Raw genomic sequence first — 124,302 nt, 5'->3', positions numbered from 1 at the left:
GCAGTGAGCCGAGATCGTGCCACTGCACTCCAGCCTGGGCAACAGAGCGAGACTCGGTCTCAAAAAAAAAAAAAAGAAAGAAAGAAAAGAAAAGAAAACCAGAACCAACATGGGTTTTCCATGTGCATTTTACTACACGAGAAAAGGTATTTTAGAATTGCCCACATATTTATGCATAGCATTTTTCTATTTACCTATATCTTGCCTTTACCCATACAGTAATGTAATTTCCACTACCTTCTACAATCACAGTGGTAAAGTAACAGAATTTCACAGCTGTTTGGAATAAACAATATTCTTGGATTTGTGTGCCTTTTCTTGTAAAATTAAGCTGATTTTTAATTGATTCTATGTGAAATTTTTTTTCTTTAGCAATCTGGAATGTATTTGAGATGAATAATACCATTCATTTTTAAAAAGTCATCAATTATAGAGTACAGGATACACATTCAGCACCATAATCATAATACTCTAGACTCTAAGCTTTCATCTCTAAAATAGAACAAAGTTTCCATACCTTCCATTAGAAAAAGATAACCTTCAAAATTTGAACTAGTGCATTTCTGTTTTGTTGAGTTAGCAATTACTCTGTGCTAGGAAAGTAATGATGACTCCTCAAATATCCAGTCTCTTATGAGCTTAGAGCTTCAGCTGTAATAAAACTCAATAGCCTTTCTAGTCTGAGGAGTTCACTACATCTCCCCTGAAATCAAAGATAATAAATTAATTGAAGAGGTTTTCCATCCTCTTTGGTTTGATTTTTGGCAGAGTTCTATGTCCAATGACATATACAGAAATCTCTGCACACCTGGAGTGCCACATGATTTACCCCAAACAGTGTTTGTTATGCAGCTGTTGGATCCATTGTTGCAGGCAGTAAATAGGAAAAAAAAAAAAAAAACAAGAAAGAATAGGACATGAGTTCTCAAGAAGCTCACCATCCAACTGGGCAAGTAAAAATTTACCTGTAGGAAAACATGATCACTATAATTGGTTCTGAAACTAACCAAACCAGTGTATTCTGCTGTGGAAAAAATGAGGACTGTTCTCTATGCTTTACTCCGAATTTTTCTTGAACTTTTAGCACTGTTTGCTATCTTTTTTCTAGAGAAATCCAGCACATAGCAACATAAGTTCCAGAAAGAAGTATTAACAGGAAAACCGACCACTGACCACAGGCTAATCATTCTTTTTTTTTTTTGACGGATTCTTGATGTGTCACCCAGGCTGGAGTGCAGTGGCACGATCTCAGTTCACTGCACCCTCCGCCTCCTGGATTCAAGCAATTCGTCTGCCTCAGCCTCCTGAGTAGCTGGGACTACAGGCATGTGCCACCATGCCCGGCTAATTTTTTTGTATTTTTAGTAGAGGTGGGCTTTCACCACATTGACCAGGCTGGTATCGATCTCCTGACCTTGTGATCTGCCCGCCTCAGCCTCCCAAAGTGCTGGGATTACAGGCGTGAGCCACTGTGCCTGGCCAGACTAATCATACTTAATTCAGCAACTTTATTATTTATGGGCACATGGGCTCCCACTTGCAACTTGACTTTGCATCCATTTTTGCTGGTAGAATGTCTTTACTTGCAGGATAAAATAAAACACATCAAAAGTTCATGGCATGTCATCAAGAACAGCATACCTGAACAAATTTGAGAATCATATTCCATAATGTTTGTTCTTCATGAGCAAACAGGCTCAAAGGACAAAGGAAGAGTCATATGATACTTCTCTTTCCTCCTTCTCCTCCTCTTGCCTCCTCCTTTTCCTCCTCCTCCTTCTCCTCCTCCTCTCGCCTACCCCTACTCTTCTTCCCATCCCTGCAGTGGTAGCTATCCCCTGGGCTCTCTCCCACCATCCTTCCTCTGCATTCCACCCACCCACCCGCCCAGCCACCATCCCAGTTTATCCCAGAACAACCAAAATAACCTTCAAATTGATTCCCCTTCTATAGTCCCTACCCACTCCAATTCATCACACACTCTTCCCAGAGACTCACCTTTCTGCAGCTTGGATTTTTTCAAACCCTTTTCCCATCAAAAACATTGGTTGATTGCCCACTTAGTAATGTCCCAAAATCTTAGGTTCAGAATCAAATCCTCCAAAATACAACATCTGGTCTTTGGTTAATATTTGAATACATGTGTTATCTACACACAATTTATGTTCAACTAATCACTCAGAAGAAATTTGGTAAGAGACTTCTCACGTCAATGGAGACCCGTCAAATCAGTTTAAAATGAATGTGGGGCTTTCTAAATAGCTGCTTCTCAAGTAGAAGGTGGTATTGGCTACGTAAACTTGTTGTTGTTGTTACTATTTCCTGTTTCCTTAAGGAACAAAGAGATTTATTTTGACATCTATAGGTGAATATCAGGATTCCAAGTGGAAATGATTCCTTGTTCTTTTCTATGAATTGCCCTGTCATTGGAGGTTTGCTGGAATCAAAGACAAATGTGCTTCTCTGGACTGTTGAAAATCAGAGTGGTCAAAATCACATAACTTGATGTTTACTGTCAAGGGAAAATATGGCTGGTATAGTTATTTCATAGAGCCCTGAAATTGCCTAAGGGTCTATCATATTGTTTGCTATTAATCATAGGGTTAAAATATTTTCCACAAAAGTCCAGCAAGATTAACTTTATGCCAAATGATACCACCCCTCTAGTGTGGCAGGACAGAGTGCCACTGTCTCCTTTATATGTTGTTTTCCTTTTTATTTTTTAATAATCATATTTTACTTTTAGAATCTGGAAAACAATTTCTATGAAGAAACTTTAAAATTCTATTTAAAAAGTGATATGAGCCTTAAACTTTGCAATCCGGTGTTTGTTGGATATTTTGAAATAAGCTTTAGTGGCTTATCTCCTCTGAGCAGGGCTATTTTGACAAGGCCTCTTTCAGTACCTGTTAGAAATAACCACCAGATTCAGAGCTCAACAATGGGAGTTTGTTCATTCAATCTGATCATTATTGACAAATTTGCATTTAGAATGCTGTCTCCAACCATTAATTAGTCATTCCTCAAAACAACCCAATGGGAGAGAGGAACATAATTATCCCTGTTTAGAAATGAAACCAACCAACAGTGCCTACAGTGCCCCACAGAGGCAGATCCCCTAGCTATGCAGTGATGGCTGCTGGGAATATGCCAGCTGTCAGGGCCACCACACATCCAATAGGAGATGCAAGAGTGAGAATTTTACAAAATACCTCCAATGTTCCTATTTCATAAGCAATTGGGTTTAGATTTGCTGAGATTCAGTAACATTGATTTGTCTTGCAAACCTTTATAAACATAACATCAGATCTATCAGACCACTTTTCATGGCAACACAACATAAGATGTGCAACATTGTATATATGCTTTTTAAATGTTCACAGATTCCCTCAAATAACCAACAGAATTATAATAGTGAAGGTAAGGAATAATCAAACAGCAAATACATACTAAATATTCATTATTCACAGGGCTCCATACTGGAATTATGAACAGGGATGGGGGCAAGAAATTAAAAAGATACCTACAGCCCTGGCTTTGCTCTAATCTAAGGTACCTAGAATTTGATAAAGAATCCAGCCAAATGCATATAAAATTTAATATTTTAGAAAAATTTAATTATATGTAACCTTAATTTTAGAATAAGCATTTTTTTCTATATCTTTCTCCACAAAAATACATTTTCTTTAAGTTAAGGTGCAAGGGTGCACAAGTTACTTTAGAAGGTTGGAAAAGTCCCAGGAATTGGCCCTGAAATTATTTGTTTTATTACTTAAAGAACACTGGTGAATTCTCTCTTTTAAGAAAGAAAATATGGGGCTGGGCGCGATGGCTCACGCCTGTAATCCCAGCACTTTGGGAGGCCGAGGAGGGCGGATCACGAGGTCAGGAGTTCAAGACCAGCCTGATCAATATGATGAAACTCCCTCTCTACCAAAAATACAAAAATTAGCCAGGTGTGGTGGGACACGCCTGTAGTCCCAGCTACTCGGGAGGCTAAGGCAGGAGAATCACATGAACCCAGGAGGTGGAGGTTGCAGTGAGCCAAGATTGTGCCATTGCATTCCAGCCTAAGTGACAAAGTGAGACTCTGTCTCAAAAAAAAAAGAAAGAAAGAGAGAGAGGGAGGGAGGGAAGGAAGGAAGGAAGGAAGGAAGGACGGAAGGAAGGAAGGGAAAGAAAAGAAAGAAAATATGGGCCGGGTGCGGTGGGGTCACACCTGTAATTCCATCACTTTGAGAGGCCGAGGCAGGCATATCACCTGAGGTCGGGGGTTCAAGACCAGCCTGACCAACATGGAGAAACCCTGTCTCTACTGAAAATACAAAATTAGCTGGGCATGGTGGCGCATGCCTCTAATCCCAGCTACTCAGGAGGCTGAGGCAGGAGAATCGCTTGAACCCAGGAGGTGGAGGTTGCAGTGCACAGTGATCAGCACCACTGCATTCCAGCCTGGGCAACAAGAGCAAAGCTCCATCTCAAAAACAAAAAGAAAAAATTTCCTAGCTGACTATGGAAGGATAACAAAGGTGATGAATCTGGCCGGGTGCGTTGGCTCACGCCTGTAATCCCAGCATTCTGGAAGGCCGAGGCAGGTGGATCACTTGAGGTAAAGAGTTCGAGACCAGCCTGGCCAACATGGTGAAACCCCATCTCTACCAAAAATATAAAAAATTAGCCGGGTGTGATGGTGTGCATCTGTAATCCCAGCTACTCGGGAGGCTGAGGCAGGAAAATCGCTTGAACCCGGGAGGTGAGGTTGCAGTGAGCCAAGATCGTGCCACTGCCCTCCAGCCTGGGCAACAGAGCGAGACTCCATCTCAAAAAAAAAAAAAAGTGATGAAAAAAAAAAAGTGATGAATCCATGTGTTACTATTTCCCACTACACTAAGCCATCAATATATCATGATTCTCTATGTGCTCTTCTAACACAAACACACACCACACACACACTAACACATAATCGTTGCTTTTAATTGAAGAACATTTTCAACACCTCTCAAGTGGCAAAAATCCTGTTTATATTCTTGTCTGTCCCAGTTTATGGCTTCATAAGAATTTTTTCATTTGTTTTTTGAGGTAGAGTCTTGCTTTGTCGCCCAGGCTAGAGTGCAGTGGTGTGATCTCAGCTCACTGCAACCTCTGCCTCCTGGGTTCCAGTGATTCTCCAGCCTTAACCTCCCAAGTAGGTGAGATTACAGGAGCCCACCACCAGACCCAGCTAATTGTTGTATTTTTAGTAGAGACAGGTTTTCACCATGTTGGCCAGGCTGGTCTCGAACTCCTGACCTCAGTTGATCAGCCTGCCTCGGCCTCCCAAAGTGCTAGGATTACAGGTGTGAGCCACCGCGTTCCAGCCCAGTTTTAAGAATTTAATCTTCATTTCAAGCACAAAAAGCCTTTTTTTTTTTTTTTTTTTTTTTTGGCTGGTGGGGCCTCTTTTTTGAACTCTTTAGGGCCAAATGAATCCTTCTTCCTTGATCCCAGGGTGGAGTCAAAATGAATCTAACAGACAACCGGCCCAACATCCTTCATGTCATTGCCAATTTCTCATTCAAAGGGGTACTTGGGGCGGCAGGTGGAGTTATAATTATAGCTTAGAAAAAAGCAGCATCAGCAGCTGTTGCTTCTGTTTGTTCCCAGATATAACTGTCATCAGTGGGTAAACTGGCATAAACAGGCTTCCACAAGTGGAAAAACATTTAACCCCTGTTCTTGTCACACTCTGGGTCCTCTCAGTGGCCAGAGAAGAGAAAGAAAATCTGACTGTGCACGAGTGAAGGGTGACACTGGGCGTGCAGCACCGACCTGAAGGCACCTCTTCAGGGGGAGCCTGAAATTTGAAGATTCTCTTTCCTGTCGGAGACTACAAACCAAATAAATAGGTTAGTGCCCAGAGTAAACCTATGCATTTTAATTCTGACCTCTACTTGCTGTGATTTTCATTTTCCTGGCAGATTTTAAAAAGAAGAGTGTACTACTAAATGAAAGAAAGGAAAGTTATTTAAGGACTGTTATTTAAAACTACTGGGAGTCCATGAGAACAAATTATGAAATGGGTTTAATTTATTATGCTCCTCTCCCAATTTTGGCTGTATTCGCACTAGGCAAATAGACAACGTAAGGATGGAAAAATAAAACCGGTTTTGTGGCATGAGTCCCATCCTTTTGTAATGCCAGTTACTTGTGCCAAAAGGCCCTGCCTTCTTTATTAAAATCAGTAATGTTGAAAGCTAAGTTTGTGATTTTAGAAAATGCTGTAAATGTAGCTCCAGAGTTTCATTTCCTTAGGGAAAATAGGCAAATCAGAGTTGAATTGTTTTTCCAGCAATGAGTAAAGATAGAAAATTTTCCTGTTTATGATAAAATGTGTGGTGTAGGCTACTTTACAAAAGAAATCTGCTACAGAATTTATTTTTTGTGTCTAGTACAATTCTACCTAAAAGCTTCATGATTTCAGTCTAAGTAGCTCTATAAGACTCTCCTCGTAGATCCTTTCGAGAAAAGTAAGATTTTAAGTAAATCTCATTTTATTTGCATATGTTCTATCTTAGCCAGAAATTGAGCAGGATTTGCAAAGATTAGCTTTGCGCTGTCTGTTTCAAAACCTGAATATTTAATGTCTTGGTGAAAAGTGGTGGAATTCCAAAGAACTCACTGAAAACAAGGCTTTTGGGCCCAGTGCTCATCCTAACCACATTCATGAAATGGACTCAAGTAGAAAGAGTCGTAAATAATGACCTCATTTTGTTCAACTCCAAAGAGAATGTGAACCATCCCTAAGCATTTATGTACAACTTTTCATGGGGAAACTGCACCATTCTTATTTATCACTATGATGCAACTTTTTCGCTGCCTTTTGAAATGCAATGAGTGCTAACGAAGCATTTGGACCTCCACTAGAGAGACATCTACATGCAATCAAACCCACCAAAAGTGCCCCATCAATTAAATTCTCATGAGGGCCTTGTTTGTCTCATTTGTTCATTCAAATATATATTGACCAATGGCTATATAATCTAAAAATAATATTTAACAGTTAAGGCAAGTTTAAGATGTCTAATATTACTCTTCCCAGAGACTCCTTTCCTCCTGCTTTCTGCTAAACTGAGATAATGGTTATCTGAAAGTTCCGAATTACAGAAACTAAGAAAGACAAAACAGAGATATGGCTGACTAGTTGCTGGCTTGAATTTCCTTGATATACAGACATACAGATTTATGCCCTATTTTAAACATTGCTTTTTACTTGTGTTTTGTCTTCTTGCTCTTCTAGAAAAAACTGTCCAAGATGACTGTCACTTACTCCAGTAAAGTAGCAAATGCAACATTTTTTGGATTTCATAGGTTACTCTTCAAGTGGAGAGGCAGCATCTACAAACTACTGTACAGGGAATTTATTGTTTTTGCTGTTCTTTATACAGCAATAAGTTTGGTGTACAGGTACTTTTCTTTGCATGTCTCCTTAAATGGCCATCAGATATTGTATAAGAATACAGTCTCAAAAATCTGAACCTTTTGATTGCCACTGACTTTGCGTTATGTAACTCCTTTTTTGCATGAGCCTCTCTTTTGTCTTCTTCCCCTCAGGACAGATTTTAAGCCACCACAAACCATTGTTAGGATGTAAAATAGACCCTCACTGTAAGATTCAGGTGGCCTTCATTCCAGCCCCAGTTGTGCCTCAAGACTGTTGCAACAGGCATAAAATGGAAGGATTATCCTTAGATCCTTACTATGTAAAGATTTTTGAATGAGCAAAGTCCACAGACAATAATTATTTGTGCTTCTGTCAACCTGTCATTCACAGTTGATGATTTGACAGCTTGTAGCAACTACTTATTTAATCAACATGTTCATGATTGGTGTATGTCAGGCAAAAACTTTCCTTCTTTTTGCCTGGAATGAAAATATCTTATCCAGGTTGATGCCTGCCACGCTTAACAGTACCTCAACTAAAGCAAAGGCCTGTAGACTAATTTATTTTCTTTCCATTTTCTGAGTTGAGGGTATATTATGTTCACAAAAGGAGGTGCTTATTCTTTATAACATTACAACATATGCCTGTCACATTGACAGGAAATTTGAGCAATATCAAGTCCAAGAAATACTTTTAAGATGAAAAATTATAGTCTTAATAAAATTTCATCAGTATGATAAAAGGGAAGACTTATGAGATTTTAAAGCTTTTTTTTATTAAAATTGAATGCATAAATTTCTTCTCTGGAGGGAGCTAAAACTTAAAACAGGAAAGCTAAAGGTTTTTGAGGCTGTATTTCCATTTTTTCTATGTACATAGTTTGTTGTTTTTCTTCTGCATACAGATAAACAAATTTGTGTTCATTGCTCTCACATTCTTCCTTGCACCAACAGGATCTCCTTTGGAAAAGAAGGATATTAATTTAGTTGACTGATAATTATTAAAAGTAAAATAGGTAGAGCTATTTTTCCATACGTCAAAACAACCCTTCCAAGCAAGTGTATGCATTGGTATATATTTTGACAAAATATTTTTAGAGGGAAAGTCTTATTAACAACCTCTAATAATTTTTCAGACATGTCATATAATATGATATTATTTTGGCAATTTAGGTATGTATCACCTAAGCCTTCAGAATATGAAATGGTAAAAGATACAATGGTGTTTCATGATAATTATCTCATTAGTTCATTTTTACTAATGTGAATTTATTGCTGCTACTGCTGCTAAGAATAGAACAGAATAGCCCTTAGTACAGTTGCAGTGTAGCTAGAAATGTTCCTTGGGGCCTCAACTTTTGTTCCAATATCATAATTATACCCCACAAAATTTTATGCATGTATTTCTTCTAAAGCAGAGGGCTTACATTTATAACAAAAATTATCAGTTCAAGTCATCCTTAAATTTTTAAAGTTCAATTGTAATACCTTATTAAAATAGATCTTTCTATCTTAATCAAAGGTATACCAAGAACTATAGGATGAGTTTGTCAAGAAAATCAAACATATCTATAGAAAAATATAGATGTAGTTTCATTCTCTAAGTCTTTATTAGCTCTAAGTACATAATTATTCCTAACAAAAATTATAAGGAGGAACCAGATTCATTCATTTGATTACATTTATTTCTATTTTTGGAGAAATTTGACAAAATAATTTCTGAAATACTTTCTAGCTATTAAAATTTCTACATCTATTAGCCAAATATTTTTTCTTTGGCCAACTATTAATACCAACCATTTTATTACTAACTAAGTATGAGGCAATTTGTTAAGTGGTTATATATACGTATACATATATTATTTAATCTTTACAATACCCCTTATATATAGATATTTTTATCCCCACTTACAGATGAGAAAACTGAGACTCAGAGAGATTCAAAAATATGCTCAAAGTCCAAATTCATAAGTGTCAGACTTGGAATTAAAATCTGGCTTTGTCTGACTTTAAAAAAGGTCCATGCTTTCCACATTTAAATCCTCTTTGACCATGTCTATTTGAACATCAGAAACCATTCTGGCTGTAATTGTCATCAGCATAACCCTAATAGACCTCTGCAACAATCTGGTACCTCTCCTGTCAGCTTTCCCTGACTTCAGTAATTCTAACACCTCTTCCAAAGCTGGGGCAGGAACTCCAAGCTCACCCTGTACCCCACACACCTTCTTTGTCAGGACCAGCTCCCAACAGCTCTCTATCTGCAATCTAATTGGTTGCTTACTGTTATCTCATTATCCTTTTGCTTCCTTTATCAAAGTTCTACTGACCCAAATGAGCTTTTGATGCTTGTTATAATGGATCTTTCCTTGAGTTCCTTCTTCCTTTGGAACAGCTACACTCGTTGATTTACTTGAATTCATCTGTTTGGCTTTCCTTCCTGTATTTTGGTAATTATTATTAGTTTGCCTTAAAACATTTCTCCAGACTCTGAATCTCTTCCCTATAATGTAAATATCAGTAATGGCCTCATTAAATGCACTTATGTTTAACGATACCAGAAAATGGGGTTTGAGCAGGTTGGGTTAGATCTATAATATAAATTTTGAGAGAGTGACTAAATTTAATAATGAAAGTTTTCATTTCTCATTGTTAAATTTCTTTTAGACTCCAAACAATTCTGGGCTTTAAAATGAGCAAGTATAATATCCCTTGAAGGGATATTATACACATGATAATCAAGAATGTGCTAAGTAGCATATTCAGGAGAAAGATCAAGGTGTCAAATTCAGTGTTATTATTTAACAATTACTTAATAATGCTAATTCATACTTAATCAATAATACACTCTTTTTAAGGTATTCCTGATGAATGATTGAAAACTGAACTATTTTGTAACATACCTTGCTCTAAATCCAATGAATCAATCATATAAAACTTTTAAAATATAGTTTTTAAAATAAAATGATTAATTAATCCCACTGTTTAATAGCCAATCATGTTTACAAAATGTTAGCACTTGAAACATTAAGCAATTAAAAAGCTTTCAAGACACATCGGTTTAAGAAAAAAGGAAAAAATTATTGCTCCTTCAAAAATAAAACAGATTATTTGTGCTTAATTGTTTGCACTTAATGTCACTTGCAAAGCAGGTGCAGAAGTATAATATCATAAAGGGCTGTGCATTTTATTTTTGCTTCAGATTGTTACTTACAGGAGCCCAAAAACGTTACTTTGAAAAATTATCAATTTACTGTGACAGATATGCTGAACAAATTCCAGTAACCTTTGTGCTTGGTAAGTATAGGTCACACGCAGATTGCAGCCACATAGCTGTCTCCGTTAGGATGACACCGATGACTCTGCATGGGAGTGTTTCCAAGCTGAGAGGCATGCCTGAAAAGCCACTGCTTGCAATAGAACCAGAATCATCCATAAGGTTTGCCTTCACGGCTGCTTTTGCTAAATTAACACCAAACAAGTTTGAGGAAATAATCTGCTATTGGACATTTAAGCTTTCTCTTCACTAACTCTCCATTTTTGCAGTCAATATTTGAGATCTAATACCCACTTACAGGGTGCTTAGGCATTGCCAGGCACAAATGACATTTTTTTCTGGAAGGCAAAATCAGAAGATATGAATAATAACATATTTTTGTCCTCCAACCTCTAAAAAGGCTAAAATTCAGCTAAAAGCATCAGTGTCACCAACGTGTCTGCTGTAAGAAACTGCTTTATAATTTCCTGTTATTCTACAGGGTTTTATGTTACTCTGGTAGTGAACCGATGGTGGAACCAGTTTGTGAATTTGCCCTGGCCAGACAGGCTAATGTTCCTCATCTCCAGCAGTGTTCACGGAAGCGACGAGCACGGGCGCCTGCTTAGAAGGACGCTGATGCGCTACGTCAATCTCACCTCCCTGCTCATCTTTCGCTCGGTGAGCACTGCTGTGTACAAAAGGTTTCCCACAATGGACCACGTGGTTGAAGCAGGTACTACGAATAGCTTTTCCTTCCATAGGCTCTTCTCAGCTGAGACAGGACCTCCAGAATTCCTTTGAAAATTCCTTATGTTTGTTTATTCACTCAAGAAACATTTATTGGTCGGGCGCGGTGGCCCATGCCTGTAATCCCAGCACTTGGGAAGGTCGAGGCGGGCGGATCACCTGAGGTCAGGAGTTTGAGACAAACCTGGCCAACATGGCGAAACCCCAGCTCTACTAAAAATAGGAAAAATTAGCCGGACGTGGTGGCATGTGCCTGTAATCTCAGCTACTGGGGAGGCTGAGGCACGAGAATCACTTGAACCCGGGAGGCGGAGGCAGAGGTTGCAGTGACGGGAGATTGCAGCACTGCACTCCAGCCTGGGCCACAGAGCCAGACCTGTCTCAAAAAAAAAAAAAAAAAAAAAAAAAAAAAAAGAGAGAGAAAGAAAGGAAAGAAAAGAAAAAGAAACATTTATTGATTACCTACCACGTGCCAGAAGCAAACTAAGAGACAAAGATGAATAAGACATGGTTCCTGCCCTCAAGTTTACTTCAGAGGTGGGGGAGAGAAAGTGGCAGATAGTAACGTTGCCTTAAGGTAAACATAGTAATTATCCTATTTATTTAAACAATCTGGCTGGGCGAGCTCTTTGGGAGGCCCAGGCGGGTGGATCACCTGAGGTCAGGAGTTCCAGACAAGCCTGGCCAACATGGTGAAACCCTGTCTCTACTAAAAATACAATAATTAGCTGGGCTTGCTGGCTCCCGCCTGTAATTGCAGCTACTCGGGAGGCTGAGGCAGGAGAATCGCTTGAACCTGAGAAGTGGAGGTTGCAGTGAGCCAAGATTGTGCCATTGCATTCCACCCTGGGCGACAAGGTCCCCATCAGTCCCAAAAAAATAAATAAATAAAAATAATCTGTCATATTAACTTACAGTTTTCCAGCACTATACGGTTTGTCTCCTTTATAGCTATTTCATTTGGACCTCAAGAAAACATGAAAAAGGTAGAAAATAGATTCAGAAACGTTATAACCTGCCCTGAATTACACAGCTGATCAGTGGAGAAGCCAGAATTAAAATTTAGGCTCCAAACTCCTAAGTTAATACTTTCTAATAGATTCTGGTAGGAACCGGCAATGTCAGTTTCATCTAGGCAGACACTGAGAGGTGACAGTCAAAAGCTGTTTTAGTATGGACCTCTTGTCTCTCGTGCCTCAAAGGAGATGTAGATAGTTAAAGGATGATTCTCTTTGGTGTGTAAATATTTAGCAAAGAAGCTGTTAAGTCAGCCTTCAGTAGGGCGAGGATTAAATGAGATAATTCTTGGCACATATGGATAAGAACCGTGAGGGGATTCTGCCTTCACATTGAGTCCAGTCTCACATTAGTTTGCAGTATTTAGTCTCCTTTTCTGAAAAGTCCTGGAAAATAGATATTTTCAGATAATAGTTTTTGTTTGTTTTGGAGTTTGTGTTGGCTTTTTTTGTTGTTGTTGTTTTTGTTTTGCCTTCTTAAATGGCTAATACAGATAGTGACTACTGAAGCCAAAATAAAACTGTAGAGATGAATGTCTACATTTCACATTTTATTTAAGAAGAAAGAACTCCAGTTTGAGGCATACACACAGACCAGATGGTATTCAGTATGTCCAAAATACAAAGAGAAAGTTGGAGGTTTTATAAAAAGACAGAAATGTTACATATTGCTCTTTGAAAAAGTTCATTGGCACTAGTAAGTTTCTGGGGAGCTGGCAAGTTTTGACTGGTGAGTGATGGAGGTGGGTAAAATTAGTCTTCAAGTTGCAGCAGATCATTTCAGCAACTATAAAACTGGTTTCAGGTAATAGCAGGCAGTTTCAGCAACCAGGCCTGCAGAGAATTTTTTTTTGAGACAGAGTCTTGCTCTGTGGCCAGGCTGGAGTGAAGTGGCACTATCTTGGCTCACTGCAATCTCTGCCTCCCGGGTTCAAGCGATTCCCCTGCCTCAGCCTCCTGAGCAGCTGGGACTACAGGCGCACAGCACCATGCCCGGCTAATTTTTTGTATTTTAGTAGAGACAGGGTTTCACCATGTTGGCAGGATGGTCTCAATCTCTTGACCTTGTGATCCGCCCGCCTCGGCCTCCCAAAGTGCTGGGATTACAGGCGTGAGCCACCATGCCCGGCCTCAGCTGCTTTTTCCTCGTGGCTTCTTGACTCTGTTTTAGTTGGGTATGACAAGAATGACCCAGTTATGTTATCAACTTTCACAATGATTAAGAACACGGAGTAAGGGTTTGAAACTTTATCTGACAGCTTACTAGCTACATGACTTTGTCTGAGTTAGTTAACCATTCTGTTCCTCAGTTTCCTCATCCATAAAATGGACTTAAAGTAACATATAATAGTACCTACCTCATATATCCCATAGGCTTGTTATGAGGATTAAAAAAGTTAGTATTTGCAAAATGTTTAGAGCATTCCTGGCACACAGTAAGTGCTGCATGATTTCTTGCCATTGTAATGAAATTATATCTCAAACAACAGCATAACATAGCACTCTAGCCACTTTAGAGGACTTGTTATTAATATAATATCCCAGGTCTTTTTGATCTGCTTTGATCCAGAGGTTGTGAATGTCAAGGTGGAAATAAGGAAGAAGGGTGTAGATGACGTTGTTAGAGATGCAGACTGAGATGTGAGAAAGTAATGGGTGCCAGGAGTTGGTTAAGGGGGATTCAGGGGGAGGGTCTGAAGGCCTGGCACATGTACAGGTATATGATAATGTAAAATCAGTAGGAACTTTAAAGAAAATGTATTGCCATCCTTCCTCCAAACATGAAAGTAGAATACTGTTTCAGAATGACCTAGTTACAAATGCTACTAGACAACTCAATTTTATCTTACCTTAATGTCTCCAGGAACAAACAGATTAAGAATTACCATCTCTAAGAAAGACCTAAAAACAAACAAGAAACATATGACCTATTCCAAGTTGATGAGCTAAAGTTTACTTGGATGGACAGAGGTGATATTTCTCTAGTTCTGACGCATCCTTGAAATGAAGAGCGTGCATTCTGACAGGAATCAGATGCCAGGTCCAATCCTCAAAGCAAATCTCATCTTCTTAGTGTCACCTTCATATTAAAAGCACACCAGGAAGAAGCCAGGTTGGCTGGCAATGGAGAGGCCTCTGGGGCCTCTGGTCAGACATGAGCTCAGAGGACTGAGCTGTGCTCAGGTCTGAGGGGCAAGTAGATATGGGGAGGCAAATAGGAAAATGACGTGATTTCATTTCCTTTGAGTGTATTTTTCAGAATACCAAGTCCCACTCCCTCTCAAACTTGTACAGATGTCTGCCACGTACTTGCATTCAGACTTTTCCCTTTCCGAGGCATGTGGAACACTGAAATACTTCTATCTGCTCAGCTACCAATGTTTCTGCCATTCCAAGGGAATCTCAAAATGAGTCCTTCACTTCTGGATGTACATTTAAACTAGTCTCTAGGAGTGATCCACAGACCCACAGGCCCTCTACATCTTGAATAACTTGAGTTTATTTATTTAAAATGTATATTCCTGGGTCCCACCCACGTCAGTCCCTCTGAATTATTATAGAACCTAATAGAACCTTTGGATGTACAGCCTAGGAATCTGCAGTGAAACATGCTCCTGTGTTGGTTTTTTTAGTACCCCAAAGTTTGAGAAGTATTGCATCTTTTCTGAAATGCTTATTTTTTAAACCCTTTTTCTCACTCCTGGGGCAAAAGGCTTTGGCAACCACCAACTCATTACCTATAACAAAGCAGCAGCAATTAAGAAAGGATGGATTCGAGGTTCCAGCTTGAGGTTCCTGAATTACGAAGAAGAGCTTTGAGGAAGAGTCTGGTGGGAGGCTACTGTGTAAGGGATTTGAATTCCACCTGCTTGGATGTAACAAGCATTGTTCTGACTTAAACTTTTTGGTTGGTTTGTCTGAAGTGGATGAAGAGAGAAGAGAACTGACAGAGGAGCTATGATGAGGTGAAAGCCTTGCCAAGGGTCCTGTGACACAATCACTGATTATCTCAGTGAAAAGGTCCCAGTTGCTATCATTAATTCCTAAGTATTTTCTCAAAAGGCAGAAAAGAGGTAGTAGGTACAGCTTGTCCCCACAGGAATATATTGTGCTTCTGGTAAGTAATTTTGAAGATGACTACTTTCCTCTCTTGAGGCTTGTAAATACTGGATAAGATGTTTTGATTCAGTATAAGACCATACTATACGCATGCATTGGGTGTTAGGCGGCAGGGCAAAGGTTCCAAGCCACTATCCTCTAAGCCAGGAGAGACGCTTCAGGGGCCTGTCTTCCTGGCTGCCCCAGGCCGGCACCCCCTGTCACCGGCAGCGCTGACTCACTGAACTTCCTGCTCCTTTCCCCAGCAGAGAGGGCTGACTCAGAGTCTGCACATGGGGTCTGCTTCCAAGTTCTTCCAACTGGGCATATGCCTCCACCACTCTCTGACTGTCCTTTGCCTGTGCCAAGGTTTCTGGGAAGAACAGGAAGTTCAGGGATGGCGGAAAATGTTTGGCAAATCCCCTGAGTCCAAAGCCAGAGCACCTGCTCCTGCCTGAGAGTAGAGAGGACTGGTAAGTAAAGTACTGAGGGCCCCAAAGGGGTGGGGACAAGGTTAAGGGCATGAAGGACTTTCTTGTCAGTTGAATTCTCTACATAAAATCACCTGTAAGAAAAAGTACATGTTCTCAAACTTCAGGGTCCATTACATATTGTTAAAATCAATATTGCTAAAAATTTGGATCCCACGATACCATTCCCAGAGATTCTGACTCAGTAGGTCTGGAATGGGCTCCAGGAATCAATGTGTTGAACAGACTCCTGGAGACTCTGAGGCTGGTGGTCCCTGGCTTGCACTCTGGGAAGCAATGGGCTTTGAGGCAATTGGTTTCCCTCCAGCTTCTCTTTGTTCTGCAAGGGTTTTTGCCTACATAGATTCAGTGCTGGCCAGAAGGAAATAAGCGAGAGGGCCAAGAGTGAGGACCAGCACCTCCTTCTGAAGCATCTGGCAATTCCTTGGCTGGAGCTGGATGAACTAGGTCACATACCTGCTCATCCTTGAACTTTTCTTGCTTTTAAGTTGGACAGTCAAGTTACATTATTCTGAAAAATAAAAAGACCAAAACACATGCTGCTGGGGAAATATATATAATTTGATGCTACAGGTTAAATTTCTCAAATTAAAAATAAAAAAGTTTTTGTTTCTGCTTATATAAAAATAAAAATACAACAGTGGAATTCAGAATAATGTCTATTATGCTGAAAAGTCCCTGAACTGGTCTGTGATCAGTTATTTATCGGAGAAACTGCAACAGTCTCTGTTACTTTTGCCTATTGGCTACAAATCTGCTCTGGAAAATTCCAGTCATTCCGATCACCTGCCCTGGGAGATGTCATTCATTCCAAGTCAAGTCAGATGCACAGTTCCAGTTCCTGGCTGAGTCAAGTGATGACCTTAGTTGTGTGCATATAGTATGGTCTCATACTGGATCAAAACATCTTATCTAGTATTTACAAGCATCAGGAGAGGAAAGTAGTTATCTTCAAAATTACTTACCAGAAGCACAATGATACGTAATAGGAAATTATATACATTCCTCTTAAAGAAACATTACCAAGCTGATGCTAGATCTATTACGCCTTTGCTCATGCAACAAAGGTTTATTGTGTGTACAATATATGCCAGGCACTGTGCTGGGCACTGGGAATACCCTTACAAGCAGAACAAATACGGTCCCCATCCTCAAGGATTAGTAAAATTTACTACAAATCTTATCTTAAATTAATCATTGTCATAAACAAGCACAAATATATTTACAGTTAAACTTTACATCTCTGCATTGCAATTCTCTCTCTCAAAAATAAATAGTTTCTGTCTGTATTTAGTAGTTCATAAGAGTAGTTATAAGACAGTAACCTCTGAGGAAAAAACGCCCTTTAATTTTCTTAAAGGCTTGAAGTCTTTTTTTTTTTTTTTTTTTTGAGACACGTTCTCACTCAGTTGCCCAAGCTGGAGTGCAGTAGCACGGTCATAGCTTATGGTAGCCTCAAACTTCTGGGATCAAGCCATCCTCCAGCCTCAGCCTTTTGAGCAACTAGGACTACAGATGTGCGCCACTGTGCCTGGCCAATTTATTTATTTATTTGTTTAATCCCCTTTTTTTTTTTTTTTTTTTTTGATACGGAGTCTCACTGTGTTGCCTATGCTGGTCTTGAACTCCTGGCCTCAAGCAATCTTCCCACCATAGCCTCCCAAAGGGCTGGGATTTCTGGTGTGAGCCACCACACCTGGCCTGCCCTGGAATCTTAATGTAAAGTTTCTTGACTGTCTTCTATGACTACAGGGAGCCTGATGAGACTCCACTGGAATTTTCAGTGACACTTATGGTTAACAGACATTAATATAACCAAGCAAGCCACCAGCTGTCAACGGATGTTGAGATAAAAGTTCTAACTTCAGATGCTCTGGCTATAAGTCTAGCCCTATAAATGGAACTCAGGTCTGGGTCACTTACTGCTTAAAAGCCAAACAACTCAGGAACTTTGGTAAAAGGAACGTTAGCTTTATTTGAGAAGTCAGCAACCAGGGGAAGGCAGTGAACTGGGTTGAAAGGCCACCTTTCAGAATTGTGCCTCTAGGTAAAGGATTTTTAAGGGAAATTAAGAGAAATGAAGATCAAAACAGTCTTGTGAAATGTGAGCAGTTTCAGTCAGCTGGGCAGTTAATCATTGCTTTCTTGGTGAAAGTTTTGCGACCTTCTGCAGGTGCCATCAGCCTATTCTTACAGGCTAGTCAGCCCATTCCCAGAGCTGTTGGTCAGCGTATTTTCTTTCTTTCTTTTTTTCTTTTCTTTTCTTTCTTTCTTTCTTTTTTTTTTTTTTTTTTTGAGGCAGAATCTTGCTCTGTTGCCCAGGCTGGAGTATAGTGTTGAAATCTTGGCTCACTGCAACCTCTGCCTCCCCAGTTCAAGTGCTTCTCCTGCCTCAGCTGCCCAAATAGCTGGGATTACAGGCACATGCCACCACACCCAGCTAATTTTTGTATTTTTAGTAGAGACAGGGTTTCACCATGTTGGCCAGGCTGGTCTCGAACTCCTGGCCTCAAGTGATCCCACCTTGGCCTCTCAAAGTGCTGGGATTACAGGCGTGAGCCACCGAGCCCACCCAGCATATTTTCTTTTATCTCTGTTGAAGGTCCTGTTTTCTTGAGGCTGTTTTTTGGGACTAATGTACAAACTCAAGGAAAACAATAATATTATTCAAACAAGCAAGCTTTTCTCTAACATGGAATTAATACTGTTAGAACCACATTTGCGTTTCTGGCACAGATAGATCATTTAATCTGTGATCTTCTCTTCTTTCACTAGGTAAACTAAAATGACTTTTATATAATATATTATGTAACATTCACAAAATTAATTTAATCTGGTATAACATTTCTGCCCTGGGTGGGCTGTTTTTTTTTTTTTTTTTTTTTTTTTTTTTCCCTGATCCATTACACAGCTCTGGGGCTCCTTGGTCTCTGAATCTCCACTGCCTTGTGTTACAAGAGTGAGAGCCAAGGGGATAGTGATATTCACAGCTGTGCCAGTTTTTCCTCTGTTGGCTGAACTTTTAGAGGCTGAGTAAGTCACCCCTCTGTAGTCTCACATGATGAGCCCGGAACAGACAGAATGTCATCCTGTGAGTGAAACTTGACTCACCTATGTGTAGTTGCTCTGCACATGAGAGAAGGTGCATGCAAAACTACCCCTTCTTGAATTAATAGCATGGATAGGCAGTCTCGGTTGGTCAGTGTTTGAAGGTTCCCCCTACATTTCTGTTTTAGGAGTTAAATAAAGGCTATCCACTCAATGTTTCTCAAAGTATGGTTGCAGACCATTCACTGAATTAGCAAGGGTGCTTATTTAAACTGCAGGTTCCTAGGCAACCTAGGGAATCAGAATCTAGATCTAGGGCTTAGGACCTAGAAACTGACATTTTAAACAGGCTCCCTAGAAGCACTGCAGGATGTTTGACCCAGAGTGAGAATGCTGAAATGATCAGCACTAGGGCAGTTGTTCAACCTAAACTTTCCTGCATGTTGGAATCTCTGGTGATCTTTTAAAAATTCTGACGCCTGACTCCCATTCTCAGATATTAGGATTCATTAGGTATGTAGAGCAACCTGGGCATCAGGATTTTTCAAAACTCCCCAGACCATTGTAATATATAGCAGAGTTTAGGAACAGCTGCACTAGAACACATCAATTAATTCCTCCGATTTCATCTGCAAATTGCCTCAGATGTATTCTACACAGGGCAAATAAAATTCTGGGCCACTGTGCAGATGAGGATTTAAAAGCACTGATTTCTTTGTATGTTATTTCTTGTGTGTGATTATGGAGAAGGCAGTGAATTACCAGATGGGATACTAATTTATGGACAAGGATATAGGTAACTAGAGATTTGCTCATATCAATATAATAGAGGAGTGTCTGTCTCTGTTCCTTATTGCTACTCCCAGAAACTGATTTTACTCCACCGTAGCCTATTTCAGGCTTTTCCAGCTGTGGTTTGTAACTCATTATGGGATTCTTAAATCAGGTTAATGGCTTGTAACAGCATTTTTAGTGGAATGCAACGGAGAACAATAGAATAGAGTAGAATAGAATAGAATAGAATAGAATAGAATAGAATAGAATAGAATAGAATAGAATAGCAGAAAGCACATCATGTGGCAAGGCCAATAACTGTTTTGTGAACAACATATATCTTACTATGGTTCATGGTAAAACAAACAAACAAACAAACAAAAAACCTGGTTGACATCCTGCCCTGCATGATGTTGTTGCAATGTGATTTCATCCCTCTCTCAATCTCATTTTGCTCCCCCCTTGATTTTCCCAATTGACAGGGATTTCTAAACCTCTTCTGTTGAATGGAAAGGACAGCTGTAGCTGAAGCTAGTGGCTTCATTCCATTCATTTGGAAAACACAGAGATTAAAACAAGCCAGGCACGTTGCACTCTTCCTGAAAAAGTGTCATCCCTTGGAGAAGGGCTCAGATGCTGAATACACAACTTTCTCTTTCAGAAAGAACTGGCATCAAACCCATTCTGCCTTCAAGTTTTGAGATGCAGAGCTTTTAGTTCCTCTGCTAATAGAGCCTCGTTTGAATACTCTGCTTGAAAGGCAAAAGACATCTGCCTCAACTTCAATCAAGGAAAAATAGACCAACTGTACAGCAGGCAGAATCTCTATGATGACTGGAATTTTGTCTATCAATGGATGTAATTAATCCTTTGGCTTGAGGGCAATAAAATTTTGTCTTAAAGTAGCAGATCCTGCTCCATCAAACCACAACTCAATTGGGAGTAAATGCAAACATGTATCTATATTGAGAGATAGATTTTACTCTGATTAGAAAGATGAAGGAGGGATTTGGGGATAAACAATATGAAAATTGCTGAGCAGAGCTGAGCCAGCCAGAAGGAAAAGCAATAGCAAGAGAAACTGTAGGCAGATGCAACGGCAGGATAAAATAGCTATGCCAGGGGTGTGATGGGGCCTGAGGAGAGCATGGCATGGAGACAGGCACGTGTAGGGAACCAAGTGGTGGGAGGACAAGCCCACTGAGAGTGTTGCTGAACTGTGGAAAATCAGTAACTATAATTAGCATAGCCTCAGCAAAGACAATAATGATCATATTCTGGAAAAAACTATTGGTCTCTGCTTAAAATGGCTTGAAGTCCTGATAAGGGTGACATTCCATTTCATAACAAATACTTTTGGAATGGACTTGACCAACAATCTAGAGATTTTCTTTCAGTTGGCCAACTTTGATTTCCAAAGGTGGAGTTACTTTTGTGAACCCCCAAAATCTGAGACAGGTCTCAGTTAATTTAGAAAGTTTATTTTGCTAAGGTTGAGGATGTGCACCCGTGACACAGCCTCAGGTGGTCCTGATGACATGTGCCCAAAGCGGTCAGAACAGTTTGGTTTTATGCATTGTAGGAAGACATGAGACATCGATCAACATATGTAAGATAAACATTGGTTCAGTCTGGAAAAGCGGGGGACAACTCAAAGTGGGGAGGGGGCTTCCAGGTCATAGGTAGATAAGAGACAAATGGTTGCATTCTTCTGGGTTTCTGATTAGCCTCTCCAAAGGAGGCAATCAGATATGCATTTATCTCAGTGAACGGAGCAATGACTTTAATAGAATGGGAGGCAGGTTTGCTTTAAGCAGTTCGCAACTTGATTTTTCCCTTTAGCTTAGTGATTTTGGGGACCGAAGATATTTTCCTTTCACACTTTGGATAAGTAAGATGTGTGACCCCGCAAGGAATAACAAAAATTATTCTGCTTATATATTCTTAGAGAATACATTAATGTCTCAGTGATTGTCATTCATCTTTCACAGCACCTAGCAAAATACTCAATAAATTTGTGCTAAAAACAAAATCACCAGCTCTTCTTGCTCTACTTGTCCTCTTTCAATCTCTTGCTTTAGTGTTTGCACCAAATAAACCCTCACTCTGCATATTTGCTTTCTACTTAGAAGCTAAGAAAGGACTTGCTAGCACAATTTGATCCATACTTCTGAATAAAAAATAACCAGAGATAAAGTTATTCTTTGGTCAAATGACAGAGATTGAAACCAATATATAAATGAGATCATTTTTTAAAATTGCACTATAGGTCTCAAAAATATAACTGTTAGACAATTGACATGGAATATGTGAGAATAGGCTACAGCAAGTCTTTAAGCATAGAGCCGAGACAGATCAACTTTATCTATTAACTTCATCCAATAAGATTTAACTGGCCAGGCACAGTGGCAGATAGCTGTAATCCCAGCACTTTGGGAGGCCAAGGCGGGCAGATCACTTGAGCCCAGGAAGTTCAAGACCAGCCTGGGCAACATGGTGAAACCCAGTTTCTACAAAAAATACAAAAATTAGCCCGGCATAGTGGCATGCCCCTGTAGACCCAGCTACTCAGGAGGCAGAGATGGAAGGATTGCTTGAGCCCGGGAGGTTGAGGGTGAGCCAAAGATCACACCACTGCACTCTAGTCTGGATGACAGAGGGAGACTCTGTCCCATTAAAAATTGAAAAAAAAAAAAAAAAAAAAAGATTTAATCATGCTCTGCAATTCTTTAAAAAACAAACAACAAAATAGATTTTTTAGATTGTGCAACAACTCTGAGATGCACTGAGAAGCAAGAAGAGAATCACCAAGCTCATTTTTAATTTACACTTCCAGGGAGAGTACCATTCTCCAGGCATGGAGAGAACCCTTCTAAGCTAGTATAAATAACCCAAGTGTTATCTAAAACTAGTCTCCTGTTGGTAAATATTGGCTTTGTAGTTGTTAGTTTGTTTATTTCAAATCCTAAATAAACAGAACCTTCAGTTAGTGGGACAGTGATTTTCAAACACCACTATATGTCAGAATTTTCTGCACGGCTTGGTAAACATGCAACTGCCTAGACCCAATTCTATTAAATCACCCAGGAAAATTTAAAAGAATGCTGATGCCTGGTCTCATCCTAGATCAATTGAATCAGAATCTCTAAGGATATAAGACCCAGCTGTTGGTATTTTCTTCTTTTTTTTGAGACGGAGTCTCACTCTGTCACCCAGGCTGGAGTGCAATGGCACAATCTCGGCTCACTGCAACCTCCGCCTCCCGGGCTCAAGCAATTCTCCTGCCTCAGCCTCCCAAGCAGCTGGGATTACAGGTCCCTGCCACTACACCCGGCTAATTTTTGTATTTTTAGTAGAGACTGGGTTTCACCATGTTGGTCAGGCTGGTCTCGAACTCCTGACCTCAAGTGATCCACCCGCCTCGGCCTCCCAAAGTGCTGGGATTACAGGAGTGAGCCACCACGCCCTGCTGCCATTGGTATTTTCTAAAAGTCCCCTTATGAGATTCTAAGGTGCAGACTTGGGTTGAGAACTCCTGCCCTACTGAGTCTGATTTAGTAGTCAGGGTCGGGGTCCAGGCCTCTCCATATTTAATAGATATCACAAGTGATTCAGACCTATGGCCTTTGTATCTTATTCTTAAAAACAACAGCCTAGGTCACGTCAAAGATCTAGAGAACACCAAAGCTCTATAAATTGATGACTCTAAAAATGGGCATACCTCACTCCTCCTTTGACTTTTTTTTTACTGAAACACTACCTCTTAAATAAAATTTGGCCTGCGTCATAAGGAGGGAGGATTTTTTTTTTAATGTATTTATTAGAGATGAAGTCTTGCTATATTGCCCAGGCTGGTCACAAACTCCAGGCCTAAGTAATCCTCCTGCCTGGGCCTCCCAAAGTGCTGGGATTATAGGCATGAGCCACTGCACCTGGCAAAAGGATTACCTTAAATAGGTCAACCAGATTTGTTAACTGATTACAGATGGTTAAAGATAGAAAAATGTGTTATATTAGGGCAAAAGTTGATTTTCGTCTGAATGTAGTATCAGAATTCCATAAGCAAATGACTGCATTTCTGAGAAAAAAAAACTCAAAAATTAATATCTAATAAAAATCAGTTTTAGAAGTAAGTTTTCATTCAGAAAACACTATTTATATTAAATCATAATTAACATTTAAAAGCTACTTAAAGAGCCAAGGGGGTAAATACCAGGAGAGTCATTACAGCATTATTTTTAGTAGCAAAAAAATCAAAAACAACTTAAATGTCTTAAATGTCTATTCAAAAAGGAACTAGCTAAATAAAATATATACTATTAACTATTAATTAATGTTAATATATAGACAGCAGCCATTAAAAGGAATGCTGCTGCTCTCTATATATTAATTTTTTAAATCTTCAAGATATACCGGAAAAATAGAAGCAAATGGCAGATACATATGTAGTATAAAATCATTTGTGTTTTTAAAAATAGGCCTGTATGAAAATCCATGAGATTTCTCTGGAAAGATACACAATAAATGGATCATCGTGATTTCCTCCAGGGAGGGAAACTTTATGGCTGGGAAAAGGAGACTTTCTCCACTAACAGTCCTTTGGCCCTTTGAGATTTTTGTACCATTTGAATTACTCAATCAAAATTTTTAAAAAGAAAAGATCGGCTAGGGGCGGTGGCTCACGCCTGTAATCCCAGCACTTTGGGAGGCCGAGGAGGGCGGATCACGAGATCAGGAGATTGAGACATCCTGACTAACACGGTGAAACCCCGTCTCTACTAAAAATACAAAAAATTAGCCGGGCGTGGTGGCAGGCGCCTGTAGTCCCAGCTGCTCGGGAGGCTGAGGCAGGAGAATGGCCTGAACCCTGGAGGCAGAGCTTGCAGTGAGCCGAGACCGCGCCACTGCACTCCAGCCTGGGCAACAGAGCAAGACGCCATCTAAAAAAAGATCAAGTGTAAACTGTAAGTTTTAAAGTGCATCTTGTTGCAAACAAACCCTGGTATATAGTAGGCATTCAACAAATGTTTATTAAATAAACCTGTTACCTTATTCCTCTTATTCAGTCATTCAATCTCCTCTTCCCTTGGTGTTTGGGGAGGGAGGAGAAGGCAGAGGAAAATTAAAGTTTCACATAATATGCCTTAGTGCTTTGTGGGTGCTAAGTGTGTGCTAAGCATTATGCTAAATAACATCTTGACATATGTTCATCATCTCAGGTAATTCTACAACATACCTGTGAAGCAAATATTATCTCTCTTTTACAGATGAGAAAATTCAGGCTCAGAGAGGTCACTGCAAGCCCAAGCAAATTGCATTTTATACACACACACACACACACACACACACGCATGCATACACACATGCAAACACACACACACAAAGAAACCCTTTTTTTGGGGCGGGGGAGACAGTCTCACTCTATCGCCTGGGCTGGAGTGCAATGGCACGATCTCAGCTCACTGCAACCTCCGCTTCCTGGGTTCAAGCGATTTTCATGCCTGAGCCTCCCCAGTAGCTGGGATTACAGGCGTGTGCCACCATGCCCGGCTAATTTTTGTATTTTTAGTAGAGACAGGGTTTCACCATGTTGGCCAGGCTGGTGTTGAACTCCTGACCTCAAGTGATCCACCTGCCTCAGCCTCCCAAAGTGCTGGGATTACAAGCGTGAGCCACTGCACCCGGCCACAAAGAAACAATTTTAAAGTATGTGCAAAATGCTGTGGGGATGATGAGCATTAATATACTCTTTGCCCTTCAAAAGGGTCATAGTAAGGGAAACATTTATGTGTAATATTACTATGATGCAAGCCAAGAGCGAGTACTATGTGGGAACTTTAAAGGGAAGAAATTCCCCAGGAAAGAGAAAGAAGGACTCAAGGAAGGCTTCAGAGAGGAGGACATGATTAAGTAGGACTTGGAAAGGAGAGATCGGGAGAAAAGTCGTGTGAATCATGTGTTCGGCACTATGCCAAGTGCTTTACATACATTATCATATTTTATTATTTTAATCATAACAATTCTAAGTATTATGGTTCCCAACTTTAGATGACTAAACCAAAACCTAAAGAAGAAATTTCCCCAAATGTTCTAGTTCACATTTAATGTCTCCTTACCTCCTAATGGCCTCCTCTATCAGGGATTTTATATAACTTGTGGGTGTGCATGTATATGTATGTGTGTGTGCATGTGCACTCACACACACACATTCTTTAACTCTAATGCAAGTATAAACTACTTGAGACAGGAACCTTTATTCCATGTTTCTTTAATATCCCCTCATTATATGCTTTTATATAGATGCTGAAATATGGTAACATATTAGTGTCAAACTAAGTCTGTATACCTACCTATTTTTATTTTTTTGTAAAGGTTTTATGACAACAGATGAAAGGAAATTATTCAACCACCTCAAGTCTCCTCATCTGAAATATTGGGTTCCATTCATCTGGTTTGGAAATCTTGCAACTAAAGCCCGGAATGAAGGTAGAATCAGAGACAGTGTTGATCTGCAATCATTGATGACTGTAAGTATATCATAAATCATAAGAAAAATATGCTAATTAGAGACCAAGAAGGACCTGGATATAACACGTTAGACCAGGAAGAGTCAGCTTTGTTCAGTCCTGGTTCCAGAGGAACTGGAATGATTGGACTAGTGTCAGACCCCTCAACATGCAGGACAGAGGTGGTACACAGGTTAAACTCAGGTTGCTTGGAAATGGTTCCTTGGAAGCTGCGTTTTAAACAGAATCATGCTTTGTAATAGGCTCTGTAAGAAAGTATTCCTTGATTGATTAGCTAAGGGTCGCCAAGGGCTCGAAAAGCTCTGGTGCCCATGTAGTATATTTGCCATCCCTGGCTCCAAGATCCTAGAAAAAAACCTGGAGGAGAAATAAACCTCCCCAGCCTAATATTTCCCCAAAATTGGAATATCGCGAGGTTAAGCCAGCCTTTCAGATACTCTAGTAAGTAAAATAGTATTTTCATTAAACAAAATAACCCTGAAATCATCTGAAAAAAATTTCTTTATGTAAGGGCTGGGTATATTTGTGCCATGATAGTCCCCTCCCTGGATTAGGCTAACGGGAGTGAATTGTTTAAAAATAGCGCCCAAATTAATGTGAACTCTTTTCCCTAGTCTTCCGTAATAACTTGTGTGCAATAGATGAAAAAAATCAAAGAATCCTGTCCTTCCTGCTTCAGAGATAGATTTTCCATCAATGTAAGTGTTACAGTCTCCATTTGTGGGAAGAAACAGGAGTAATTACATCTCTTTTCTAAGATCTACAGTAAGCATGTTTTAAAATGAGAGAAACAAAAAATTTGCTTTCCAGATTACCTACCAAAATCGATAAAAATTACTTATTTAAAATATTAACAATTTCCTTCTCACCATGACTTTGGGCCAATATACATGTTGGAAATTATGGGTTCAATAGAATGGCGGGGGGATATTTCTATGAAGTCCTTTTTTTTTTTTGGAAATAGAGTCTCGCTCTGTTGTCCAGGCTACATGCAGCATAGTGGTACAATCATGGCTCACTGCAGGCTTGACCTCTTGTACTCAAGTGATTCTCCCACCTCAGCCTCTGGAGTAACTGGGACTACAGGCGTGTGCCACCAAGCCCAGCTAATTTATTATTTTTTATAGAAACAATGTCTTTCTATGTTGCCCAGGCTTATCTCAAACTACTGGGCTCAAGAGATCCTCCTGCCTCGGCCTCCCTAAGTGCTGGGATTATAGGCATGAGCCACCACACCTGGCCATGACTTATTTTAATATTTTTTAAAATGTCCAAATGTACTCGTCAATGAACTCATTGCTCCAATGATGTTCATTGATTGATTATCATTTTTAGAACTTTCCTTTTGGAGTATCCTTGGGAACCAATTTACTAGCCTTACAGTCAGTCCTGTAAAAGACATGCTCACATTCTGAATCCCAGTAAGTACTTATTACCACACCCGTCATCTTAGTAAATCATGCTTGATCTGTTTCTGGCTTAGGAAATGAATCGATACCGCTCTTGGTGCAGCCTCTTATTCGGTTATGACTGGGTTGGGATTCCGCTGGTTTACACCCAGGTAAGAAATACTTTGCACGGAATTCTTTATTTCTACTTGCCCACCTTGGCACTGCAGCTTTGCTGCGGGAGGCCAGCACTGTCCCCTCACTCTGGTCTCTCTCTGTTCCAGGTTGTCACTCTTGCTGTCTATACCTTCTTCTTTGCGTGCCTGATTGGACGCCAGTTTTTGGATCCCACCAAAGGCTATGCAGGGCATGACTTGGATCTTTACATTCCAATCTTCACCCTCCTACAATTCTTCTTCTATGCAGGATGGCTTAAGGTAGCCAATGGTCTCAGGGCCCCACTTTGTCATCTGTTGTGTTCCAGACTCTCCACACTGATCATTTACTGAGTCTTTAGCAATCATTCATGAGTGAGTCAAAGGCAGATTTAACATGTAATAGCTCAGCAATGTTATTACTTTTCTGCCAGAGATTCAAGTGACAGGGATAGAGTCAGTACTGTCTGAAGCAGCTCATTTGTGCAGAGATTAGAACACTCTTATGGCTATTGATTCTCTTTTAAGTCTCTGTGTGTTCCCATTAGGATTATAATAATGTAACTAAAGTAGTAAGTGTACTTGCATTGATATTGCAATAAGTTGCAATAAGTTGCACAATAAGCAACTAGGCAGAATAAAAAAGTCAACAAGAAGCCTTGTAAATCAGACTTAACCATTAATATTGTAGTAGAATCTTGGTTCTGCTCAACTCTATAGTTATTGCAATTCCCTGAAATTCTGCTAGGTGTCCCACAACATTAAGTGTACCCCATTTTCTTTCTTTTTTTTTTTTTTTTACTTTCCCTGAGACAGAGTCTTGCTCTGTCGCCCAGGCTGGAGTACAGTAACGCAATCTCAGCTCACTGCAACCTCCACCTCCCAGGTTGAAGCAATTCTCCTACCTCAGCCTCCCGAGGATTACAGGCATGAGCCACCACGCCTGGTCTAAATGTACCCCATTTTCAAAACCAGAACTGAGACTCAGAATTCATCAGAATCAGAACCAGAAACACGAGAAACAATGACAACATCTGGTTTGCCAGGGAATTAAACAAGTTCAGGAGGTGAGAATGGCTTGCCTAACTATCTGTGTAGAATTTTCCTTGCTTCCCCTCCCTTTACAACCACCTCCTCAAATGTATGTGTGTAAATATCAAAGACCTGATTCTTCCATCACCTCTGTAAACTTCCAAATGGGAAGTATGTGATAGAAAAAATCAATGACAATAGTTTCATCAAGTTCATTGAAAGGCAATGATGGTATGAAGATGATATTTGTAAAGTAGAATTTTCAAATGTTTGGCCTTCCAAAGAGCCACATGTTGTCGTGACCCGTTGAGGCCTTCAGGTTGCAGTGAAATTTTCCCTGCAGAAGCCTTTCCTTTCACTGGTTTGAATCTTAACCAAAAACATAATATGTTGACATTTCAAATTATACTCCAAAGAGTAAAGCCAAGTCCCTTACAAATGGCAAAAGCATTTTTAATCAGATTACCATGATTCTTAATTATTTCTACCTGCATAAGAGCAAGAAAGCAGAAGAGACTAATGACTTTCATTTTCCATTAGAGGAAAAAGTAGACTTTAGCTTTATAAATATAAAATCACCACAGTGGCCCAAATACTCAATCATTCTCAAAAAGTACTTTTCTTTCTTTCCCCTGAGTTGCACCAAGCTTTTTATTCTTTGTTTTGTGTCCATGTAAGGTGCTTGACCAGCCTGTAAAGAGCAGATAATGGTTCCTTCCTTCTGACACGCTTTCTAAAATATTTACAACCTTTTCCTTTATAAACTGTTTTAAAGTCAGGCGCGGTGGCTCATGCCTGTAACCCCAGCACTTTGGGAGGCTGAGGTAGGAGGATTCCTCAGGAGTTCAAGACCAGCCTAGGCAATATGGCGAAACCCCATCTCTACAAAAAAAAAAATACAAAAAACTAGTGGGCATGGTGGTGCATGCCTGCAGTCCCAGATACCTAGGAGGCTGAGATGGAAGGGTCACTTGAGCCCAGGAGGCCGAGGGTGCAGTGAGCCATGTTCACACCACTGCACTCCAGCCTGGGTAACAGAGCAAGACCCTGTCTAAAACAAAAAAAATAAATCTTAAAAGACAAACTATTAAAAGGCACAATCTTAGCTCCATTAAAGGATAGGCAAACCTGCTGGGTGTGGTGGCACACGCCTGTAATCCCAGCACTTTGGGAGGCTGAGGCAGGAGAATCACTTGAACCTGGGAGGCGGAGGTTGCCGTGAGCCGAGATCATGCCGTTGCACTCCAGCCTGGGCAACAAGAGCGAAACTCCATCTCAAAAAAAAAAAAAAAAAAAAAAAAAAAAAAAAAAAAAGATAGGCAAACCTAAACACTAATGGGTTGTGCCTCCATTTCTAAACAGCTGTTCTATCTCAACAATTAGGATATTTATAAATCTTTTCAAAGTGTAGAAAAGCCATCTTAACCTTATGAATAGTATATCACTCAGTTACTTGCTGAAAATGCAGCTCCCAGTGGAATAAAAGATATATTTTGAGATTGGTCAATTCAGAAACATACATGCCATTTTGTCAATTTAATGTAGACTATGATAATATATGCAGGACTGATTGCATAAAAATAAAAATCTGGAGAGAATAAAAATAGGTTTCAGGACTCAACCAGTACCCTTAATTAATCTAAGTAGATCTCCAGGCAAGAAAGGGCAGATAGCCCCATGGAACTGGTGACAAGAACTTCAACATAGATATCACTGTGAGGCTCACTGATTCAGGGCACAGACCTGCCTAAGGAAAGGCACTTAAAATAAGAGCCACATATGAAAATCCCCTGGGAGCTTTATCCAACACTGATGCCTGGGCTCAACCTCACACTGCTTAAATCAGAATCTCTTGGGGAGGGACCCAGGCATCAGTCAGGTTTTTTTAAGAGCTCCTCGGGTGATTTTAATGTGCAGCCAAGGTTGAAAAAAACTGCTCTACTCCTGAAGGAAGCGCTAAACATGGAAAGGCACAACCGGTACCAGCCACTGCAAAATCATACCGAAATGTAAAGAACATCGAGACTAGGAAGAGACTGCATCAACTAACGAGAAAAATATCCAGCTAACATCATAATGACAGGATCAACTTCACACATAACAATATTAACTTTAAATGTAAATGGACTAAATGCTCCAATTAAAAGACACAGACTGGCAAACTGGATAAAGACTCAAGACCCATCAGTGTGCTGTATTCAGGAAACCCATCTCACGTGCAGAGACACACATAGGCTCAAAATAAAAGGATGGAGGAAGATCTACCAAGCAAATGGAAAACAAAAAAAGGCAGGGGTTGCAATCCTAGTCTCTGATAAAACAGACTTTAAACCAACAAAGATCAAAAGAGACAAAGAAGGCCATTACATAATGGTAAAGGGATTAATTCAACAAGAAGAGCTAACTATCCTAAATATATATGCACCCAATACAGGAGCACCCAGATTCATAAAGCAAGTCCTGAGTGACCTACAAAGAGACTTAGACTCCCACACATTAATAATGGGAGACTTTAACACCCCACTGTCAACATTAGACAGATCAACGAGACAGAAAGTCAACAAGGATACCCAGGAATTGAACTCAGCTCTGCACCAAGCAGACCTAATAGACATCTACAGAACTCTCCACCCCAAATCAACAGAATATACATTTTTTTCAGCACCACACCACACCTATTCCAAAATTGACCATATACTTGGAAGTAAAGCTCTCCTCAATAAATGTAAAAGAACAGAAATTGTAACAAACTGTCTCTCAGATCACAGTGCAATCAAGCTAGAACTCAGGATTAAGAATCTCACTCAAAACCGCTCAACTACGTGGAAACTGAACAACCTGCTCCTGAATGACTACTGGGTACATAACGAAATGAAGGCAGAAATAAAGATGTTCTTTGAAACCAACGAGAACCAAGACACAACATACCAGAATCTCTGGGATGCATTCAAAGCAGTGTGTAGAGGGAAATTTATAGCACTAAATGCCCACAAGAGAAAGCAGGAAAGATCCAAAATTGACACCCTAACATCACAATTAAAAGAACTAGAAAAGCAAGAGCAAACACATTCAAAAGCTAGCAGAAGGCAAGAAATAACTAAAATCAGAGCAGAACTGAAGGAAATAGAGACACAAAAAACCCTTCAAAAAATAAATGAATCCAGGAGCTGGTTTTTTGAAAGGATCAACAAAATTGATAGACCGCTAGCAAGATTAATAAAGAAAAAAAGAGAGAAGAATCAAATAGATGCAATAAAAAATGATAAAGGGGATATCACCACCGATCCCACAGAAATACAAACTACCATCAGAGAATATTACAAACACCTCTATGCAAATAAACTAGAAAATCTAGAAGAAATGGATAAATTCCTCAACACATACACCCTCCCAAGACTAAACCAGGAAGAAGTTGAATCTCTGAATAGACCAATAACAGGAGCTGAAATTGTGGCAATAATCAATAGCTTACCAACCAAAAAAAGTCCAGGACCAGATGGGTTCACAGCCGAATTCTACCAGAGGTACAAGGAGGAGCTGGTACCATTCCTTCTGAAACTATTCCAATCAATAGAAAAAGAGGGAATCCTCCCTAACTCATTTTATGAGGCCAGCATCATCCTGATACCAAAGCCTGGCAGAGACACAACAAAAAAAGAGAATTTTAGACCAATATCCTTGATGAACATTGATGCAAAAATCCTCAATAAAATACTGGCAAACAGAATCCAGCAGCACATCAAAAAGCTTATCCACCATGATCAAGTGGGCTTCATCCCTGGGATGCAAGGCTGGTTCAATATACGCAAATCAATAAATGTAATCCAGCATATAAACAGAACGAAAGACAAAAACCACATGATTATCTCAATAGATGCAGAAAAGGCCTTTGACAAAATTCAACAACCCTTCATGCTAAAAACTCTCAATAAATTAGGAATTGATGGGACGTATCTCAAAATAATAAGAGCTATTTATGACAAACCCACAGCCAATATCATACTGAATGGGCAAAAACTGGAAGCATTCCCTTTGAAAACTGGCACAAGACAGGGATGCCCTCTCTCACCACTTCTATTCAACATAGTGTTGGAAGTTCTGGCCAGGGCAATTAGGCAGGAGAAGGAAATAAAGGGTATTCAATTAGGAAAAGAGGAAGTCAAATTGTCCCTGTTTGCAGATGACATGATAGTATATCTAGAAAACCCCACTGTCTCAGCCCAAAATCTCCTTAAGCTGATAAGCAACTTCAGCAAAGTCTCAGGATACAAAATCAATGTGCAAAAATCACAAGCATTCTTATACATCAATAACAGACAAACAGAGAGCCAAATCATGAGTGAACTCCCATTCACAATTGCTTCAAAGAGAATAAAATACCTAGGAATCCAACTTACAAGGGATGTGAAAGACCTCTTCAAGGAGAACTACAAACCACTGCTCAAGGAAATAAAAGAGGATACAAACAAATGGAAGAACATTCCATGCTCATGGGTAGGAAGAATCAATATCATGAAAATGGCCATCCTTCCCAAGGTAATTTACAGATTCAATGCCATCCCCATCAAACTACCAATGACTTTCTTCACAGAATTGGAAAAAACTACTTTAAAGTTCATATGGAACCAAAAAAGAGCCCGCATCGCCAAGTCAATCCTAAGCCAAAAGAACAAAGCTGGAGGCATCACACTACCTGACTTCAAACTATACTACAAGGCTACAGTAACCAAAACAGCATGGTACTGGTACCAAAACAGAGATATAGATCAATGGAACAGAACAGAGCCGTCAGAAATAATGCCACATATCTACAAGTATCTGATCTTTGACAAACCTGACAAAAACAAGAAATGGGGAAAGGATTCCCTATTTAATAAATGGTGCTGGGAAAACTGGCTAGCCATATGTAGAAAGCTGAAACTGGATCCCTTCCTTACACCTTATACAAAAATCAATTCAAGATGGATTAAAGACTTAAATGTTAGACCTAAAACCATAAAAACCCTAGAAGAAAACCTAGGCATTACCATTCAGGACATAGGCATGGGCAAGGACTTCATGTCTAAAACACCAAAAGCAATGGCAACAAAAGCCAAAATTGACAAATGGGATCTAATTAAACTAAAGAGCTTCTGCACAGCAAAAGAAACTACCATCAGAGTGAACAGGCAACCTACAAAATGGGAGAAAATTTTCGCAACCTACTCATCTGACAAAGGGCTAATATCCAGAATCTACAATGAACTCCAACAAATTTACAAGAAAAAAACAAACAACCCCATCAAAAAGTGGGCAAAGGACATGAACAGACACTTCTCAAAAGAAGACATTGATGCAGCCAAAAAACACATGAAAAAATGCTCACCATCCCTGGCTATCAGAGAAATGCAAATCAAAACCACAATGAGATACCATCTCACACCAGTTAGAATGGCAATCATTAAAAAGTCAGGAAACAACAGGTGCTGGAGAGGATGTGGAGAAATAGGAACACTTTTACACTGTTGGTGGGACTGTAAACTAGTTCAACCCTTGTGGAAGTCAGTGTGGCGATTCCTCAGGGATCTAGAACTAGAAATTCCATTTGACCCAGCCATCCCATTACTGGGTATATACCCAAAGGACTATAAATCATGCTGCTATAAAGACACATGCACACGTATGTTTATTGCCGCATTATTCACAATAGCAAAGACTTGGAACCAACCCAAATGTCCAACAATGATAGACTGGATTAAGAAAATGTGGCACATATACACCATGGAATACTATGCAGCCATAAAAAATGATGAGTTCACGTCCTTTGTAGGGACATGGATGAAATTGGAAATCATCATTCTCAGTAAACTATCGCAAGAACAAAAAACCAAACACCGCATATTCTCACTCATAGGTGGGAATTGAACAATGAGAACACATGGACACAGGAAGGGGAACATCACACTCTGGGGACTGTTGTGGGGTGGGGGGAGGGGGGAGGGATAGCATTGGGAGATATACCTAATGCTAGATGACGAGTTGGTGGGTGCAGCGCACCAGCATGGCACATGTATACATATGTAACTTACCTGCACATTGTGCACATGTACCATAAAACCTAAAGTATAATAATAATAATAATAAAAGAAAAAAAAATAAAAAAAATAAAAATAAAAAAAAAAAAAAAAAAAAAAAAAAGAAAAAAACTGCTCTAAGTATTAATACATTGACTTAAATCCTAAAAGATAAGTAGGTAGATTTTCTACTGAATAGTTTCAGAATCTAGAATGTTTAGACTCTAGAAACTAATCATATGGTGCCTTTATTTTACACATTTAAAATTTTTTTCCATCTAGACTCAATGTAAAATCACCCTCTCCTGCAACTCTCTCCCTGTCTCTCTCTCTCACGCACACACACGGGCATGCATGCATGTCCAGATAATAAAAACCAAGCGAAATTTTTCAACAAGGAAAGTGATAGATGAGTTGTATTTGACATATAAACCTCTCATCAAGAAGGCTATTCAATTCAGGAACATGATAAGAATATTTAATATTGATCAAATATTAAAAGATTTGTGACAATAGCTACCTAACATTTTCCTGGCAGGAAAACTAACTTACTGGATAAGGGTAAATCCTTTAGGGTAAAACTAGGTAAGCCTCAATTTCCAGCTTTAGGACTTACTAGCTCTCTAACTCATTTACTTAGCAGTTATGTTTGATAACTGTGAAAACTCGGCCGGGCACAGTGGCTCACGCCTGTAATCCCAACACTTTGGGAGGTCGAGGAGGGCAGAACACCTGAGCTCAGGGGTTCAAGACCAGCCTGGCCAACATGGTGAAACCCCATCTCTACTGAAAAAAAATCCCAAAAAAATTAGCTGGATGTGATGGTGCTCGCTTGTAGTCCCAGCTACTCAGGAGACTGAGGCAGGAGAATTGCTTGAACCTGGGAGGCAGAGTTTGCAGTGAGCCGAGATTATGCCACTGCACTCCAGCCTGGGCAACAGGGGGAGACACTGTCTAAAAAAATAAAAATAAAAATAAATTGTGAAAGCCTCTTATATTATTTTCTTTAATTGTGATTTAAGTCTTTCTTTACTGTTTAACCTTCTCCCTGTGTACATTTTGTCTTATCATCTGGGCCATGTAATTCCCTGAAAGCATAGCCTGTGTACCCTTCAGAGTGCCTTGCAAATAGTTGGTTCTCCGTCACTATTCAGTCATTTGATTTGGCTCCTACATAGGACATGGCTTCCCCTGATAGGGCCTGCATTGTCACCAGTTGAATGGACAGATCCATTTGGAGAGCATACCTACGAAGGTGCATCATTCATGGTTTGAGAATCATGCCTTGCTTGCTAATAAATATCTGGGTAGAACAATCTACTCCCTTCTACTCTTCATATTATGAAAGTCACACAAGGAAGCAGAGAGGAAAACAGGAATCATCTTCAGTCTCTATTCTTAGTTTTCACAGGTATCATGATGGATTTATTTTATGTTCTCAACTACAGGTAGCAGAGCAGCTTATCAACCCTTTTGGAGAAGATGATGATGATTTTGAAACTAACTGGTGCATTGACAGAAATTTGCAGGTTAGAGGAATTTTTCTTTCTTTTTCAAATATTAGTAATAAATCACTTGTGATATTTCAAATCTAAGCAGATTTTAAATGCACACCCCTTGGCTTCAGAGCTTTAGCCACAAATGAAAGAGGCTTGGCTATGCACTGTGCTGTCTCAGGTCCTTTTGGAAGCTTACACATCCGGGATTTCAGCTCCAGTGAAATTTAGTTCCTTTTAAGTAGAATTTCAAGCCAATTTTCTTTGTAAGCCTCTCTATTAGCTTTTTCCAGTCTTTTTCATCTCAGCATAGAGCAGTATTTTAAATTGTTCTTTAGTTTGTTTTCTGTTGCCAACCAGAGAGGTTAATAGTGACTTAAAATGGCATCCAGACACAATCTGGTGGGAGTTCCCAAAGTGGTATCACATCAATCCCAGCAGTCAGATAGCCACCAGCCGGACACTGGGAGCCTGGGCCATGCCAGCTTGTGTCTCAAATCTGCATGAAATGCACTAAATGGGCCCCAGGGCCCTTACCCTGAAGCACTATCCCAGAGAGCTTTTCATGAAGAACCAGCATGAAGGAATTTTCCTCTTAGGCAAGACTCTCCCTAGACCATTCTCTTCCCTGTGAACCACAGATGAGTGAAGGCCTTCACGTGTTCATTTGTTTCAAGCCCTTCCTCGGCAGTTAAGTAAGTTCAAACATCTCACAGTAGATCCCAATGTCAGTCTCTTAGGGAGGACACATAATGCCTAGGTCACTCACTTTGTCAAAATCGGAATCCCAGCGGATTAAGAATGTATTCATGCATCACTTTGTCAAAGCCAAGAGAAGAGGTCACCATAGCGCTGAGCAATATAGACTTCTTGATATGTTTTTCCAAATGAAGAAATGAACAAGAAACCAGGGCATATAAGAAGTGATGTCAAGTAAAAATGTATTTACAGGGTTAACAGAAAGAAAAGCAGAATCTTCACCTTCCTGTAATATTTGGGGTTAAGTAGGTGCTATCAGGTAAAACAACACCACAATTGTGAGCAAAGAATAAAAAGATGGCTCCCCTCCCTCCAGCTAAGAGGCAGCTCCACTCTGGAGTGTGTGGTTTGATCCCGGAGTGTGGGAGGCTTCGAGCCCCACTTATCCTCATTGCCAAGTGCTCTTGAGTAGTAAACAACAGGTACAACTCTCTGTGGCAGCCATGGTCATGGCAAATATGAACTATAGACATTTGTATATTCATTCACTTAGACTGTGTCCTAGCCCACTCTAACTCTCATCTGCCCACAAAAAACTTCTCCTTTTTATTTAATTTACATCTGAGTTATTCTAACAATATAACAATGATTTTAGGTCTCTCTTTTAGCTGTGGACGAAATGCACATGAGCTTACCCAAGATGAAGAAGGACATTTACTGGGACGATTCTGCTGCTCGACCACCATACACATTAGCAGCTGCTGACTACTGCATACCCTCATTTCTGGGGTCAACAGTCCAGATGGGGTAAGTGCATTTTTAAAAAATCTCTAATATTTTCCAGCCTGAGCAACATAGTGAGACCTTGTCTCTACAAAAAAGAAAAAAAAAAGAAATAAAATAATTTAAAGCAGCCAACTGTGATGGCATCTATAGTCCTAGCTACTTGGGGAGGCTGCAGTTGGAGGATTGCTTGAGCCCAGGGGTTCAAGGCTGCAGTGAGCTGTGATTGTGCCATTGCACTCCAGCCTGGGTGACAAAGTGAAGCCCCGTCTCAAGAAAAATATTTAATTCATGAAAATTAAAATAAATATCTCCAATATCTAGGAAATGAGCAGATAGATCACTGTTCTAATCTTTTTACCTTTTTTGGCATTTTTTTCTACCTAGGCTTAGTATGTAAGTCAGTCTCTGTTCAGTGGTTTTAACACAGCAATCACCCCTAAGTATAATGAGCTTTAAATAAATGAGTTGAGGCCTGAAGTAAATCAGGTACAGTTCTATAATAATTTCATTAAGTCTGAGCATGTATTTGATATTGGAGAAGTGTGTGATGTGGGAGAAGTTTAAGTATATTTGCTGAAGGCAGATGCCACAGTTTCCAAGTAAATTAAAGAGAAAAGCACAGACTAATTCAGAAAGTAAGAAACTCTCCACTCAAAAACAAAACAAAAAAACTGTAGCAAAAGGGGAAATTTTGTGGAATTTTTCTTGGCAAGACTGTGGCTCATAGTTCCCTGAGGCCTGCTCTAAGTGGATTTGTGCAGTGGGTTTGTGTCCCATGGTTGCTGCCTGTGACCCTTCTTTCCCTCCTCCCTGAAGTGGCCTGCCCTCCTCCTTCCACTTTCAGGAGCTCTCCCTTCAACCCTGTTCCCTTTGCCGAATGTCTCCTAATCCCCATCAGTGATGGTTTGTGGCACTTCTCTTCCAAAGGGGCCTCTGGGGCTGAAAACCTTTCAAGACCCAAAGAAAAGGAAGACTGAAAGTGGAATTTCAGTTCCAGCAAATAATGAGAAAGATTTAGGAGCCAGGAGATTTGCCTTGTTGCCCGCAAAGCACATCTTAGAGAAGGTTGCCTACTCCAGGCTAGATTTGCTTCTACTTCTAGCTAGCCTTCTAAGACCAGACCCACCCACCCAGGGCTCCTTCCAGGCCAGAGAGCTCATCCCTGCCCTCAGTGTATTCTCAGTTTCCATGGATAGGAATCTCTTGTTGTATGCATGTCTCAGCCTTCATGATACCTTCTGCAGGGGCAGAGCTTCATGGACATCCAGCAATCATCTCAATTTTCAGAATTAATAAGAGCTGTTTTTCTGTGAGTTTGATTTTAGATAATTAAATATGCTTTATCCTTCTCCTCACTCCCACCATTGATTAATGCAAAGTACTTGAAGATTTAACTTGAAATGAAAAGAGACCAGCAATACTGATAGAATCAGGGCATCATTGGGATGACTCTATTTAAACTGCAAATGCTCCGCACACTCTATTTCTTATGTCCATTGAGTTGTTGTTACCCCATGGTTAAGATAATTTTTTGAAGGTCTCAAAATTTTTATCCTGATCTACTTATTCATCCTAATCATCATAATTCTGCAGATTACTACACAAATGTTCATGTTCTTTAGAAAATATTAAAACACATGTTTCTCCTGTTTCTAAATACAGAAACAGAATTAGGGATTGACAAGATCTCAGAGAAAATTTCTTCCCCAAAAGATTATTGGGAAGATTAGATGAGATTGTAAACATGAAGATGCTCTATATAAAACCATAGAGCATGATGATTATTATCACCTAGTCAAGTTTTATTTGTGGATGTCAAACGGAAGCAGAGAAAGATTAAATCACTTTAAGCTATTTTTCATGTTAAACTTACCCTGGAAATTTGGTACAGAAAATAAAACAACTGAGAGAAAACCAGGAGGTACAATATTTAAAACTGCAGCAAAAAATTATCGGTTGTCAGAGAGAAGTCCTCCAACTAAAATGGCCTATTTACCAGCAGGATGGAGAGAGGAACAAAGGCCAGAATCTATTGGGAGAGGGTTTTGTGAGATGTTTAACTCGATCTGCTAGAACCAATTGATCAAAGAAACAATTAGGCAAAAGCTCACTTGATCTTGATTTTCTGTATAAATGAGGACCATTAAAGTGGACCACAATCCAGGAGAATTTACTGCAGGAAAATAGGTGATCAGAAGCCCTGAGTTGATAGAAATGGCCCCCTTTGGATTTATTAATGCCTATTTTTCCTATGATTGTGGTATTAGAAAAAATGTTTCTGGTTGCCTGTGACAGAAAACCAAATTCAAACTTTCTTAAGCTAAAGGAGGTTTATAGTGTCACATCCAGAGACGAGCCTAGCTTTGGGTATCACTAGATCCAGAGGCTCAGAGAATGTCACCAGGACTCACTGTTGCCCCGTCCCTCTCAGGTCTGCTTTTCTCTCCACTGGCTCAGATTTCAGGCAGGCTCTCTGCCATCCTGATGGCAAAATGGCAAAATGGCAAGCTCCAGGCTTACAGCTTACCTTCTCAGCTAACCTGTGGAAAGAGCACATCTCTTTTCCAACTCTTGAAACTGAAGTGATGGATTTGCTGTGACTGACTGGGCTCGGGTTCACACATCCATTCCTGAGCTAATTACTATCAACAGGGAGACAATATTTTGACTATTCATGGCTGGTTTATAGGTCCATCTTTGAACCAAGGGTTATAGTCAGCCCCATCCAACCATATGGAGCATGTGATATCTCAAGAAAAAGCAGGGTGCTATTATCAGGAGAAGGGTGAATGGTTTTGCTGGGCTAGCAAAAACAATAGATGTTCTCTAAAATCATAGAAGATAATTCCCTAAGCAATGAATGGTTCCTTCACCAAATACAAGGTCAATGTCAAATGAGCCACTTGACTGAGGCTCAGGGCAAGGGCAAGGTAAAAGTTAAGAACTGTAGCACTGGTGGTCTCGTTGGTGCTGACTGAGCCAATGAGCTCTTTGCATGAGAGTGGAGATCATGTGCCAAGATGCTGTAGACACAAGCATTCCATTTTATAAATGTGCCTGCCTCTTGATGACCGTATAAAATCCTTTCCTGGATGAGATTTTTTTTAATTTTCTTATTCTCTTTAAGGTGTATGTTCCCAGCATGTTTAATTCAGAAATCAAATTTTCCTTACCTTTTCATATCAATATTTTGGGTTTGTAGCCACAGTTCCCATAACCCGGATATTCTAAAATCAAAGCAATGCCCTTCAAGAACAGAGCAAAAGTACTACTCTCCAAGGGCCACCTGCAAGAAGACCTGCCTCCCAGCCAGCACATTCAACAGCGCTGTTCACATTCAGCACACTGTTCATTTCCACTTCAGAAGGAAACTCCTTGGAGTCAATGTCTTTATTCTCTATATTAAGGAACATGTTCAAAACATGGCCCTATTTTCTGCATATTTACAAAATATACATAACTCAAATAAATTAATTTTCCTTCTTTCCATCTTAAGTACCAATTTAAAATATATTTTCCCTTGGACCCTTACATACAGAATGTGCTCGTTTGTTTATTCTGGTAAATTTTTTTCAGGGCCTACTATGAGGTAGGTTCTATACCAGATGCTAGAGGTAGTCAAAAAAAGAAAAGAAAAAAACACCTCCCAAGCTCACACATGTAAGGCAGAGAAAAGTGACAATACAATGTGGTAAAAGCTACAGTGGAGAAACGCTCAGCCTTATGGGAACACACGCAATGAAGACACACTTCACCCAGCCTGGTGAAGCAGAGAAAGCCTCTTGGAGTCAGGGACTCTAATATGCATCTTTAAGAATGAGTTAGGAGGCGGGCATGGTGGCTCATGCCTGTAATCCCAGCACTTTGGGAGGCTGAGGCAGGTGGATCAGTTGAGGTCAGCAGTTCGAGACCAGCCTGGCCAACATGGTGAAACCCAGTCTCCACTACAAATACAAAATGAGCTGAGCATGGTGGCACAGCCTATAATCCCAGCTACTCAGGAGGCTGAGGTAGGAGAATTGCTTGAATCCAGGAGGCAGAGGAGGTTGCAGTGAACCAAGATCACACCATTATACTCCAGCCTGGGCGACAAGAGTGAGGAGCAAAACTCCATCTCAAAAAAAAAAAAAAAAAAAGAATGAATTAGGAGCCAGTGCACAGATAGGATTGAGGGGATTCAGCAGAGGGCACATTTCGGGCCAATATGGGCAAAGACAGAAAGGAATGATAAATAGTGTACTCAGAGTTACAATTTGATAGGCAAAGCAGAAGAGCCAAGAAATGAATCTGGGGAGGAGGCAAGGGCAGAAGATGGAGGGTTTTATAGGCCAGGTAAGCGTTTCAGCCATTATTCAAAGCTATTAAATGACAGGGTCACATTTTTTGCTTTAGAGAGATTAGCCTGGCAGCTGGCTGAAAGATGGATAGCTGAGGATAAGACCAGAGCCAGAGTTAGCAGGCTGTTGTCATTTAAACAGGAGAGGATAAGGTCCTGAAGTAGGTGTATCACAAGGGATGTAGACAGTAGAGGTGACAGAAGGGACAGATTCTAGAAAGGAGAAGGAGTGAAGAATGGTAATAAACTAAAGATGAGACAGAGTGTAAGGGTGAAACTGCTCTAAGGAAAAGATTATGAGCTCTTCCTTTTGCATGGGTTGAATTTGAGACCTCTATGGGCAATTCACATGGAGATGGCCAGGAGGCAGTGAGTCCAGGGACAGAAGATGCATTTTACTGGTATCAGTATGTAGAACCAAAGAGTGGGTGGGGGCAATCAGAACAGTATCAAGGAAACAGAGCAGAATACAAAGGGTAGAATACTACTACTGAAAGGGTGGCCAGAGGAAATGGGTAGTCAGAGTAGGAACGGTCAATATAGATGCAGAGTAACCCAGAAAATGCCCTGCCAAGAGGCCAAAGATACAAAGTTTCCAAGTAAAGCCTGAAAACCATGCCATAGGTTTTGCATGTTAGGGTCATCAGAGGCTTAAGTGACAGTGTGGGGTAGAAATTAAACCGTAGTAGGTTAGAAGTGATTGATAGGTAGGAAGGTCAAATTGCCAGTGTAAGCTGTTTTTAAAAAATAATTTTATTGTAGAAAAATTCAAACCGGGCCAGACACGATGGCCGACGCCTATAATCCCAGCACTTTGGGAGGCCAAGGCAGGCAGATCACTTGAGGCCAGAAGTTTGAGACCAGCCTGGCCAACATGATGAAACCCCATCTCCACCAAAAATACAAAAATTAGCCGGCATGGTGGTGCACACCTGTAGTCCCAGCTATTTGGGAGGCTGAGGCAGGAGAATCGCTTCAACCCAGGAGGGGAAGTTTGCAGTGAGCCAAGGTCGTGCCACTGCACTACAGTTTGGGTGACAGAGCGAGACCCTGTCTCAGAAAAAAAAAAAAAGAAGTTTAAGCAGTTCCAAAGGTAGAGAATAAGCTATGAAAAAGCTCCATGTACCCATCACCCCTTCAATTACCAAGTTACGGCCAGTCTTGTTTCATTCTCCACCCGCCTTTATCTTCCCCGCCATTTGATCATGGTAAAGCAAATAGATTATAATGCCATTTTCATACTTAAAAAAACAAAAATAAAACAAACCCAAAATGCATATAATTCCTCAATTCATTATGTATCCATGGACTATTTTTTTGAGAAGTCTGAATTGATGGGGTAAATAGACCAGACTGTATTCACTAAGAGACAGGGACTCTGGTCTGTTTCCCCCCTCAATTCAGACTTCTAGGGATGGGTTTTTGTTTTGTCTTGGGTAAGGCTAATGACATATTTTTACTTGCCTTTTTTTTTTTTTTTTTTTGGTTTTTTGTGTTTTGGTTTTTTTGGAGACAGGGTCTCTCTCTCTTGCCCAGGCTGGAGTGCAGTGGCATGATCTCAGATCACTGCAACCTCCACTTCCCGGTTTCAAGCAATTCCCCTGCCTCAGTCTCCCAAGTAGCTGGGATTACAGGCATGCACCACCACACCCAGCTAATTTTTGTATTTTTAGTAGAGATGGGGTTTCACCATGTTGGCCAGGCTGGTCTTGAACTCCTGACCTCAGGGGATCCACCCACCTTGGCCTCCTTAGAATTATCTTCACCACCTATACTGAATTTCACTTTGCTGCTGTACCCTGGCCTTGTTTGGACAGAGCCATTAAGACTCCCTCTGGTGCTCACTGTAGTGCTGTCCACTGTGTAACTTAGCATCCCTTTTAGCAGAGGACCCACAGGAAGAAATGTATTTCAGACGTCGGTGGGGAAAAAAGAAAGCTTTGCCTCTTCTGGGCAAATCTTACACTATTTATCTTACAAACTTCATAATTTTATAATTTATGATGGTTTCCTTTTCATTTTGGCTGCTGGGAAGCTGACAATCAAATCTGTAGCCTACCTTTACTAAGTCTGTGGAATGGGATTTTTTTGGAATGTATTTCTAAATTCTGTGTCTTTTATGATTGTTCCTTATTCCACCTCTACTATATTGGCTTGATTTTATATATGATATATATTTCTATAATATACAAATATAATATTTTATATGTTATATATACGACATAATATTATTGCATTATATGTATTTCCATAAGGCCACATCAAATCCTTTGTAAGATGAAGCAAGATGTGATAAAGAAACAAATTAACAACTCTCCTTGTTTTGAAAAAGGAAGGAAAAAAGACAGGCTGAGCAAAAGTTGCCCACTGGAAGAGAGGAAAGACACAGGAGCAAGGGGGGATGACAGAGCAAGGTCCTAAAGAAGACACAGGGCTGGCCCCGGGTGGCAGGGGGAGGTCCCAGTGCCTGAGCTACAGGGAAGCAGTTGAAGTTGGATACAGTAAGAGGAGAGGGGGGAGATGATGCCTGTGCAGCCAGGGAAGCAGGAACCAATGTTCTTGCCTCTTCTAGTCATCGTGTCTTAATCTAAAGGAAGCTTTAACAGAGCTCATGTTTCTCTGTCCAATCTGGGACCAAAGAGCTACTGTTTTAAAATTGCATTTTATAAGTTTTAACACCAAACCAGTGCTGAAGTTCCATCTCTTGATCTTTGCATGGGGCAGGTTAAAAATCAGCTTCAAAATCAACACTCCAAATGAAAAAAGGCCAGTTAAAAATCTGAATGCAGTCCCCAAAATAGAAATGCTTTCATAAATATGCCAGTCTTGAGCATTTACTAAATAGTGATAATTATTGCATGGCCAGTAATCTACACTTAGCCATTTTACGAGTTAATAAGCGATGAAAAAATATTTCTTGTGTGAATTCTTTTACCATTATCTCATGTGGGATCACTTCAGTTGACTCTGTTTTGTTTGTTCTTTTGTAATACTGTGGAATCCTTTCTAATCTGCTGGAGTTTTGTTCTTGCTTTTGTTTGGTTTTTGCCTTTGGTATTTTTGAGACAGGAACTCCCTCTGTCACCCAGGATGGAGTGTACAGTGGTGCAATCACAGCTCACTGCAGCCTCGAACTCCTAGGCTCAAGCGATCTTCCTGCCTCAGCCTCCTGAGTAGCTGGGACTACAGGTGCACGCCACCATGCCTGGCTTTTTTTTTAAGAGGCAAAGTCTGGCTATGTTACCCACTCTGGTCTTGAACTCCTGGTCTCAAGAGATCCTCCCACCAAGGCCTCCCAAAGTGTTGGGATTACCGGTGGGAGCCACCGTGCCCAGCCTTGATCTGCTGTTTTAATTAAGGCATCTTTTCATTAGCTTAACTGTGGAGATAAGATTAACCAAGATCGAGAAAACACCCACAAGTAGCCAAAAGAACATTGTCTGTAAGATGCACAGCGAGAAAATATACCCAAACCCTAGTGTAATAATGAGTTTTCCTGGGACAATAATAAACACATGCATGATAAAAATAACTTTACTCAAAGAAACTTTAAATGCTTAAACTCAAGCCAGTATTGCTGAAAATAATTTTTAAAAACAAATGAACAAAAATCAAGGTCCGGAACTACCCTGTCACAACTGGCTTGAGGTAGAGGTAGAACGCCTGTCTTCACATTATATCATCATGAGTCACTTCAAAATTCTTACTGTCTTTCAATTACTTGGGATTACCCATTAACACAAATGTTTAAGACTCTGAGGGATGAAACACAGAAATTAAAGACCTGAAGTCTCATAATGCCCTTCAGTCCTATCTTGAAAATCAAAACAGCCAACAGTAAAGAAGATAATCCCTTAAGGGCATTGGAAAAACCCTAACAAACTATCCATTCATAACAGCTAAAGGATTTGAAATTCTGGAGAAGAGAGGCTGTAACTGCTTATGAAATGGATCACTCAAGTGTGTCCAGAGTGCTTGCTCTAACTGTCTTGCTAATCTAAAAGCATGCTCCAAGCCTGTAAACTTTAAACTGCTGACTGTAATCCCATTTAAAGAGCTTTGTTTTATTGGGCTCTTCTGCCATAATTCAAATAATTATGTCAAAATGTTCTCACATAGATAATAATCTTAAAAAGGGGGTCTATGAAGTCAATTAAGGATCCACTTAGCAAAGAGGAAAAATATTCAAAATTTTAAAGAGCTCCTTCTGGCTAGGAGTTGAGGAATTTATTTAAGATGTATTTGGTGCTATGAAACTTTGTCAGAAATAATAATTTCTACTTATCTATCTTTATTCTAAAAGTTCTAGGAATATGTAACGATAACATGACTTTTTGGTAATTATACAGACATGCAAATGTACTTAATGTGCACAAAATATTTAGGATTATACTGTAGGTCAGAAGTATTTTTAGTGATATTAACTCAAATATACCAAAATACATATTTTAGTGAGCAAAGACTTTATTAAAGTGTGGTTAAATATACTTCTATGTTGATGTTACTTAGTAATCCTTTTTAGTCAACTGTATTGAAATATTTTAGCTTTACAAGAAAATACGTAGTCTGATACATACTATTGCATGCTTATATTACAAACTACCAAAAATATCTCAAATTCTGAATTACTAACTTCAACAAAAGTATATTCTGGGAACATTGATTTTTCACTTAATGTACCAGAAAGGAACGAGAAATGGAAACTTCCAAGGAGATGAATGTGCATTAAGTTTATAATTTTAGAACTTACTCAAGGATTCTTTCATACCCTGATGTGAGGTCACCATGGGCAATCAGTTTTCATCTTTAAATGGTATCAGATGTGTACATGGCTTGATTTCCTTTTTTAACAAAATTCCTACATAATATAACAATATTAAAGAGGGAACTTTAAGTGAACCCCCACTTTTGGCCATAACTTCTTTTTGTGTCAGCCAGCAACAGCCGAGAGAACATAACCAGGGTGGTAGGATATAGCTAGATAAGCCTCTTTAAAGGCACAAGAGGCCACTTCTTCAATCAGATTTGCCGAAGCCCTTGGTTCAATGATCAGATAGGCCAACACTGGGGTAGCAGTGGGGTCATCAGCCCTAAATGCAGCTTTCTGGGCTACCTTCTAGGATGCTCTGGAGCTTGGAACTGTCCACCTGAAAGAGGGTTGAAGGAGGCTGGGTGAATACAATATTTGGTCCACTGGATTTTCCTCATAACCCTTAGCCCCACACCTCCCGGCTCAGAGGGAGGGTTGCCTTGCACATTTTATAAATCCTTGGCTACAGCTTTCATGATGATTCTGCAGTGCAGATGGTTAAAAATAGCCGCATGCGCCTCAGATGGGTTTGAAGAGTACATTTTGCTTTGCCCATGGAAAAATGCTTCTCCACACATGTCTCTGCCCTGATAGATTCTCAGGCAAATTATCGGCTCCCTCCAAGGCAGTCGCCTGACTGTGAGTACACTAGCAATTTGAAAACAATAAATCTGCAGTGAGAAGTAGAATTCATCATACTAAATATCATTTTCCTAAATTCCTCATTTCAGTTCTGTTAAAAAAGGCCTCTTATTATTCGAATTTAAATTGTCAAAATACCGCTTCAAAAGTAGAGCAGAGAAAGAGAGACAAGCATCATCCAGTTTTATCTTTCAATCTTTTTGAAGCTCTATATTTACCTAATCACTCTCGTGAGAAAGGGGTTGCTTTGCAAAAAGCTTTCTTTGGAGAAATGCATTAAATCCTTCAAGCAATCAGGGCTATTTTTGTCTTTCTATATTAGACATACCCCAACAAGTATGGCAGTCTGCTGACATCTTCATCAGCCCGTTTCTTGCCTCTTTGTTATGGCAGCAGAGGGTGAAGCATGTTCTTCTGCACCCCTGACCAGCCCAAGAATCTTTTAAAGTTTCTAATTAAATCATGGCTGCTTATGCCCTCGGATAGTTGTCATTAGCAAGGGAAACCGTGGGGCTGATGTTTGTGTAGGTATTCCATATATATTTTGAAATTTTGGTTTTTTATTAACACTTGAGATTAAAATAATTTTAATCCAGACATCTACCTAACCTGTGGAAATAATGCATGCTCTCCCTTCTTCTGGACTCAACTATAACTAACCAGCCTGACTGGCTTAACAAAACCTTTTCTCTTTCTCCTTCTTTTATTCTTTTCCCTTTCAAAAATAGCCCAATATGTGACACAACCGTTCTCATTCTCATGTTTTCTATATTTTTGTATTGATGGTTTCTATTGCACAATACATGTATATTGAAGGGTTTGATGATGTTTGGCAAATGGCACCAAAAAAACAATATTGAGAGGCAAGGTCAGGGCAGTCTGTCTCCACAATTTTCACCATTGGAGTAGCCCTCTCTTCCTTCCCTCAAATAACCCAGCTTCTTCCAGTTCTTATGTTTCCTCTTCACCTACCCAGTGCCCTATCATTAAATGGCTTATCATTAAATGGCTAAGTCATCCCTTTTGAAGGTGTTGATTGTTAAGCGATATCTCCTAGGTGTAGTAACATTTTTAAAAGGACAATCTTGAAGAAGAAAAGGGAGTGACCTTCAGACACACATTATCATCTCCTCCAACCCTGTCTGAGAAGTCAATGATGACTTGGAAACCACTTCTGAAAGTTTGCCAGTCATTGACAGAGTCCTTTTTACATCTTCTACTTTCAAAGCTTTTCTACACAGGTCACCCCTTTTGAACTTTCAAACAACCTAAAAGGCAGGTAAAGGATAATTATCACCAGCTTACCAAGAATGATGCTAAGTCACAAGAGATTAAATGAGTCCCCAAAGATCCCACAGCTGGTTGGTGTCAGCATAGACCCAGCAATCCTGGCTCTGCAAGCTCTCAAAATAAATTATTTTTCCCACCACAGAGACAGCGCTCAAATTTCATCCCTGGAAACCGATGGCCGCATGACACTTTCCATGAATGTCCTCCTATCTCTAATTACCTGCCTCTCTCAGTCCAAATAAGTTCCAGAACATAAAACCTAGCTTTTTCAGCTGACTCTCCCTAATATATAGGAATATAATGAGGGTACTTTTGTTCTATCATATAATATTTCTGCTATTAGTTGGTTAAGTGGTATTATATTGAGCCTCAGGATTGTACTAACCCTAGACTAAGAGGACACTTTAAATATCAAATAAGGAGCATAAAAAAAAACATAAAAGAAACTAAAATTTATACCCCAGCCTCCCATTTGGGAAATACTCTTTCAAACTATTCTAAGGCCGAGTGTGGTGGCTCTCGCCTATAATCCCAACACTTTGGGAAGCCGAGATGGGAGGACCACTTGAGGCCAGGAGTTCAAGACCAGCCTGGGCAACATAGGGAGACCCCATCTCTATCAAAAATAAAAAATTAGCCAGGCATGGTGGTGCACGCCCATGGTCCTAGTTACTTGGGAGGCTAAGGTGGGATGATCACTTTAGCCCAAGAGGTCAAGGCTAAAGTGAGCCATGATTGTGTCACTGCACTCCAGCCTGGGTCACAGAGTGAGGCTTTGTCTCTAAATAAATAAATAACTATTCTATTTTAAACTATTTTGTTCTTAAAGCACAGCTTCTGCTGTCATATTGGGAATAGTGGCTACCAGAGAAAGGAGGAGATAAACACTATGTGTTGGCAATGAGATGTTCCATGGAAGCATTTAGAAGAAATGTCTTTAGGTTTGTCATGCTGGGGAGTTTCCCTACTGCTCTGTTACAGCATTAAGACCTGGAGGGCATCATTCACCACTCAGTGTAAGATACTTAAAACTGCCCCCCAGAGCACAGATCACCAAGTGTTCTTCCAAAGACCCTGTTTCAGACTAAAGGAGTGAAAAGTTTTCAAGTCATGTTTCTTATCTAAAGCAGTCATCAACGTTGCTTTTTGTGTAGCCTTCCACCATGGACACCCCCACCAACACCACACAACCCTAGCAATGCCCTCCATTCTCAAAGACAATCCACAGCTGCCCTCTGTCTCCGGGATAAAGTCCACATCCCACAACCTGGTATACGACTCTTCATGGCACGGTCCAAGGACCTCCTTCCAGCCTAGGCCTGATGCTTTTCTCTGTGTTTCACACAGATTCAAGTATCTCCTATTTCTCACAAACACCCTAAACTTTCCTGCTGCCTTATTTGTTCAAGTCACTTCTTTCACCTGGAATGCTCTGTCCCTTTTCTATCTATCCAATTCCCACTCAGTGTCAAAGCCCAGCTCAAAAACTTGCTTTTCCCCAAATGTAGATATTTATTTATATGTCTTCTCTCTCCTTTTAAGTGATAATTTAAAAGGTACCTAATGCAGCAAATTGTTTATAAGTGCTCAATAAATTTAGTCGGGTGAATAAACAGATAAACCTCATGCATCCACTCCATAGTCTTATGAGCCAGGAAGGTACAATAGGGTCTTCTTGGCAGACCTACCCAATGTCAGTTATGAATCAGTACGACATTAGCAAGAGCACCAGACGTTTTGCAGTTTGCTTGTTGCAACTTGTCTATTTTCCCCCATCTATGACCCAGGGGTTTATACCTCTTGCTGCAGTTGAAGGTATAATACATGTGTCCTATACCAGGGCATAAGGTTTTTGTCTTTTGAGTCACAAAGTTTTGAAGTATTAAAAATATAAACTTTTTTCCTAGAAGATTGTCTTTCTTACAAGATTGCAACCTTTAGAGGTAGTTTAAAAAAACAAATCCTAAATAAATAGTTGAGATCCCAAATGGAAGACAGATGCCTGTCCTATATAGAGAGATTGCCAGCTTGTCCTTGATTCCCAGAACACATCCAGAGTGGCTGTGTTAGTGAACAAGTTCACTTGTGGCTCCTCTGGTGTCCTCCTCCCTAACTAAATGGGTGCCTGTGGAGTGTGACTGGAGAGCTGACCAAATGCAATCCACCCAGCAGGGTCACCAAGGCCACTGAAGCATGAGTCTGCATTTCTCAAGTCGATGTAATAGAATCTGAGCCTCACACAGTGGAGGGCGGGTCAGAAGGCTATCTGGTAGCCAAGGGCGCTGCTGGGGCTTTAGAAAAACAGCACAAGGCTGTAATCGAACGCCGTCCCGGGACATTCAGCCAGTTAATCATCTCAGTCATCCATGTTTTATTCATAAACATGAGGAACGATGTTTCTTTGGCTGCTTGCTTTGCCCTTTCAAGTTACACCAATATTATATTGTCCCAATGTTTTCCTTCATGTCACATAAAATGCACCCAGCATCTTGTCACCAGAGATGTCACTACCAATAGTGGACTGGGACCGGCTGGTTACTGTTGCTCCCGGAGCTAGTATGATGAGCATTTGTAGTTCAAGAGCAAGGCTTTAAGTTGTTCTTCAAACCCCATTAAGGCTGTAATTCCACAGATACGTGTGGCAAATAACTATGTAATCCAAGGCCAGAGTAGACCAAGCTACCAAACAGGCTTATCTCACCTCAATTATTCATTTTATGTCAGTCCTGAAGGAGATTTAAAATGGTGGGTTTGGCCAAGTGTGGTGGCTCATGCCTGTAATCCCAGCACTTTGAGAGGGCAAGGTGGGTGGATCATTTGAGATCAGGAGTTCGAGACCAGCCTGGCCAACATGGTAAAACTCCGTCTCTACTAAAAATACAAAAATTAGCTGGGCATGGTAGCACCCACCTGTAATCCCAGCTATTGGGGAGGCCGAGGCACGAGAATCACTTGAACCTGGGAGACAGAGGTTGCAGTGAGCCGAGATCACACCACTACACTCCAGCCTGGGTGACAGAGTAAGACTCTGTCTCAAATTAATTAATTAATTAATTAAATGGTAGAATTATGTGTTTTATTTTTTAAATGGTAAAAATTCAGCAGGAAATTATTGGTAGCCAATCCATCAAATTTAATCACAAGCGGAGCCCAATTGCGACGTGAGTTTACCCTAACTGGATGAATATATCCTTTCCACAAGTTTCCAATTTCTCTTTTTTTAACCCTAGTTGTACAGACATAAATGCAAAGCCTTAATCAGGAATGTTTACAAATTACCTCTGAGCAAGGATTGTGCTTTACTCACTATTCCACCCTGGGCTCTAGCTCATCCCTTGACCCCTGTGTAGTAGGCTTTCCATCAAAGCGATTAGGAGCAAGGGCTTGGAGCCAGACTTCCAAATTTGCTCTCACTAGCTACGTACATTTAGTGAATCTCTCCAGGCCTCAGTTTCCTCATTTGTAAAGTGTAAATAATAATACTAATACCAACTCATCTAATTATTGTGATAACTAAATGAATCAATGCATAGGAGGTGCTTAGCTGGGCCTTAGTATATAGTCAATAAATGTGAGCTGGGCATTGCACGCTCTCGAATTTACCTATGATCCATTGTTAAGGGGGGTTTTATGGGTCCTTGGGAAACTTGACCTTAATTCAACTGTATAAGGGAGAAATAATATATACTAGATGATAGATAGATAGATAGATAGATAGATAGATTTATAGATATATAGATATTTCTTAATGTCCAAGTCTCTAGATCAGTGATTCTCAAAGTGTAGTCTGGGGATATCTGGGGATCCCTAAGACCACTCCAGAGAGTCCTAAAGGTCAAAAATGTTTTCATAGTAGCACAACATGTTATTTGCCTTTTTCATTCTCATTCTGTCAAGAGTGTCCAGTGGAATTTTCCAGAGGCCACAAGATATGTGATGATGTCATCACTTAGCAGTCAACGGAATATGTGCTTGTACATGCTTGTGTTTCAGACATTCTGCAGTTATAATTTTAAATACAGTAAAGAGTAATAGATATAACCCACATAAGCAAATCTCTTTGGGATATGCAATAATTTTTAAGAGTTTAAAGGGTATCTGAGATCAAAAAGTGTTTGAGCCTCTGCTAGACTATCTCAAGTCCTCAAACCCCCATTTAAAAAATCTATAAGGCAAAAATACCAAACTCATCTCTTAACTTTGAGACTTTGCCCCCAAAGCTAGGCCCCCAAAGCTACTCTGCCTGGATCTTGTCATTGTGTGTTTCAGGCTGTCTGGGTCCGACTTCCCTGACGAGGAGTGGCTGTGGGATTATGAGAAGCATGGCCATCGGCATTCCATGATAAGAAGAGTCAAGCGGTTCCTGAGTGCCCACGAACACCCCTCCAGCCCCAGAAGAAGAAGCTACAGGAGGCAGACAAGTGACAGCTCCATGTTCTTACCCCGAGATGACCTCAGCTCAGCCAGGGATCTACTGGATGTGCCCTCAAGAAACTCCCACAGGGCCTCACCCACCTGGAAGAAATCCTGCTTCCCAGAAGGAAGTCCCACGCTGCACTTCAGCATGGGAGAGCTGTCCACCGTCAGGGAGACCAGCCAGACAAGCACTTTACAGAGCCTGACCCCACAGTCCAGTGTGAGAACTTCCCCCATCAAAACGCCACTGGTACCCGAGGTATTGATCACAGCGGCCGAAGAACCAGTGCCCACATCAGACGGCTACCACCATGACTCCGCTACCTCCATCTTGAGCTCTGAGTTTACAGGGGTTCAGCCAAGCAAGACTGAGCAGCAGCAGGGCCCCATGGGATCCATCCTGTCTCCCTCAGAGAAGGAGACACCTCCTGGAGGCCCCAGTCCCCAGATTGTTTCAGCCAGTGCTGAGGAAAATATATTCAACTGTGAAGAAGACCCTGGTGATACCTTTCTAAAAAGGTGGAGTCTTCCGGGATTCCTGGAGTCCAGCCACACTTCCCTGGGAAACCTAAGTCCAGACCCCATGAGCTCTCAGCCAGCTCTTTTAATTGACACAGAAACATCCTCAGAGATCAGTGGGATCAACATTGTGGCTGGCTCTCGAGTCTCTCCTGATATGCTGTATTTAATGGAAAACCTGGACACCAAGGAAACAGATATCATAGAGCTGAACAACAAGGAAACTGAGGAATCACCCAAATGAGTGCCACAAAGTTCTAGGACCTGGTTCTAGCCTAGATTCTTATCTCCCCAAAATCAGCATATTAGGCCTAGGACATACCTGAAGGCTGGTCAACTTTTTAAAAACATGATCACACTGTATAAGCTACTTAGAACTTTGAAGGGCATTATGATCCTTTTTGAGAGCTGTGCAAAATCAAACGCATTCACGTCATCTATCACAACATGGTTTTCATTGGAAGTTACACAGACCACAGTGACTTAACCAAATAAGTCTTCACCAAAAAAGGAATCTGAAAAACATACATGACTTATAAATTGATAGATTATTAGTTGTGGAAAGAGTCTCATAGATCATAGTCCAATCCCCTAGACCCAAAGGTCCAGACAGACAGGGTTCTCTATTTCTCTTCTTTTTTCTCTTTCTTCTTTTCTTTAGCCATAAAGAAAGGAGATGGATCACCTAATGCCTGAAAGACCTCCTCCTTCTTAACTTTTTTGTTTGAGGCTTTCTAACCATCTCATTCCTACTTTCTATAACTATTATTGTTATTATCACTTCCTGATTCTTAAGCTTCATCAGCACCAGAACACTTAATTCTCTTCAATTTCCTTTTCTACTTTTCTCTCTTTCCCCTTTATTCTGTCATCCTTTTTTTTCCCTTCCCTCGCTCTGGTTGTGCTGCTTTTCTAGTAATCTGTCCCATTTTTCAGGTTATAATATTTCCTCTTGCCAAATCGGTTGCTTATGTCTTGCCATGAATTTCAAAATATAAGACATTGGCAAAGCCTCCTGCAGAATCATCAAACGTGTCAACAAATCCAGCCCGATACCCTTCCAGCCTCACTTCCAGTGGAAGGCATATAGGAGTGATGGTTGCCCCCACGCCCTTGCAGCCAATGACATTTCTTTCTGTTTCCACTATTTGGTCTTGGGCACTGGAGAAAAAGGAAGCCAAGAGAATATGAAATTTGCATAGCCAAATGCTATGGAACCAAAGAATAAGATGACTCACATCTGTTTAAACTTGAACTCTTATGCAAAAATCCTAATCGTGTCACAACATGGGACCAGTTATGTGTCTATCGGGTCATTTGGGAATGAGGTAGGATACTGGAGTTGGGAGGCTAATGGGGTCCAGAGCTGCATAATGGATGTTGGTACTCCTCCCAGGGAGCTCTCAGGATGGCTGTTTGTCATGGGCTCCCGAGTGCCTAGGCCATGCCTTACGACTGCTACACTTACCATTTGTCATATGATGGCACTTGACTACATATGGCTTTAGAAATAAAATAACCCTCAAAACTACCATTTATTGAGTGCTTACACTGTTCCAGGCAGCAGCGAATCTTATGAGACTGATATACTGTTATTTCCACTTTAAAGGCGAGAGAAACAGGCTTTAGAGAAGTAAGGTATTTGCCTAAAATCACATAGCCAAGAAGTGACAGTGTTCACATTCAAACCCAGGTTTATCTGACTCAAGAGCCCACACTGTTAACCACTATGCTTTCTCACTGCCCTATGCTATCTGTAAGGCCCTGAATCTGCCAGCAATTTGCCCAGCATTCTGGAGGATGCCCCAAGGGGAGGCATGCCCAAGTCACAGGTTCAGGCTAAATCTCTCCAGCCTCAAGGGCCTCTCTGGGTCCTCCCTGCTCAAGTCTACCTGCGTCTTTTATGCATTCATAGAGAAGGGCATTGCTCCAGCTTGGAGTACCAGCCATAGTCCTATTCATTTTTCATGACAGAAAAAAGTTGGCAGGACTCTCCTTCCCTTCCCAAACTCCTCCTGATAATGCAATGTTAAAATTAGCACATTTTCACAAGGCCTCATATCTCCCAGGCCTCCAAGCTGCATGACAGCAATGACATTTACTTTAACTGACTTTTCTCAAAGGACTGAAAAGAAATAATATTAGAGGAAATGCTACACCTTGATGGTTCTCTATGTTGGTTGGTAGTGTTAGCACCTGGGAAAGCCCCATTATTCCCAAAGCACTATGTATAGACTGTGGGATCAAGAGCCAATATAACACTTCTAGAAGGCAGGATCCCTAATCTTCTCCCAGTCACCAAGCTCTTAGTGCTATTTTCTTGGGTGTTTCAATTTCAGTCTGTCTATTCTCTTCTCTTTGGCTCTATCTGTTGCTCAAATTCAAGTAAGTTTCTGCTTAGCTGCTTTTGAAACATCATCAGTTTTCATTCCTAAATCCAAGGTGATAAATTATACACAAATATAATAATACATTTATGAAGGGCTGGCAGTGTTCATTTATCTCTGCTTCCACGCGCCCCTTATGCACTTTTATCCAGATAATTATTTAATTTCCTCAATATTTCTTCAAAATTTGAGATAGACTCTCATTTTCTCTTTGCAATGAAAACTAAATTATGACATGCTCAATGAGCCTGTGTGGTTGAATTCAGCTATAAAATCAAGCCAGCAATTGCTCAGAGCAGATGAAGAAATTCTCTATTAATTCTAAAATGAGTTTTTACTCAACACAGACCACGGTTGAGAAAAACAAAATGATTTCTTCTCATGTACCTGATTTCATTGCCTGCCTAGCTCCTTTTTCCCTGAGTCTGGAACCTTCACCCACCTGGATGAATGGTCACATGGCCTGGTGGCTTAATCTTTTCAGTTTGCCCATTCCAAGAACAGGCTCAACTCTCTCACATTAAATGTGATCCAAAAGCCAGAGAGTGCGGTGAGGCCAAGCTCTATTTGTTGTGTTCTCTCCCTGCTTTGTAAAGATAACTCTGCCCTGATGCTGGGGTTTGCAGTTCAGTAAGGAAATGGCCCACTAACTTTTTCTCAATTTTCCAAGAATTTTAGAGATGACTGGCCCCCAGCAAAACAAAGAAGGCTGTTATCTCCCCTTCCTTTATTGTCCTGTCTATTTCATGGTGTATCGCCTCCACCACTCCAGGCATCCACTTTCAGCCTGGTTCAGCTAAGCTACGGAAAATATTTTAAATGGAATGGAGAAATGTAAAATTTGCCATGAAAGTAAAGATTTGTTTAAATCTTAAAAATACACCTCTTCTTTTTAGTGTTTTTCCCTCTAGCTTCCTTCTTCTCCAGATAAATTGATTCAATTTTTTTTCTTTTTTTTTGAGACAGAGTCTCACTTTGTCGCCCAGAGCTGGAGTGCAGTGGCACAATCTCTGCTCACTGCAACCTCCACCTCCTGGGTTTAAGCGATTCTCCTGCCTCAGCCTCCTGAGTAGCTTGGATTACAGGGGCCTGCTATCACACCTGGCTAATTTTTTTGTATTTTTAGTAGAGACGGGGTTTCACCATGTTGGCCAGGCTGGTCTGGAACTACTGACCTCAAGCAATCCACCCATCTTGGCCTCCCAAAGTGCTGGGATTATAGGCATGACCCACCACACCCTGTTTGATTCCATTTTAAATCATTTTTCTGATATCTTATTGTCATAAAATCTACTCTCTGAGAATCTACTGAGCCCAAGTGGCCATGTGTTATAATGGGATAAGGAAAACCAATGTTTTCCTTTATAAATCTGAACAAGTCTCCATTCTTCTGAACTTCTTATTCTCATCTGTAAAATGGGCTCTTTTCTGGCTTATTTCACTGGGCCTTCATGAGGCGTCGTGAGAGAAAGCTGGGAATGCAGCAGCACCGTATGGATGGCAAGCACGACTGGGGATTAATGTTCCCATGGATTCACTATGAACTTCAGAAAAAGCCCTTCTTCTCTTCCTCATTTAGTCACTTGTTTGCCAGGATCTACTTATTCTACAGGATTCTAACCTCTTTCATTCAGGAAGCTTTTCTTCTTTTTTTAGAGAAAGGTCCTGTTATGTTGCCCAGGCTGGCCTTGAACTCCCTAACTCAAGAGATCTGCCTGTCTCAGCCTCCGGAGAAGCTGGGGCTTACAGACATGCGCCACTGTGCCTGGCTCAGAAAACTTTTCTTCTAAGACACACACCATTAAGCTTCCAAATTATTAATCTAGTCATTTCTCTTTTGGCTTTTTTTTCCTTTCATATGCTTCCCAACTCCTCCCATATCTTCTTTTTCTGCAGTGTTTTTTTGTCATATTTCTTCACTGTCCACCATATCCCAGGCCTCATCACCATGGCAATGAATTCCTCCTCTAACCCATTATGTGTCTCCATCCCCTCAATCAAAACATGGAACTGGAGAAAAGTAGTTGCTTCTGTTTTCTCCGCTATAAATCTAGAGGATTTAGAACCCCTGGTTCAAAGTTAGAAGACCCTCTTGAGGTATCTAATCTCCCTAAACCTGGTCCTGGATCAGTTAATTAGAAAGAACAACTACAACTGTAAAAACTCCTAAGCAAGAGCAAGTTGAAACCTAATTCCCCCTGCCCCTCTCTCATCACAATCATCTACATGATCAACAACAAACATCTTCTGATGTGCTGGGCTATTAACAGTAACAACCAAGGATTTCCTCATTTCGTCTTGTTGAACTATGTCAGATAGGTCCTCAATCCTTTTGCACACTTTTTTGTTTTTTTAGTTTTATGGACTTTAATTTTTGGGACAGGCTTTTCCACTCATGTGGCCACTGAGTCGAAAGAACCAATTCAAAAATACCAGGATCATTCTCTTTTTGCAAATTTACAAAACCCAGAAAAAATATTCCTATTCACTGGCAAAGCTTGAGAGACAGAATCCTAACAAACATTCACCTCTCTCCAAACTCTCTTCATCACCTCCACCTGTGCAGTCAGCTCATGCCTGGCCATGGCAAATGGAAAACGCACCAATTTCCCTGTAAAATAGAGACCAAAAAACCACATTTGCTCAAATAATTAATTCAGTTTGGAGATTACATTTTTGTGTTTTATTTTGTTTTGTCTCTGAGTTAATTCAGAAAGTGGACTCAAACCTTCCTTTTGCCACAGGTAGATTTGGCCAGGTCGTTACCTAGAATCATCTTCTCTAATCTAATTTTAGACATTTGCCAGAAGCAGCAAAGGGAATGTTGTATCTTGTATCCTGAAAACAAATAAGAACATTTCTAAAATGGGTTTTGCACAAAAGCACTGGTGTGTTCCAGGTTCTTTGTCTAGGCCAGTGGCTCTCAGCCAGAGATGGCTTTGCACCCAGAAGATATTTGACAATGTCTGGAGATAATTTTAGTTGTCATGCTGGGGAGTATTTCTGGCATCCATTGGGTAGAGGCCAGAAATGCTGCTAAACATCCTACAAGGCACAGGACAGACGTCCACAACTATTTGGCCCAATATACCAAGTTTGAGAAAGCTGATTTAGGCCAATAAGAAGGTAAAAATGAGACAACCATCAAGGAGATTAATGATGAGAGATGAGCTAGAGGAAGAAATAGAACTAGGAGAGAACAGATTAGCCCAGCAACAGGCTAAATTCCTATTCTATGTACAAGCTGTGAAATAATTACCATTTCTCCCTTGATGATAGAGGATCTGATATCTCAAATTCAGAAAAATCAGATTTGAACCCCGAGGTTCATGCTTAGATTCCTTGAATGGCTCCTACCAGTAAGAGTAGCTAAATGCCATTGCTGGCATGATTGTAATTTCCTTAGATTATAGTTTATATAAAGAGTGACAACAGATCCGGCACAGTGGCTCATGCCAATAATCCCAGCACTTTGGGAGGCCAAGGCTGGCGGGTCGCTTGAGGTCAGGGGTTTGAGACTAGCCTGGCTAACATGGCAAAATCCTGTCTCTACTAAAAAAAATACAAAAATTAGCCGGGCGTGGTGGCACACATCTGTAATCCCAGCTCTTGGGAGGCTGAGGCATGAGAATCACTTGAACCCAGGAGGCGGAGGTTGCAGTGAACTGAGATCATGCTACTGCACTCCAGCCTGAGCAACAGAGCAAGTCTGTCTCAAATAATAATAAGAAATTCTTACCAATATTATTGAAGAACTTGCAATAAACTGCTAGACTGAGGATAGACAACTGATCTAGCTTCAGCTTTCATATGTGTCTTTCTTAGGACTGAACAAACTATCTTCTAGACATGTAATTTGGCACTTTATGTAGAAAGGACTTTTTAGTAGAAAATAGTTACAATGGATTGGGTCAGTTTACTACCTTCCCTGGGCCAAGCAAACTCATGGATTCCTCTGCCTCAGACTTCCAGGAGAATAACATCAAGGAATTGGTGAAATCCTGGATGATGTCACCAGTTGGACTTGTATTCATAGTCATTCATGAAACAGTAAGCAACTATTGAGTGTCAGGCATTCCGCTAAAAGCTGAGTGTCCGGGAAGTTCTGTCCCTCCCACCCTCCCTAATGGATCTGCTACTCTCTCTGCAGGTCCTGGGAAATAAGAACATGCCTTCTGAAGTTCATTCATGTTTGCCCCTGAGTTTGTTTTCTTCATCCCCAATCCCGTTCCCCGTCCTAACTATTTTAGTTTGTTTAACATGAAGCCCTTTGCTTGTATACATTCTTATAAAATGCATACTGTTTTGTGTGCAAATGTTTTTGTAGTATAGGTCTCATCTGTTTGTTTTTCACTTAGTACTATGTTTTTCAGATCCTCCCAAATTCCCTCTTGTAAATCTTGTCTACTGCCCCAATTGCTTCTAGCTGCTGCGTACTCCAGGATGTCTTATATCTCACTTACATACTGTCCCAATTGCCTCCACCTCCCTCCAGAGACCCTGGGGACCTCCCTCCAGAGACCCTAGGGACCCATAGAAGAGTTTCTTTGGGGTGTAGACCCACGAACAGGTTGACCTCCAGAAGTGTCCTTGCATCTCTACATCCCTTTCCCCAACCCCAAGCTTGGCATCGCCTCACTATCTGTTTTTTCCAGTCTGAAAAATGTAAAGGGATGCCTAATTGTTGTTTAATTGACATTTATCTCATTACTAATGCCATTAAGCATCTCTTCATGTGCCTGTGCATCCTTTTAGGACTCTTCTTCTGAAAATTGCCTTTTCAACTTCTTTGCTTTTTTATCTAATGGAGTTTCTATACTTTTCTTATTCATTTTCAGGAGTTCCTTCTTTTTCTAGACTAATAATAGACCCTTGTTTGTTTCAGACATTGTGGTGGTCTTTTCTGATCCTTTGTGTGTCTATTAAAAGTATCCATGGTATTTGTTGAATAGAAATCCTTAATTTAATATAATCGAATTCATCAATTTTTTTGTTTTATGCTTTTGAAGTTTTGTATGAGAAATCCTTCCCCATCCCTCTCTCATGATATTCTCCTACATTTTTTGTCCTATTTCCTTTACAGTGTTAAGTAGGGATAAGTTCTGTTTTTTTTTTTCTCCATAGAGCGAGCCAATTATCCCCCCATCTACTAAACAACCTTTCATAAGTTCTACATATTTTTTGCGAATTAGATACACTTGTAGGAAACAAACAGCATCTGAAAGAGGGGAGAAAGAGGGTGATATGAGAGGAAGAAAAGAAATAAAACTCCAGCTCCTCCCCACTAAATACTAACTTCCTTCCAAATGCCTGCCCTCCTGCTACCTGTGAGTGGTGACGTTTCCCCTTTCAGAGCTTGGGGCATAGCACTCATTTGCACAAAAGCTGACTAAAAATAGGCCAACTCTTGTATCAGACTAAACTGCAAGAGTAAAGCCTGCTACTTAAGGAGCTGTTGCTTAAGGAGAAACAGAGATGATAGTTCTGGATCCTTCAACACTCAGAAGAAGGCAGGAGCAAATCCAGAGAGGTGGAGTCCACAATCAAATTCTATTTAGAGCCTGGGATCAGCAAAGGTGGAGGCTTACACCAAATGGCCAGCATCTCTTGTTCTTACTTGCTGAGGTCTGCTCTGCGCCTACAGTCTAAGTCTTTACTCCCCTTTACACCTCAAAGATGGGTGAATACTGAGTGTTTACTGCCCTCTTTGGCTCTATCCTTAGAAATCAGCTGCCATGCTTGGATGGTTGCAGATGGGTTCAGAAGTGAATGAATCTCATTTTTTTTTATTCCCCAAGGAACAAAACTTTCTGGAAGTGGCAGCATCTTCAATTCTAATGATAAGCTTGGTATTAATCCACATGGTTACTGGACCCTACTGACTCCAAAGGAAAAGCACAACCAAGATTAGAAAACACTTTCAATCAGTCATTTTTTCCAAATAAAAATGGAATCCGATTACTTTCATAACTAAACAATGGAGGAAGACAGGCAGATTTCTGTCACATTCATTCACCTCTCTTCAACATGGTTTTGCTCCCCCTGGCCCTGATGCAGAGGCTATGTGCCCCGATACTCTGCAGGGAAAAAGGTTTAGCTGGTGAGGGGCCGGGTGGGACAATGCCCTTCTCATCGGTACAGTGGAAATGAGACATGTGACCACTTGCCTTAGAAGGCAGCCAGGCCTTTCCACTGGGATGTAAGCTCTATTCACTGGCTTTTTCAACCAGTGCATCTCCAGTGATTAGAAAAGTGTCTGACCATATAAAAAAAAAAAAATAGGTGCATAGAAGCTTGAAGGAAAGAAAAAAATAAATAAATAAAACCAAATCAGATCTAGATCCAAAGTTAGTAGACCTGAAAATCTCAATCAAGTGTAACCACAAACTTAGCTGTGTGATCTCAGTCAAGTTACTTGAATACTCTGGACTTCTTTTGCTCATCTCTAAATGAATGGTTAGACTAAGTGATTTAAAATCCCTCTCAAGGCCAGTCACAGTAGCTCATGCCTGTAATCCCAACACTTTGGGAGGCCAAGACTGGTGGTTCACTTGAGGTCAGGAGTTTGAGACCATCCTGGCCAACATGGCGAAACCCCATCTCTACTAAAAATACAAAAAATTAGCCGAGCATGGTGACAGGTGCCTGTAATCCCAGCTACTCGGGAGGCTGAGGCAGGAGAATCACTTGAACCTGGGGGGCGGAGGTTGCAGTGAGCCGAGATCATGCCACTGCACTCCAGCCTGGATGACAGAGCGAGACTCCATCCCAAATAAATAAATACATAAATAAATAAATAAATAAATAAATAAATCCTTCTCAAATGCCGGTTCCAGTAACATCTCTGGAGATTCTATACCTGGGGGAGGAAGAAAGAGACAGTTGTGATGAACATTAGAAAATTGACCTAAATGGTGAAAGAAAAAGGAAAGTGAGATCAGGAAAGGGAGGGTTAACAACTATTGGGTACTTATGATGTGCCTGGTGTTTTATATATATCACTTCAATCGGTCCTCACGACAGCTACAAAGCCCTATTACCCATTAAATAGGAGGAATATAGAAAAGCTAAATAACTTGCTACAGGTTACACAACAATTAAAATTTCAATCTGGGATTTGAACACAGGTCCCCTAGGCTCATTGCTGATTCTACTATTCCACACCGCATCCATAACAGTTAACTAGGTTAGGATAGAAAGTTATGTTTCCAGCACACAGCTGATGAACAGTCAATCACCAATCACTGTAACCACTCAACCACCTCTGCCAACTTATGCTTTGAGGTCCATGGAGGAACCTTGGGAAACCAACATTTATTGAACCTATTAGGTGGCAGTTACTGCAGTAAGTGCTGTCCATACCTTATCACATTTAATTCTCTTAACAAGCTGTGAAGTATCTCTATGCCCATTTTATAGGTAAGGAAACTGGGGTTTGGGGAAAAATCTTAGTGTTTCGGGAAGGCTTAACAAAAACTCAGTGAGCTCTAGCCCTTCCAAAAGCTTACCCATCAGTCTGCCCTTAGCCATCCTCTAGCAGATGTGTGGTAATATTATAATAAACCAGTACTGAACACTCTGCCAAATAACTAGAGCAAAATTTGTGCTCTAATTCAATTGGCCATCCCTTTCACCCTGGCATTTCATCCACCAGAAAAAATAAAAACCAAATATCATCAAACAAAAGAGGCCCCCATAGGTTCTTCAATTCTCATATTTATATAAATGCCATTGAAGTCCCAAGAAAAGTGCCAAATAAATTTAAGGCCCAAAACCAAATAGCTGCCGGATTTGAATCTACGTTCTTCTAATAGTTAACTGTAAATAAAAATGTAAATTGAATAAATTACATGTATTACAATCAGCAATGATTTATCAATTATACTAAAAATACTATTTTAAAAAATAGCTAAACAATTAGCTATTTGCCAGTCAAATGCCCTGTCAAATGGCCAGTCAAATGGCCTGGAAAAATAAAATAGCATTAAACATAATACTAGCAAAAGAAAGTGGAGTTTGTGTCATAATCAAAACCCAATACTGTACTTATATGCCTAACAACACTACTCCCAGTGGAACCATAACTAAAGCATTACAGAATCTGTCCCATCAAATAAGCTAGCCAAAAATTCTGAACTAAACAATCCCTTCACAAATTTAATAAAAAATTGGTTCAGTAAATTAAAAAAAAAACCATAACTAAAGCATTACAGAATCTTACTGTCCTATCAAATAAGCTAGCCAAAAATTCTGAACTAAACAATCCCTTCACAAATTTAATAAAAAATTGGTTCAGTAAATAAAAAAAACTTATGTCCTCAATCCTCATCTCTCTAGCCATTAAAATAGTTACTTATTCTCATAAAATACTGCATCATACCCTGTGCCCAAAAATTAATACAAAAACTTATGAAAACAACTCTCACTAAAACCTCTTAAAATCCTCCTCCCCCTAATTCAAATAAACTTCTCCTTCTAAAAGACCAAGTAAGACAACAGAGCCAAATGATGCTAAAAGACATTTTTTTTTAAGTTATAACAATTACTTATCACATTTAATTCTCTTAACGAGCTGTGAAGTATCTCTATGCCCATTTTATAGGTAAGGAAACTGGGGTTTGGGGAAATAAACTACCGTACCCATGTCACAGAGCTGATAATTAGCAGAGTTGGGTTTCAAAATCAGGCCTGCACATAAACCATGAGGCAAATATGTGACTTCCCTGAAGGATAGCCCAACCCTAGAGCTTATTTATAAATACATTCCCTGCAGTTGTACCTGCTCCCCTCCTGCTCCCTTGCTTCCCTGGCAACAACTTAAACTCTTGGGTATAATATGGGATTGTACTTTGTCATTAGTCAAAGCTAGTTTGGGTGCCTGAAACACATCTGAAGATCCAATGCAAGACCAGCAATTCCTTCTTCTTTGTACACATGTGAGGTTTTTAGGTCCTGGAACCATGCTTCAGAACACTGAAATTACATTAAATGTGTGGTGGCCTATGTGAATTCAACTCTGTGAGTTTGGCGAAGAAAAGAGAAGCACCTGTATACGTGTAGAAAGAAAAGACCATTCTCCCTTCTCCCCTTCTCCCCAGGAAACAGATGCCTAAGAATGAGTGGAAGATGGAAGATATAAAAATCCCACTCCCTCAGCCTCAATTCCAGTGTGCTAAGAGTGATCCTGGTGGTTAAAGGTACAACACTCGGATCTTTCAAAACAACTTGGCTCCTAAACACAAGCCAACAATCTCATCAGCTGCTCAACTGAAAAGCATTCTCCACGTTTTAGCATCCAGGCATGTGGAGTTCCTAAGAAATGCACTTTATTAATGCCCAACATGGTACCTTCCCAGGAGATTTTAATGGTAATTTTCACTCTACCAGTGTTCTCATGTGTGCTGACTTTAGGGCCCAACCTTCACATATGGTATTACTCACTCAAGGGTTTAAACTGGGGCATTCCAGAAGTACCAGTTTTCATGATGAAAAGTGGAACAGTAGAAGTGCTTAAAACAATTTTACTGAATCTAGTTTTTGTCTTTTTTTTTACATTAAGCAAAATAATGTTTACTAACAAGTTCCTTAATTTAGCAATCTGAAACACAATTAGATATACAATTTTGGTCTGCAGTGGGAAGGTGGCTGGTAGTCTGAATCTGATTTTCAGATAGCTCTGTTTTTTTGGCCAACATGCTCCAATTTACTGCAGTCTCCACCACTCCCTATTGTCCTACACTAGGCCTGCTTCACTCATTTGTTGCCTGCCTGGCCATCATAGGTATCTTGAGTTTGTACTTCTTTTACTAAAGCACCACTAGCTCCATGAAGACCTCAACCACTGTGAGTTCCATAAATGCACTCAGGGAACGAATAAGAAAATGCAGAAGTTAAAGTTCTCAGATCATCTTTCTGCTCACTTCTATAAACTTCCAGCAGCTCCATGCTATCACTCAGACATGTTAAACCTGCATGCTTTTCTCTTGTTGACCTGCCTCTCTGCGTGAAGTACACAGTCACGGTATTCACCCTGGCTGGATGACAGTGTAAATCATCCAACCTGCAGGGACTCCCAGCACCAACCAACCCTGCTTCACCAGGCCTCATTGGCAGCAGGCCTGGCAGAGATGTCAGATCCCAGACAATTCAGGAACAGCATGTCATTGCCATGCCAGTCCCACTCGGGAAACTCGAGCCTCTTCATTCAGGGTTGTATAGCCACAGCTGCTGTTCACGGTACCTGGCAGGCTGGTTGGCTCTTGCCACAGGCGGGGCAGCCAGGAGCCCTCCTGCTATTTCCATCCTTCAGCCTCAGGAGCCATCAGTCACTCCCAGGTCAGCTCCACAGCAATGGGCATGGAGCGCTGTGCAACAGAGAGCACCCCACAGAGAGAGGAGATGAAAAGATTTGGAATGGGTTTTTTTGGGGGGATGGGGGTACAGGGGTTTGAGATGGAGTCTCACTCTGTCATCCAGGCTGGTGTTCAGTGGCACAATCTCGTCTCACTGCAAACTCTGCCTCCTGGGCTCAAGTGATTCTTGTGCCTCGGCCCTCCAAGTAGCTGGGATTACAAGCATGCCCCACCACACCCGGCTAATTTTTGTATTTTTAGTAGAGACGGAGTTTCACCATGCTGGCCAGGCCACTCCTGGTCTCAAGTGATCTGCCCACCTTGGCCTCCCAAAGTGCTGGGATTACAGGCGTGCACCACTGTGCCCAGCTGGGGATATGGACTGTGTTAAAGCCAGCTTTACTCTCCTAAGGACAAAGGCAAGCCAGTAAGTGGAGGAAGAAGAAACAGCTAAGCCAGAGTTGGTAAATCCTGCTGGTGGGAGAGATGGCTAAGGACAAGATCAATCCCCCTCACTGCAGGGGAAATAAAACTTCTAAAAGTTGTAAGTGACCAAAAGTTGATAAAAGACTGGATGTCAGGCAAAACGTCAAATATAAGAGGCAAGAATACGCCCATGCTCTTGAGTTCTCTCCGTGATGGGCACTGGCTTTGTGTTTAGCCAACACAAAGTTTAGAGCCACTTTCCTCTGAATATTACAAGGGATACTCAGAGAGCCTGTGGAAGGAGCACTGAGGCATTTGAAAGCAAAGAGCAGAAAGCCAGGGTCAGAGTAGAAACGACCCTGTCCTTCAGCTGTCCCATCAAGGTCGATGGGGTCTGGCCCCCAGCCACCAGTGCAGTTCTCTGCAGCTGCCTCACCTCCAGTACCCAAGACTAAGGGAGTTGATGTCTCTCCCACACACAGTTTTTGCAAATCCCACTCTGTTGTTACCCCACTGAAACATGCAGCGTAGGGTGGGGCACAGTGGCTCACACCTGTAATCCCAACATTAAGAGGCCAAGGCAAGAGGATTGCTTGAGGCCAGGAGTTTGAGACCCACCTGGGCAACATAGTAAGACCCCATCTCCACAAAAAAAAAAAAAAAAACTTAAAAATTAACCAGGCATGCTGGCACGTGCCTATAGTCCCAGCTACTCAGAAAGCTAAGACAGGAGGATGGCCTGAGCCTAGGAGGTCAAGGCGGCAGTGAGCTATGATCACGCCACTGTGCTCCAGCCTGGGTGACGAAGTGAGACTGTCTCCAAAAGACAAAACATAACAAAAACATGCAGTAAAAATCAGATACAAATATGTGTCCTAGGATTCAGAGCTGTTTAGAGTTGGCGGTGACATCTAAAACTGATACACACAATCCCCCTCCCTCAGGGCCTCCTAGAACCTAAAAGAGCAGATACAGTGTGGCATGGGCATCACTGCCGCCCTGCAGCCACAACACCTGCTGGCTAGGTACCAGCCAGGTATCTTTCCTACATATTTTTCAGCAGACAATGTGTACTTTCCATGGTCTGTGGTCCACAGTATACCAGGGGAGTAAGTTCTTCTTGTTTTTTGTTTGTTTATTTTTCCTAGAGATGGATCTTGATGGATCTTGCTATGTTGCCCAGGCTGGCCTTGAACTCCTGGACTCAAGTGACCCTCCTACCTCAGCCTCTTGAGTAGCTGGGACTACTGGGATATGCCATTGTGCCTGGTTTATGAGCTCTGATTTTACATTCCACATATAAAACATATTTTTATATATGTTTTCATATATGTTTTATATATACATTCCACATAAAAAACATATTACATATTCCACATATAAAACCAAATTTCAAACAAGGCCTGGTCAACATTTGTGAAGAAGTGAGGTCTTTGAACATAAAAGTAAGAATGTGAGCTTTGGGCCGGGCACGGTGGCTCACGCCTGTAATCCCAACACTTTGGGAGGCCCAGGTGGGTGGATCACCTGAGGTCAGGAGTTCGAGAACAGCCTGGCCAACATGGCAAAACCCCATCTCTACTAAAAATACCAAAAAAATTAGCCGGGCTTGGTGGCAGGTGCCTGTAATCCCAGCTACTCAGGAAGCTGAGGCAGGAGAATCACTTGAACCCAGGAGGCAGAGGTTGCAGTAAGCCAAGATTGCACCATGGCACTCCAGCCTGGGTGACAGAGCGAGACTCCGTCTCAAAAAAAAAAAAAAAAAAAAAAAAAATTAGAATATGAGCTTTGGACTTAGATTTCATGGGTTCAAATCTTGGATAGGCCACTTTTGGTGATAAGTTACTTAACCTTTCTGTGACTTGGTTTTCTCACGAATAAAATGGAGATAATAGTAATACCTATTTTTGTGGGTATTAATAAACTCATATTACACCGCTAGCCATATAGCATACACAATAAATACTTGCTATCATGTTTATATCATCATATTATTAAACAGTACGGTGATTAAGAGCTGAGGCACTGCTCTAGTCGGGCTCAAACACTTACTAGCTGTGAGACCTTGAGCAAGCTACCCAACATCCCTTAGCCTCAATTTCATCAACTACAAAATTGTGTTAATGCCAGAACCTTGTCAGATTGTTTGAAAAATTAAATGAAATTGTGAAGATAAAGCTATTAATACAGGGTCTGATGCAAAGTTATGACTCAATAATTATTAATTATTTTTAATATTAGTTAATAAAATGGGCCAAATTTTGGAGCAAAAGATTTGGGATTTTTTTTCCTCCCCTCCTCAGATTTCATAATTTTTAATGTTTCTTCCCTGAAAGTATATAAATGACTATTTTGCGAAGTCAAATATCTATGGACATTATTTCTGAAATCTCCTACCTTGGACCGATTTGATAAAAACAGCATGTAACAAACTCCACGTGGCAGAAGCAAAGGCCGAGGGAGGAACACAAGCGAGGGTTGCTCCACGCTGCCTTCAGGTGGCAGCACTTAGCGTGGCGCGCCTCAAAAAGCCCAGATGAAAGCCTCCACTTCAATCCGTCTGAAACCAAGGGTGGAAGCTATGTTCATCCCTGAGGTCGACTGGAGATTCTCAGATGCACTTGACATTGCCTCCAGGGAAGGAGGCTTGGGACATGGATGGACAGGGCTGGGGCGATCAGGGCTGCCCCTAACATATGCAGAGCCCCTGTATATGTAAATAATTTGAGTCATTCCAAATCAGTATGTCGAAAAAAACAAAACACTGCACCAGACCCAGGAGTGACCCATGCATCAGTCAGGTTCCTGCTGGAAGCAGGACCTGCAGGAAACCCCATACGCCTTAGAGTGCCTTGTCCAGATGACATTACCAGCCCCACCAGTCCCAGGCACCAGGGAAGGACTTGAATATGAGAAACTTTAGAGGAAGATGCTTCAAAGCACAGAGGGGCTTTTGGACAGAAAAGGCCTTTCTTATGGGCAGGGGTTTTGCATCCCTGAGTCCAAGATAATACACAAGCACACACACTATAATTATTTCTTTAAGCTCTTGTTAATGTTTAAAATCCCTCCTAAATGGATTGCTTATCAAAGACAGAATCCAAGAAACTGGCAGCTGAGGGTCTTATCAGGAGGGGGAAATGGGCTGAGCATGGTGGCTCACGCCTGTAATCCCAGCACTTTGGGAGGCCGAGGCGGGTGGATCACCGGAGGTCAGGAGTTCGAGACCAGTTTGACAAACATGGAGAATCTCTTCAAATCAGTGGGGAATGTGGAATGGAGAGTCTCTTCATCTGCAGGACATCAAGGAATAGACCTCAGAGGCTGCTGATACCCACTGGCTCTCAGCTGGATGGAGTAAATGCATTCACAGTAGGTCTCCACGTCACTGACCTTCAGTTCTTAGAACCTTGGGGTGAGAAGGAAATTTTTGTGTCACCTGGTTCAGTGCCTTGTTGTGTGGTAGAATTCTCTCTACAGTCACCCTGCCAAGATTCACCCAGCTGGAATCCCTTTAGTGAAAGACAATTCACCCTTCCTGAGACAACACACTGTGTGCTGGGACATTACACTCTTTAGAGGCCTTCTCCATGTTGAGCGAAAAGCTGTCCTCTGACAGCCAGATCCCACTGGTTCTCATTCTGCCTCTGGGTCCACACCTAAGAAGTCCATCCTCCTGCCCGCTCAGGACCTGCCTCAAACATCTGAAGAGTATGATGCTTCTATACATGCCCTCAACACACACACACACACACACACACACACACACACACACACACACACTTCGTTTCTTGAGACCAAACCTTGCCAAACCAAGAATCAAATTGTTCTTTACATCTGATGATCTTGAGTCCTTCCACTGTCCTGATCTGTCTCTACTGGAGGTGTCATAAATGGTCCTACTCAAATGTGCACCCAGAAGCAAGCACAATACTCCCCATATTTGGTGGGTGGGAAGTGGAATTTTTTTTTAACCAGTGCAAAGTAGAGCAACAAAATCAGCCTCCCTGTTAGGAACACTCAGCTTCTATCCATGTGGCCCACGATGCCAGGGGTCATGCCTGTTCTGTGGGCTGCTGTACCTCCCAGAACCTAGACCACTGTCTGGCACTGGGTAGACACTCAAGAAGTATTTGTTTAATATACATGAATGATATCTTGAAAGTATAAGTTCATTTTTGTTTTACCTTTTTGTAGTAGCAATTAGTGATTGTCGTTGCCAATAGTCAGGAGGAACTTTGGAATTTCATATCTGACATGACTCTGCAGGCTGGGCTATTGGCTACCTGTAGCAAAGTCTAGTAATTGTCTCCCAGTATCCATACTAGGGATGACAAATGACTACATTTGGGCAATAGAATGTGAGCAAAATGTGACAGGTGCAATCTGCAGATCATCTCCTGGAAGGAGAAGCTGTGGCGCTCCCTTTCTGCATTCCTGCTGTCTGGGAGATGGGTGACTGGAGCAATCTTGGAAGCCATGTGTTGAGGATGAGAGGAGCCACCCCCTGACTCTGGACCTGTTTCATGACTTGTGTGACACTGGATTTGGGAGTCCCTTTGTTACAGCATTTCAGCTGGTATCCTAACTAATACAACAACATATCCTGGAATTTTATCTCAGGACCTCTTCATAGTATCAGCCCTCTCTCCCATATTACCGTTTAGTAATATTCCAGATCCTGTTACTGCCAGTACCATAATCACAAGGTCTCTGAGCAACAACGACAATTCCAAGGAGTAACCTTAGGCTTACTGTTGTCAATCAACATTCGACACTCTTGACCGGGCTTAGTGGCTCACACCTGTAATCCCAGCATTTTGGGAGGCCAAGGTGGGCAGATCATTTGAGGTCAACTAGCCAACACGGTGAAACCCCGTCTCTACTGAAAATACAAAAGTTAGCTGGGCGTGGTGGTGCACGCCTGTAATCCCAGCTACTCAGGAGGCTAAGGGACAAGAATCTCTTGAACCTGGGAGGTGGAGGTTGCAGTGAGCCAAGATCACACCACTGTACTCCAGCCTACACTTTAAAAACTCCAAGGCAAAAATATCTGGACAATAGTTGAAAATGAAATTTAATTAAAATATTGAAAGTGTTATTATAAGAAGAAATCATCAAATAAAGACAGAGATGCCAACTTATTTTCTCCTCAAGGTCACCACCAGCGACAGCTTTGCCTTTGATCCTGTTGTTTTCTTTTACCTATTTATGGTGCACCTACTAGTCTCACAGCAACCATGAAGTGTTGGTCATTATTATTTACAGATGAAGAGTCTGAGGGGGCCGGGCTCAGTGGCTCATGCCTGTAATCCCAGCACTTTGGGAGGCCAAGGCAAGCGGATCATGAGGTCAGGAGATCGAGACCATCCTGGCTAACACGGTGAAACCCCGTCTCTACTAAAAATACAAAAAAATTAGCCGTGTGTGGTGGTGGGCACCTTTAGTCCCATTTACTCAGGAGGCTGAGGCAGGAGAATGGCGTGAACCCAGGAGGCGGAGCTTGCAGTGAGCCGAGATTGCGCCACTGCACTCCAGCCTGGGTGACAGAGCGAGACTCTGTCTCAAAAAAAATAAAAAGGGTCTGAGGGTCAGGAAGGTTCACATTGCTTTCTCAAAGCCACACAGCTATCAGGCAGCAGAACCAGCATTCAAGCCTGTCAGTCTCCAGGCAGCAAGTTTCTGTTACCACCCCAGCAAGTAAGACTTTGCCAGTAACAAATAGAACAGGGAGAGAACAGGAGTGTGCTTTTCAGCTTTGAGCTGAGTCTCCTCACTGAGGCTCTGGACTTGCCTCTTCACTGGGTGTTGGCAGGCACCAAGACAGAAGCTGCTGGATTTGTAGAGAAGCCAGCAGTGAGGGAAGTATCTGAATCTGCAGTGGCTTCACAACCATCAAGACAAAATCCAATTTGCCCTCGAATTTTCACACTCAGGGAAACCATGCACGCGCACATACACACAGCAAAAGAAAGTTTGCCAAAGATTCGGGGCGGCAGGCCGGACGTAAACTGTGATCAAAATCACAGAGAGGGCAGTGACAGCCTCCACCCTGAAGGCCAGGAGCATACGACTATCATGGATGACAGAGACATCAGAGAAGATACCTGGAGTGCCACAGAGTTCCCAAGAGGGAACCCAGAGCTGCTGACAGCAACAGACACAGCCCCGCCTGTCCCCACATCCCTTTACCTTGCTTCTGCATCCTCAGGTATGCTGTAGAAGTGCTCTCTGGGAAATTGGGCAATCTATATTACAGGACATATCACAGCAAACTGCAGACAGAGTGAACTTTCAAAGCCTCAGGCCTCATTGTTTCATTCATAATTTGTAAAAATCTTAAAATCTTTCAAAAGACTGAAAACGAAGCCCAAATTCCTCAATATAGCATACAAGGCTCCCTAGCCCTGGCCCCGGTCCCCTCCTCAGCCTCACCTCTCACCACTCCCGTCCTCCTGCCCCAGCCATTCCCCAGCCTCGCTTTGTACCTGCCTTTTCCAGCCTATCTGCCTGTATTTCAGTGCTACCAATGGCCTCGTATCTCTTCCAACCAAAACGTTTGTTTTTCTCCTGAGTGAAACCACCACGCCCAAAAATGGCCTCCATTTGGTTGACTTCTACACATCCTTAAGAGGGTGGCTCTGATGTCACTTTATCTAGAAAACTTTCCCATGCCTTCCAGGCTAGGGCAGGCTACAGAATTCCATATCCTCTGTCTCCCCTATCACAGCACCTATTCCCTATTGGACTGAAGTTCTGTGATGGCACCAAATAGGATGGGACATTTCATTCCATGTCTAACACACAGTAGGACCTTAACAAATATTTGTTGAATTTGCCTTTCTGAGACCATGAGCTCTGTGAGGCTACAGAGGCTACAGGCCCAGGACCTGGTGTGATACCTTTCATATGCTAACCATTCATGACTGTTCTTAGATGAAAACTTTTCCCCTTGTCCCTCCTGCTACCCCGAACCTTTGGCAAACTTTCTTTTGATGTGTGTGTACATGCGCATGTGTGTTTCCCCTGAGTATGAAAATTCTAGGGCAAATTGAATTTTGTCTTGATGGTTGCCAAGGCCCAGACATCACATGTTTCAATGTTACTGGCTCCCACTGAACCAAAGGCAGGGTTTAGTTGAAACTAACTCTACTACCATTTGGCTTCCCAAGGAAAAAACTGCTCCAGACCACGCACAGTGACTCACACCTGTAATCCCAGCACTTTGGGAGGCCAAGGCAGGAGGATCACCTGAGGTCAGGAGTCCAAGACCAGCCTGGCCAGCATGGTGAAACCCCCATCTTTACTGAAAATACAAAAATTAGCCAGGCATGGTGGCTCGTGCTTGTAGTCCCAGCTACTCAGGAGGCTGACGCAGGAGAATTGCTTGAACCCAGGAGGTGGAGGTTGCAGTGAGCCGAGATTATGCCAGTGCACTCCAGCCTGGGCAACAGAGTGAAACTCCATCTCAAAAAAAAAAAAAAGGAAGAAGAAAAAAAGAAAAAAAACGCTACACAAAACAATAGGGCCATTTTATCATGTGCTAATGTGGATCTTATTTTACTCCTAAGAGGTCCTCCCAGGTCAACCAAATTAAACTTCCAAAGATACTCTCCCTCTTTGATTCCATAGAGTCCTTAAGCATCATGGCAACTCCCAACAACCTAGGACAAAATTCATTGTCAGCTGATAGTTGTGACTAATGTTAGTAAGGAGATACATGAGGCATTTCCTAGACACATCTGAAAGACGTGATGCTGAAAAGTCAATAGGTAAATAAAGCAAAAGAGCCCAGGAGAAAGATGCATTTCCATCATTGTGGCTTTGTTCACATTTATTGCCAGTAATCTGTCTGTAACGTCTTTCCGTGAGCTGGACAAAGTGAATTGATCCCGAGTACAAGGGATGGTCAATACCTCACAGAAGCAACTCATCACCATGGCCTTTGCCATGGCTGAGAAATGAAAAAATAGACATCAGGAAGCCAGATTGCTTGCAACAATGAAAAAAACAGCAAAGCAAAAGGAAAAACTCACACCTTCTCAAAACCATCCATCTGAGCTAGGGCTGATTGTGTTTTGTGTCACAAGACCAAGGATTCCAAATCAGACTGACAATGATTGTGCCTCTGATCCAGAGGGCCTTTCACAGCCAGGTACAAATCACCATGAATGACACGTTCCTGGAAACTCTGCCAACTCTGGAGAAGCAGCAGGATGAGGGAGAAAGAGCATGGGATGCAGAATGACGGGACCTGGGGTTTTGTCCCATGGTGCCACTTATTGTGTGACCTTGGACAGGCCATTTCAATCCCTCCAGGCCTTAGCATTTCTTATATAAAGCATATAGAACACTTAGATAAAGCATATAGAACACTTTTAGAAAAGCAAAGCATAAGTATTCAGTACTATGTGATGGCTAATTTTATGTGTCGACTTGACTGGGCCATAATGCCCAGATATTTGGTCAAATATTATTCTAATATTTATTTTCTTGCAATTCTGGATTGTAGGAAAGGTAAGGAATTAAAACAAGGAAAATAATGACATCTGGAGAAAGAAAGATATTATTTTCCACTGAGACAGCAATCCTAAGCAGTGGTTCCAGATAGAATTTACTCTGCACCAAGAGTGAGGACATTTGGTAAATAAACATAAAGGTGAGTATTAGATGAAAAAAGATCTAGGCAAATTAACATCATCTTGCACACTGAATTGATTACAAATGTTAGCATTGACTAAGAAACTTAAAGTATGTCCAATCTATTCCCATCACGGATGAGGACTCGAAGGCTCAAGGCTGGAAAGTGGCTGGTCTAAGGTCACACTGTGTTCTTAGGAGAGTTAGAAAGAGTAATTTCTTTAGAATATGCAACACTGCCTCCTAGAGTTTAGTCCTCCAACTAGCACTGCAATTCAAGGAGGTCATAACACTGTTCTATAATACCACTCCAGTATCTTAGTCAGTTGGGCTGCCATAACAAAGTACCATAGACTGGGTGGCTTATACACAACAGAAATTTATTTCTCACAGTTCTGGAGGCTGGAAAGCCCAAAATCAAGGTACTGAAAAATTTGGCATCTGGTGAGGGCCCTCTTCCCAGCTTGTAGACATCTAGCTGTATCCTCACATGGTCTCCTGTCTCATAGTTTTTTAGTGAGGGCATCATGAAGGCCCTACCCTCATGACCTAATCTAACCCTAATTATCTCCAAAGACCTCACCTCCAAATGCCATCACACTGGGGATCAGGGCTTTAACATAGGGCTTTCAAGGGAGCACAAATACTCAATCCATACCAACTATCGATTACAAAATAAGTAAAATTCTTTCCAAAATACAAATCTTAGCCGGGTGTGGTGGCTCATGCCTGTAATCCCAGCACTTTGGGAGGCCAAGGCAGGTGGATCACGAGGTCAGGAGTTCGAGACCAGCCTGGCCAACATGGTAAAACCCCGTCTCTACTAAAAATACAAAAATTAGCCAGGCCTGGTGGTGCACATCTGTAATCCCAGCTACTCAGGAGGCTGAGGCAGGGGAATTGTTTGAACCCGGGAGGCAGAGGTTGAAATGAGCTGAGATAGTGCCATTGCACTCCAGCCTGGGTAACAAGAGCAAGACTCTCAGAAAAACAAGAAAGAAAGAAAGACAGAGAGAGAGAGACCGACCAGGAGTGGTGGCTCACGCCTGTAATCCCAGCACTTTGGGAGGCCGAGGCGGGCAGATCACAAGGTCAGGAGATCAAGACCATCCTGGCCAACACAGTGAAACCCCATCTCTACTAAAAATACAAAAAATTAGCCGGGTGTGATGGCGGGCGCCTGTAGTCCCAGCTATTCGAGAGGCTGAGGCAGGAGAATGGCGTGAACCCTGGAGGCAGAGCTTGCAGTGAGCCAAGATGGCGCCACTGCACTCCAGCCTGGGTGACAGAGCAAGATGCCAGAAAGAAAGAAAGAAAAGAAAGAAAGAGAGAGAGAGAGAGAGAGAAGGAAGGAAGGAAGGAAGGAAGGAAGGAAGGAAAGAAAGAAAGAAAGAAAGAAAGAAAGAAAGAAAGAAAGAAAGAAAGAAAGAAAGAAAGAAAGAAAGAAAGAAAGAAAGGAAAGAAAGAAGGAAAGAAGAAGGAAAAAAGGAAAGAAGGAAAGAAAGAAAGAGAAAGAAAGAAAGAAAGAGAGAGAGAGAAAGAAAGAAAGAGAGAGAGAGAAAGAAAGAAAGAGAGAAAGAGAGAGAAAGAAAGAAAGAGAGAAAGAGAGAGAGAAAGAAAGAAAGAAAGAAAGAAAAGAAAGAAAGAAAGAAAGAAAGAAAGAAAGAAAGAAAGAAAGAAAGAAAGAAAGAAAGAAAGAAAGAAAGAAAAAGAAAAAGAGAGAAAGGAGGGAGGGAGGGAGGGAAGGAGGGAAGGGGAGGGGAGGAGAGGGGAGGGGAAGGGAAGGGAAGGGAAGGGAAGGCAATCTAAGAGATGTATAATTTTGTAGCCCTGGGACATGTACTTAGCTTCAGTGCTTTGGTTTTTTTGTTTTAAACTTTCATTTTCAGTGACATCTCAGGCTTGATGCCATTTCTTATTAGGATGCCTTAGCCCAGAAACCCTCCCACACCATGAACCTGTGATTCTGATACCTAGGTTTTATTTCATCTGGCAGCTATGTAGTGAGCACATGTGATGTGGTGAGCATTGGTCTGGATGCTGGAGAGACACAGGGAACCAAAGAAACAAAGTCTCCTCGCTGATGGAGCTTACATTGGAGGGTGGGGGACAATAAACACATCACTCAATAAAGTCTATAGCTTGGTAGACGGTGATAGTGCCCTGGAGAAAAACTAAGCAGGCTGGGTGAAAAGTGAGCATATAATTTTTGTAAAAGTAGCTGAGGATGACCTCATGAAGAACGGGATGTTTGAGCAATCATATAAAAGATGGGATAGGAAGTCATGCGGTATGTGTGGAAGAGTGTTCTAGATAAAGGAGACAGTGCTCTAGGTCAGAGCAGAGGCTCTGAGTCAGAGGAACCATTTTCCAGTCATCAGATCCATTTGTGAAAGGAAAATAAGTCTTACAGCCTCAAAATCACTAAGCCAAAGGGAGAAGTCAAGCTGGGAACTGCTTAGGGCAAACCTGCCTCCCATTCTATTCAAAGTCATCCCTCTGCTCACTGAGATAAATGCATATCTGATGGGAGAGGCTAATCAAAAACTCAAAAGAGGCCAAGCTCCATGGCTCACACCTGTAATCCTAACACTTTGGGAGACCTAGGTGGGATAGGAAGTGGATCCCCCCACTGACAGTGCTGGGTACATCAGATCACTTGAGGTCAGGAGTTCGAGACCAGCCTGGCCAACATGGTGAAACCCCGTCTCTACTGAAAATACAAAAATTGGCTGGGCATGGTGGCAGGTGCCTGTAATCCCAGCTACTTGGGAGGCTGAGTCAGGAAAATCACTAGAACCCGGGAGGCAAAAGTTGCAGTGCTGAGATGGCACCAATGCACCCCAGCCTGGGTGACAGAGTGAGACCCTGACTCAATTAAAGCAAACAAAAAAACTAAAAAGAATGCAACTTTTTGTCCCTTATCTATCTATGGCCTGGAAGCCCCCTCCCCACTTTGAGTTGCCCCACCTCTGCTTCCAATGGTCCGGCCTTTCCAGACTGAATCAATGTTCATCTTACATATATTGATTGATGTCTCATGTCTCCCTAAAATGTACAAAACCAAGCTGTGCTCGGACCACCTTGGGCACATGTCGTCAGGACCTCCTGAGGCTGTGTCACGGGCATGTGTCTTTAACTTTGGCAAAATAAACTTCCTAAACTGACTGAGACCTGTCTCAGATAATCCGGGTTCACACATTCATTTGATATTAAAAGCCTATGTTTCTCCTGTTCATGAGAAAGAAAACTTGGTTTCTTCACCAATTCCTGATCCTTCACCTTGTGAAGATGGGGATAGGAAGTGGATCCCCCTGCTGACAGTGCTGGGTACATCAGATCAAACACCATCCAGTTGTGCCAGGACAAGGGTCATCCCAGCTCAAAGATGATTCTCTTAACCCTTATTCCATCATGCTAGTATTGCCAAGCTGTTTGTAACAAAGGTGAGAAAACAGCTCGGGAAGGAAGAAGCCCACGCACTGCAGTAGGGCTATCGGGGAATTTCAGAGTTCATCTTGGGTGGAGGTTTTGGTATCTAAACTGCAACAACTGGGCATGACAATCCTATCAGGCATCATACTCAACTCCACCTGGATCCCCGAACCAGGCCCCACATACCCGTACACAAATCATCTGCTCCTGCCTCCCTTTCACATCTGGCAACCAGTATGTCCCACATGCTGTTCCAGGAGCGAGATATGCAATGATGAACATGACTGACAACACCCTTCTTTTGTGGCATTTATCCCCATTTGGGGGAAACAGCCAAAACCTGGTAAACGAGTGAACAAGATAATTTCACAGTGTAATGAGGGGTATAAAGAAAATCAACAGAGCAATGTGGTAGTCACCATGAGGGACAGAGGGGTGTCTTACTCAGATGTGATGGGGGCTTGGGAAGGCCAGGGAAGGCCTTCTGAGGAGCTGCCATTTGACCTGATAGTTGAGTATAAAAAGGGCTAGCCATTGGAAGCGTATTCCAGATGGAAGGAGCAGTGAGGCCCTGCTGTGGGCAAGCGCTCTGTGCGTCTGACAAATAGATGTGAGTGCATTTGAATCAAAGCCTTGGGGAGGTGGATGGAAGTGAGATCACACAGGCCTTGCCGTTCAGATTAGGGAGTTTGGGTTTTATTCCAGGTGCAGTATGAAGCCATTGGAGTTCTTATGCCAGTTTCTATGACCTGACTTACCTTGTTAGTGCAGCACTCTGATTGCTGTGTGAAGAATGGTTTGGAAAGGTATTAGTGGCTTGGACTGGACTATGGTTCTGGAGGTAGGGAGTGGGGGAGCAGGGGTGAGGAGATTATTCAGGATCTATATCAGAGCCATTTGATGAACTGGATATGGTTGAAGAAAGGAGGAATTGAAGGTGACTCCTAAATTTTCCCTCAAGCAAGTAGGTAGTTTGTGGTGCTATTCTGTGAGACGGAAAGGAGAGGAAGACTTGTAGGTTGAGGGTGTGCTAAGAAAAAAAGGATAGTGTATTATTTGGGGTATATTAAACCCTATCCAAGTAGAGATGTCAAATAGACAACTGTATATAAAACAAGTCTTAGAGGAAAGGTGAGGGCTAGATAGAGGTAGTGGAGCTATCAACCAAAAGAAGGAAGCCATGTTACTGGATGAACTTGGCTAGGAACTTAACCTTGGCTAGGTCCAGAATTCCACCCTCTTTCCATGCAGAGACAGCAGGCTTTCTCACCTGCCCCATCTCTCCTCCTCCTGTCACCAGGAGATTCCTGGTGCTGTACTGAAGGAAGAATGCCTGCCCTCCTTGCTCACAGGGAGGTTTGATTTGAGTGGCAGGTGCATTCCTGGGAGCGACAAGGTCAGCTTCTACTATCACTACAGAAAGTTCACCACTTCCAACTCTAAGGCTGATTTCTCTCTCAGTTCATGGCTAGAAACTCACAGATCAGCAAAGTAGGAAGTGGCATTTCTGCTTCCTCTTCACATGCCACAGGCACACAATATTGGAATTGTGATGTCTAGTGAAATGGTGAACTCCCAGGTCCAGGAGTGTCCTGATGGTCTAACACTAATGATGAAGGTGATGGTGATGCTGCTAATCACTAACACTGACCATTTACCATGTGCTAGACTTGTAATAAAAATTTTACCCAGATTGTCCCATTTAATGCTCAGACTAATCCTATAAAGTTCTACTGTTCTTCTACTGTTTCCCCCATTTTAAAAAGAAGGAAATTTATAGAAAAGATTGGTCTCTTCCTGGTTATCTAATCTCCTTCTAACTCCTTGAGATGGACATAAGCTGTCCAAGAGGAAAAGGGAAAAATTATAAATATATGTTTTGCATTATAAAGTAAATGTGTCACATGTTTTGGAAAAAAATGGAAAGAAAAAGAAATCACCCATTATCATTTGAACATGCTTCCTTCCAATCTTTTTCTTTCTCCTTTCATCTTTTTTCATAACTGTAATCAAGGTATAACCTAAATTAATATACATATATAAAGGTATAATATAAATTCTCCATTGAATTTTTTTTTTTTTTTTTTTGAGACAGGGTATCACTCTGTCACCCAGGCTGGAGTGCAGTGGCATGATCACAGCTTACTGCAAACCCTGCCTCCTGGGCTTAAGTGATCCTCCCACCCCAGCCTCTGGAGTAGCTGGGACCTCAGGTGTGCACCACCATGCCCAGCTAATTTTTGTATTTTTTGGTAGAGACGGGGTTTTGCCATGTTGCCCAAGCTGTCCATTGAACAATATTTTTAAAGATTTTTTTTCAAGCACTTTCTATTCTTAAATGTGATTTCCACAGTTTTGAGTCAAGGTGTATTTGTCCATTCTCTCACTCCTATAAAGAAATACCTAAGACTCGGTACTTTATAAGAAGAGAGGTTTAATTGGCTCACGATTCTGCAAGCTGTACAGGAAGCATAGTAGCTTCTCCTTCTGGGGAGGCCTCAAGAAACTTATAATCATGGTGGAAGGCAAAGGGGGAGCCGGCATGTCTTTACATGGCAGGGGCAGGAGTGGGGGTGGGGAGGCGCCACACACTTTAAAACAAACAGATCAAGATAGAACTCACTCACTATCATGAGAATAGCACCAAGGGGGCAATCTGCCCCCATGATCCAATCGCCTCCACCAGACCCCACCCCCAGCATAGGCGATTACAATTCCATGTGAGATTTGGGCAGGGACACAGATCCAAACCATATCACAAGGCAATAGGTATTTGCTTGGACATCCAGGACAGTCTGCACCAGACTTCCATGGCAGGAGCTCTGTCTCATCCCAGCCTGGCCTAGCGCTCCTCCCACAGAGCCAGGAGACTGAGTGTGGACATGAAACCTCAGGACAGGTCACAGGGTCCATCTGAATGCACTATACTCAGGGCAGGTGTCCCAGAGGGAACAAGTGGGGTCTTGTGGCTGCCTCACTTCCAACAGAGGCTAGCCCCAGGGCATGAGCCCCAGGGCAGACATCCACGGGGCTTGGGATCCTTTTGTTCTGGACGCCAGAGGAACATGGCTATGTAGTGATCCCTCCACAATTTTTTTTCTCCTTTTTCTGCAGTTTCCTAAAAAGTGCCACCCTTACTCATTCATCAGAAGCTTCTGAGTCTGCCTCTTGCAGTACGAAGACATTCCCCACTGGGCATAGTCCCTGTGAGGCTGTGGCTTCCAGGTCAGGCTCCCAAGTCTGCCACTTACTCACTCTGGGCCTGGGCACTACTTAACCTCTCTGACCTGCTTCCTTATCTGAAAATGAGGCTAATAATCGTTCATACCTCACAGAGTTGCTAGGAGGGTTAAATGGGCATTTTCCTGGGTACCAAGCATGTAGTGGGGGTTCAACAAATGGTGGCTGTTGTTCTAGAAACTTTCTCCATATAGACAGCCCATGAAGGAAGCCATGGATCGTTGTCTGTGCAGTGGGTAGCTGGGCGTGGAAACAGCACATCCTTCATCTGGAATGTCCAGACCCCTGCATCCTCTCAGCACTATTCAGGCGCCAGGCGGAGAGGGAGACTGCCTGAAGGCCCTCCTGCTCCCCCCGCTGCTCTCCCCAGTTTCCGTATCCTATTTCCTAAGGACACAGGAAGAACTTTACCAGGGGTAAGACCAAATTATGTAAACACTCAGACCGGAGCAATAAGAGGCCAGCCATGGTGCTGACAAGGGGTCCTGGGAGCCTCCTGCTCCAGGTGTCACCCCCCTATTTCTTCACCTGACAGTGGAGACTATTTGTGTGTCTACCTTGTCACCTAGTGGTGGTGTTCAGATGAGATTATATCCCTCAGCACGGTGATGGCATGGGGTCAACTCTTATTATTAGAAATAACTTCGTGGGCCAGGAGCTGTGGCTCATGCCAGTAATCCCAGCACTTTGGGAGGCCGAGGTGGGTGGATCACCTGAGGTCAGGAGTTTGAGACCAGCCTGACCAACATGGCGAAACCCCATCTCTACTGAAAATACAAAAATTAGCCAAGCCTGATGGCGCATGCCTGTAGTCCCAGCTACTCCAGAGGCTGAGGCAGGAGAGTCACTAGAACCTGGGAGGCGGAGGTTGCAGTGAGCCGAGATCGCGCCACTGCACTCCAGCCTGGGCGATGGAGTGAGACTCCATCTCAAAAAAAGGAAGAAAGAAAGAAAGAGCTTCGTGGAATCCATCCCCCAGCCTAAACACTGTTTTGCACTCAAGAATCTCAGCTGTTTCTTAGGACAGAAATCCAACCTAATCCAAACATCATAGCTAATGTTTATTGAGTCTACATGCAGGCGCCAGCCCTATTCCTCATGCCTTCCATGAATCTCTTTGTTTAACCCTCACATCAACCTGGTCATGGAGGTCCTACTGTTTTGTGCTTCACAAACTAAGAAGCCAAGGCAGAGAGGTTTAATGACTTGCCTCAAGTCATCAAAAGCTAAGAAGTAGCAAAACAGTCTCCAAAAACCCCAAACACTGACAACACCAAGTGCACTGGAGGATATGGAACAACAGGAGCTTTTATTTATTGCTGGTGGGAAACCAAAATGGTACAGCTACTTTGGAAGACAGCTTGGCAGTTTCTTATAAAACTAAACCTACTCTTACCCTATGATCCAGCAATCACGCTTCTTGTTATTCATCCAGATGAATTGCAAATTTATGTCCGCACAAAAACCTGCACAGATGTTCATAGCAGCTTTATTCATAATTGCCAAAACTTAGAAGCAACCAAGATACCCTTCAGTGGGTGAATGAACAAATCACTGTGGTATATCCGGACAATGGAATCTCATTTAGTTCTAGAAAGAAATGAGTTATCAAGCCATGAAAATACATAAAGATAAGTTAAATGCATTTGACTAAGTGAAAGAAGCTGATCTGAAAAGGCTACATACTGTAGGGTTCCAATTGTATGATATTGTGGAAAAGGCAAAAATATGGAGACAGTAAAAAGATCAGTGGTTTCTGGGGGGGAGGGATGGATGAATAGGCAGAGCACAGAGGATTTTTAGGGCAGTGAAAATATTCCATATGATACCACAATGAGGGAAACATATGTCAAAAGCCATAGAAGCTACAACACCAAGAGTGAACCCTAATGTAAACTATGGACTTTGAGTGATAATGACATGTCAATATGGGTTCATCAGCTGTAAGAAATATTCTCTGGAGGGGAATAGCAGGGGAGGAGACAAGGGGTATACAGGAACTCTCTGCACTTTCTGCTCAATTTTCTGTGAACCTAAAACTACTCTAAAAGAATTAAGTTTGAGGCCGGGTGTGGTGGCTCATACCTGTAATCCCAGCCGTTTTAGGAGTCCAAGGTGAGACGATCCTTGAGGCCAGGAGTTCAAGACTAGGCTGGACAATGTAGTGAGACCCTCACCTCTACAAAAGAAAAAAAATAGAATTATGTTTTGTTAATTTAAAACAAACAAAAGAGAACAGGCTTCAAACCCAGGAAGTTTGGCTCTGAAGCATACCCATTAACCACTATGCTATACTACCCTCGACTTGCAATGGAAGGAAAAATCCAACTGTTTTTAGAAGTTATACACACACACACACACACACACACACACACACACACACATAAAGGAAACTGCTGGGTTTTAGAATACAGTGACAGAGGCCGAGCACAGTGGCTCACTGTGCTCCCAAAGTAATCCCAGCACTTTGGGAGGCCAAGGTGGGCAAATCACAAGGTCAAGAGATCAAGACCATCCTGGCCAACATGGTGAAACCCTGTCTCTACTAAAAATACAAAAATTAGCAGGGCATGATGGCGCATACCTGTAATCCCAGCTACTCGGGAGGCTGAGGCAGGAGGGTGGTGGAGGTTGCAATGATCCGAGATCAAGCCACTGCACTCCAGTTTGGGCAACAAGAGCGAAACTCTGTCTTAAAAAAAAAAAGAATACAGTGACAGAACAGGTCGCCACCCCTCCCTGATCCATTCCATCCAGGCAAGGCTTGGAGGCTGATTAGGCCGACTCTGGCCTCACGCGCAGTGTTTGATAACAAGCACCTGACGCGTGGCGTGATGCCAGCCTCCCCAGGGCGCTTTGGTCTGGAAACAGCTGTGAGTAATCTGGAGCACCCGGAGCAAAAAGCTTTATCAGTCAGCCTGCCCCAAAAGCTGCTGCAAAGACTATCTGCTGGTGCGGTCATGCCTCCAACTGCCCTATTTTTAGTGAAACGCATTCTTTCCAGGGCTGTGCTTCTGATGAAGGAGCAAGCCAACTCGGTCTTAAGACATACATAGTGACAACCAAGCCACTTCCACTCATCTGCCTGATTTAGGGTTTTCTGCAGGTTTATGAACCAGCTTTCAAGGCATGTAACTAGGTTTATTGAGTGCTAGTGGATTCCCCGCTTGGTGGGAACCCAGTGGAATAACACTTTATGCCCTGGAAAAGGGGACATGAGACATGGTAAGGTACTGCTCAAACAATAGCATCTTGCCAACATTTCAAAGAACGCCATTCAAAGTCAATAAAAAGCTGTCTTTGCTTTGTAAGGAAGTAAATAGCTACATTAGAGACCATAGGACTACTTTATGTGTTATGTGTTATATATTGTGGTAGGAGGAAGAGTTGAAGGAGGGGACAGTGAACCAGCAGGGTATACAGTCGGCCCAGCCAGCTTTAGGTCTTCCTGACAGCAAACCAGGAGGCCAGACAGGACCCAGGAAGTGAGGAATCAGTACCAGAGCTTGCTCAGGCTTAGCTCACTTGAGCATTTATCAGCACACCCTGGAACAGTCACAGCCCAATACCTGATTACAACATGAATAAGAAAAGAATAATCATACAAACCAGTTTTCAAGCACCTTCCATGGGCAAAATATTTAAACACATTATCATTTTTTAACCTCAGGAAAACCTCATGCAGTGGGTGTTCTTATTCCAATTTTGCAGAATTGAGGCTCAGAGAAGGTAAACAATTTTTCCTTGTCAGTGGCAGAGCTGATAGTATGACTCAAATTTTTCTGACTACAAAGCCCATGCTTCCTCTTTCCATTTGTCATGCTGGCCCCTCTGAGCATCTTGGCCATTACACAAAAGGGTGGCTGGGCCAAGGTCTTTGCCTGGCCAGACGCTGTGGCTCAAGTCTGTAATCCCAGCACTTTGGAAGGCTGAAGCAGTTGGATCACTTGAGCCCAGGAGTTCAAAACCTGCCATGGGCAACATGGCAAAATCCTGTCTCTACAAAGAATACAAAAATTGCCTGGACATGGTGGTGCATGCCTGTGGTCCCAGCTACTCAGGAGGCTGAGGCAGGAGGGTTGCTTGAGCCTGGAAAGCTAAGACTGCAGTATGCTGAGATCACACCACTGCATTCCAGCCTGGGCGATAGAGTGAAACCCTGTCTAAAAAAAAAAAAAAAATTATTTGCCAATTTTAGTTTTGTGGCCCAGCATTTAACTAAAATTAAAACAATGTTTTTCTCAAGCATGATCCCACCCCACTTGCCCCACCGTTAACCTACATTTGCAGCGGAGAGATACAACATGTTCAGTGACGTCAGAGTCACCCAGTGAGAAGTCCATGCTGCCAAGCCTGTTGTGATCCTTTGGGGTGATCTGGTCTGACTCTCTTGTTTCCAGATGATGGGAGAAGATCATGAGAAGTTAAACTACTTGCTCAAGGTTACGCAGCAATTTAAAAAATTCAAATGCAGATCTTTACAGTGCAAGTCCAGGACCCTCCCCACAATACCACTCCCAGTCCCGTCAGTAGGACTCCAACAGGGCAGGATTCAGCAAAGCTCCACACTGAACCCTACCGTCTGAAAGTCACCTGAGACAGACCATATTGAACCAATGCCACTTCTCCCTCCACACGCTCCAACAAAAGAAAAGTACTGCTGAGCCCCTTGGGGAATCCAGGTTGGTTTGTGGCGTTTCAGAGCCAGATGTCCACAGATCCCCAGTCAATTCACAGAATCCACTCACTTAATTATGTAAGTGCTCTTATATCATCTGGGCACATAAATACACTTCCGGAGGAAACAGTCTCAGATAGCAAGCTCAAAGAGAAAGGTCCAGCTGGTAGTCTGTCCTGAACTCCTCCAGGGTCCCTGCTTCTCAGACATGATGCCTGCTGGACATGAGTTGGATCAAAGAAATCCTAAAAGGAGAGAAAATGATGAGTGAGCTCACGGTGTCAGTCCCCTGCCCAGTTTCAAATCATCCCATTCCAGAGTCAGCCCCGCTGTGTTGGGGGGATGAGAGGTGACAACTAAGGAGAGACAACGTCAAGGCCTTACACTATGCCAAGGTCCCCTTACCTCCCCATGCCCATGACAATCGGAAAGCACGGCAGAGCCACCAAGATCAGCTTCACTGCTCTCGTTCAGCAGCCTCTCTCTGCTCCTCAGGCTTCTTGGTAGCTCATTGGTTCCCAAAGTTGTGAGGTTGCTCAATTCCAGGAAGTTCTAAGTTGGCAGGAGTTTTATGGATATGGCTGGAGCTGACCACAGATTTGGGCAAATATTGACATTCTTTGAAGATGTGAGATGATACCAGACAAGTACTATGTTGGCAACAGAGAAAGTTGGGAGGGCTGGCGGGAGGAAACTGACATGTATTCAGTTTCAGCTGTATTTCAGGTACTGTCATTTAATCCTTACCATGATTTTATTTTATTTTTTAAGACAGAGTCTTGCTCTGTCACCCAAGCTGCTGTGCAATGGCATAATCTTGGCTCACTGCAACCGCCACCTCCTGGGTTCAAGGGATTTTCCTGCCTCAGCCTCCCAAGTAGCTGGGGATTACAGGCGTGCACCACCATGCCCTGCTAATTTTTTGTATTTTTAGTAGAGACGGGGGTTTCACCATGCTGGCCAGGCTGGTTTTGAACTCCTGACCTCAAGTGATCCACCCACCTCGGTCTCCTAAAGTGTTAGGATTACAGGCGTAAGCCACTGCGGCCGGCCCCTTACCATGATAATTATTATTATCATCTCCATTTACTTCTCTCTGTTTAATTTAGTTATCATTACTATCTCCATTTGACAAATGTAGAAAGACTTTCAAAGAGGTTAAGCAATGTCTCCAAGGCCATACAGTTGGGAAATGGTAGAAATGAAATTCTATCCCAAATCCAACTGACTGCCAACCCACACACATCATACATTCCAATGCCAGGCACTGTGGGTTTCCTTCCTCACCTCCCTTTTCTTGCTTGCTGGAAGAAAGAACCCTGGTTGTACTGAGACAGCAATATGCACAGCCCCAGGTGGCCCCAGATGGCATCTACCATCTCTGAAACCACCTCTAGCTACTGGCCCTGTTGCTTGAGCTGCAGCTCAGAATCTGTTTCCACACAGAAACCATCTTACACACAGCAGTCAGTAAGACTACAATCACCGTACCATCACAATACTGTTGTTCTATGAATTAAGCCAACTTTTATAGACTGATGTAAAACACCATAATTCATAGCATTATTTCTACTGGAAAATGCATTGCAAGATCCACCAGCCCCCACCTCCAACTCCATCAAAAAACAAACAAACAAAAACAAAACAAAAAGCCTTATAGGAGACTTCATGCATCTTTTATAAGGCTTATAGTTGATTCAAATTTCATGAGTCCCAACCCAAAGCTGCCTGCACATTATCAGCCCTTTACTTGTCAAGCAGATCTGGAAATATCAAAGCTGCCAAAGGAAATTCTTGAAAGTATAGTTGTATTTGATCCCACCCCACTTTATTAAATTGAAAGAAAACCTTCCCTGAGACTGAAGACAAAATGTATTCCAGTCAGGAAGATAAAATACTAGTTGTTGTATCTATTTTATGATGACGGGGATGCACTTCCCTGGAAGACAGCTGGCTGGCAGTATGGCCCAGGAGTTCTCAACCTCAGCACCACTGACATTTTGGTCCAGATAAGCTTTGCTGCCGGCAGCTGTCCTGTGCAATGCAGGATGTTTACCAGCATCCTAGGCCCTACTCACTAGATGCCAGAAGCACCCTCACAGTGTGACAACCAAAAATGTCTTCAGACATTGCCAACTGTCCCCTGGCAGAGGCTGATACATTTGGAGGACGTACTTAGAAGACTGCATTAAGCCCAACGGAACCATGGAAACTCTCTAATGAAGCAGTGCTGATCTGTGGGGTTTTGTTGTTTTTGTTCTTTGTTTTTGTCCAAAGGCCACTCTGAGACTGATGTGCGTTCTGATGGCAAATCCTACCTTTGTGAAGTAGGGAGCAGATGGTCACCAAAATGGACCAAAGCATCCTCTGGCTGTAATCCTGGGCCAGGCCTCTCTCCAGGCCATCAGGAAGCCCAGCTTCAGAGAGCACATCCCCTCATTGCCGGTTCCTGGGGACTATAAAGCAGAACTCTACCAAGGCCCATTCTCCTGACCTTGGTTCCTTTCGCACACTTACAGGCTATAAAATGCCGCCCCTGGCTGGGTGCAGTAGCTCATGCCTGTAATCCCAGCACTTTGGGAGGCCGAGGCGGGTGGATCACTTGAGGTCAGGAGTTCGAGGCCAGCCTGGCCAACATGGCAAAACCCCATCTCCACTAAAAATACAAAAAAATTAGCTGGGTGTGGTGGAGCAGGCCTGTAATCCCAGCTACTCAGGAGGCTGAGGCACAAGAATGGCTTGAACCCAAGAGGCAGAAGTTGCAGTGAGCCAAGATTATGCCATTACACTCCAGCCTAGGGATAGAATGAGACTTTGTCTGAAAAAAAAAAAAAAAAAAAAAAAAAAAGGCCACCCTTCCCTCCCACTTGGGCTGAACTTTGCCCCGGCTCCTCATCCTGTGAGTTGATGATGGAATTCCTTCAGGATTCAAGTTTCATTTCACGGCGATTATTGAAGCTCACTTTTCTCAGAATAATTGTCGTAGCACAGCAGTTGCTGTTGAACAGTTTCCAGCAGTTCAGCATTGAAAGAGAATCTAATTAACTTACAGCATATCTTGGGAGACTTCTCTGGCATCCTGCTCTGGCTGCATCCATAGAGCAGGCTCAGCACATTTTCATAGTGGTAGGCTAAAGTCTCAAGGGAAGTCTTTAGCTTCCTCACTCGCATTGTTTTCTGAAAGTCAAAGATTGGAGCTTATCTTATAGTTACCAACCAAATGTGAATTCGTTTCTGGGATTTTCCAACCCTGTGTATATCTTAATAACTCTTCTGATAAATTTTATAAGTTCTTCTCAGAACCACTCTCCTTTATCTCAATGATAATCAAGAGTAGAAAAAATGTTATTTATTCATAAATATATATTGTCAAGTCACTGGGTGCCAGCGATTTGAGTTTACGTTAGTAAGCCAAGAGTAATGCATCTTTTGTTCATTCATTCATTCATTCAGATGCTCTGGGAGGGCAGGAAATTGTGTCCATTGTGCACCCCTTATTTATTGAATAGATGAATGCCTATATTGTTTGAAGTGCTGCTGTTAGTGCTAAAAATACAATAGTGAACAGAATTGGCACAATCTCTGGCCTCAGGGAGTTTACAGTCCAGCAGGGAAGCAAGAGAACTAAGAAATAAAACCATCACAATTGTGATAAGTGCTAACATGGAGAGAAACTGGGAGTAGAGGCAGCCTAGCTTAAATAGCGTGGTCAGGAAGACCCTCCTTGACAGCTGTGGGACGATGGGAGTGAACTACAGGCTAGTTATGGTGAGTATCTGTGATTTTTTTTTTTTTTTGACTGACAGCTCTCCACGTTTGGGGAGCTTCTCACCTTATAAATCTTGGTGGTGGAAAATGACAACTCCGCATTATAGAAGCCGAAAGCTGAACCCCAGCCTCCCTTGTGGCTCAGCTGTGGCATGTGATCAATGAGTCTTCCCTGTTGGCCCCGATTCAACTTTTAGTGATACAAAAAAGCAGGACTTGGGCAAAATCCCTTCTGAAGAGGGAGGTAGCCATGGTGGGGGCTACACCAGGTTCGGAGGCAGCAGCCAGCACCAGTGGGCTCGGAAGTACAAGCAGTGAGGGGCTGGGCCCAGAGGCAGTGACAATGATACCGTCACAAGACCAGTTCTGCACGGCAATTTAGGACTTTTGTCCTAGCTATAGCATCCAAGCCCAGTTCCGCAGCACAGGCAAGGAGGTCTGTGAGCTTCCTAACATAATAAATTCCTTTTCATCCAAATCATTCAAAGACAGTTTCTATTGCACTGAAATTAAGAACCATAACACTAGAACTGCACCTTGAAGTATTTGAAGACCCAACATTAATTAGCTTAAAGCCAAGGTTTGGGCAAACACCTCCATGGAGCAGTTGAATTCAAATCCAAATGGTCAGACCCAAGCTTGGTGGGACAAGGTTGCTTCTGGACTGCTCTTCTGGAAGGCCCAGGATTCCACCTGTGGGGCTCTTCTCTATGTCCAGCATCAGCGTCACCATGATTTCAAACCAAGGAGAAGCCAGCTGCACCTCAAAGCTAACTAATTGGAAAACAGAACAGTTCACTTTATGGTTTTTATTTTCAACACTTTTTCTTCTATCTTTTGCAATACGGTTTGTAAAAATTCAAGCCCTATTTTTCCTCTGTTCTCACAACACCACCACAACAATCATCAACAAAGAAGACTTCTGTGACCCCAAAATATGTGTGGGGATTTCTCCCCACCAGCCAGCAAGGGAGCAGCGTTGCAGTGGAAATCAGCTGGGTGTCCTCCAATTCAATTCCGACTCTGCCTTCCTGGTGAGAGTATCAGATCCCACAGGTTGAGGGCTCAGTCCCCAAAAGCGCCACCCTGCCTTCAGACACGAGTCACAAGTTCCAGCCTCCAGAACTTCTGATTGATCAGCTTCAAGTTAAGGTTCCCACAACTGCCCTCTAGGTTCAATTAATTTGCTGGAGCAGCTCACCGAACTCAGGGAAACACTTGCAGTTACCGGTTTATTATAAAGGATATCACAAAGGGTACAGATGAAGAGATGCATACGGCACAGCATGGGGGAAGAGGTGTGGAGCTTCCACGTCCTCCCTGGGCACAGCCCATCAGGAACCTCCACGTGCTTAGCTAGCTGGAAGCTCCCTGGACCCTCTCCTCTTGGGCCTTTTATGGAGACTTCACTGATTGACAATCTTCATGATTGACAATCATTTAGAAATGAGATTTGACAAAAAGGATATGATCTAAACCCAGCAAGGCCCATCTGTTCAGATTTTTCTTGGCCTCTGTGCAGCCTTCTTTCCTCCAGGGAATGAAGCAAAACCCTCTCTGGAATGAGGGTCTTATGACCCACAAGCAGATTCGAGTCCTGAGCTTCTGTTACCTTAGACCTGCTCTTGGCACCTAAAGTGCCCCAACATTACAACAAAGGACTGTGACAGGGGCTATGGGAGTTATGAGCCAGGAACCATGGGTGAAAACTTATATATATAGTTACAATATCACTAATACGCATTGTTTTTTCTTTGGGATGTAGGTGTGTACGCATGAGTGTGTTTTCCTTTTGGTATAGGCTGTTTTCAGTTTTTCTGGGGGTCACCTTGATCATTTTATTCCCGACGATGCGGGTTTCATACGGGGGCTGAACCCAGTAGGGAATAATCCACCATCAGCCTTGTCCCTACTCCTCCTTCCTCACACATGCTCTATGAAATCCCTACCCACACCCCAGCCCCTGGATCACATCTTGGGTAGATCGTACAGCTTTCTCGACACTTTTGGGATTTAAAATTTTCAGTCAAATGTACGTCAAAACTTTAAAGTCTCATCCAAACTTTTAATATCTCATTCAATTTAAAACTTCCTTCCTTCTCCCAGGTGAGGCCTGGCCTGTGGCTTAGGGATCAACAATGAGAAAGAGCTGGGGTTGGGGAGAGGGTCTCCAGGCTGAGTAGGGGGAGTGAGGGGGACGGGGATACAGAGCCTGCTGTTTTCCTTCTTTGCTCCATGTCTTCTGCCCTGGCCCCCCCTCCTAGACCCTCCAGGCTTGGGCACAGGAGGACGAGACTGTTTCACTCACTGGTTCTGTTTTCAGTTCCCCTTAGGCAGATACGTGCCTTCTGTTGCAACAGATGCACAAATACTGGCCCTTTCCTCGAGGTGTTCCCGTGGGTCCTTTGGAGACACCCTCCAACCGGGGCACTCCGCACTGCACTCCTTGGGACAGCGATGCACTCTTGGCCAGGCTCCTGTGGCTCTCCCTGCTCCACCTTCACCGCCAGCATAGCCAGCTGTCACCTGAAATCTTCCTGTTTCCTTTGCCGGGGCTGTTGGTTCCTGGATTCTGTGTCTTCCATTTTGATAAAACACTTCCTTGAGTAGCTTTCTGAGAATTTGTGCATGAGAGGGAAACTTTTTGACACCTTTTCTGCTTGAAAAAAAAAAAATCATTCTAAATCCTACTTTTACTGGGCATGAGATTCTATACTGGAGATTATTTTACCTTAGAATTTTGAAGGCATTGCTCTGTTATCTTCTACTTTCCAATAGTGGTACTGAAATGCCCAATGATGTTCTCGTTTCTGGCTGTGTGTGTGTGTACTCTGTTGTCTTCTATCTAGAAACCTTTGGGCTCTTCTTTTCAGAGTGCTGAAATTTTACAGTGGTGTTGGTCTTTTTCATTTATTGTGCTATGAAGTTGACAAGTTCACCAGAGAACTCATATATGTCAGCCCTAGAAAACTCTTTCATGTACCTCTTTCATAATTGTCTCTTTTTTTTCTTTTCTTTTTTTTTTTTTTTTTTTGTGTGTGTGTGTGTGTGAGATGAAGTCTTGCTCTTGTCACCTAGGCTGGAGTGCAGTGGTACGATCTTGGCTCACTGCAACCTCTGTCTCCTGGGTTCAAGCAATTCTCCTGCCTCAGCTTCCCAAGTAGCTGGGACTACAGGTGCCTGCCACCACGCCCGGCTAATTTTTGTATTTTTAGTAGAGAGGGGGTTTCACCATGTTGGCCAGGCTGGTCTCGAACTCCTGACCTCAGGTGATCCCCCACCTCGGTCTCCCAAAAAGCGGGATTACAGGCGTGAGCCCCCATGCCCAGCCTGTCTCTCTTTTTAAATTTAATTTTATTTTTGAGACAGGGTCTCACTCTGTCACTCAGTCTGGAGCACAATGTCACAATCATGGCTCACTGCAGCCTCGATCTCCTAGGCTCAAGCAATCCTCCCACCTCAGCCTCCCAAGTAGCTGGGACTACAGGTGAGCACACCACTACACCTAGTTAATTTTTTAATTTTTTGTAGAGCCAGGGTTTCCCTATGTTGCCCAGGCTGGTCTTAAACTTCTCACCTTAGTATCCCAAATTGCTGGGATTATTGGCATAAGCCACCACACCCAGCATTTTCTTCAACTTTTGATGAGATATTCTCAAGCCTTCTATTATATTTTTTAATTTTATTTTTTAAATTGTGGTAAAATATGCAAAAATTTCCCATCTTAACCAGGTAAGGTGGCTCACACCTGTAATCCTAGCACTTTGGGAGGCAGAGGCAGGTGGATCACCTGAGGTCAGGAGTTCAAGACCAGCCTGGCCAAAATGGTGAAACCCCGTCTCTACTAAAAATACAAAAAAAAAAAAAAAAAAAGCTGGGCATAGTGGCACACCCCTGTAGTCCCAGCTATTCGGGAGGCTGAGGCAGGAGAATCACTTGAACATGGAAGGCAGAGGTTTCAGTGAGCTGAAATCATGCCATTGCACTCCAGCCTAGGCAACAAGAGTGAAACTCTGTCTCACAAAAAAAAAAAAAAAAGATCCTGTTTTTATTTTTATTTTCTTTGGATATATACCCAGAAGTGGAATTGTTGGATCATTTGGTAATTCTATTTTTAATTTTTTGAGGAAACACCTACTGTTTTTCTTCTATTTTATTTTTAATTGTGCTTTTTTCATATCTTTATTTCCAAGAGCCCTTTCTTATTCTTAGAATATTTCTTTCTTTCTAATAGCATCCTACTCTTTTTATGGTTGTTATGTCATCCAAGAAAGGCACAGTATTTGGAACACAGACTGTAGAGCAAGATGATCTGGGTTCAGATCCCTGCTCGGCTACGTGCTAGCTTGTTCAGGTTGCATAAACTCCTTGTTCCCCGATTTCTTTCTTTATCAAGTGGAAACAATAACAGTACATACATTTTAGGATTGCTGTAAGGATTAAATGACCTAATAATACCACACCCAGCACGCAAGTGCTATCGTTAACTCCCTGAAAATATTACGTTATAGTTTATTATTTTCTTCTATTCGTTTCATTTTTTTGTCTTGATTTTAAACATTCTTATTTCAATCTCTGATTTTCATGTACGAGATCTTCTTCAAGTGTTTTGTTATCTAAAGTGCTACCATGGAAATTCCGTTTGGCGGGGCAAAGTTTGTCACCTTGTGTGGTTCAACAGGAGCCTACCCTGATAGAATTGTACACTGTGTGAGATCAAGATTTTATCTATCTTGTTACTCATTTGATTACCTGCATCTAAAGCATAGTAGGTGTTCAGTCAATACTTGATAATATCATTAAACCTCTCTGACCCACACACAGTTTTCTCATCTGAAAAGTTAGGTAAAACATATTTATCTGGCTGGTGTTGTAAGAATAGATAATATATATAAGGCACCTGGTAGCAACATTATTATCATTATCATTTCTAGGGATGACACTAGGGCAGCTGCTTCATAACCATTTGTGGTCACCACTGACCATGCTAAATATAGCAGCAAAGCAGAGTTGACAGGCCAGTTATTTTAATACAAATAAGCAAAGCAAGAAGAAGGCTCAAGATAATAGCCCTTGACATTCAATGTGTAGAAAGTCCAGGAAGAACACTGGCTTCAGTCATGACCTGTGAGCAGAAAGTGGGTAGCTCTGCTGCATCACCAAACAGCTCTGTAGAATCGCCATTCACGAGGTGCTTCTCAACGGTGTGGTCCGTTACAAGCAATTCAGCAGCAAAGTCATTGGACGTGGAGCAAGGGTGTGCCAGGCCCCCTCACCTACCCTGAAACTCTATTCAGGGAGCAGGTAGGCTGATGGATTGGTTGTTTTGGGACTAGAGTTTTTAAGTTTAAAATGATAAGTGCCTCTAGTTTTTTTAAAAAATCAAGAGTACAAAAGGATGTAAATGGAAAAGTCAGCATCCCTATCACCCACAAACCCTCAGGTAGATTTTCCAGAGTTAATCACCATTATTTCTTACAGATATTTTTATGCACACACAAAGATATATTTTTTCACAGATGAGAATCATTAAAAAACTATTCTGAAATTTGCTTTTTTCCCTCCCTACTTTATTTATCCGGAATCACTTCCCATATCAGTATATGTGGATTTACCTCTTTATTTTTAACAACTGCTGTATGTATAAAGTAATATAACAGATAAGCCCCCAATCTCAATGACTTCACATAATTAATATTTATTTCTCATTTACCTCAATCCAATTGGGGATCAAGTGGGAGTGAGGAGGGTAAGGAGATGTTTTGCTCTTAGCACTTATTCAGGAATCCAGGATGACCACGGCCCTGCCACCTTCAACATATGACTTCCACATACTTGGTGGCCCCTAAAGTCACTCTGGGTGACAACATCCAGCCAGTAGAGGGGGAAGGAGAGTGTGGAGAAGGGCGAAAGGTTTGTTTTACAATGAGCCAAGTCTAGAGGTGACATCTAACACTTCTGCCCACATTACTTTGGCCAGAACTTGAAGAGTTTCCCCTGTAGACCAGCACGAGGAAATTGTCCTGGCTGGACAGCTGCTTGTCTGGAACAACTGGACACTATGGAAGGGAAGCACAAACCTTTAATGGGTGGTCAAACAAATCTGACACAGGTGCACTGTAGGAATACATCCGAATTTATTTAACATGCAGAAGGCTAGCTTGCTTCTCTTTCTTCTGCTTTTCTACTTATCTTTTGTCAAAGGCAAGTTTTTAAACTGTGGAAAGATATCATCTGATAAGAACGAAGACATGAGAAAGTAGACACTTGTAACCATTGCTGGTGGGTGTGTGTACTGGTTCAGATTTGGTGGGGTACAGAGGAGCCATCAATGAAAAACCTGTAAATGATGCATATCTATGATCCAGCAATACTTTTTTTTTTTTTTTTTTTTTTGAGACGGAGTCTTGCTCTGTCGCCCAGGCTGGAGTGCAGTGGCGCAATCTCGGCTCACTGCAAGCTCCGCCTCCCGGGTTCACGCCATTCTCCTGCCTCAGCCTCCCAAGTACTTGGGATTACAGGTGTGTGCCACCACACCCAGCTGATTTTTGTTTTTTCTAGTAGAGACGGGGTTTTACCATGTAGCCTAAGCTGACCTCAAACTCCTGGACTTAAGTGATCTGCTCACCTTGGCCTCCCAAAGTGCTGGGATTACAGGCATGAGCCACCACACCAGGCCTGCTCCAGCAACACTTCTAAGGATGGTTTCTAAAGAAATGAGTGGATTGCTGCTCACATCTGTATGCACATGGATGTTTACAATAGTCATGCATTGTAAACAACTTAGATGCCTAACCACAGAGAACTGTTTAAATTACTGTACATCCATATAATGGAATACTATGCAGGTGTTTAAAATAATTGCAGAGATACCTGCAAACATAAAAATATGTCCATGATATGTCATGATTAAAAAATAAGATTCCTGGCCAAGTGCCATTGCTCACGCCTGTAATCCCAGCAATTTGAGAGGCCGGGGCATGCAGATCGCTTGAGCCCAAGAGTTCAAGACCAGCCTGGGCAACATGGCAAAACCTCATCTCTACAAAAAATACAAAAATTAGCTGGGCATGGTGGTGTGCACCTGTAGTTCCAGCTACTCAGGAGGCTGAGGTGTGAGGATTGCTGGAGCCAGGGAAGTAGAAGCTGTAGTGAGCCAAGATTGCACCACTGCACTCCCGCCTGTGTGACAGAATGAGACCCTGTCCAAAAAAAAAAAAAAAAAAAAGCTCCTAAAGTGCAATTTTAAAAAACAAATGATTACTTATAGCAAAAAGGCTAGAGGACACATGCATGTGTACAGTATTTATCTCTGGGTAACAGAACTATGGGTGTTTTTCATTTTCTTCTTTTACACCTTTATGTAATGTGTTAATATTTTATCATTAGGGAAAAAAAACAGCAAAGCTATTTTCAGCTTGAAATGAAAAAAAGTTGATAAAAGGGATTGGGGCTTAGGTGATTAAAGGCAAGCATGTGAGTCAGACATGGCCTCCCAGCCCCTGCCAGACTGTTGCGCTGTCGCCGGACACTCAAGTTGCTATCAGGAGCACTTTTCTCTGTCAAAGTGACTGGCTTTTGTCATGCAATCCCCAAGTTATAATGGGAGGGTAGGATAGGCCCCAGAGCAGTCAGCTGAGCCAGCCCCGCTCAGTGAGTCTGTCCTCTGGGGCTCACCATGCCCCCAGCCTCCGCATGGGGAACACCATCAGGGCCCTCGTGGCCTTCATCCCTGCTGACCGTTGCCAGAACTATGTGGTCAGGGACCTCCGTGAGATGCCGCTGGACAAGATGGTGGATCTGAGTGGGAGCCAGTTACGCCGCTTTCCCCTGCACGTGTGCTCCTTCAGGGAGCTGGTCAAGCTCTACCTGAGCGACAACCACCTCAATAGCCTGCCTCCGGAGTTGGGGCAGCTACAGAACCTGCAGATTCTGGCCTTGGATTTCAACAACTTCAAGGCTCTGCCCCAGGTGGTGTGCACCTTGAAACAGCTCTGCATCCTCTACCTGGGCAACAACAAACTCTGCGACCTCCCCAGTGAGCTGAGCCTGCTCCAGAACCTCAGGACCCTGTGGATCGAGGCCAACTGCCTCACCCAGCTGCCGGATGTGGTCTGTGAGCTGCGTCTCCTTAAGACTCTACATGCCGGCTCCAACGCCCTGCGTTTGCTGCCAGGCCAGCTCCGGCACCTCCAGGAGCTGAGGACCATCTGGCTCTCAGGCAACCGGCTAACTGACTTTCCCGCTGTGCTGCTTCACATGCCCTTCCTGGAGGTGATTGATGTGGACTGGAACAGCATCCGTTACTTCCCCAGCCTGGCCCACCTGTCAAGTCTGAAGCTGGTCATCTATGACCACAATCCTTGCAGGAACGCACCCAAGGTGGCCAAAGGTGTGCGCCGTGTGGGGAGATGGGCAGAGGAGACGCCAGAGCCCGACCCTAGAAAAGCCAGGCGCTATGCGTTGGTCAGAGAGGAAAGCCAGGAGCTACAGACACCAGTCCCTCTACTTCCTCCTACCAACTCCTGAGGAGCTTCAGTTGCAAGTCAATGCCAAGGACCCAACTGCAGCATGTTCTGGAAGCCTCTCCATTGGAGTGGAAAGGATGGCTCTGGGTCATTTGGGAGTGGCTCTGCTAGTAGAGACTGATGGAGAGAGCCAGGTGGAATGCCATAAATCACACTGAGAAAATATTTCTGGCGAACAGCTCCTCTTCCAGAGGGGAGTTTTGTGCCAATGATGGCATGACAATCCAGAGATCATAACTTCTTTGCAAGAAAACAGCTTCTCCACACAGATATCTTGAAACACTGAAGAGCAAAAGGAGCTGGGACACTCTGAACTCCTGCACTCTCTAGAAGTGACTGGTCATGAGGCTCATGAGCTCCTCAAATAAGGTATTTGTCATAGAACTAAATATTCTGGTGGTCTGTCCCTTTGCAGACATATTTTCTTTACTGTAAATGACCATAAACAGTATCAATGTATCACTGAGGCCACTGAAAAGGACATTTCTACCTAGGCAATCAGTCAGATTCACAGAAAAAAGTTGTTTGTTGTTGTAAAGGCTCAAGAGGAAACTCTTTCCCCAGCAGTTTAGTGCCTGCTGAAAAGATCCCTGATGGACAATACTTCTTGGTGGACTCCAGCTGCCCCTTTTATTATTATTAGAGACAAGGTCTCACTCTGTTGCTAGGCTGGAGTGCAGTGGCACAATCATGGCTCACTGAAACCCCGAACTACTGGGCTCAAGCCTTCCTCCTGCCTCAGCCTGCCCAGTAACTGGTACTACAGATGTGTGCACCTGGCTAAGTCTTTAATTTTTTCGTAAAGATGAGGTCTTGCTATGTTGCCCAAGCTAGTTTCAAACTCCTGGGCTCAAGCGATGCTCCTGCTTCAGCCTCCCAAAGTGCTGGGGTTACAGGCATGAGCCACCACACCCAGCCTTCAGCTGTCACCTTAAACTTGACAGTGGCTCATGCTGATTTAGTTCATTTTCCCTAAAAGGTTTGTCCCAAGATCTGCTCCCAACAGTTTACTGTCACTGACAATGTTGGAAATCATCTGGAAAAGAGAACCTCTGTGGCAATGCGGTCTCATTAAAGTCAAGCCTTGTTGTGATTCCTGTCTACCTCCCTGAAGCAAAGCCCTTCTGTTTATTCACACTAATGAGCCAGAGCTGAGCTAAATTGAATCCCTGTCCTTGGAGGAAAACCACATTTCCAGAAGCATGTTAGTTTAAAGGTAGTAGGTGAGAAATGTGTTCACTTGAAACAAGCACTTTGAAATTTGAATAGCAAGTTGTAGTGTATATAGGAAGTCTCTGCCTCTTTCGCCTAGTATCTCTGCCTTTGTTTCAATTTGTTTTGATTTTTACAGACTGTTTTGACAATGTATAAACCAGGTATTTTGTTTTTTGGAAGTATGTAAATTGTGACCTTCCCACAAATATATAAACTTTAAAGAAATTGTTGTCAGTGGGTAATTTAATAATACAATTCTTTATGTATTTGAATGTTTTCAGCAAACAAGGACACAAAAAGTATCATCTTAACTAAAACATACAAGTTTTTAAAAGGACCTTTTCCATAAAAGCATCTTAACCCAACAAAGTTTGGTTCTAAAATGACGTTACACAGCAGACCTATTTTCATGTATGTCTTCCTACCAGAAATATTTCCTGCTAAACTAGAGGATGATATTGCATAATTCCTTCCTATTGCCACCTCCCATCTGCAGAGCATTTGCAACCCATTGATCAGACTGCCAAAAAAGGTCCCTGTAATCATTTAATGTAACAGGTTTAAACTTTCAGGTCAAACATATTTAACTCCTTTAGAAACAAGTCCATATTTCTGTTAGACTGTTAGGATTTATCTCATTCCTAATGACGGAAGCCAAATTATACTCAGCTGATGCTAGAAACTTTTGTCAACAGAACTTGCATTCTAAACTTAATCTATAGCAAGGTTTATAGATTGCTGACTTTCTTTTGACCCTGTCTTACCCTTCCCAAGATTAATCAGCCATTCTGTAGTTGCAGACTATAACCATAAAACAGAGTGAAGCCAATTGATCCATACAGAACTGTCATCTAAAGAGCTAACTAGTCTGAATCAGTAGTCAAATTATAAACATTTTGGCCCATAATCAAGCTGTTTTCTTCCAGAGCAATCAATACACAACGAACATTTCTCAAATGGTATGGTCAAGTGTTCACTGTTGAATTTGCTTTCCAAAAATGTTTTCACTGTAGATTTTCAATCAATTTTTTTTTTTTTTTCAAGACGGAGTCTTGCTCTGTTGCCCAGGCCGGAGTGCAGTGGCGCTATCTCGGCTCACTGCAAGCTCCGCCTCCCGAGTTCATGCCATTCTCCTGCCTCAGCCTCCCTCAGCCTCCCGAGTAGCTGGGACTACAGGCGCCCGCCACCACGCCCGGCTAATTTTTGTGTATTTTTAGTAGAGACAGGGTTTCACTGTGTTAGCCAGGATGGTCTCGAGCTCCTGACCTCGTGATCCACCCACCTCGGCCTCCCAAAGTGCTGAGATTACAGGTGTGAGGGACCGCGCCCGGCCTTCCATCAATTTTATAAAGTATATAAATGCATACTTACATTTCTATAACCCTTCTAATAGTTTCTGGAAATGTTGACACAATTAGAAAGTAAAATAAGAAAATGTTGAAGCACCAAATGTAACTTTTTTGCTCCTGATTTTTAAGTCTTGAAACTCAAAGTGTTAATGCATCAAAGGGAAAATGTCTTCCAGAAGTTTACATAGGATTTTAGATTCCATAAAGAGTGATGCCAACTGAAATCTTTAACATGGAATCAATGGAAATGAATCAGCAACCAAGTTTGCTTCTTTATTTTGTCCTAAAATGCATCATCTCTAGAGTTTGTAATTTTCACTTAAAAGTGGGTTTGTGCCCTAACAATCAACTGAACTCAAACTAAAGGCACATATCCAACACCGTGAACCAGAAGCAATGCAGCATAGCGGCTAAGAGCATGGCCCTTCAGACTACCTGGGTTCAAATCCTAGGCTTGCCAGGTACTAGTCAGTTATCATCTATGTGCCTCAGTTTCCTCATCAGTAAAATCATAACAGTTTCTGCAGAGCACTGTAAGGATTAAACCAATTACTGTGTATAAAATGCATAGAACAGTGCCTGGCATGTGACAGTGAAGGTTTATATAAAATGTTCTTTTACTAAGTATTACACCATGCAGCACAACACCTATATTTACCCTAAAAGCAAGTGTAATTCCTTGATTTTTTTTTTTAAAGTGGCATCCCATGATTTGAAGGAGAAAAAAAACAGTGGCAATAGAACAAAAAAGCTGTTTTCCCTTCAGAAAATTTTCAACCATAATATCTAAAGTCCTGAATATAAGACATATAACCACACATGCTCCTGGCTTACCAAAATAGGAAAACACAGGGATGATTACCAAGGATGCATTTGCAAATTTCTAAATGAATATACTTTGATCCTTATCTATTATTCTAGAATTAATCACCAAAGTACTTGAAAACACGGGACTATTCCTTGGCATTAAATCCGTTTCTAAATGGGCAGGAGGCATGTGACTGAAGACATCGGTCCTGTTAGATACTTTTACTCTGCCTTTTGCCTGTTTTTTTTTTTTTAAGCATACTATTTGTCATCTCCATACCATAGAAAGGATACTACTAATATTTGAAAACAAGGTATGCATGCCTTTCTTTCCTTGTGGACCGTCCACTTCTGGCAAACACTAAGCAGGACTTATCATTGAATCATCCAACACACTTCTTGTACAGTTCCAACACACTTCTTGAAGATGGGAGATTTTATCATGTACCCAGCCCATGGGACAGGAGGAAAGGCTGACACGTGGAACGCTGCTAGAGGCCAGGTACTTTCCTCAGGTTAAGTTAATTCATGTAATCTTTTCAATACTCCTTTGAAAAGAGCTATTATATACTGCTCACAATTTTAAAATCACAAATTTGAAATCAGGGTTATCTTTAGTCTTTTTATTGAGAATCTGAAAAGTTCTATAGTAATTCCGATTTTTTTTTTTTTTTTTTTTTTTTTGAGACAGAGTCTCGCTCTGTCACCCAGGCTGGAGTGCAGTGGCGTAATCTCGGCTCACTGCAAGCCCCACCTCCCAGGTTCACGCCATTCTCCTGCCTCAGCCTCCCGAGTAGCTGGGACTACAGGCGCCCGCCACCACACCTGGCTAATTTTTTGTATTTTTTAGTAGAGACAGGGTTTCACCATGTTAGCCAGGATGGTCTCAATCTCCTGACCTCGTGATCCACCTGCCTCGGCCTCCCAAAGTGCTGGAATTACAGGTGTGAGCCATCGCGCCCAGCCAGTAATTCTGATTTTTAAAAAGGTTCTCTTAATATCTTCTATTGATCTAATATGCTAATACGGCACACAGCAGACTTTTATAAAGGGTTTTGTACAGAGTATTTTGTTGACTTCTATTATTCGGAGCCCTGGCAAGAAACTGCATTCACCCCATGTGATTACATGGAGAGACTTTAGTGAAGACAGGGTGAAGTGGGGGAAAAAAACAAGTAATAGCAACCCAGACACTCACAATAGCAGCAGCTGTTATCACCTGTAAGACTAAACAGGGTAAAAAAACGTTTTGGCCGGGCCAGAGCAAGACTCCGTCTCAAAAAAAAAAAAAAAAAAAAAAAAATCATTTCCCAAATCCATTAAGAGCTAAGAGCCATGGTAAGAGGTGCTGCCTAACGAAGACATAGTAGCAGGTCTTGCAGGGATGCAGTTACCTCCAGAGACAAAGAGCAAAGGCAGGAAGAGAATAGATTGTCTCCCTATCTCCTGCCAGTGCATCCTCAGTTAAAGCAATAGAAAACCAATCCACAGGGAGCTGTGGGCAAGGCAGCTAGCTAGCAGGGGTAAGCCTGCACAGCCTCAGTGCAGGCAAAGACTGGATTTGGGGTTGAGGAGTGTAAAATACCAAACCCAAATTATCCTTCCTCAGAGAAAAACTGAAGGTTAACTAGGATAGATTTTAAGTTCCTAAGCACTTAGACAAATTTCTATGCAGTAACAATTAATTTACATTCCAACTTTCTCTTTTCATGTCACAAGTCTTGTGAAAACAAAAACCCACTGCTTCCATACTTGCTATTTCTGAGTTAAAAGAAACTCCATCCGTCACTCATACACTGTTGGTGGGAATGTAAATTAGCTCCACCTTTATGAAGAACAGTATGGAGGTATCTCAAATAAATAAAGTTACAACTACCATTTGACCAAGCAATCCCACTACTGTGTATCTATCCCAAGGAAAATAAATCATTTTATCAAAGACACCTGCAGTCGCAGCACTATTTACACTAGCAAAATCACAAAGCCAAACACAAGCCACCAAAAGTGGACTGGACTTTTAAGAATGTGGTATATACACACCAATGGAATACAACACAGCCATAAAAAAGAAAAACAAATGTCCTTTGCAGCAACACGGATGGAGCTAGAGGCCATTATCCTAAGTGAACACAGAAGCAGAAAATCAAATATTACATGTTCTCATTTGTAAGTGGGAACTAAACAAAAGTGACATGCAGACAGAAATACGGAGGAAATGGACTCTGGGGACTCCAAAGTGTGGAGGGTAAGACAGACATGAGGGTTGAAGTTAAGCTACTGGGCCCGGTGTCCAATATTTGGGTGACGGATGTGCTAGAAGCCCAACCCTCACCATCACACATAATACCCTTGTAACAAAGCAGCACATGTACCCCAAATCTAAAATTGTAAAAACTCCATCCTAAAACCGTTAACAGGAGTTAGGTCTAGGTCATACTTACCTCTGAACCTGGAAAGATATTTGTGAACTTGAGATTTTTCTAAAGACAACCATCAGTAAGGGCTTCGAAATATATGAAGGCAAGGTATGGCTATATTCTTGAATATAGCAGTTTGCATATTTTTACCTTTTTAATCTTGTTTATTGGCCAATCTGTTTTAAGGTCTTTGGAGAAAATATGCCTAACTCCATGCCATCTGGCCCCTCAGGATAAACTCACCTGTCCCACCACATCCTTTGTGGGTTCTGTCATATGCTCTCCTGCTCCACCTACCTCAGTTGTGAGGATTACAATGTGTGATAAAGCACTTAAAAATACCACACAGCAGATGGTATTGCTATTCAATCAGTAAAATTCTAATACCACATTCTTCTAGTTTTAATCGCATCTACAAATATTAAAATATTGAGACAAATTCTTAGATGTCTCAACCTCCCCCCCTTCCCACAACAAAAAAATGTTTGGTCTATCAGTGTTTCTTTAAAAATCCTTTGCTCCTTTATGGGAATGTCCATGTTAGCACAGATGTCCAATAAAAACTCAACCTGTTGGGCTCTTACTTCTTGTGTATTCTGCTACATACTGATGCATTATTAACAGCCTCCAAATCTAGAGTTGCCTATAAACCAGCCAACTCAGTCCATACTTACACCCATTCTCATTCTCTTATCTACTTACCCAAAACAAAAAACCCTTAAAAAAAAAAAAAAAACCCTATCAATAACAATACTTAAGTCTAACCATACTCTTCTTCAGAGAAATTACCTTAAAAAGCACTGGAAAGAGGTGCTGAGAACCAGCCTGGGCAGCACAGCAAAACCTGTCTCTACAATTGAAAAAAAAAAGAAATCAGCCAGGCATGATGCCATGCACCTATAGTCCCAGCTACTTGGGAGGGTGAAAGAATCGCTTAAGCCCAGGAGGCAGAGGCTATAGTGAGCCGTGATCACACAACTGTACTCTAGCCTGGGGGACAGAGTGAGATCCTGTCTCAAAAAAAAAAAGATACTTAGAGCACATCATCTTGCAACTTTAAAATATGACTTTTTCAAACTTAAAAACATCACATAACACAGAGACCAGCCTGGCCAACATGGCAAAATCCCATTCTCTACTAAAAATACAAAAATTAGCCGGTCATGGTGGCGGACTATCATGTAATCCCACCTACTCGAAAGGCTGAGGCAGGAGAATCATTAGAAACTGCAAGGTGGAGGTTGCAGTGACCCGTGATCGCACCACACTGCACTCCAGCCTGGTGGACAGAGCGAGACTCCGTCTCAAAAAAAAAAAAAATCACACCACAGAAAGCATCGTAATTTTTTTCAGTGCAAGAGACAGCACTTAGACTACACAAAATTAAATGAGTACTAGTTTATGGCATTTTCACTAAACAAAATTAAATGGACAAATTAAATCCCAAGCAACTGGGATTACAGGCGCCCACCACTATGCCCAGCTAATTTTTGTATTTTTAGTAGAGATGGGGTTTCACCATGTTGCCCAGGCTGGTCTTGAACTCCTGACCTCAAGTGATCCACCCGGCCTTGGCCTCCCAATATCAGGATTACAGGCATGAGCCACCACACCCAGCCATGATTGAGTGTTCTTATGGCCCAGCAACAAAACCAAAAGATTAATATATGGTGTGTTTATCACATTTGACTTGGGCTTATATTAATCAAGATAATTATTTCAAAAATGTAGATGGCCAATCATTAATTAAGCTGGAAAATGCCATATTGAAAATAATCATTAATTTCCATTAAGTAGAGTTCAAACAGAATACACACATATAAGACATAAGAACCAAGTAACTGTTCAAATTTTTATTTTAATGCACAGTATGAGAAATGAACTTTTTTAAATCAACTGATTTGTATGGAAAATGACACGGCAAATAAATTAGACCTATGTTAAAGAGAAGGTCAGCTAAATATCCAAACTTAAGGATATAATGGGCACCGATAAACAGATTCCACAGTCTTCTTTAATAGACTATCTTTCAAACACAACTTTGCTAGAAACTGGTCCAAAGATCAACAGCACGTGGGAATGCTTAACAGGGGTGGTGATCAGGGACACGTTTCCTGTGAGAGTAAGAAAAAAGTCAAAAGTGAAAAATGAAGAGCATGATTTTATCCAAAGTATTATACTAAATACAAACACAACTAGAATCCTGTATTAAAACTGTTATAACTCTGCAATGGTTTGCATGTGTGCAAACTCCTATAACACTCACATTGAAACTGAATCCCCAATGTGGCAGTATTGGAAGTTGGGCTTTTAAGAGGTGACCAAGTTATGTCATGGGCTAATGGGTTATATAGGATGGGACTGCTGGCTTTAGGTGAGGAGGAAGACAGACCTGAGCTAGCCACTCAGCCCGCTCCTCCATGTGATGCCCTGCACCACATCAGGACTGTTCTGCCTTGGGACTCTGCAGACATCCCCACCAACATGAAGCACCTTCTGTTCTCATCTTTTATTCTTTGATGACCATACAATAAGGGGGCATAGAACAATCTTTTGGGAAGATGGGATAAGGGTACTAGTAAATTTGTACTTAATGCTTGTTCAAGGATCTAAAGCTTGAGAAACACTGCTTTTAGAGGCAAACACAACAGTTAAGAGAAGCTGAAGAAGCTTAAGAACAGACCAAAGAGTACAGCATTATACAGGGATCATATAAAGAGATAAACTTTTCACCCTTGGTAGCTTATGGGGGGACTAGGATGCTAACCATTGTCAAGAGTTATGAAGCAGCTGTCACAGGGCACTGATCTGAAAAAAAAAGTCCTCTGGAGATTAATAAGGAATATGAAAAAGAAGCCCATGGTCTGGTAGGTTTGGAAGGCTGAGTTAAACAAAATTCAGTTTCTTTACTGCAAATTACTCAGAATTTGCTAATAAACGATACCTGATCTCTAAAACAGTATCAGACCAAACAAGGTATTATACATTTTTTAAGTGTATTTCAATTGTGGGTGAGGGCACTGACTTATTGTGAAGATTTCTGGGAGTAGGTGTGGCTATATCACCTTGCCCTAGAACACTTTAGTTACAGAACTCAGTTTCCTTTTGCTATCATTCTGTTTAAAGACAATAGAAAGCATCACAGCATCTACTGTCCTCAGTACTTGACCTTTCCAAGCATGGCTCTTTCTGTGCCTTTTCAATCCTAAGAGCTACCTCAGCTGCCCATCCCTCTTTCCCCTTAAGTTTCTCTGTCTTAAGTGTTAAGAGTTGTGATATTTTAAATAACTTATATAATACTTTTATCCAGGCAAAACTGTCTCTGCTTTTCATTAACTCTAATTATAAAATAAATACAGCTCCCTATTTTGTTTTGCTGTTAGTAATTTTTTCTGAGAAAAGTGTTAGGGTTACCTGGGTGCCGCTTTGATGATGTTGTCCACACGCAGAATCACCTCTGCTGCTTCAGCTGCACTCAGAAGAACCTGTCGCTTCACTTGAAAACTTTCTGTTATACCCAGGATAGCCATATCTCCAATGGTGCCTTCCCTCATATCTGCAAAGAAAAACCTGTTTACTAAAAAGTAGTTTTAACTAAAGTATCAAAACATCTCTAATGATTTATAATAAAAATTAATCCTATTAATAAAATTAGGACATCCAACTACTTTAACTCAGTAGGTAGATAAGCCTACAAATGAGCTCAAAGAAAGCCTTTAAAAAAATTAAAAGGGGCCGGGTACGGCGGCTCACATCTGTACTCCCAGCACTTTGGGAGGCTGAGGCAGGTAGATCACCTGAGGTAGGAGTTGGAGACCAGCCTGGCAAACATGGTGAAACCCTGTCTACTAAAAACACAAAAAATTAGCTGGGTATGGTGGTGGGCACCTGTAATCCCAGCTACTCAGGAGGCTGAGGCAGGATAATCACTTGAACCCAGGAGGCGGAGGTGGCAGTGAGCTGAGATCATGCCTCTGCACTCCAGCTTGGGCAACAAGAGTGACACTCTATCTCAAAAAATAAATAAAAGGGGCCAGGATCGGTGGCTCACACCTATAATCCTAGCACTTTGGAAGGCTCAGGCAGGAGGATTGCTTGAGGCCAGCCTGAACAACATAGTGAGACTGCCCCCCCATCTCTAAGAAAATAAAAATAATTTAGTCAGGCATTGTGGCACGTGCCTTTGGCCCTAACTACTTGGAAGGCTGAGGAAGGAGAACTGCTTGAGCCAGGGGTTCAAGGCTACAGTGAATTACAATGGTGCCACTGCACTCCAGCCTGGGGAACAGAGCAAGACCATTGTGTCAGTAATAATAATAATAACAACAACAACAACAATAATGTCAACTACTGATCACCCATATTAATAGAAGACAACAATGTCAAATAATGAAAAACAAATGGAAGAAAATTCATAAGTTACCTACCCAACGTCTCTTCTTGTAAGAATCCTGCTTCATTTTCTCACAGATTAACTGGTGCTCCCTCTAGTTCAATGACAGGATTATCTACCTTCTTAAGACTACTCTATAATGTCCAGCACAGCTTGTCAGAAAGTTTTTCAATATGAATTAAATCTGCCTCATTGGCCACTTTTATCTATGGACTGGAGATCTGTGATCTGTACTCAAGATTATCTTGCAGTAAGTTTACTATGAAATTAGAAGTTAATACTGATTGTATAAGCAACATAATAGTTTGTTATTTTTCAGAATGTAAGTATTGTTTATATTTAAATCCTATAGTCATTATATACCAAGTAGTTACAAATCTTCTAACCAGTTTTATGTCTTATGGAATAACAAAGTTTGAGAAATGCTGAGCATATAAAGTCACACACATTTTCCCAGCACATGTAATGATTATGAGGACAAAGTCCAAAAGAGTCTTTTATACGGTTATTGTAACTCTTTATGTTCCAAAAGAAAAAAAAAAAAAGCTTGGTGAAAAGAGTTACTTTTAACAACGGCCACAAAGTTCCCCTTGATTGCTTACCCAATCCAGCAGTGGTATTGCCTTCACTGTGAGCAGCCCTGAGCTGTGCCACCAGGTCTGCACTGTCATACCCTGCATTGTCAGCTATGATGGTTGGCAACTATGAAATGAAGAAAACAAGTAACTACTCACTCTACTGTAAGAACCACTGATTTACTCCTAACTAGGATAGCTTTTTAAAATTATACATTTAGAAATAATGTAAAATCTGCTTCAATTACTGCTCACAAAGAGGAGAAACTCCAGAATCAAATTTAAAAGCAGTATTAACCAGTTCATTTTCTACTCATTTTAAAACTATCAATAACCACAAAACTTAAGTTCGTATCTCTCATTTTGATTAACTTACCATTCTCAGTGCTTTAGCATAAGACTCCATTGCAACAGCTTCTTTGCCTGGTGTTCTATTGGCAAGCTGTGTCACAGCATGAGCCATCAACATCTCAGAACAGCCTACAGATTAAAATTCCAATAAAATATTGCAATGCTTAATTGTCTCCAAGATACTAAATTACTGACTTTAAAATATGCCAAGCATTTTAAAATTTAGTGCAAAGGCAATATAAAGTTTCTATAAGAACCATTAAAACCACTTATGACTTATATTGTACTTTAAGAAATTAAAAATATATTCAACATTTTCTAAATGCTTACCTCCTCCATAAACTGTTCTAGAGTCCTTTACAGTTTGTGCAAGAACACAAAGAGCATCATGCAATGATCTTTCTGCTTCATCTAAAATTTGTTGAGTGGCACCACGCAAAACAATGGTACAAGCCTCACCTAAAATTAAAAGACACAGTGACCACTTAGGGATAAAAAGTTTGCCTTCTATTATTTATGCAGGTGTTGGGTTATATTACTGGGTTCTGAAAGCTGACCTGTCTTCCTGTATTATACATTCTCCAACAATCAAGGCTCATAATGGTTCTAAGTTATCAAGGAAAAAAACTATGTTGAACATGCACTGTTCACAAAGACACGGTAAATATGAGGCTGACTTCAAGAGACTGAAACAAAATATATATCATGCTTCTGAAGAGTTAAGACTTGTAAGATATGCTATTCTAGTAACTACAATAACCTTTACTTCAACAGAGCCTAGCAAGAATTTAGATACCCTAACCAGGATCTACATAATCACTCACCAAGGGCAACCCCAGAAAAGTGAATGAGTTTGTCTTCTCCAATCATGACTTCCTCAATAAGTTTGCAACTTCCAAGCTTCACCAGTTCTGGGTGATCAAAGGTAGAGGCAATTTCACCACCTATAAACATAAACATTTATTAGTTAAATGCACGGCAGGCTTAAAATTCCTGTTTTCTAATAAGCAGTAATGGATAGTTAATGATAGGTAATGTGTTTAACATTTTAAAAACTGATTGCTGATTATATGCCTGGCACTCTTTTTAAATACTTCATATCGACTAATTATTTAATCTTTAAAACAATCCTCTTGGATAGGCTCCATTATTATCCCATTTTACACACGATAAAAATGAGGCCAAGAGGTTTACTTTCCTATCCAAAGACCTAACTAGGATGAATATAAAAAGCTGGGGTTCAAACCCAAGCAGTCTGGCTTCAGATCTATAAGCACATACTATACAATACTACCTCCCAAAGGTTAAACTGAGTCTTAAAGCAGTTACTTTTGAGTTTAAATTCAGATTCTCTTCTGAATCCAATCTATAAGACTAAGCCCTCATGATACAATTCCCAGCACAAGACATGAAAATATTTGTCCTGTATGTCAACCGCTATACACTTCATGAACTGCTTAATAAGCACCTGATATCTCTAATTATCACAAATGAAATGTCCTAAAAAAAAAGAAATGCATACTAAGAATTTTCCAGACCAAATTTAATAAGAACAAATTAATTTTAGTCCTTATGTCTCATTTCTATTCTTATTTTCCCTCCATCTTCCATGCTGTAAACTGAACAGGTCAGCCACTTCATTCCCTATTTCCTAACTAAGCAAAAGTCAGGTTTCCATTTCAAAATCCTTTTCTCTAGCTGACTACTCTTTTCATAATGTGAACTGCATATATTATCAATCAAACCTTCTTTTCCTATGCCTTACTGATAAATCTGTCAATGCTCTTTTATTTTACAATAAATTCATAAAGACTCTGGTCTTCGAAACTACTAATTTATACTCATAATTTGTATAAAGTTCTTTTTACTTTTGGCTGGGAAAATTCTGAGACTGCTTTGTGTTCTAGATGTGAGACACAACAGATATTTGGGACGTCATATCCAAAAGTAAGACTAACTTGGCTTATGAAACTTTTCACTTCATCCTTCTACATATGAGACTTTTCTTTCTTTCTAAAGAGAGAGTGTCTTGCTACCCTGCCTATACCGGAGCGCAATGACTATTCACCAGGCACCATCATAGCACAACCTCCTGGGCACAAGCAATCTTTCTGCCTCAGCCTCTTGAATAGATCAAACTACTGGCACGTGCCACCATGCCTAGTGCAAGACATTTATTTAATGACACTTGCAAGAACCAATGTCATCATACACCTTTGACAACCACTGAGCTTTTAAGGACGGGAGCCACCATGTGGTCACCTTCATAGACATACAGTTGGTGTACTTAATAAACATTCTTTTGGGTACATAGAGCACTTTCATGTCAAGACCTTACGATATGTTTATCCCATCAATATATTATTACCATTTACTTCTTACATCTTTTTTTTTTTTTTTTTTGAGACGGAGTCTCGCTCTGTCACCCAGGCTGGAGTGCAGTGCTGCCAATCTCAGCTCACTGCAACCTCTACCTCCCGGGTTCAATTGATTCTCCTGCCTCAGCCTCCCGAGTAGCTGGGACTACAGGCACCCACCACCACGCCTGGCTAATTTTTATATTTTTAGTAGAGACAGGGTTTCACCATATTGACCAGGCTGGTCTCAAACTCCAGACCTTGTGATCTGCCCACTTAGGCCTTCCTAAAGTGCTGGGATTACACGCGTGAGCCACTGCACCCGGCCTCTTACATCTTTATTTTGTGGAACTAAAGAATGAATTACATAAACATGAGCATCTTAACTTTTGTTTATTTGTCACCTTAAAGCATCAAGTACACAATGGCACCTAAAGAACTTTAAAGCAGGTAAACCCACTTCAAGTAATTAAAGGAAAATGTCTCTTGGTTAGAAGAAGACTATGCTTCTCAAATGATTAAAAAAAAGTCTTAAGAGATCATTCTGGGATGAGACCAAGTCCACTCTCCAAAGGTTAGTACACTATAATTTCTTCTAATATTCATGGCAGTTCCAAACAGTGTGAAAGCCCTACTGACTTCACAACTCATAACCCAGGTCTCCAGGTCTCCTTAATGCTCATTCCCAAACCAACTTTCCAACCTATTCATTCATTTTCCAGGACCTAAAATCCAGAAAAATGTTAAACTTAGTCTTCCAGGGCTTAGAGTGTACTATGAAAACCATTAACAAAACTATACTTATATCCCTAAATCTGTAAAAATTTAATAATAATTTTTAAACCATTACCACAATAAAGAGCAAACAAGCTACACTTTTTTTTTTTTTAAAGACAGGGTCTTGCTCTGTCACTTAGGATGGAGTGCAGTGACGTGATCACAGCTCACTGCAGCCTTGAACTCCTGGGCTGAAGAGATCTCCTGCCTCAACCTACCAAGTAGCTAGGACTACAGGCATGTGCCACCATGCCTGGCTAATTTTTTGTAGAGACAGTCTTACTATATTACCCAGGCTGGTCTTGAACTCCTGGCTTCAAGCAATCTTCCTGCCTTGGCCTCTCAAAGCACTGGGATTACAAGCATGAGCCACCGCAACCAGCCTGAACTCTTATGTCACTGTGATGTAGACAGACATGTCTGATTTATAAACACAATTTCTATTTGACACAACTGGAATTATATCACTCATACTTCTATTAAAGGGTACTGAGGCATACTAATTTTCATTATACAATGTTGATTGTTTCACGTATGCTAACGTTTATTACTTTCAGAAATTTTTAAAAATTAACAAAAGCAATGTTAATTGCTCTCCAGCAAACAGTAAATGCTCAATAAAGGTTACTATTGTAACTGTACTACTACAAAGGACACAAAGCATTCAACTACTTACTAAGCAATAAAAACAAATGTACAAACTAGATAAATGTAAGTAGACTTAAGACTTTTTAAAGCTCTAGTTTATGCAGATTTTAACAATGGTCTTACAGGTTTGTGAGAAAAAATATATATTATCTTTTTTTTTTTTTTTTGAGACAGGGTCTCACTGTGTCGCCAAGGCTGGAGCGCAGTGGCACGATCTCCGCTGACTGCAACCTCTGCCTCCCGGGCTCAAGCGATTCTCATCCCTCAGCCTCCCAAGTGGCTAGGATCACAGGTGCTTGCCACCACACCTGGACAATTTTTTTTTTTTTGTAGGGATGTGGTTTCACCATGTTGCCCAGGTTGGTCTGAAACTCCTAAGCTCAAGCGATCTGGCTGCCTGGGCCTCCCAAGTGCTGGGATTACAGGCACAAGCCACTGCACCTGGCCAAAAATCTACCTTTAAAACAGTAACACAATGAAAGAAATCTATACCTATGGCAAATGTGATATATAACTCGGTATCGTAAATGTAATGGATCTATGTATCTAAATTAAAAGCATCCAAGAGTATAGATTTCAGAATAACTGTTGAAATTCTAAACTCCTTAAAGGTAGTTGCATATAGTAACAAGTAACAAATCCAAGAGTGACTATTGTGTTTGTTAGAAAACAATACCTTTTTTCCATACCTGTGACAAGAGCTAGGCGTTCCACACCTGCAAAATCTGCATGCTCAATAGCCATGACACCAGCAGCACCAAAGAGCTGTTCAGGATAATTATAAATTAATTGCCTGAAAATAAAATACATGAAAACATTATGCTCAAAACTGTTACAAGATAAACTACATTAGACTAAAAAACATGTAAACATTTTTACCACAAGTAAAAGAAATGCAAATTAGAACAAGATTGCATTTCTTACCTATATAATTAGTTTATCAATTATAGTACTAATGCATCCATTACTAGTATTGAAAACAACTGTTCTTTATTATAGTAACTGTATAAATCAATCCCGTAATTCTGGCCGCTGTAAGTGTGCATAAATCACAATTTACTGATTACGAAAATCCATAATTTAAGTGAAGTTATGTAAGACAGTTCCTAAGTAAAAAATCATTAATTCAATATAAGTAAATATGAAGTATTCCTTAAACTTCCATGGAAAAAAATCCTTTCTTACAAGCAAACACAGACCTGTTAATAAAGCAATTTATTCCATGCTTAAGAATACGTTCAACTTTCTCTTTCATTTTTTCCTTTTCCGCATGTTCTATTTCTGCAACCTTTGCTGTAGAGTCAACTCTTACCCGGGAACCAAATATCTAAGACAAACAAAGCATAAAGAGAGCATCAGTTTCATTACTTTTTTTTGAGATTGAGTCTCGCTCTGTCGCCCAGGCTGGAGTGCAGTGGAGCAATCTCGGCTCACTGCAACCTCCACCCGCTGGGTTCAAGTGATTCTCCTGCCTCAGCCTTCCAAGCAGCTAGGATTACAGGCGTGCACCACCACACCCAGCTAATTTTTGTATTTTTAGTAAAGACGGAGTTTCACCATCTCATATTGGTCAGTCTGGCCTTGAACTCCTGACTTTGTGATCTGCCCGCCTGGCCTCCCAAAGTACTGGGATTACAGGCGTGAACCACCATGCCAGGCCTCATTACTCTTCTTAAAGAGTCCCATAACCTATTTCAACATTTTTACCAACGTATATATATATGTATATACACAATAGATTCATACCTATTCGAAGCTTTTTAGTGCAATTGATTCCTGAGTTTATAGAAGCCAGCAATCTTTTTTTTTTTTTTTTTGAGACTTTTGAGATGGAGTTTCACTCGTTGCCCAGGCTCGAGTGCAGTGGTGCAATCTCGGCTCACTGCCACCTCCGCCTCCTGGGTTCAAGTGATTCTCCTGCCTCAGCCTCCCAAATAGCTGGGATTACAGGCATGCGCCACCACGCCCAGCTAATTTTGTATTTTTTTTTTTTTTTTAGTAGAGACAGGGTTTCTCCATGTTGGTCAGGCTGGTCTCAAACTTCTGATCTCAGATGATCCACCACCTCGGCCTCCCAAATTGCTAGGATTACAGGCATGAGCCACTCTGCCTGGCCAGTAATTTTAATTTTTAAAAAGTAGAGTTACATACCTTTATTTTGTCTGTATCCATACCAGTATTTGCAATAAGAATTTTAGCATTTTCAATTCGTTTTGGTTGATTTACTCCAATTTTTTTATCCAACAGAAAGCCTACAATAAATATAAGAACAGTATCATATTTAATACTTCAAAGCAGCCTTAGTAAATCTTATAAAGCTATCATATCACTATTTCAAAGAAGCTATTTAAGTCCAATTTACCAAGCTCTTAGAAGGCATAAAAGCAAGCTTGTCCAACCCGCCTTATTCTGTTGTTGTTTTGTTTTTAGACTTTTAGCGCCTGAAAGCCATGGATTTTAGTTTGTCTCTAGTGATAAGCAGAAAAGAGGGATGAGGAAGGGGCTTTACCAGCCCAACCAGAAACAGAAACTAGGAACCCAGGACTGTATTCTCTTCCTTGGACACTTCTGGTATAAAGCATCCCACTAGAAGAGTTACTACAAAATCAATTTAATGGGTTACTTAAAAAATAATATATGAAACAGAAAATGTAAGAGCACAGTACAGAGAATAAAATTAAACAGTATTTTGAAATTTTTGTTTCAGATATATACTACACCCACATCTGTATGGGTTGCAATATAAAGACAATAGGTTAAGTCCATTTTTATTAGCTTAAAATCACCACCACAAGAGAAAAACTAAAGATTCAGGTATTGAGGCTGGTGGTAAAAATGGAAAAACCATGGACACTGTGGAGTCAGATAAACCTGACCTTGATCATGCCCCCGCTGCTGGCTATATAACCTTGGACAAATTATCCAACCAGAGATGGTAATTTGTAAAACAGGAATGTAACCAGTAGCAGAGGTGCTAGTTACCAGCCTAGTCCTGCTGCTTTGGAACCATCATACAAACCCAGTACCACCTACCTTTCTAGGCCTTTTTTGGTTACATTAGAACTTTTCCCTTATGAAGCCACCATTATCTTGGGTTTTCTACGCTATTCAAGTGAACCTAATCCTCACTCACCAGGTCATGATGACTAAATGACTAAAGTTCCTATTACAATTCCTAGTACAGAGCAGACATTCAAGAATGGTGCTGCTTGTGCTACTAATATTCTTATTTTAATGCTCCTTCCCTACCACCAGCCCCTATTAGAAATGCTACACAGCGGCCAGGCATGGTGGCTCACGCCTGTAATCCCAGCACTTTGGGAGGCTGAGGCAGGTGGATCACCTTAGGTCAGGAGTTCGAGACCAGCCTGGTCAACATGGCGATACCCTGTCTACTAAAAATACAAAGAAGTTAGCCAGGCATGGTGGCACACGCCTGTAATCCCAGCTACTCGGGAGGCTGAGGCAGGAGAATCGCTTGAACTCAGGAGGCAGAGGTTGCTATGAGGCGAGATCATGCTGCTGCCCTCCAGCCTGGGTGACACAGCCAGACTCCGTCTCAAAAGAAAAAAAAAAAAGAAATGCTACACAGCTCTTGTATATAAACTTAACCAAAAGTATTTTCAGAATTATGACTCTCTCTTCAAATAAATCAAGACTATGACACAGAACAAAACCAGGACTCCAAACCACTGGTAAAAACAGAAGTTGTAAAGCACAATCTAATTCTTTTTTTTCCTTCTCTATATGAGAATGCCTATACTTTTTGACAGGCCATTTTGTGAAGTAAATATAATGTGAAGATGATCTGGAAAACTTCACTCTAAACAAAAATGTACTACTAAGAAAGCAGTACTTGTTATGTCTCATTTATCACTCTTTAAGAACTAGATCCTCTTGCCCTATAAACATAGATAATTATCTGTTAAAGAAATTTTTTTAAATTCTTTTCTTAAAAAAACTAGTCATCCCCCAGTATACGAAGGGGACTGGTTCCAAGATGCCCACATACACCAAAATCCACACATACTTAAGTTCCAGGCTGACTGGAACCAGTAGATTTGAAAAGTTGGCCCACTATATATACATGGGTTTCAAATCCTGCAAATACTGCATTTTCCATCCACGTTCGGTTGCACATGTGCAAACCACAGACACAAAGGGCTGACTATATTTATTTAAAAAATCTGCATTGTGAACCTACATAATTCAAACCCATGTTGTTCAATGGTCAACTGTACATCCTCAACAACCAGCTAACACAATGATTTGACTGACCCAGACCCTTCCTGAAGAATACATATAATCCTGGTAAAAGTACCATTTGAGAATAGATGATTTATAGTAAAAGAAAACTACATTTCCTCTTTATCAGAGACTGCAAATAACTTCATGGTACTTAAGCAAACTCTAGAGATCATCAACAATGCTGGAATAGCGTGGCAAGAGGAGTACACTGTCAATAAAATGACAAATGGTTGCACATATGATATGTCCTTAAATTCAAGTTCACTGGCTTTGTAAAGGGTCACTGATTTCAAAACAGAATTCACTCAGTATGCAGCCCTCAGCATCTAATCAAAGCTTCTTGTATCTGACATTCATACATACCTTCATCTAAATAGGAATCTGCCAAACTTCCTCCTAGCTTCTTGATAATATGAATTGCCTCCAGGTTGCCAGAGCCTTTCAGTCTGAGAACTGCTTCTACAGCTAACTTTGTGAAGTGGTCTTTGTGATGAGTAAGAAGTTTTGAGGATAATGTTGTGCCCGCAATATTCATTAAATCTTGACGGAATTTAACTTCATCGGAACTAAACAAAACCAACAAAAAATACATATTAACCCTACTTTACCTTTCAAACTTTATCTAGATATTCATGTCAATAGATAATTTTACCCTAACTGGTCAAGTCTGTAAGCTATATGAAAAGAATTAAACCTCAGCAGTAATCAAGAAACACAAATTATTTTCCCCACCAAACTGGCAAAATGCCAAACAAAAGGGGGGCACACAAGCATGCAAAAGTCTAATGTTGGCAAGAATGTGAGAAATGGCCGGGCACAGTGGCTCACGCCTGTAATCCTAGCACTTTGGGAGACTGAGGAGGGTGGATCACTTGAGGTCAGTTCAAGACCAGCCCGACCAACATGGTGAAACCCCATCTACACTAAAAATACAAAATTAGCTGGGTATGATGGCACATGCCTGTAGTCCCAGCTACTTGGGAGGCTGAGGCAACAGAATTGCTTGAACCCGGGAGGCAGAGGTTGCAGTCAGCCGAAGTCGTGCCACTGCACTCCATCCTGGGCGACTCTTAAAAGCGAGACTCCGTCTCAAAATAAATAAATAAACAAAAGGACATGAAAAACAAGTATTATTATACAGTTGTGAATGGGCAAATTATTAAAAGTGCCTTAAAACAGTGGTCCCAGACCTTTTTGGCACCAGGGACTGGTTTCATGGGAAGACAATTTTTCCACCTGCTGCTCACCTGCTGTGCAGCCCAGGTTTGGGGGTGCCTTAAAACACCCACACCTACCTTTGGACCCAACAGTTACACTTCTAGAAACCTTTGGGCTATGTCACAATGTCACAAAGTTATTATAAAGCTAAAAATTGTCAAATACACAAATCTCCCCCTACAGATAGGTTAATACAGTCATTCTAGCCAAATATTCAAATGTGTAACTCTATTAAAATACTACATAGAAAATTGACATCCAAAAATGTGCTTAATATTTAACTAGGTTAAAAAGAGGCTAACAAATTCTCTATACAGTATTATACTATTTGCTTTATTTGTATATTTTGATGATATATACAAAAAAGACTAAAAACCCAAACTTAACTTTAGTGGCTATCTCTGGAGGCTGATGTAGGTTTGACTGTTGGAGTGGGGTGAGGCAGCAAGATGATCTTTGTGTATGCTTTTCAGTGTCCTATAGATTTCTTGCATTAAGCATGTTATGAAAAAACACTAAATGTTTAGAACAGTAGTACTTTGGTATACAAACCCATGATCAACTGCAGAACTCAACAGCGCCTCTCTTGCAGCCTTAGTGGCTTCTCTCCAACCCGCTATGATGGTCTGTGGATGAATCTTTTTTGCAATTAAAGATTCTGCTTCCTATTAATAAAGTTATAAAACAAGTTATAAATAGAAAATTATTAAGCACTCCTCAATAGTAAAGATAGAGGAAGTAAGGACTTGATTACCTCTGATACTCAAAAACACAGTAGGAAAAAAGAGTTGCTTAGTTGCTCTTACCCTTAATAATTCTGCTGCTAAAACAGTAACAGAAGTAGTGCCATCACCAACTTCATCATCTTGAACCCTTGACATATCTAGAAAAAGAAATTAGTTATTAACTCAAAATTGCTTCTTTGCTTACTAAATTCTCCAAAAATATTCACTACCAATCTAAACTTACCAAGGTTCCTCATCCAGAAAAAGAAATTAGTTATTAACTCAAAATTGCTTCTTTGCTTACTAAATTCTCCAAAAATATTCACTACCAATCTAAACTTACCAAGGTTCCTCATCCAACAAATTATTTGGAACTCTGAGGTCTGAAATGCAAGTTTTACCACCAACATACGGGCACTCCTGAAGCTTGTATTTTAACAACGATAATTAAAAACCAGTGGACATCAATTGACACTACGATTGGTCAACACAGCCTATTTATAAAGTCATTTCAAAAATGTTAACAAACAGTATTATTAGGTTGGTGAAAAAGTATATTCAGACTTACCAACTAAAACTTTAGCTGCTGGATTGTCAACACCAATGTTTTTTAGAATAGTGGCACCATCATTAGTTACCATAAGAGAGGCATCTCGTCCACTGCTTAGAAGAATTTTGTCCTAAAGGGAACATAATTGGTTCAAGTTAAGACATAAGCACATCTTGAAGAATGCATGGATCAATCAGTATTCTCATACAGTGCTAGTGTATAAACACTCTGGATGGCTATTTTGTGGTATCCATTCATCAAATGTTTTCAATACATACACCACGTAACCAAACCATGTATCTACCCCTAGAAACACGAGAAGCATAGGTAGACACTAGTTTTTGTTTCAACACTGTAACTGCAAAAACAATGGAAAGAAACTATCAATACAGCCATAATTAAATTATAAAATAATTAAGGTACAGGATAATATTTGACAGTTAAAGGGGCAGTGTTATCTACTTACACTGAAAGGAATTTAAAAGAGCAAGCTACAAAAAAGTATTGATAAATAGTATCTGTTTTATAAAACAGTATCTGTTACATGAGTATAAAATACATAATGAAGTACATATACTTCTACATAAACAGAATATTAGAAGATGTACATGCAAATGATAACAGTACTTGTCATTGGGGAGGAGCATGGGATTGGGGATGGTGATTCTGGGGACTCTGATTTTTACTAAGGAGAACATACTTGTCTTTTATAATTAAACGTTTTAAAGATTAAAAGACATTTTAATACGTTTGTTGTTATATTTCCACCAAGGGCTCTAAAACAATATTAAAATATAAAACTTTTCTATTTTTCTTACCATGCCTTTGGGTCCCAAGGTGCTCTTTACCAAGTCTCCAATGGCGATGGCACCAATAAAAGAAGTCTGGAGTAAAAACCAAGGAGATTATCAGAATCAACTTTACAGTCTTCAAGTAGTTTTATCTTTACTTTTTTTTTTTTTTTGAGGCAGAGTGTCGCTCTGTCGCCCAGGCTGGAGTGCAATGGCGGGATCTCAGCTCACTGCAACCTCCGCCTCCTGGGTTCAAGCGATCCTCCTGCCTCAGCCTCCCGAGTAGCTGGGATTACAGGCGCCCGTCACCACGCCCGGCTAATTTTTGTATTTTTAGTAGAAACGGGGTTTCGCCATGTTGGTCAGGCTGGTCTCGCTCTCCTGACCTCAGTTCATCCGCCTACCTCGGCCTCCCAAAGTACTGGGATTACAGGAGTAAGCCACCGCGCCTGGCCTCCAGTTTTATCTTTAAAACAATGGTTATAACAAGGCTTACCAGACGAGCTGTCTCTGCTCTCTCTTCATCAGCTCCTGCCTTGAAGATGTTAACAGGTGCAAGGGAAAGGGACGCCTAAAAAGGAAAACCAAGAGGTATTCCGTTTAAGTACCAATACTCTAACACATATACTGAGGTGCCTTCCACTAGTCTTACAAGTGGATAGCTAAGAGAAAACTCATTTACAATAATGTTTTCAATCAAATGAAGCTTTCATCATCGGAGAAGGCATTTAAGTGGGAGAGAGGGACTTGTAGGAGAGCGACATGGCTTTTCGGATTTACAAGGCCCCCAGGAGTATAAACTATACACCAGCGAGATTGACAGTTATGTACAGCGAGACTAAAGACGATCTTGAACTAAGAATGAGGCAGGGAGGGGTTGCAGGCCATCAAGGTGACGCCTGTCGGGCGGGCGAGGGAACGCGGCCTCCATCTTCCACCCTCGGAAGTCTGCTGCCCCTCCACCCTCGGATGGCTCCCACCCCGTCGCTCCAGGCTCCGCCCCTAGAGGGAGGGCGGAGCGGGTCCCACACTAGAAATTTCTTCGCTCGGGGTGAGGCGCGGGCCTGGGCTGCCGGGACTATGTAAAGACCTAGGCAGAAGGAGACGCGGGCTTTGCGGTCCCCCCCTCCCCCTCGTGGTGAGCTCCACCGGCTGGCCTGGCGCAGGCCGCACGCCGCACGCCCCACGCATGGCTCGCACCATGTGCGGCGGGCCGGGGAGACAGAAACGGAGCCTACGACCCTAGCAGGACAGAGGAAGCAGTGGGGTGGCAAGAGCACGGCGGAGCAGGGGTAGGGCAAGAGGCAGGGGGGTCAGGCTCACCATGGTTCCGAGGAGTTCCGCACACAAGTGAATCCCCTCACAGCTCGTGCTCTGGGCAAGCAGACAGAACGAAGCCGGAAGTGACGCCACACGCCCTACTGTGGGGGGGCGGGGCCCCGGCCTGTAGTTACCGCCAGCAGGCGTCCCATTTTGACTGGAGCCCCACGGGCCGGAAACGCAGCCTTTGACACTGGAGGGGGCGTGGCCGCCGCTCGAGAACAAAGAGGCGGCTGCCGCGCGGGTTGCCATAGCAATGGAGTTCTTGCTCACACTTTTTATTTTCTTAAATTTAATCTTTAAACACTTGTATTAAAGTCACACATGTACACAAATTAAAGTGTTATATACCAATAATGAAAAACATAATTTATCTACCTCACCACTTCCTGTCTCCAGGAAAACTGCTTTCAACTTTTTCAGTTTTTTGGAGGGGCTATTTACTATCATATTCCCAGATAATATTATTGCTATGTTAATTTTAAACATTATTTACTGAGTATTACAGAAGAAGACTTCCTTTTCTCTTACTGAATTTTCAAACGTTATTTCTAACTGGACGTTGACTGCCCAGGATAAGGCTTTCTGAACTGACAGAGACATTTATAGTATTTTATCTTTGCCCTATTTACTCATTTTCAGGAATTTTTGCATTTCGGTCTTTTTTTTTTTCCTCCAATAGTAGAGACGACTTATTAGTCTTTGTTTATAATAAACTGAAATATTTAGGACTGATCTTGATGTCTGCCAAAACACCCTTACATGTTTTGGCAGACATCAAGATCAGTCCCAAATATTTCAGTTTATTATAGACAAACAGTTTTCTACTTTCTCTAAGTTGACGGATGTCTAAAAATTTGTTCTTTAAAAAGTTTTTCTGTCATCTACTGATAAGCCTCTTTTCTCCCTTTGACTAACTGATCACTTAAGCTCCTCGGCATGGCGCAGTGGCTCACGCCTGTAATCCCAGCACTTTGGGAGGCCGAGGTGGGCGGATCACCTGAGGTCAGGAGTTGGAGACCAGCCTGGCCAACATGGTGAAACCCTGTCTTTACTGAAAATACAAAAATTAGCCGGGCGTGGTGTGCATGCCCGTAATCCCAGC

At 41.6% G+C, this 124,302-nt stretch overlaps 3 protein-coding genes across 6 annotated transcripts; 2 read left to right on the top strand and 1 right to left on the bottom strand.

Moving 5' to 3' along the window:
- The first annotated feature begins 5,785 nt into the window (after positions 1 to 5,785).
- On the top strand, positions 5,786 to 65,767 carry BEST3 (bestrophin 3). Of its 4 annotated transcripts, XM_009248024.3 has the most exons (10): positions 5,786 to 5,885; positions 7,277 to 7,443; positions 10,622 to 10,716; positions 11,178 to 11,411; positions 26,226 to 26,380; positions 27,864 to 27,941; positions 28,053 to 28,205; positions 36,457 to 36,537; positions 37,859 to 38,010; positions 65,488 to 65,767. In XM_009248024.3, the coding sequence occupies exons 2-10, from the start codon at positions 7,292 to 7,294 to the stop codon at positions 65,582 to 65,584; spliced, it is 1,197 nt and encodes a 398-aa protein (XP_009246299.1). In that variant the 5' UTR covers positions 5,786 to 5,885; positions 7,277 to 7,291; the 3' UTR covers positions 65,585 to 65,767. The 4 variants fall into 4 exon arrangements, with proteins under 4 accessions (XP_009246299.1, XP_002823558.2, XP_009246300.1 ...); XM_002823512.4 differs by lacking the exons at positions 5,786 to 5,885; positions 65,488 to 65,767 and adding an exon at positions 53,337 to 55,533 and having other exon boundaries at positions 7,292 to 7,443; XM_009248023.4 differs by lacking the exons at positions 5,786 to 5,885; positions 7,277 to 7,443; positions 10,622 to 10,716; ... (1 more) ...; positions 28,053 to 28,205; positions 65,488 to 65,767 and adding an exon at positions 53,337 to 55,381 and having other exon boundaries at positions 26,231 to 26,380.
- Positions 65,768 to 98,554: 32,787 nt separating this feature from the next.
- Positions 98,555 to 100,896, top strand: LRRC10 (leucine rich repeat containing 10). Its single transcript, XM_002823511.4, has one exon. The coding sequence runs from the start codon at positions 98,624 to 98,626 to the stop codon at positions 99,455 to 99,457; it is 834 nt and encodes a 277-aa protein (XP_002823557.2). The 5' UTR covers positions 98,555 to 98,623; the 3' UTR covers positions 99,458 to 100,896.
- Positions 100,897 to 107,082: 6,186 nt separating this feature from the next.
- CCT2 (chaperonin containing TCP1 subunit 2) lies at positions 107,083 to 124,012 on the bottom strand. Its single transcript, XM_002823509.5, has 16 exons — positions 123,201 to 124,012; positions 122,374 to 122,448; positions 121,905 to 121,970; positions 121,105 to 121,216; positions 120,618 to 120,694; positions 120,364 to 120,476; positions 118,957 to 119,159; positions 116,497 to 116,597; positions 115,545 to 115,672; positions 115,035 to 115,138; positions 111,388 to 111,507; positions 110,894 to 111,022; positions 110,589 to 110,692; positions 110,240 to 110,339; positions 108,659 to 108,800; positions 107,083 to 107,358 (listed from the first exon to the last, which is right to left on the bottom strand). The coding sequence occupies exons 1-16, from the start codon at positions 123,447 to 123,449 to the stop codon at positions 107,328 to 107,330; spliced, it is 1,854 nt and encodes a 617-aa protein (XP_002823555.2). The 5' UTR covers positions 123,450 to 124,012; the 3' UTR covers positions 107,083 to 107,327.
- Between the last annotated feature and the right edge of the window lie 290 nt (positions 124,013 to 124,302).

Source organism: Pongo abelii, chromosome 10 (genome assembly GCF_028885655.2).
Source record: "Pongo abelii isolate AG06213 chromosome 10, NHGRI_mPonAbe1-v2.0_pri, whole genome shotgun sequence".
NCBI lineage: Eukaryota > Metazoa > Chordata > Mammalia > Primates > Hominidae > Pongo > Pongo abelii.
The sequence above is the reverse complement of the archived record's forward strand: the minus strand, read 5'-3'. Positions and strand labels throughout refer to the sequence as shown.

Excerpts from the sequence above, each read along its gene's own strand:
- LRRC10 (XM_002823511.4), top strand. The coding sequence starts at position 98,624 with ATGGGGAACACCATCAGGGCCCTCGTGGCCTTCATCCCTGCTGACCGT.
- BEST3 (XM_002823512.4), top strand. The coding sequence starts at position 7,292 with ATGACTGTCACTTACTCCAGTAAAGTAGCAAATGCAACATTTTTTGGA. Across the intron at positions 7,444-10,621 it reads GCAATAAGTTTGGTGTACAG|ATTGTTACTTACAGGAGCCC; the intron begins GTACTTTTCTTT and ends TTTTTGCTTCAG. Across the intron at positions 38,011-53,336 it reads GGGTCAACAGTCCAGATGGG|GCTGTCTGGGTCCGACTTCC; the intron begins GTAAGTGCATTT and ends TGTGTGTTTCAG.
- CCT2 (XM_002823509.5), bottom strand. The coding sequence starts at position 123,449 with ATGGCAACCCGCGCGGCAGCCGCCTCTTTGTTCTCGAGCGGCGGCCAC. Across the intron at positions 122,449-123,200 it reads CGGAACTCCTCGGAACCATG|GCGTCCCTTTCCCTTGCACC; the intron begins GTGAGCCTGACC and ends TTTCCTTTTTAG. Across the intron at positions 120,477-120,617 it reads TAGCAGCAGAATTATTAAGG|GAAGCAGAATCTTTAATTGC; the intron begins GTAAGAGCAACT and ends CTTTATTAATAG.